At 37.2% G+C, this 121,896-nt stretch overlaps 3 protein-coding genes and 1 non-coding gene across 7 annotated transcripts; 3 read left to right on the forward strand and 1 right to left on the reverse strand.

Annotated features, from left to right (window-relative positions):
• Positions 1-59,426: 59,426 nt before the first annotated feature.
• Cep89 (Centrosomal protein 89kDa) lies at positions 59,427-69,273 on the forward strand. 2 transcript variants are annotated; one of them, XM_064041625.1, is made up of 13 exons: positions 59,427-59,895; positions 60,151-60,391; positions 60,931-61,106; positions 61,562-61,799; positions 62,267-62,408; positions 63,101-63,246; positions 63,416-63,520; positions 63,857-64,150; positions 64,726-64,885; positions 65,188-65,355; positions 65,826-65,982; positions 66,775-66,962; positions 67,559-69,273. In XM_064041625.1, the coding sequence occupies exons 1-13, from the start codon at positions 59,875-59,877 to the stop codon at positions 67,722-67,724; spliced, it is 2,202 nt and encodes a 733-aa protein (XP_063897695.1). In that variant the 5' UTR covers positions 59,427-59,874; the 3' UTR covers positions 67,725-69,273. The 2 variants fall into 2 exon arrangements, with proteins under 2 accessions (XP_063897695.1, XP_063897696.1); XM_064041626.1 differs by having other exon boundaries at positions 62,270-62,408.
• A 3,666-nt stretch (positions 69,274-72,939) lies between these two features.
• Positions 72,940-88,042, forward strand: LOC110381726 (venom serine protease 34). 3 transcript variants are annotated; one of them, XM_064041523.1, is made up of 11 exons: positions 72,940-73,076; positions 76,695-76,777; positions 77,204-77,344; positions 79,546-79,672; positions 82,684-82,787; positions 83,306-83,449; positions 84,207-84,405; positions 84,685-84,748; positions 86,192-86,322; positions 86,732-86,880; positions 87,444-88,042. In XM_064041523.1, the coding sequence occupies exons 1-11, from the start codon at positions 73,055-73,057 to the stop codon at positions 87,618-87,620; spliced, it is 1,341 nt and encodes a 446-aa protein (XP_063897593.1). In that variant the 5' UTR covers positions 72,940-73,054; the 3' UTR covers positions 87,621-88,042. The 3 variants fall into 3 exon arrangements, with proteins under 3 accessions (XP_063897593.1, XP_063897595.1, XP_063897594.1); XM_064041524.1 differs by lacking the exon at positions 72,940-73,076 and adding an exon at positions 76,246-76,388; XM_064041525.1 differs by lacking the exon at positions 83,306-83,449 and having other exon boundaries at positions 72,944-73,076.
• Positions 88,043-88,407: 365 nt separating this feature from the next.
• LOC110381725 (centrosomal protein of 104 kDa) lies at positions 88,408-121,527 on the forward strand. The gene is made up of 20 exons (XM_064041423.1): positions 88,408-88,741; positions 95,813-95,971; positions 96,384-96,519; positions 96,702-96,789; positions 97,164-97,350; positions 100,464-100,675; positions 101,107-101,295; positions 101,677-101,851; positions 102,054-102,141; positions 110,651-110,807; positions 111,245-111,471; positions 111,948-112,085; positions 112,477-112,608; positions 115,105-115,318; positions 115,565-115,981; positions 116,125-116,560; positions 119,944-120,043; positions 120,386-120,525; positions 120,935-121,030; positions 121,344-121,527. Exons 1-20 carry the CDS (start codon positions 88,702-88,704, stop codon positions 121,463-121,465), a joined length of 3,453 nt encoding a protein of 1,150 aa, XP_063897493.1. The 5' UTR covers positions 88,408-88,701; the 3' UTR covers positions 121,466-121,527.
• Positions 114,451-114,522, reverse strand: Trnac-gca (transfer RNA cysteine (anticodon GCA)). Its single transcript has one exon. It is a non-coding gene; the product is annotated as a tRNA-Cys (tRNA).
• Positions 121,528-121,896: the final 369 nt, after the last annotated feature.

A 121,896-nucleotide genomic window follows, 5' to 3' on the forward strand; every position in this document is an offset into this window, starting at 1 on the left:
CGATCCTACGCCCATGCTATACATAGTTATAGAGCAAGTGAGGTTGAACTCGGGACGCCGTAATTCTTTTGAAGTGTAGGCCAATTTTAACACTCTGTTATGATAAGTTTAATGAGTGCACTTTAAGATATGATATTTGATGTCATGTTCAATCATCACATATTCGTAGCCATCATGATAATTTGGTGGGTTCCGTCCATTTGAACATCTTTGACAGAAGTCAGAAGCCAGCCAGAAAGTCTCACAAGCAATCTTACCAGGGGATATGGAATTGCCCGGGTAACTGAGCTGAGGAGGTCAGACAGGCAGTCGCTCCATGCTCTTCGCTAGCACACTCAGCTGCATCTATTCAGACTGGAAGCTGACCACAACATAGTTGGGGAAATGGCTCGGCATTATTTTCGACCCATTTGTACGACGGATTTAAACAAATTGCGAATTGTGAATTCGGACTGAACGTGCCTGATATCGATAATCCTTTATCACCGATTTCACGATTCATGTAAACATAGCCTTCAATTAGACACAGCTTATAAGATTACAAACGGGATCCAATTATTATTCGAAAAGGCAAAGTTTGTTTTGGTGACAGTCAACCACTTAGGAATAAACAAGAGTTATTTTGGGTCAGGAAAATAGGGGAAATTACAATAAGTTTCTGCCAGCAGTTTCAACCGCTTCCCATGGGAACGCGCTCTCGGTTGAAAAGCAGCCCATTGCCTTCTCCTATAAATGAGCTATCAAACACTGAAAGAATTTTTCAAATCGGGGCTAGTTTCCCCGTTCAGGCAAACAAACTTTGGATTTTCAAGACGATGTTAGATCTTGTTCAGTTCATATAAAATGATGATAAACTGTACTCAAGCCATATAACGATGCGTTTAATTCAAGTTCATAAAACTGCATCACTGCAGTATCATAACAACAATATAGTGTGGCTCATAACACTATGTAATCTCTGTGTAAATCTTATTCAATGGCAGTTTTTTCTGATTTTATAGCCCACAGATTTGTTGTATATGTGCAATGTTGACGTATATGACGGTTGATAAAAAATAATGGGCTTTTGAATAAAATAAAAGCATATTAAAATGAGGAAAGATGTGAAAGATCACTCTGCTGAGTTGACTGCAGAAAGTGAGGTCCCAAATTCGTGGTTCGTTAGACAAGTTCTTCCCCATTAGCGAATTAATAAATTACGTGACCCTAACTTGATTTTGCCATCTCACTTCAAACAGGATCTCATGAATATTTAGGATTTTCTCAGCCACGCTTAACACTCTAAATATCTTATGAAAATGTAAAAAAAAAAATATTCGGTTAGAAATTGATAGAGACAGATTTTTTGGGAAGTCGTATAAAACAATTTCCTTGATTTTCAGGCAACAGTCCGAAAGAAGCCTATATCCAAACTACGCAAAAATTGCCACACACAATCAGACAGGTCCCAGTACATGATACCAATATAAGAACTGATTGCAATGACATCACCGCTTGCGACGAGGTTAGGGGTCAAACCAATGCGTCTATTGTCAGTCTTTGATTATTATTATTCTCAGCATGTAGCTGTTGTAAAATTGACCCCGTGAAGAAGATAATTTGTATATTAAATGGTAATTTAATCTGCAATGCAAATAAGACTTTTGTGAATTCAGCTTTTGCTTGATGTTTTTTAACTTAAGCGACACAGGCACCCCAAAATTATATGAGCCCAAAGACGAATAAAGCATTCTCACGATACTACCCTCGTTAGCTGTAACTACTATAAAGAAGAGAAAGCATATGATTTTAATAGATATGTAAATAGTACAGGAGCTGATCCCACGGTACTCCTTGATGCTCTTGCAAGATATTTGTAAGCCGGTGGAGAGGTCTGAAAGTCATTATTACCGGAAACGAAATATCAATATACATTAGGATTAAAAATTAATATTGTCATGACCTTCCTGACATATCATTTGCGTTTATAATACACCTCTTCCTTCACAATATCAATTTTAATCTATTATTTCTAAGAACTTAGCAATGTTTAATCATAGCACTAATAATATATCTTATTCGTAGAACTAATGGTTCATAGATTATTCTATGTTTTATTATCTTTTGATTACCTTTACCGCGCCTAGAAATAAATAGGCGAATATCTATTTCTGTTACCCAGGGACAGAATAGCTAGGTATTGTGTTTGATTAGAAAAAACATGAATCACGAATTCGTGACATTATTTCTAAAATAGAATAATACATAAGCTGTTCACTGAAATAAGTTTACAATAACAAAGTATTTTGTATAGTGAAGGTGATATGTAGGAATGTCCTAATGGGTACGATAATAAAAATAATTAGAAATTGGCCCTAACTGGTGTCAATTTCTACGAAATTATATTGAAATTAGTCCTTATTTGTACTGAGTGGCCGATCAAAGATCACGGGCGTGATTTTAAAATTCATAGCACATGTGATTCAGAAGAAAGTATTGAAGAAACTTAGCAATGGACACAAGTAGATACTGCACGATATTATTCTATTAATTGTTATTACTCTATTATAACTATTAACCGTTAAACTATTAACCGTTAAAAGTTATGGATACTGCTATTGTTTAAAATCTTTTTACCAAAATTCTAAAAACGAGCCTCTATTTTATAAGATCAGCCAGTTGCTGAACGTAGTAGGCTTCCCCCAAGAAACTCCAACCATCCCCGGTCACGGGCAGCCCGTAAGAAAATAAATAAAATTGGATTAAACCAATAAATCCGTACTTCCCCAACACATAGTCAAAATATTTATCAATAACTTTCGTCACACGTCACTCAATAATCAAGTCATCCATGTAAAATTGACATAATATCAAAAATATTTTATTTCACACCAACAAATCGCTTGAACTTAGGATTCTTGCGTAGATAACACGGATTTACAATGAAAATACCACTTAAATGATACCGATAGCGATCGATGCGTTTTGTCGCAAGAATTTAGTATGTTTTAGATAAGATTGCAGATATGACAAACGTTTTATTGCTTGATTTAAGGCTAAATAACCTTAACAGCTGTCTAAGGTTGTAAAAAATCTGAATAATGGGTTCCCGATTATACACTCAGCGGCACGGAATCTGGCCCAAGCACATATGGGCCTTATAACCATTATTTAAATGAAAAATCTGAACTTTTATTTTAAAATTGTTTAATTTACTCATTTTCCAAAAGAAAATGACTAACAAACAACAGAATTGTGAGGATTTTCATTAAGTTTCATTGAGTTAGAAAACAGAGTCCTTTACCGCAATAATCACTATAAACTTTTTAATTCAACATTTTTATCAAAACAGAAAGTTACCGAATTTTAATAATGGGTGCTTCTTCCTCTTGATCTGATGACTGCCTGCATACGATCTGGCATGCTCTGGATGATGTTTTTTATCTCCACCTGAGAGATCTCCTCTCAGGCAGCTACCAGCGCAGTTTTCAGTTCACTAAGAGTCCGTGGTGGGTTACGACTTGCTTGGACCTGTCTTTTAAGCATGTTCCAGACATGTTCTACAGGATTCATAGCTGGGTTTCTTGCAGGCCAGTCCAATTTTTGAATACCGACCTCGAACAAGTAATCGGTTACGCAAAGAGCTGCGTGAGGTCGAGCATTGTCCTGCATTATACGAAATTCTTCACTTCCTATGAATCCCTGACAGGCTAAAACATGATTTTGAAGGATCTCTTCAATATACCGCACTGTTGTCAGACGACTTTCGACAACCAATAATTCAGTACGGGCTTCTGAACTTATGCCTCGCCAAACCAAGATGGACCCACAATGAAAACCGACTGTTTGCTCGGTAGTGGTGGGAAGAAACCATTCTCCGCGGTTTCTCCATTCGCATTCACGGCCGTCTGGAGCTCTTAAGACGACTCCGCATTCATCGGTCCATAAAATTTTACTCCATTGGTCATACGTCTAATTTGCATGTTCTCTTGCAAACCTAAGTCTGGCTATGCGATAGTGCGGGAGAAGTTCCGGGCCTCGAGTTGGTCTTCGAACACGCAGATCCCGTTCCTCCATCCTTCTTCTTATTGTGCACTTTCGGACGTTGACTTCTCTTGCCGTTTGCAAAGGCTGGCGTATCTCTAACGCAGTGAGAAACCGATTTTTCATTATTGCACATACGAAAAATCGGTCGTCGTGCGCCGACGAACACCTTATACCCCCACTTTCTGGTCTTTTTGTGTAACGGCCAGTCTGGTCATACATTTTCTATGCATATCTTTAACTTGTACGCGGTGCACTTAAAGTTTCAGCCATCTTCCGTTGCTTCCGCCCTTGACGTCTTAGCAACACTACTTGAGCAACTTGAGCTGCAGTGAGGGTAATTTTCGGATCAAATTGTGAAAAAAAGAGAAACAAAAAACGATCATAATCATAATTTTTTTTTTGGAACGTGCTTAGTACTTCGGTAATTTCCATCTGAATTTCAACTTAACTTTCTGTTTTGTGTTCCAACAACGGAATCTGTTTCTAGTGTTACAAAAGTTAAACAGACACACATTTTTCTGTATTTTAATTAACAATTACGAAAGGACTGACAATATGTCATATGAAATTAGAATTTACAACAGCTATCTGGGCTGATATCTACTTGTGTTTGTTTGGGCCAAATTCCGTGCCGCTGAGTGTACATCTGCTCGAAAACAATGTGTGTTTTTAGACCATTTGTGACCTAAATATATTGTTTATATCCAAAGATATTTATTTTAACGCCCCAGGGCAAATTAGAAAACCTATCATTTTTTATCTTCAACCTAACTTATTAGCCTAAAGAAAAGCAATATTTTCATGACAATGAAAAAGCTGGGAAACCAATACTAAAACTGAAAGTTTCATGTAATATTTTATATAAAATAGACAGTACTAAATATTTTTCAGACCAAACAGGTAAACGAAACATTTTCAGTTCAATGACTTTTCAAATAAACTTTGTAACATTGTATTTGTATGTTTTAGTTAATTATTTGCTTATACTATAGAGAATTAAGTGCTCCACCTACAGTTCTGTGGCTGACGTCATTAGAAAAGACGTGGGTGAAAACGGAAAGTCAGGGGGTGGAAAATTATTCCATGTTTATTTAGGTATTGATGTTATTGGCATAATATATGAAAATACATTGAAAGGTCAGCCGTCAGTCACAATTTGAAAACCAGAACAAGAGATGACTGGTAGATATTCAAAAACGTAGTGAGGCAACATTTGGAGCCCTTCGTGATATATTTGGTGCTATGCTAATTCATCCTCACCCAAGCCTTTTACTGCTTTCTTTAACTACGTTTTATTTTTATTTTTCCGAAATCCCAAAGTCAAACATATCGGGAAATATTCCATTGAGTAAAGGCTACTTTAAGGGCTTTAAGTATAAGTGCTGCACATAGTACATATAGGTCAAGGGCGAAAGCAACAGAGCGTGAAATCATACGTCAAAGAAAAGTAGTTTCCATATTGAATATTCACGAATACATAACCCTCAGTTCTTCAAATTCGCCACTACCAACCCTCTAATGATTTATAGTCGGGATGTTACATTTTCAGGATCTGATTTTGATAACATTAGGCACGACACCTGTTGCTCAAACAGGGGGGAATCCCTTTGGAATTCCCTTGGGGTCTTTCCCCTCTCCCTAATTTTGCAATGTCACAGGATTCCACGCTTTCAATTAGCCAGTTCACACATTATACTAATTGAATTAATTTCGTTTGATGGTAAAGAATAATAGCAGTCTCTAAAATAATCATCCCTAAAAAAGCCTGCAAAGAACTCAAAACAGAAATAAATTACCCACATCATCTAATTAGTGAACCAATTACATTCAATTACTATAGGACAATAACAATTGCATTTGTTTAAGGCTAGATTACAACAATTATGTATGTGTATGTTACTGTAATGTTATTATTGCTTCGGGTTTTCCGAGGCTGACGTCAGCATTGCATGCGATGCACTATTGATCGACAAAACGGCTAGTAAAAGTGGTATGTGTTTGTTAGTTTTAGTGACTTTTTTGTTACTTCTTTCATTAAGTGTAGGCTCGGCTTGATGATATAAAACCAAGTCGTATATCATGAGCGTTTTAAATTGCGTGCTTTTGTTGTCGATAAATCCTTTAAATACTTCGGAGAGCAATAACGATTGTCATACACATTGAAGATTGACGTGTGAACAATTGGTGTTTATATCTGGAGCGACTGTACTGCCATAGTAGCAAAGGACAATGCTATTCTTTGTATGGAAGTTGGGCTCAAGAGTTGCCCACAGTAACTGCATAGTGTATTATATTCCATAGGCTTATAGTAGGTCCCAGACCGAAATATTTCGAAATCTATCCCAGGAGTCCTGAGAAAAACTGGTTTGACTCTTATTCAATATTACGAAAAATATGCTTGCGAACTCTTAACTATTCCACTTTTATTACCTTAATTGAAATGCATTATAATATTCGACAAATACGAGGTATAGAACGAGAATTTTTTTTTACCAACTTCAAAAAATGGAGGAGTTTTTCAGTTCGTTTGTATTCTTTTTACGTAAGTACGTGCATAACTCCGTCGTCTACCAACCGATTTAAACAATCATTTTATTGTTTAAAAGGATTTACTTTCCAAATAGTTCCAGGGTCCAGGGTCTGGTGATAGAAACCTTAAAACAATAGGGAACTCTCGGAAATTGTAAGCACATATCGAATAAAAACTTGTCAATCGGGTATATGTCTCCGACACCACAAAGCTGTGGAGGTTCAGACCTGACCTGACGATGGAGACGACAGTGAGACGAGGGAACTCCTCAACGGTATCTATTTACTATTTTATTTTATTTTATTCGTCTTGATAAGATTTTTCCATTGCCATTACGGATATTAATTGCATGACGCTACTCGAACTTAGGACTGATTGTGGTAGATAGAGACTGAAAAGCAAGAGAAACAACAATTACCTTTAAACGTCTATTTCTGTTTTTTTTTTTTTATCCCGTTAACAGTGAAACCACTAACTATCTGAATGTTATTTCAAGAAAAGAGGTTGTTAGGTTTGTGGCTGCTTAAAATGGTAGCTAACAATGGCTGGCTAACATTAGAACCGGTTTTTCTCGGGACCTCTGGGACCGATTTCAAAAATATTTCGATTCCGTCTTAAGAGTGAAGTAAAGAACCTATTTTAACCATTCCCATTACTGGGCAAATGGCTTGGGCTTTATAAAGTGACTGTTCAAGTTGAACATTAGAACCCGTTTTTCTCGGGACCTCTGGGACCGATTTCTAAAATATTTGGATTTCGTATTAACAGTGAAGTAAAGAACCTATTCTAACCATTCCTACAACTGGGAAAATGGCTTGGGCTTTATAAAGTGACTGTTCAAGTTTGACATTAGAACCGGTTTTTCTCGGGTCCTCTGGGACCGATTTCCAAAATATTTGGATTTCGTAGTAACAGTGAAGTAAAGAACCTATTCTAACCATTCCCACTACTGGGCAAATGGCTTGGGCATTATAAAGTGACTGTTCAAGTTTCACATTTGAACCGGTTTTTCTCGGGACCTCTGGGACCGATTTCCAAAATATTTAGATTTCGTGTTAACAGTGGAGTAAAGAACGTATTTCGACCACTTTCACTGCTGGGCAAATGGCTCAGGCTTTGTTAAGTGACTATCTATGGAGAACATTTGAACCGGTTTTTCTCGGGACCTCTGGGACCGATTTCCAAAATATTTGGATTTCGTGTTAACAGTGGAGTAAAGAACCTATTTCGACCACTTTCACTACTGGGCAAATGGCTCAGGCTTTGTTAAGTGACTATCTATGGAGAACATTTGAACCGGTTTTTCTCGGGACCTCTGGGACCGATTTCAAAAATATTTGGATTTCGTGTTCAGAGTGCACTATGGAACCAGCTGGAACTACTCCCACTGCTGGGCAAACTTTGAGCCCACACCCTGGCATTGTCCTTTGATGCTTAAAAAAACTTAGTATCACAAAATCCAAGCCACATACGTAACAAGCTTAAAAATTACATCAAAAGACCCTAAAAAGGTTTTGAATGAAAACCTTTCTGAAATACCTTTAGAAAATACTACATTTCACCAACAAAGGTGCAATTTACTTCAATAGAAACTCAATAGCTGAATACAGAAGATATTTGCCGTAAAGGAATTCCTGAGCGGTCCCTCGTCCCTGAAATTCCAGCTGAGATACCTAGCAACCGAGAGCTTCACGAATCAATACATAGAGAACCTCTCGATATTATTGGAACTAGGTTAAATACTATATATGCTTACTGTTTATAGATATCTAGCTAAATACCTACCAAGTTATATTCCGCTTAAATTTTTTTATTTACAACAAAATATACTCTATAAAAAAGTGTTAAAAAATCCATCTCATTGGTGTCGACTGAGAGCGTGCCCAAAAGGCTGGCAGCAATGCCACGCTGCATGGTAATGCTTATCCCTTCAAATCATTTGTGAAAGGTTTTTGATTAAACGGAGCATCAACCAGTCTCTTTCAGGTCCTACCTATTTACTTATATTTCATCTGGTTCAGTTATGTTTTGATAAAGTGAACAAAATTCTGTAAATGTTTAATGAAAATGGTTGGAATTCTATCACACGGATGGACTGTGTGAAAGACGATATGGCTGGAAAGAATGTCACTCGTGAGATGACGTCAATCGAAGACGTAAGTAATTATGTAGAACAAACGAAATTGAAGGGTTAGAAGGCAACATTGGCTCAAACATTGGCCCCAATTCCGATATCGACAAAACCTTTTGCAAAAACACAGTTGTGACTCAATAAAGCCGGTGTATCGATACAAATGGTCACAGGGATCAATTGACACTGCCCGATTGAGAGGTTATAGCCTACAGTTATAGCTCAAGTTATAAGTGATAGCGGTAATGAAATTAACTTAAGAAAAACCAAAACAATGGGGTGAATGCTCTTAGAATTTATTGGACACAGTTTAATCGATTATAATCGAGCTACGTTTTGTAAAGCATGAGCGATAGCGAGAGTGAAAATTGAAACTTGTAAGCATGGCTCACGTTAAAGGGAGGATTTATATTTTTGATGAAAAATGCAATGATCATGTTAATCCCCTTTGCAAAAAAAAATTACCAATAGAGAAAGGAAGCCGGTACTGAAGACCAAAAGGAATTTCAGTCTGTTCAAAAAATTTGATCCTAAAAATCAACAGCATTATACTACAACTTTTTGAGGTGAGCAAATAATTAGTAAGGGAGTGACGAAGAATCGCTATTTCTTATGTCTTGTACCTCCCAGATCAGTGCCCTAATCGTGTCGTGGGCGGCGCCGGTTACAAACAATATGTAACGGGGTTTTTTTGCCGTCTACCGTGGCATTGTTGGTATTACTACTCGTACTATTAAAGGTATCAGATTTCATTGAGATTATGGCTTGATAGTGGCATCGAAAAAATCAATCAGATACTAAGCCAATAGCAATGCCGTTTATAAAATTCGATGGCTTTCAAAGATTAGTGTAAAACTAATTCTGTTAGTAAATTACTGGGATTGGTGTGGCTATTTGTTTTTCTGCAAAATGTATATGTAACTGTGCAAAATCTTCTTAACGTTTATCCCGTGTCGTGACGGGGTCAGCTTTCCGTATCTTCTACTTCCACTTCCTGGACATTTTCCTCTTCGAGTGCAAATTAATATTAAATTAACTAAAGATTTTATGGCAACTAGAACCAAAAGTATCGTGAAGTATCGTATATCGTTGATTGGTTGATCTGTCATTGATTACTACACTGTATGTACGTTTACTACTTATAAATATTATGTCAGCAGCAGCAGCATAAATAATAACATTATCATTCCATCAATCATTATAACATTTAACATCTATGACGTCAAGTGTTTGTCCACTGCCCTTTGATACTTATCTAATCTCAAGGTTTTCTATTGCTGACAAATTCTACTTAAAACCAAGGATTATTATGTCATTCGTTCAAAATGCCGTCTTGGTCACCTTGTTTGGTAGCGGAAGATTTTAGCGTCAATGCTTGAATGAGATTACATCTTTATTACTTTTTTCTATCGGGAAACAATCTGTTTCCCGTGGCTTTATCCGTGCCCCAATGGGAACTGCTTCCTGTACCCGAAATATAACCTATGTCAACTGTGGATCGTGTAGCTCCCGTACAGTGAATTAATTTTTCTAATCGCTACAATAATTTCGGATACAAACAAACCTTATTACTGGTATTGCCCTTTCCATTTGTGTCGAAATTCACTTATTTGCCCCAGAGCATTTAAGGTTTAAAAAACGAGCGATGTGATCATTCATACATAGAAGACCGCAGCAATTTGTATGTGCTATAAAGTTTCTTGTATTGAATTTTATATAATTTGTTCTCTGTCGTAGCGACAACCATCGCTACATAAATAACATACTCAAGAAAAATACGCCGCTATTCCAAAAAAGTACCAGGGTAGTATAAGTTACACGGCGGTTCTGTCGTTTATCATTGTGTAGTACTGAGGCCCTTTGTGCTAAATCTACCTCTAAGCACAGGCGGGTATTGTTTATTGTTGTAAGGTTGTTGAGCCCAATTGTAGGTAGTCGTAGGTGGCAACTCTTGACAAAAATCACAAATCCCAGCTAGTGGTATTAGACACCTTTGAATAAACACCAATGGGATTAGTTACTAGTGTCTTACTTAGGTAAAAATAAATCTAAACTGTTAAAGGAGATGTCCAAATGAATGAAAAAATTGAAAGTGAAGCGAAAATGGCAGCAAACAGCAGAAAATCTTAAACATTTCATACTGAAACGTGCAATTATGAAAACCCAACACAAATTAACGTAGTTATTAACAAAGTCTCAAGCAACATTACTCAGGATAGTAGACCACATTACGGAGATAGCAGCCACACAAAAACTTAATCACTGGCAGCCCTAAGAGAAGCATGCATTCACATTTCGCAAGAATAATTCGCAGTCCGCCATTTCCCAGAAGCGACCAGTCTGCACAGTTACTTGGCTTCTACAAAAACAATAGCTTTGAGACGAACGCTGCATTCAGATAGTATTGTAATTTCGTTAAATTATGACTTTTTGACTGACAAGCGCGCCTAATTTAATTGTGTAGGTACAGCTATGTTCGGAAAAGAAATGTAGCCGGTAAGAATTGGGCAGGTTTTTATGATAGAGACTCTTCTATACTGCCACATAAAAAAGATGTTCATGGCTTAATCATGTTTTAAATATGAAGATAAAATCTATACAAACAGATTTAAAACAATTAAACGATCATGTCCTGATGGAGATAACGCCATTGTTAAACGTTTTAATTAATGATATACCTTACAAATCGTACAAAAAGTGCTCAATCTAATTTGCTGTGCGAAATACGCCATAAAAACTACTGGTAGTATTTATCGATTCACGATCATATTGATTTTAATGGCGTTTCTCAATCCATGTGTTACGGTGTAGTAAGTAATAAGCGAAACCTGTTAAAATTATCATATCACGCATTTGAAAAACTGACCCTAGCAAATACTGCGATAGACTCTTGTCTCTTATGCACGGAACCTAATGATATGGTCGACTATGAAGAATATTTGACTTGCCAAACTTAACCAGATTGTCAAATTAGGTACCATTCAAATCGAACAAGCATTAACAAGCAGATAGGTACAAACGTGCCCAAAAGGATCAATGATTCCCTTACCCGCTATCGCTTATGACTTAGCCCACACTACAATATTACAAAAAGTCGCAAGTCCATCGTACCGTAACCACCACTTTCTCAGATACGCCTCTACGCATAAATGTATCTATTTACTATGTACGTACATATGTACTGTTATTTAGTATGTAACTATGTTATTTACTTATTGCTTAATAACTTGGGACATACAATTGTATAGAATTTGTTTGAACGTTTTGCTGTTAAAATTAAGCGTGTAAACTAGGTTATGTGTGAATGAAGTTCTTTCACTGTAATTTTCCAATTTTCGCTGCTAAGTTTTTAAAGAAACAAACTTAATCATTTAATTTGATATTGATCATTTGTTTTGGGGATTACTTATATCTCCTTATCGAGTACTAATTAACTGCGTACCGTGAGGACTACTCTGCGCATCCGGATAAATCATACAGCTTTTAGAGCTTTTTCACCTTACCGAGATTAACGCTTTTTTTGAACTTTTGTTCAAGCTAACAAAAAGACTCTTCAACCTTACAATATTAGCAAGATACTTCGAGATTATTTGTAAGACTCCAAATCTGCCTGACCTTTACAAATATAGTCAGAATATAAAGTAGTTATTTTAAAGTAAGTACTATTATACTCGTAAGGCTAGGCTAGATAACATAGTTAACCTATCGCAATAGTACCAGTTTCCGATATTGCAATCTGAGTAAATATCAGGTAATAACAAGTTTCATGTTTGTACATAAAATAACATATTCTCTTACGTTTCCTAGTTATTTTGTTGCATATCTATACATCGACATATGTTTTTACTAGAAGACCAAGCAGTATTAGAGAACATAAAAACATACACTTTATTTTAAGCATAAATGGAAGCATTTGCTGCGGTATTTCAAATAATTTTTCATTGGTTTTCATTCATCTCACTTAGATTCCTTTTACGCCCAAGACTTATCTGCTTACTTTTACAGGAGAAAATTACGTTAGTTTAGTCAACTAATACCTATTATACAATTTTTAATAAGCAGTTCAACTCCTCATCTTAGATCATTTTATTTAGATTTGTGGCCTATCAACCTAAAAATTACAATATGTACCAACCGACAACAATAAGCACCGAATAAATAAGATAACAATTTACGTCTAATTAGCATAATCTCATCAAACTACCGTTTATTGTGCTCAGTCCGACTCGTGACTAGAAATCACAAGCCATGCCATTGTCAGTATTGTTAGCCTAGCCGTTTTATCAATGGATATCATCGGTACCACAATGGGTTTAAGTGAATGTATCAATCAAATGTGTTACTGGTACGGACCTACGACAAAATGTAGGTGTGGTGATCATAGATTAGCTGTTGGGACAGAGGTGACTAGCATAGCAAGATTTCATGTAATTCAATAAACCTTATGTAACTTTAGATCTGAACCTAATTTGAGATACAGAATTAGGTACTTACTTAAAACTCAAGCCCTCAAATTATAGAAGTTAAGGGGATAGAAGACAACAATTGGAAGTGATAAAAATAAGAAACATACAACGCGAGGTGGTAAAACATGGTCATGATGGAAGAAGGGAAAGATATTTTAAACTAATTTGGAATCTAGAATATCCAAAAACAGTATCCTACAATATTCACCTGACAATTCCGAAACAGCCAAGTTATTTACAAGAATAACCTAAAACGAGGAATCTAGGTTACAACCCAAATACAGAGCAAAGGTTCCAAATAGAATCCGCTTCGGTACTATCGATTGGGCAGAGGCTGAAAATACCTACTACAGCCAGGTAGGCAGAATATCCTAATTTAACTGTCCCATCTGGTGCTGGTCTAATCTTGTTGAGGCAGGTCAGGCACTCCTTAGAACATGTGGGCGTTAGATATTAGTTTTTGCCATACTGCCTATACGGTTAACCGATTTGACATAACGATCAATTTATTTATCAGTGCGAAGGTGAATGACCTGTGTGTGTAATTTGCATTCGTCTTTCAATGGTGATTTATTGAGAGTGTAAGTTACAATAATGGTTATTATCTTACTTTGCAGACAACTAAATGAATGAAAAAACTGACGTATGTGGGTGGACATTCATCTCTTTTAATTATCTCAGGATTCATTGAGATATCATTTCCTATGATCGAGTATCCTTTACCATACAAAAACTATGGGCACCATACAAGAATACTCAGTTACAACCTATCCAATCTTCTAGGAAACCTCTCGAAACCAGTACAGCATCATACCTGCAACAAAAAGAAGTACATTAGAACCAGTTCGTCTTCACCCGGGAATGCAACCCACGTGCGGATACCGTTAACACTTAAACCATTGGATCGTGGTCAGAATAGTAATCTGATCGCTTTAGTTTAAAACCGTTGGAAGCTTGTATGTATTCATGTGTATGGTTCTCACGTTTTGGGATCATGCAGATTTTGAGATTTTGTACAGTTTTCCTGCTAGCAGAATTGCTTTAGGAACTGTAGTTTTGTATCCTTGTTCAGATTATAATTTGAGCGGTTTTCTCACAGGATTAGCCAGCAGCGCAATACAACATATTATAGTGGACAAGCATTTGCACAGCCACTTGGTGCATTCCCTATAGCTTCACTCTCATAGCGCGATGGGACGGCAATCCGACACGACCGCAGAGAGATCAGGCGCATTAAAGACATTAATGTGCTCTTCGATGCATGCAGACAGTACAAGTATGACAGTCACCATGACATAGTAAATAGGGCAGACAATGAAAGTTTTACTAATACATAAACAAACGACATCTTCTCTCACTTTCTGACACTAGCGATTTTCGTATTCGCCTTATCGAGACAAATTACTCTCTGCTACATCGTTGTCACCTACACCTGTCACAACAATACCACATAAGGTGTACCTACAGTTGTGTACACTTGTACCTCCACGGTTGATCGGCAACAAAGGTGTGACGTCATTCGTCATGAGCAGAACACCTCACCTGGGTCTACCCAGTCATGCGTGACCAATGTGTGCACGACTCTTCTTGACTGTATTCAGATGTCATTTGAAGATCATCAGTAGTTTAAATAACGGTTTGCCCTATTTCATTGACAGCGGGTTACGTAATCGGTCGGTTAGCATATCGGGAATTCTCATGAATCCTACCCATCATCCAATCCAGATTAGGCACTCGATCATTACAGGTACAAAATGCCAAATACTGATATGTAATGTAATCTATAGGAACCTTCGACTTCTAAAGGGATTAATTGATGACAAACAAATCAATCAAATCAAATCAATTTATTTATTCATATACATTTTGGGTATTAAATATGTTCACAATTTTAGTAAAATTAGGTCCACCAAAATCTGCCTCAGAAGGCGTATGAATGTATGAATTTAAAACATAAGAATACTAGGAGAACAGTGCGTATGTCAAGGTGTTTCTAAGTTATTGTCATTTAAAAAATCATTAATGGTGTAGTAACATTGTTTGACCAAGAGGGCTCTAAGTGCTCGTTTAAATGTGGTCAAGTCATATTCTTTTATTTTTTGTGGTAATTTATTATATATTTTTGGGGCCATGCAGAGCAAACTTTTGGTCATTAGGGTTGTTTTAGCACTATGTAGACACAACCTATTGTCATTGCGCCTGTTGCGCTTTATTACATCACACATGCGTTGAAATAAGTGAGGATTTTTGTGTACAAATATTGATACCTCCAGAATATATAGTGACGGAAGTGTCAGGATTTTATGCTTGAGAAAATATGGCTTACAGCTATCAGTTGACTGAAGACCAAACATCGATCGCACACATCGCTTTTGGGCTTTAAATACCATAATACTATTTGTGGAATTGCCCCAAAAGATGATCCCGTATCGTAAGATTGACGCCGTAAGACTATGATAGGAGGTGAGAACAGCGTCGACGTTTACAACAGAGGTCAGCTTATAGAGAGCATAAGCGGAACTACTTACTTTTTTGCATAAAACTTCTATGTGATCTTTCCAGTTAACACAGGGAACAGGGAAAATATGACTCTAGCTGGCCTAGACTGGTCCAATAGGTTGTCGTCTTCTCGTGCAAATTATTAGCTTAGACCTACAAATCGAATAAATAATTGATAACTCGAGAAATTAAAGACTTCGGATTTATCTAAGATCACCTACCGTTACCTGGATCTAGCCTGATACCATTTTCCGTCAATAAATATGACAGATTGACATTCCAGCTTCGTATTACACGTCAAAAATCGATCATCACTCAATGGCATGTCTGAAGAGTCGTTGATCTGCTTGTCAATGAGGTTTTTCTTCATCTTCTATTATCTGTGGTTTTTGCCGCGTGCCAGCCTCATTATTAGGCGTATTAAATTGTTAATTAGTTCTAAGACGTGAGTAGTTTATTGATTTCGTTAATTCAATAACGTGATTGCAATGGACGAGTTGGTTTGCGCGCTTTTTTGAGTGAACGTTTGGAATAGTAATGATTTTTACGCGTGAGAGATTGTTTGTGGCCTTTGTAATGTCTAAACAGAGATAGTTTCGACTTTTTCAAAGCCCAATATACTTGAATGTATTAATATTACTTTCATCAAAACTCTCCTTATATTGCAATGATTCTTTATAAAAAACTTCCCGACTGTTTAAAAGAGATCACTCTAAGGTCCAATCCTTATTCATCAATGTCTGTCTCTCCGATGTTCTATAGATAGACATAACTTAAAACCTCACCTTTCTGTCCCAATAACTTAAAGTACAAACAAGTACTTAATCAGTGGACCAAATAGCAGAAAGTTGATACATACCATTCACTAACTAGCAAGTACATAATAATATCGTATTACAGAAACGATCGTAAACTGACAGGAGTGTAGGAACTAAATTAAACGTAATGATGGTTTGATGAACTGGCCAATTTGATTTAAACAGGCCTAAGTCTGGTGTGATGTCAGCATGCTAAGTGACAGACAATTTGTTGCATTTCTATGGTCTAGCATCAGCATTATTAACAGCAAGAGTTTAATGCCCATTTTCGTCAACAATGTCCGTTTTCGGGAATTCTGAAAACTCAGGTAACTAAGCTACCCATATATTCAGTAATTGGGAAATCTGAGCTCCAAGCTTAGGCTTTTGTAACAAATTACTTGCAAGTGCCTAATATTTCATCATCATAGTTTCATCGGAAAAATAAGTTAGTTACTACTTACTGCTCATGAATTTCATATTGTTTTTCTTAACGACTGTTTGCGAGATACCCATATACTTATTGCTAAACTTTTAAAATCACAATGCATTTGGTGAACATAAATAAATGATAGCAATCAAGACATCGGAACGGCATTCATTTGTCAAGGTTTTAAGGACAACACAATAAGCAAAAAAACTTCATCAGAGATATTAAAGTGACAAAGAAATATATTGCACATGCACAAAAACATGCAGTTGACAAAGAAGGAAATTATACAAAAATATATTAGTCCGATTTTCCTGTCTTGTTAGGTAGATACCTTATTCTGTAGCTTTGATATTTCAAAAATTATCATATTTATTTTATAGCGCACTTAATGACGAATCGTCAAAATAAAGTAAATCAAATTCGAACTTCTTCCGTCTTAGTTGAAGGCAGTAATTATTTACTTAACATTACCTAACATTGCTCATCATCTTTATGTTTAAGATATTTGATCCCCCACTCAATTTCCTGGAGACACCGAACACCTGGTTTGCTCGTGTTTCCTACACAAACTACGATTTCCTAATATAGGATATCGTTATTGTAAATCTAGGTGGCATAGGTCAGTCAAGCGCTTTGTACTCAAACTTCTAAGAATCAGCAACATTGGTCTATTGTGGTCTGTATTAGGTACTTAGGGTTTTTCTGATTTTAATGTCTCATTAGGAGTTAAGATTTTTCCGTATTGGTAACTCAGAAATTCGGATCATGTTCGAGTCAACTTGATTGGCAATGCAATAAAATAAATCTAGGTATGTAAGTATAAATTCCATGTATCAATTTAATACGGATCACGAGAAAGTTATGTTACTAAGCCCATAAAGTGTTTTCCTTCGAAATTGAAAAGAAGTAAGCTTTCAGAGGATTATTTATCGCTTTTATCAAAGGATCTGAAGCTTTCGTTGTTTCTTAGATTTAATTTATTTGATGCTGAAGCCGTATGTACCTAGGTACCCATGTAAAGGAGTTGTGTTGAACAAACTTTAGTCATTATTTTATTAGGAGACATTTTTTAATTACTTTTTGGTATTTTTAAGAAAAATAAATCTAGATGATACATCTAAAAATAGGCCAACTTACGCCAAGTTAATAAAACGCATGAATCTTCACCATTTAGTACCAGGCGCTCATAAATCTTAAGAGATAAACGAGACACTATAACAAGCCCTTGCAATTACGCCCTATGCTTGTTAGCAGTTTATTGGGTAACTAGTCTTACCTGACAGTTTTGTAGTTTCGAAAATAGATCCTATGAATTAATTAACTAAAACAAATTAGTTGGGTGACTGAAAGGCGAACCTAGGTTGGAACTTAGTGGTCTTTGAACAAAAACTGCTGCAAAATCCTATATAGAACCTACATTATATGTTCAGTCTGCGTATCTCTTCAGAAAAACCAAGGAACCTTTTTGATGGATAAGTATTTGTAGCCATTTCTTTAACTAAAATGGTTAGATCCAGTTTTTATTTCAGCAAAAGTTATAACCGCGATTATATAACAAAAAATCTTTGTAAAAACTCAACGGAACCCTTACTGGGAAAGTCCGACTTGAACACTGACAAGTTTCATAATATTTTATCCTTGTATCAACGACAGTGAGAAATTAGTTAACTAGAAGGGACACTTTACTTGAATCAATCAATTTAATCGATCTTGCCACATCCATCAATCAATAATTGACATCCATGTATGGTGGCATCGCCATTTTTCTTTTTAAAAGATTAACTATTAGCCATCTCTGTAGGGAAGAATTTATTACTAAATTGGTTAGTGATAAAGAGGGATTGTAAGTAATTAGCTCATAGGAAAGGCTGTAGGAATAGGTTATTCAATCTGAATAATATGCTTGACTTAAATGGTAGTTTTGATACAATTATAAGTCTTTATTAAGATTGTAATTGCCAATCGAACTGTATGCATATTGTATACGCAGTATAGCATAGCGGTCTTTCAATACTGTCCACTTTTCAAAAGTTTACTTATCCGCTCCTGTTTTTGGTTTTCCCTTCCCCATAGTCTCTAATTATCTTGCTTCACTTTACATCAAATGACATAAGCACTCTACTAACGAACATAGGAAGCCATTAGCTCACGCAAAAAAAAACAAGTTTTACTTTAATACTACCTACCTATTTCATAAAATATTTCACACATTACCACGTTACAGTATAATAATGTAGATAAATAGTTGCCTAGCATTACTAGGTACACACGAGAGACATTAGTAGGCTCATTTGTATATTTACCATCAATTACCTGAATTAGACCATTGTGGGCGACAGACGGGCGACTTTTAGTCGTAACATCAAACGACTTTAATGGCGTAACAAGTTTATGAGTTTTTTAATTGGAGCTAATAAGAGTAGGCCTATTTTTGTGTCGCTGTGTCTTTATGACAACCAAAGATTCCTTTGAAAAAGGCCTTAATGAAGAAAGAAAAATAAATACAAATCAGAGCTTGTCTGATGTTGAAATTTTAATTTTAGGGTTACCGACTTACTTTGCAATGCTCTACTTTTTGCGTAGTACTACGTGATACCATTAAAGCGAGGCTAAAATAATATTAATTACAAGTGAGAAATAACACAATAATGTTTAACGGGCAATGTAAAATAAACACGTGCTCAAGCATTAACAAAAGACACAAATCTTTGTCACACAATACAAGAGAAGAGAGCCGCCCATCAGCGCTTGAACAGGGCTGTCAGACATCCTCATTTTAACCAACTTCCCAAAAAGAAGGAGATTTTCAATTCGTCGGGATTTTTGTCGATAATATTGAAATAGCTACAAAAAGGATTCAAATCCATTCACAGTTTTTTTTTTTTATTTTAACAAACAGATGCATTCAAAAATAGATCACATAGATAGCTTGGAAGAAAGTCTCTATATTTTTATATGTATCTGTTACATGCAAATAAGACTAACTTTAAGTAGGCTAAAAATTTTAACAAGGAGAAAAGATGTACGAGAAACAATACTTTTCCGAACCTGATGTCGTTAAATATTTGAATAAGCAGAACTATGTAAACGCATAAAAAATATCTTTACCAAACAAAGGAAAAATCTAAAGATAATTTAACAGCCAGCCCTAATTCAAAGCCGACTTTGACTAATTCGATCGGACGCACTCATCATACATTGTGCACGGTGATCAACCCATTTGGGAGTTTGTTCACAAAACGATACCAGATTGAAGATCACGATGTGCCTACACATTAATTAGTGTGGGAATCTTGTACATACTGTAACAATAACATTTTGTTTGAAAGTCAAAGATTACTGAAAATTAGACGAAAGCAATTTATACATACCGGGCGCTAGCGGCTAGAGTGGGGATGTAGATCTGGATGTTTTTTTTTAATATTTTATAAGGGTAATTTTTCATCGTAAGTAGGGTAATACAATGTCTAAGAATATAACAAAAATGTATCTTTAAGATATTGGCAAAAGTGTACCAAAAGACGCACAAAAGCCTAGTGACAATATGGGCTTAACACTTAAAATGAGATGATAGATAACATTCATAAAGTGGTCCCGGAAGTCGTAGCTTCTGTCAACCTAGTTTAATTAATTTAAACCGTGTTACAAAGAGACAAAGAAACGTCTTAAAACAAGAAAGACACATGAAATTATGCAGGTACATACATGTGAACCAACGAAATTGTGCTGTGTAATATACTCAGTTATAAGTTTTTCTTCATTTAATTTGGATACGTTATGTATGCTTAGACCTTACTAAATCTAGGCCGCCATTTTCATAAAACATTTCTTCAAATTTTTTTACATTAAAAAACATTATTGCGACTATCTTGCGTCCGAAAGTCTCTCGTCTGCAACGTTCCAACCTACCTGTTTAATATATTATGACAGGTGGCGCACAAGTGGGCCGCGCCCGGTGACATCATTATAGTGTCACTGGAGCTTTATAGACCCATCGGCCATTGTGCTGGAACTTCTCCAATTGATGGCTGAAGGACGATTGACGTATTCACGGGTGAAGAGTTACGGGGATTATAGAGTTTCTAGTCAATCGGATTCCTCGTTGACGTTACTGATGCATGTAATATAAGCCTTATAGCATGCAATAACAAGGGCCAAATTCAATTGCACCTGTCCAGAATTAACCAACTAATATGCAAATAATCAATATCCTTATGCAGCTCTCATCATTCATCAATAATATCAATATCATCATTCTTCCGTTTACAATTATGTAGTACGTTTTTGGGCGTACTGTGAATAAAGATAACTTAACCATGCGTGAATAGCTAGTACCACAAAAAATATAGGTATGTTATTCAAACCTTTAAGTACATAGAGGACCTTCCAAATGACTTCACGTACCAAGTTATACCAGCCAATATAAAACACCAAGACAAAATTAAGTAACTAGTTTACTATTTATAAAATAAAACATAAAATTGCTGAATATATTTCCTAGGTCCACCTGCTCTTATCACCTTAATAAACTAGCTAAGGGACATTTAGTAAAGGTCATAAACGTTGGCCTAAGCACCTGCAATAGCAATTTTAATATGCTTAAGTAAATTTACAGATGCAAGCGCCGTATAAATGTGTCTCGTGGCAAAAACATGTGTTTGAATACTAACATATTAATTAAGAATATTAATATTATAAAGGTGAAGACTTTGCAGTTTGGTTGAAGTTGCCAATCTCATTTGAAATTCTTTCTTCTTTCTTAAGCTGGGTGCGCAAAATAGTTAGTTCTGGCGCGACACGGAGGCAACTAGAAGCAGACAGAAGGTATTCATTCTATAGTCAATTCACTTTTTTTCTAAAGGTAAGTCTAAGTTATTTGAATCCAAGCTTATTACTAAGGACTGGCAGATCAACCGCAGAATTGATTGATCGAAAAACCCAACTGTGATCAACAATATTTGAATAAGGATAAAGAAAGGATCCAGATAAATAGATTATTTCAGGATGAAAGTAAAACCGATGTAAAAAACCTTGCTTTAATAATACCAATATCTCTATTTTAAAGGCCATCAGACTCCATTCTTAGAAATTAAGCTTATAACGATATCGAATCGACGGATAAGCCATTTTCTTAGTACCGAATAAACTTCTTTCACGGTCAGACCTCGTTAGACTAATACGATTATTGAACATACCGTATACTGCAAACTAAACAGTCGGCCGACAGTTGACAGACCCTATTGTGGATAAAAAAAAACTAGATTCCAATCAACGTTTTCCGTCGAAGTCGTCACGGTAGCACCGGCTGGCTATCGCTGAAAACCAGCGCTAGGACTCTGTCTTGTTCCGGGTCGCAGCATTACGACGCATATGTTCCCCTTCTATTGTTATTTCTGTATATGTCCAATTTTAAGTGTGTGTATGCGTCTTTTATTTCGCAATAAAATTTATTTTCTTTTTTTTTTCTAAGTGATACCGGCTAAATACCTGATCTATGTTATGAGCGTCCTACCATTCATCTTCATACTGATTGTTAAGCCCAAACGAATTATCAGACGACCAAAAGTTTGCAGTGTGGAGCTCTTAGGATTACGTACCTATAAGCTTATTTTTATTACATCAGTATTTACTTAGAATAAGAAACACAGCTTAACTAACTAGCCCGACTGCATTTTTAAGCTAATGTCAGGGCCAAAATAAAATTGTGAATTGAATTTGATGTTATAACATTTAGAGCAATATTTTAACTTTATAGTGGTTTTATGGTAATGTTATGGGCCAAGTCTGTTCTGTGTGGCAAGAAAGGTCAGAAAATCAATGGCTTGGAGGTATAAAAGCTTTTTGTTTACAGATCAATTTCCTTTAGCGTTTTGGGGCCGCGGTGAGTAAACTATTTTACGAACATCTATGTACATAAGCCAGGAAAAGTGCCTTAGGTACAAACATAGAATATTGCTTCTTACGGTTTCACCCGCGTCCCGCGGACACTACTTCTAGCATCAGGATAAAAAATAGCCTTTGTCACACGGGGATAATGTAGCTTCTCAACTATGAAAGAATTTTTCGAATCAGTTCAGTAGTTTCGGAGGCTTCATGGTACAAAAATCAGGTGACATGTTATTATGTCAACAACAACTAGCTGGAATCAAAATTACTTGAATGTGGACCTTCTGATTCCATACAACTATTTTATCGCGTAAACGACAGAGTTAAGATTATGACGCGAACACCATGATGGATGACGTAAATAAATCGTTCGTAGTAACTACAATGATAAAGATAAAGGTTTATCAAGATTATCGCGTTTCCTCTTCTTAAAATTACACGTTTTACTAACTTGAACGTTTTCAAGGTGGAATTGTACTTACGTGGAATTTTTATCAATGGCTTCATTGTGTTGAATGATATTTTTTTTAGAATTATGGAGTCTAAGATTTGGTCGTATTTACATATGTATAAAACAGGTATTTTTTCCACCAGATGTGGGTGCAGCGTGAGGAAATGTCATACTCTTAGTGACTAGGTAATAATAATACCCACCATGTTCCTTCTTAAGCCTTTTATGTACCAGGGTCACGGTAACTCTTTCGAACCATCCCGCAGCCCCAGCAGGCTTTGGCCCTGATGGGCCCCTACCACTACAAACAGGTAAACAATTAGACTTATCGTCAATTGGATGATTCTGTTGTTCAGTGATGTTCTCTACTTAATTAGTAGGTAAGTAATAAACCTTGAATTCTTCCATAATTCATGTAATTAAGCAGAGCCTACACGTAATTGTGGAAAACATAACTTTGTCAGAATGACATTGAAATATTTCCCGTATTTGGGTTTATTACCTCAAATGAGGTTATTTGAATATTGTTGTTCTAATTAATTTGAAGATCTTAATAACTTGATCAACATAATATTATAGTCAGGTCACTTTGTTAATTGATTTCTACATTATGATCTACTTAATTTAAAAATATAATATCCCAATAATCGACCGCCCTTTTCAATGAGAAAAAAAAATACTAAAAGACACAGATTGAAAAATATACCAACAAAAAAACAACACGAAACGGTCACAAGGTACCAGGCGCCCATAGAATACAGGAGTCGGCCCTAATTACTGAGCAGTTCAAAGTCATAGAAACGTAGTTACGTACAGCTGCCTACAATAAACGAAATGAAAAGAAAGTCACGGTCGTAAATAATCAAAAAAAGTTTTTTTTTATTATTATATTAGTATAGATAGATAGGTAAATAGTACAAAAGACTAAATAACTTGACAAATTCAAAAATAAACAGAGATTAAACGGTCACAAGGTACCAGGCGCTCATAGAATACAGAAGTCAGCCCTAATTACTGAGCAGTTCAAAGTCACAGAAACGTATGTAGTTACGTACAGCTGCCTACAATAAACACAATGAAAAGAAAGCCACGGTCATTAACTCCAATTACTAAGAAGAACGTGTTCATACTTGAGGTTGGGGTAATTAATTAGAATTTACATGGATCTTACGATTAGATGAATGTAAGTACATATTTAAAATGAGATACGAGTATATTTTGGAACTTCGAACGGTTCCTTGCGGTCCGTTTTGGGATAAGACGAATGCACTGAATATCCTATATCACTAGGAAGCTTATTACATGACTATGTTGAGGAAAGATATCGGCTGATATTATGAGGAATCTAATCACCGTACTTTTCACATTTTTATATCTGAAATGTCTGACAGATTACCTACTCATAATTGCGTCGAAGTCCCTAAGTATAGCATACTTTGACAGACGGAGACCGAATTTAAGACTCCTACTTTTGAAGAAATAAAAAAAATATGACGAAAATATTTTCATCCACACTTGCACCGAACCAAAACCTGAATATTTTATGTGGCTGTTATTCTAACAATTTCCAACACAGATTCAGATGTCACATAACAGCGGGACCACTGGTTTGAGAACCGGCCCCAAAATCTTTATGAACACCTCACTGGATTAAGTTGTTATAAATGTCAGAAAAACAAACCGCAAAACTTCAAAGTAGTCATTCTCGGAAACTATAAGTTACTTACCAGTTTTAAAGCAAGTTTTGAGGGACTATAAAAACAATAGAAGTTCTAAGCTATTAAGATCTTGATAATGACATCCCTAAAACGTAGTGAACAAACAAATTATATAGAATTTTGAACTATGAAGAAACTTAGTTGATTGCCGTGCCTATTGATATGAGAATTCGACGAATTAACGTCAAGTACAGTTCACGTCAAATATCTTTATCGTTCTGATATTCGCTACTAATGACTGCGCAACAGTAATTAATGTTTGAATAAAATTGTCTTTAAAAAGGCAAAGAAAATTTAATATCTTTTAAAATTACTCGTCTGTATGTGATCGAACCTACTACATTTCTGGGAGCTACCTTAGATATTTTTGCCTACATCTTCGGCAATCACAAACACCCTTCTACAAACGAATTGACCCACAAAATACCTAATGACAAACAGGAAAGTCCTAACAACAGTCGTCGATGAAGCAACGGTCACTTCTCAATAGGCATGACAGCATGAGTCATGTGAACTCGCCCTAACTGCTGTGAACTGGAAGATGGTTGGTCTACTCTAGTTGTCGCTTTGAATAACAAATGAGAAAACTGACTTAAATGATTTTATTAGAGTTTGGAAGGCATTTTTGTAGACTATTTGTTCACGAAAAATAGCTGGGCCATGTAATAAAATCGCACTGAAAAGGCTGAATTTTTTATACATTTTTTTTTGCGAATAGTGACCCATTGCAGGGCAAAATAAATACGTACTATGTTCCTACGTAAAAAGCACTTTTTTAAATAATCGACAAGTAGAAAGACTTTAGCATAAGCTTTGTAACTAAAAATAAGGTTTAATTAAAGTTTTAATAAAATAAATGAAAAGAAAGCTAGTGTTTGTTTACTGTTATTTTACGTCCAAAGGCCAAGTACATAATTATAGTGCCAGAATCGAAAAAAAGTAAAACAAACGAAAAGTACAGCCAATCCCGTTGATAAAAACATTTTCTTTTTAATTCAGTTTAAAACCAGTACCCATTGATAGATCACCTGGTTTATCAAAACCTATTTATCATTTACCGCAGAAATGGGACTAACATTATATTAATGGCAATACCTTACAGCTTGATAGTCTTTAAGGTGTTGCCAGCGTATAATTCATCTGTTAAACCCGTTGGCGTCTGTTCTATTTCTGTCTCGATATTTAATCGATTAAATGGTGACATGAACTAAAAGAGAATAAATCAAAATTATTCTATATTGATGAAGTAATTCATCGTCATGAAAGTACGCTTATTTTTGTTAAAAGCGACGTTTTTGTGAACATGAGATGAAACCAGATAAGGAAATTGAGACATTGCTTTTTGAAAGTAAAGATAAAACGTAAGGATAAAAAGTATCGGTAACACTTTAAATACCTATTAATAACATTGCCATAAAAATAAAACGAACCCTAGTATCACTGACGAAAGAAATCCAGATACAGACTAAACAAATCAAATTATCAAACAATGGCGCCTTTATTTAATCCGCAATAAAAAAATAATAGACAAGTTCCGCTGATATCTCCAAATTCAAATTTTAAAATTCAAACCGCGCTTTCCCGCGCTATTTGACGCATGCGCGTAATCCACTAATCTTGCCCTGCGATCGAGGGTCGACGGCCGCTACGGAACAACTGACCGATGTCCGGTCACGGTCCCGTCTTGACATTGCATGTTCCTTTTATGAAAATGTCAGTTGGCGGTTTTTTTTTCTTTTAATCGATATTATTGGAATCGATTATAATGAATATTTAATTTATTTGGTGCATCGTAAAGAATCAATATAGGCGTAAAAGCGACAGTCATCGTCTTAAGGGCAAGTTTTTTTAACCGTCAAATCCGTAGCGGACCCCAATCGGGGTCTGAACATCAATGTCACCGTAAGCTCGGTTTAGACCCCAATTGGGGTCTGCGAATCAGTCATACACTTTCCTAATTATTTACGCTCATATTTATTTTCTTTCCAATCAAACCACATTTGTGAGTACTAAATAAAATAACTTAATAAATTTAAATTATTTTTACGCATTCAAACCTTTCATATTTAGCATCCCGTTAGAAATATATTTCTTTTAAAATCCAATCGTAATTACCGGGAATTCTGATCGAACTCGCCATGTTTGTTTACATTAGTTGTTTTTTTAAATTTGAAGACGCATAGACAAGATGGCGACGGTGATAGAAGTTTTGCATCGAATGATCCGATTCGTTAAAATAAAGAATCGATTTAATAATTTTATATTATAATATTACTAAATTGCACTTTTGTATAGGTACTTACCATAATCTGAAAATAAATTAGGAAAAGTAAAATGACTTAATTTATTTTGAAAAAAATGCTAGAAAATCAGTGGTAGAAAATACGTTGTAGCCGGAATAAAAAAAATCTTCGGTTTTTAGGGTTTCTGAAGACGGCAAATGAAGACTTATTTATTTCTTCGGGTGTTTTAGGATTCCTGTAGACCTGCCAAACTTAATGGCGATTCGTTACTTCCAACTTTTTAACTGAGCGGCAAAGCTATTTGACGAGAGCCGTAGTTAGGTGTAGTTATCGCAAAATTTTATGACGATTTCATTGTTTGAAAGGGCAAATAGTTCGCTGTTCATCGAAAGCTGGTCCAAGATGGAAAGATGGCCGCCGCCGACTTATTTTTAACCGACTTCCCAAAAAGCGGAGGTTCTCAATTCGACCGTTTTTTTTTGTATGTTTGTTACGCGATTACTCAGCCATTTATTTATCGATTTTAATGATTCTTTTTTTGTTTGATAGCGTATACTTCCAAGGTGGTCCCGTTATCATCAGGTCAGGATCTGATGATGGAACCTTGAGAAATCGAGGGCGACTTTCGAAAGTTGCAGAAATACATAGGTTGAAATCTTATCACTCAGGTGTTTGCCTGGTAGCACTATTCAACAGTGAAGGTTTTGAGCTGAACTGATGATGGAGACCAGTGAAGTTCGAGGGAACTCGACAACTGAATATTTAAACTTTCTCGTGTTTGTGCTTATATTATTCGTATTTACGAGGCCTCTGCAACAGTGAAGGAGATGGAGACGAGAGAAGTTCGGTTGTCGAGATCCCTCGACCTTCTCTGGTCTCCATCATCAGGTCAGCTCCAAACCTTTACTGTTTCATAGTGTTATCAGACATACATCTTAGTGTCAAGTTATAACCTTATCTATGCTTACAATTTTCGAGAGTTGCCCTCGATTTCTCAAGGTTTCCATCATCAGATCCTGGACCTAATAACAAATATGGGGAATATACCCTTTCGACCAAAAACAAACATCCAAATTGAGAACCACCTCCTTTTTGGGATTCGGTTAAAAATATTTGGTGACTATAAAATCAATCAATTATTATTATTGTTTCTCATCATCAAATAAGTACATTACTTTGGTTACAAATTGCATTACATTTCAGAACACCAGGCTTACCCTCATCATCATCATCATCATCATCAGCCTATCGCAGTCCACTGCTGGACATAGGCCTCTCCAAGTGCACGCCACTGAGATCGATTGAAGTAGGCTAAATACCTCTATGAGCAGGCTTACTCTCCGCCGAAACAAAAATCTTAGAATTGTTCAGAAATAATATAAGAATAAATTAAAATTCCGTAATAGGTAATAAAAATTCAATTAAAGTTAAAAATTATTACGAATGACGCAACACCAAAATAAATAATAAATATAAAAATTTAATGCTAAAAACTTTCATAAAACTTAAATATCTTTTTTCTTAACAACAAAAACAAATTGAACCTATAATTTAAAATTAATAAATAAAATTGAAATAAGTTGCTATTAAAAAAATATATATAAAATTGGTATTCGATTATTTATAATAAATATCCAATTTAGGTATCGAATGCACACCGATGATTGAAAAAAAAAATAAAACTCTATTCCAAACTCTACTTGTCTGTGACTTTGATCTTGTAAATATTGTTCATTTTTATTGTGTATTTTATGTGCTGATTTTTTAGTTATTGAACATAAATAAGTGCACGAAATGTATTGCAACGGATTGAAAATGTTATAAATATGACGTTTGTGTTGTGTTTGAGAAAGTGATGCGATGATTTATTGGTAAGTTTTCACCAAATTTGAAATGCCTAACTTTTCGATAGACTTAAAAACACCGTAATTATTATATTTTTCTGAATTAACTGACCCCATTTGACCTTTGCACGTTGTTGTCAAATAAGTGAGCTCTAAAGTTATAGGTAAAATACTTCTAATCAGGCATTACGGACTTAGAATTCATGTGTTGAAAGTTAGTACAAATTTTTGACTTCCATGTCGCGATTCAAAATATCCCGCCGAATCAACGGTATAGTCATATGTCAAAATCTTGTCGAGCAGAGGGGTTAATATGCTTTGATTAGGTCGACCTTAACTGTGTAATGGACTCTAAGGTAACTAATTAAATCATCTTCCAAGGATCGTAGCGTCATGAAAATTGGCAGCCGTATGTAGTTCTGATGGCAATACAATAATATGGTACTGTCAAACCCTCATATCAGTTTAGGAGAGAGCCCTAAGATACGAACTGGAACTTCATGATGGAAAATCTTATCATAGATGTGATTGGACTTGTTCGTTTAAACTTTGACCACGTTTTTGTACGTGCTTTTATAATAGCGTGTAATTCTAGTATTTTTTAAACTCACAGTTTCTTTTAAGAGTGATTTATTTGGTGTATCGTAAAAACTCCATATAAAAGCACAAAAACATTAATTGTCACAAAGACATATTTTTAACATGAATGACAGTTAACTAGTCAGCGCCAACAAATGATTATAAATAACAGCCACGCGATGTTCCAGTAACTTCAGATATCAATTGATTTATTATCATTATCAATGCGACTTACGCATAATAGTTAATATAATCAGTGTTTGTTCTGTTTATATGCACTTAATCATTGCATTGACCTGATTTGTGACAATTCTGTAAGAAGATTATTTACTTAAGAAAATCGGAAAGTCATTCGCAATAGTCAACAAAACTAGAATATGGTGCAACATACTTATTAGTAAGGTGAATTTATTGAATAGAATTGAAAGACCCTATTTAATCTGTGCGTCTAATCTAATCTGTAGATCCCTTTTTTCTGAAAATCTGGCTCAGATTTTAAGAAACAATAAACTTTTATTCTATTCTTAAGTAGAGCGACTTTTAAGGTATCATCATCATCATCATAATCAGCCTATCACAGTCCACTGCTGGACATAGGCCTCTCCAAGTGCACGCCACTGAGATCGATTTTCGGCTTCTCGCATCCAGCTCCTGCCAGCCGTCTTGCGCAAGTCATCACTCCACCGTGCCTGAGGACGTCCTACACTACGTTACTAATACTTTTAAGGTAACTATCTGCTAAATGACTATGTATAGGGCTCAGTTCGCAGTCAGCTTATTTGTAAAACTTCCAGCTACTATGTATAGACATATACCTACATCCACAAACGTACAAACAAGCAACTTACATGTAACCTGAACCTACATATTACTTATCACTCAACAAGTTTTGATTAATAACATTCGTCACGCATCACCGTTTACATGATGGAAACAACACCTACATATAATTTGGTGGACCAGCTAATGTGCCAGAAAAATTATAGGGTCTATCTCTAATTTAACTGTTAAGAAATGCCACCAAAATGCTCTTTTCCGTACTTTCTTATGGCCTAGTGGGTAAAGAACCAACCTCTCAAGTATGAGTGCGCGGGTTTGATTCCAGGTCAGGCAAGTACCAATGCAACTTTTCTAAGTTTGTACGTACTTTCTAAGTATATCTTAGACACCAATGGCTGATAAAAAGGTGAAGGAAAACCTGGACTGTAAAGTCTGAAATCACCAATCCGCATTGAGCAAGCGTGGTGATTAATGCTCAATCCTAGTGAGAGGAGGCCGCAGCCCAGTAGTGGGACGATAAAAGGCTGTAACTGTACTTTCTTATTATGTTAACAGAGATGATAGACCTACATCCAGTTAGTAAATTTTGCCCCTCTGTGGTCTTTTGAGGCCTCACGCATGCGCAGTAGATTTTTATTCTTACTTCGGAGCTTCTGATTTATTTGACAAGAACTGTAGTAGAGACAGAACGACCTTATAAAGGTCGGCGGAAGACGCTGGATGCAGGTCGCCTCCAACAGGTATCTGTGGAGATCTATGTTCAGCAGTGGACGTCCTATGGCTGAGATGATGATGATGCACTGTAGTAGCGAGTATACCATTTTCTACCCGAAATATACTACAAAGCATTCAAGTACCTATGTGATTTTATTAATTCCAGATTTGCAGCATATTGAAGGAATTGTGTAGTTGAGTGAGAAAAGATCCTCCTCATACTATGTTTTACATACTTCATTTTATCTTATGTTTTGTCCCCCCCACATCAGACACATAAAATGCTCAACACACATGATCTCTAGAACACGCCAGCTTCACACACTCTGATTCCAAGCAAAGCAAACTTAGAAAGTGTTACGCTCGACATCCCCTATATTCGTGATATAAAGTCATTAATACACTCATGTAAATATCGTTTATGTATTGACAGGGCGTTATTTATTAAGTACGAGTTTTCGCGCGATCGAAAGCGACAGGCCGACGACTTTGTAATTATGAATATTTATATTTTTATGAAATAAGAAGATAACGAATCTTGTTATGTAATTAAGTTTTATTGCTTTTTTTAATCAAAGTTAGTGTATGTAGTTTGAATTAACTTCATTTAGATCACGGGTTATACACAGATTACTAATCGTTGTGCAATTCAATAATGAGTGTTTATTTATCTGAAGAGTACCACTACATAAGCTAGTGTTTACTTACAGTTCCCAGCTTTAGTTACTGAAGTAATTTTATTTACTGAATATTACAAAGCTGACCAGTTTGTTTGATTGTGCTAATCTCAGGAAATACAGTACCGATTCCTAAATTGTCAGGTAGCCCATTTATCGAGAGACCCTATACGCTACTTTTTAGTTTCCCTAGGATCCTGTAGCAAAAGCAAGTAACAAGATAAACATGGATCTTTGTTTTAATTAGCACATCCGTAACAAAAGTGATTTCGCACGCCAATATAAAATATCACCTGCCAGTCGCAATTCAAATAACATCGCTCCAAGTGCTCGAAAACTTGATAGTTATCGACGGAGTAATAAAATAATAATCACAGGATACAGTAATACGGAAGCGAAGTATAAAACAATCGTACATTAAAATCCCTCGTGGAATTACAACAGGATTGTCGCTGTCGAGTAAAACGTAATTAGGAAAAGAGCCGGAGTACAACCGGCGAAGAAAGTGGTCCACTAGATTTGACAAAAGTTTCTGTAAGGTCTAATAAGTCTAGGATCGTTTCTAAAATGGCCTTGTTTCATGATGCTCATATTAGGATATGAGGAACTACTAGATCGGATTGATAATCATTATTTCAGTTGTATATTTCTTTGGCCCAATTATTAAGAAGTTAATAAGAAGACCCAATTATAGAGGCTTGATATTTTACCTGGGAGCGAGGAAAAGTTCTTATGCGGGAGTGACAATCGCTAGTATTGGGATACGAGTAGGTACAGCCTAGTGATCTACCATACCTCTTACTTGAAGATCTGTCCGACGCGACGGATCTGTACATACATCTTATTCACGTAAAAACCCATTTTTGTGTAGCGCTAATCATTAAGCTTTTATAACCTTAGCAATAACCTTTACAAAGTCTTTCGTCAATAAACCATTATCAATGGCTACTCAAATATTACATAAAGCTTCTTCTAATAAAAGATTCAATTCATGTGCTTTTCTTTGACGGCGTGAGTCATAGCTGGTATTTATTTACCACTCCATGGAAGAACACTCTATTACTCTACGTCTATACAAAGTCTTTCAGTCAGCGACCTTTATGTTAGGATATCTCACGTCATAGGGTTTGACGTCATCAAAGGAGTCTAGGGGACTAGCCGTTGTTACAGAATTGACGTGTATCATTTGCGTTATGAGATGAAATCTAGATTCATATTTATTATTTCATATTCATGATACTTGTCAGTTTTTGTGAGATAAGTAGGTAATTATGTTTATAATTTATCAGACGTCTCTCTAAAATTAGGTTTTGTTTTACAATGTTATCATTGCGGCAACGGTATCGAACGCAATTTTGGTCCAAAAACGAGCACGTTCAAAATTATCGTTAATCTTTAAAACGTAGGCTATAAAGCGTACTATTTTAATGGAGGAAAATAAATAAGAAAATAACAGGACTTCCCGATACAGATAAAAATATAAAACCAATACGTGTCGCCCTTATTCTATAAAAATAAATCAACTATCTTTCATAGTCATCAATGGTTGTATGTATGAACGCTACAGTAGTTTTTATTTTAAAGAGGGACGCGACGAACGTCAATTAGTGCATCAAATTAAAATCTACATAATTATAATATTTTTCTAGAAAGCCTACGCTGTCCCACTGCTGGGCAAAGGCCTCCCCATACTTCTCCATCCCTCCCTGTTAGAAGCATACTATGACAAATCGACGAGGAAAATTTCCAGATCTTCTTGCCAGCGCATCCTTGATCTTCCTCTAAGTCGCCTTCCATCCTCAGTGACCCCGAAGTTTCATCTAGCAGTAATTAACAAAATCAAATCATGTTTGAACATTATTGTCCATCTGATTGAACGACAATTTTTAAGACACCCAGTTTTTCTCCCAAGACGTGCGTGGCAAAACCATGTATCAGTAGCTCAATTATTCTGATATGAAACTGCAATGATATTCATAAGCAAATGTATGCAAGTTTTTCTCCCGAGGTGAACAAAAAGAAAGTGCGTCTGTGGTCACGCTTCAGTGTTTCTACGTGATATATACCTACGTAATGCGATTTTCTATGTAGCTTCTGTTATTGTGGAATGGCTGACATGATTCTGTTATTGGTACTTTCTTTGGTTGGCGGTTTTGTTGGTTCAATGAAAAGCGTGTTGGGAAAATGTTATGTTATAAGTAAGAATACAGTGTAGTTTGAAACTGATTGTGGTAAAATTTGTTTGACATTTATCTGGCTATGTAGCGTCTTGCTGAAACTTGAATAGAGAAAAAAATATTTCAATATTTAATTATTCATTTGATTAGAGCGTGCTATTATTTTGTAGTCTGAATATACTATTTAAATCACGCAAGGATCGCTATCGCTGTAACAAACCAGACTAATAAGATCAACCCTCAGATCGAGGAATGAAACGGCTGCAGCTCCTCAGACTTAAGACACCATTCGTTAAAAATACTTAAGTAGATAATTTAATTTAAAAACAAGCTCATTTAGCTCGCAATAGCATCTGAGGACCCCACAATGATGACCGGTCTTTCGGCATACCTGTCATCGTCCAATCAGACCACTTTATGCGTCCATCACCGTATCCGGTTAAACACACAAACTCGTATTAAATGCAGTAAAAGTAAGCGTGTAAAAATAATACAAAATATACACGGCGTGTTACTCGAGCGTGTCCAACCAGCGTATTACAAAAAGCGAAAAAAGCGAAATTATTTTTTATTTCATCATAATAAAGTTCCACGTCTTATTATTAGGTACGTTTATTATTTATCTCATTATGACATCCTGGCTTGTTTAATATGAACCAAGTTAATTATATAGGGTTCTACTTTCTAATTAAAGATCACGCTTCTCAAAATAGGGAGAGCGACAAAAGCGGTGTTTAAATAACAATGAGAAGAATACAATGTTTTAAAACGGAATCAGACAAGAATAGACGCGTTGAGAAAATTCTCATGATAAGCAAATGTTTTCTTATAATTAATATCACCACCTATCTTATCAACGTGCTTACGTTTATTGCAGGATCTTTGACGTCCTTGCAAACATAAGACTCGATGACTGATAAGCGAAATTGCAGGCAGTATGACATGATGATGCAGTCTTTAAGAACATCTGTAAATCTGAAAGCGAAGTCATTTTTAGAAATCTGCTATCGTATGGTGCATAAAAAGATGACCAAGATATATTCATGTAAAATCGATTTACATATCCCTAGCACAAAAGCCGTGGAGTCAAGCTGGCGTGTATGTGTTCCAATTCGTTAGGACAAATCTGATATAGCAATGTTTCCTATCATCAGTCCCGTTGGTCCCAGTGGTCGCAATCACGACTACTGCGTAGGGAGTCTTGGGTTTTATATAAACTTTCACAAAGCAGCCCGAAGTCTGGAAGGTTGCGGTATTACACTCTCGTGCCTGGGAGAACGCGAAAAGCCGTCTCAGAACGTCACCAGTAGAAAATCGTTATTACAATACCTCGTCAGAGGCCGCCAGGTGGATTTGTGAAAACTCAGAGACTATTGTTAGGCGATTAAACCCGCAGCTCACTAGATAATAAGCCTTTAAATTAGAATATTACAATCTAGATACATATACCGTATAGGTTCAAAAGCCTGATTGAATCAACCTCGCTCTATTTAACGTTCAGGCTCTCTTTGCCGGTTCACCGGCCTCGTACCATTCACGTACTTTCTCCGTTAATGATTTTAATAAGGTATTGTGTTTATACTTCTATCAAATCTCTCCATGGCTTTAAGGTTGGCTGTAAGAGAACCCAATTCTGGGTTAAGCTCGCCATTGTACATAAACTGTCTTTATTATTTTTTAATATGTATTGTTAAGTGTGCAATAAAGAATAAGAATACTTTCCGAAGAAACTGTTTGTGGTTCATTTTGTTTCGTTTTGTTGCGATTTCGCATTGCATATTGTAGATCCATCTACTTAGAGGTACATACCAACATCAGTCTCGAATATTCTAGGGTTACTTCTCAAACCAGAAGTAGGTAGTGTTTCTTATAAATTGTTGTACAACAATCATCAATCGTAAATCTGGTTGGTTTCTTAGAATGCTTCATAGTATCCCAAAGACATTTCACTCGTACTATGTCGAAAGGCCTGTCACACCTTGTCACCTTCTTGCTTATTACATCAAAGTAATAAGCTAAACAAATAGCATGACATTAGAATTCAATTTTACGATCCATTTCATAATATCCAATATTCCTTAGCTCTAAGTTGGACCAAAGCAACCAATAGGCTTTGTAATAGGTATCAAATCCTCACTGCTAAGATTGGCAAAAGTGTTGTAATCGCTATTGCCTGTTTAATATAAAAGTAATAAAACATCCAAGTGTTTCTTGTAAATAATGATGTTATTAAAGACTCCAAAACTACATTAAATCCGCATTACATAAGTCCTGAACAGTCAGCTTGGTACCAGGCCAGCATAGATAAAAGCTGGCTAGATACTAGATAAGTGCAGTCCGCCCTACATTGGCTGGAGACGACCAGTCGAGACATACGGCGCCCGTGACGTCACATAATAAATAAATACTGAAGGCTGAGGACAGCCTTGAATTGAATGGCGAATAATTGATGAAGTTCCCAAGTTTGTGGGTGTTGGAGATTATTTCTCCTATGTCACGTAAGATCACGTTATAGTCTCAGGGCCAATGTCACCTACTCAGTTACATGAGGGGTTAGGGGGAAACTCGCCTCTGGGCCGCGGCCCAGATTACACGGTATAATAACAGTCGGGAAAACTGGTCCGAATGTGCGGGCCAGATTACTATGTGAAAAAAGTGACGGAGGTAAGTCGACCCATTGGGACTTAATTTCATAAAATCCGATAGTTGTGAAATTTTTCACAGCTCAAAATCGTCAGGAGGCAAAAAGACTTAGATCTTTTTCATAATTTTCATCATAAATATAATACTTTGTCTAGATACTGGACTCCTAGTACGTAATATAAACTTCGTTAAATAATGGAGCTTCTATAGCTACTTAATTAATAATCTCAATTTATAAGTAAAACGTAAATATAGAAACATTGTTTCTTTTTATCAAAATTTTGTTCGAGTGTTACAAGAAAAAAACAAACCCCCTTTCGGCAACAAGAGTATTTTTGTAACACTCATTTATGTTGACATTGGATATATTGACATCAATATTTTCGATAAAATTATGAAAAAGATCTTTATTTTTTTAGCTCCTGACGATTTTGCGATTATTAAATATATAGGTATAGGAACTAAATATGCAACAAAAACTTTAATGGGTTTTTTTAACATGCTGTAAGTAAATAAAAATAAATATTATATCCTACTTATACACATATTCTACATATGTAAATATCCCACCTAATCTATATTAAAAAAAAGGAAAAATAAAAACTATGTATCAAATATCTATAGGAACTTCATTATTTAACGAAGTTTATATTACGTACTAGGAGTCCAGTATCTAGACAAAGTATTATATTTATGATGAAAATTATGAAAAAGATCTAAGTCTTTTTGCCTCCTGACGATTTTGAGCTGTGAAAAATTTCACAACTATCGGATTTTATGAAATTAAGTCCCAATGGGTCGACTTACCTCCGTCACTTTTTCCACATAGTAATCTGGCCCGCACATTCGGACCAGTTTTCCCGACTGTTATTATACCGTGTAATCTGGGCCGCGGCCCAGAGGCGAGTTTCCCCCTAACCCGTTACAACAACGAAACGAATTTATGATCGAAGGAAAAACAAAACATCTGAATTAAAACCTCTTCTTTTTTGGGAAGTCGGTAGATGAAGTCGTTATATTTTTATAACGACTTGTTCAAGAGATTATCTGCAAATAATTTTCGTAAGCTTCAAGGATGTTAATGTAAATAACTTGCCATAGATTGTTGCTATTTCCAAGACTTTGCATTACCCCGTCCATTCGCTCGTATTGCACGTGGCAATTGAAAAGTGTCCACTTAATGGGGTAGACACTGTCCCATCAACAAACGAGCATGCAACTGTACGTTGATAACATCACTTCTAAGAAAATCTAATTTCTCGCCGTCTCGTACAAAACTAGAAGCTCAGCTCAAGTGTAGAAAGATTGCAGATTGAGATATCTGTAGGCAAGCAGATATTTACTAAACAGGTTGTAATAAACGCCTAGACTATACACAGATCGTGTTTTATTTCAATCTGCAAAAGGATCTGAAAATCAAAAGCATCCTTTATTTGAAAGTCCCAATTAATACTGTAGACACAATCTCTAAGATTGATTGAAGATGTCATTGAACATCCTTGGCAGTCGTTACGGGTAGTCAGTAAGTCTGACACCAGTCTAACCAAGGGGTATTGGGTTGCCTGGGTAACTGGGTTGAGGAGGTCAGATAGGCAGTCGCTTCTTGTAAAGCACTGGTACTCAGCTACATCCGGTTAGACTGGAAGCCGACCCCAACATAATTGGGAAAGAGGCTCGGAGGATGAGGATGATGACACAATCTCTAAGATGACTGGAAAACATCCTTGTAACTTAAAAGGCCATTTATAAAGCAATTTATTGAAATAAAATACTTTGAGTTTTGTATGCGAAATGTTCGCAATTACTCCGACAGACAGACAGTATCGTAAACTGATCTTGCTCGTAAAACAGTAATGACGGAAACAGAATTAAGGTTTACTTTGATGTACTTATTGATTCCAAGTTCGTTGAGGATATTGACTTCAAATATGATGGTATATTTGCCTTAATGAAGTTGAACATGTAAATGTGAACAAATGATTTTGAGTGTGAGTATAACCGTGTAGGAACTCTGTGGCAATTAATGGCTGCTATGCTTCGAGAAAATACCATAAGGACACGAGACAGTGAAATAGAGAATGGAAAGAAGAATTAATCCATAAATAAAAGCCCTAATATAAACCTTAAAACGAATCTGGACTAAGATGTGATGATAATCATGAGACGCCTTCAAAATGATAGACAACGTTTTGCATTTAAATCAATATTTATTAAGCTATTATGCGGTTGGCATCATAGTCATGTCATTGAACTTATAAATGTCTACCTCTAATATCAATTTACCAAAACTGAAGAAGCCACGTCAGAGACGAGCGTGCAAGCTAAATCAATAAGTCTGAATTTGTGTCATAACTAAGCAGATTAGAATTTGGAACTAGGTAATTAATATCTTCAATATTAGAACTAGTTTTCTGTGCTAATATTATTAAGTTGAAGTTTGTTTGATTGAACATGTTAGGTAGATGATCGAGAAAAGGCATAAGCTACATTTTATCCGGGTTCGCTAAGGGGTAAGGGCACTGACGGAAGTCATATAATTTAAATTAAAGAATTGCCCTGAAACATGAAACAACCCAAAAAACTAGATTTTAACAAAAATTTTAACATTTTCCATTAGTAAAAGGTGAGTAAAACATGCAGGGTACATGTTAAACGCACATTCTGAAGCTCATTATGTAAATAGGTTAACTGGGTATTATCATTTAAACTATTTTCAGATACTTTTGTACTACAACCTTGGTGAAAAATATCTTTTGGTTATCAACAAATGTTGGTAAGTATTCGTCGGACAACCAACATTATCGATAACGACTTCCATGTTTAGATCGATAGTAGAGTTTCTTCAGGTAAGTAATTTTCAGAACCATATGCTTTGGAGTATTTTTTTATTCCACCAGAAGCATACATAAGTCCCACGCTCTGCCTATAAACATGTCAGTTAACCAATCTTGCCGCTATATAAGTTCAGATTGGAACTTGGAGAAAACTCAAAATAAGTACCTAGTTCCCCTAATCCATATTTAATGCACAAACAGTATGCTACCAGGTTTATATCAATATGTAAGTACTTGAAAAAGGCCTGTCCCCTATTGGGCACTGTTCCAATTCAGGGCTGTAAGTTAGCGTGTTTTCAACAGGAAACATACAAGTTTTCCGCATTAATACAAACAATAATGATAGTTCCATATGTTGTGCAAACAAAGATCATAAAAGATAACAAAGGAAAAGTTTATGATTCATGCGTGATGAGTAATTTTATCAGTACTTTAATATAATAGAAATAATTAAGTAAAAGGTAATTAAGTAAAACATATTGTATGACGTGTCAGAGAAGTAGTCACAATTTTTTTACTATTTCCTCTTAGCCGCAAATTGGTTTCATGAAGCAGCATTAAAAAATGCATTAATTACTCACTTTGTTCTTCATTCACACATTAGTCTAACAGAAAATTGTTTTTAGTGGCGACAGGTAACGTAAAATTGAGCTCGCTCGTTGACATATTAGCCAATCGGGAAGAGAAAGGCTCAATCGAATGTCCCCAAGATCATTTTATGGGTTTTGTGATGCCGTAAGCACTTTACAAATACCTTCCCAAAAAGTCACAAGAAACTTTTTTATTGTTGTAGGTACAACAGCAAGAATATGACCTCACTAAATCCTGATTCAAACAAAGCTAACAATACTATAAAATTCCAGACCACATTACCCGCAGAACTGGTGCACTGCAGGCGAAATCGGGAGCGAGCATTGTATCGCACGGGCCTTGAACCTGTGACCGCTAGAATGTTTACCTCACTGACTCATGACTCCTACGCATGCTAAGATTTTCAAACGTACATGATGCATAGAAAATCAGGTTGTTGATAGACGAGTTAGGTAGGAGATTTTTTGCAGTCTGCAGACGAAAGTATCGGATGAATAAAATTTGGAGGATCATCAATATCAGGTATTATAGTTGGTGCTGATATTTATCGATTTAGACTTGTTCTATGCAAACACTTTCTCTATTGATAAAGGTTCTAAGAGAATACAATCCTTATATCCACTAAGCTAAAATTTTCGGAAAGCAACTCATTAAGTAGTGAAAAGGTAACTCAATAAAATATCTCACACATAAACAAATGTTCTTTTCAAAACATCTGCCGAATTAATTCACAGATGTTTGCCCACCGGTGCAAATTAATAGGCAATAAAGAAATAAACACTTTTAGTTATTAAGTGGATTATTTCAACGTTATGTTTTCTAGGAAACCCGGAATCCAGGTTTTCTTTGAGATATTATTCCCCATTTTATTAGCTGTACGCAAGGATGCCCAAGACTGGGGCAGCAGACTTGAAGATCATGTTCAGCAGTTTTTCATGACTCCTTTTAGGCATTACCCTACATTTTCCCACTAATAGCCTTTGACAGAAACCTCGCTACAATCCTTGTAAGTATTACAAGCAAACTTACACTGAACATATTAAACCCAAGCATATCCTATTACAAAATTTTCGAAGCTTAAACTGAAACCACAAAAGCTACCGCGATCGCTAGCGCAGGCATATTGATTTTAACTACAGATAGTCTGCTTAGTGACTGGGACAACACGCCTTAGTATTTATTGATTCGAAGCCAAAAATACGGGGCTGGCTTCACTGAAACATCTGGATTAAAAGGTTATGTCTGCATAGACTAAGTTATAGGAGTATAAGTTAGGGAATCCTCGTCAACTGTGCAAAAAGTGGCATCCCTTTTGTAACTAGTCTGAAATGTAAAATGCTGACAAAGTGAGGAGCAATCTCGAATGTTCCAGACACCAAAGAGTAAAACGAAAGAATTGGTTGGTAAACCTTTGTACTCTAACTATCTATCCCTTTCGGTAATTGAAAAAAGGGGAGCCGAAGTCTGAAAGAAAGCTTAAGCGTTGCCAAAAATACGTTTGATGTATCTGAAAACTAAATCGCTTAGCAAGAAGTATTGTAAAAACATTTTCATATTTATTATGGAACACACCGTCTCGTTATGTAAACATCCAGACATGTAGATGGAACTGTATGTATTTGAATTTCAAACTTACATATATTCATGTGGCTATTGAATTGCTAAATTTATTTTATGCATACTTCGTCGCGACAGCTAATGTAGTGTCCAAAACTCTGTTTCATGGTAAACAATTTTTGTTTTCGATGCAAAAAGTTCTGGAATCTGTAATGTTAGAGACTCCGTCTTTTTGTTCCTTACTTAGAGAGGCCAAAGTTTAATGACTACCACCTATTTTTCTAAGCTTAGTTTATTTAATAAATTAGTCAGCACTCCCACATAATCCGAGGGAGACAACGCGCAATGGCTGTATATCGTACTTTGAGAGTAATAAGACGACTCCCGATGTTTCTATTATTAACCATATCAAGGAACACTACTTTTCTCTTAAAGAAAGAAAGTGTCCACGGTCACATTCGTAAATTACATTCGTTCACAAAACTCAATTCTACTGCCACTAAAATCGATTTCAGCAACCGACTACAAGTTTAATGTAACTTTAACTACCAGTTTATTTGACCTCTACTCAAAGGGTAAGTTAAGGTCTACGTCCCCCATTTCTCCTTTCAGTTCAAATAACAAGCTATTCAGCTTCAGTCTCCGTGAAATAAAAGAAAACATCTGCACTGGATGTTTTCATTTATTGAGCTCTGAATAGGGTTGTGTTTTATGGTCCATCTTTTTCACACTTTGTGACACTTTCTGACTATATTTTTGCAATTAAAAAAATACTTTCAAATACACCAATGGTTTTACGTTCATTTAAGAAACAAGAGATAGAAAACACACGACACCACTTTTTAGCCTCCTCGTGTCTGTATCCCAAAATTGCCGCCTATGGGACTCGAAACGGGAGGGTAATATTTCAATCCCTACTTAATCAAGTGCAATTTATATTTTTTTAAATAAGCCAACCCTAGTGACAGATGCAACCAAGACGGCAGTACAATGGGTTTACAGGAAATTCCCAGCACATGAGTCAGGTGCAAACACCTGAACAAAGGCAGCTGAGTTTACATATTTATTTAACACTACAGTCTTAAGATGATGAATAGCGCAAACTTGTGAGGAAAGTAATGAAAGATCATTTGAAGGCGTTTGCTTTCTTGCTAAGTAAGGAGCGGATGAAGATTGTGTGGGAACAAAAGATCTTTAATTATTTTAAATGAAGGTAAAACGGATGTAAAGCTTAAATAACTCTAAAGACGAACGATCTTACGAACACCATATACAGAAATACATGATGTTAAAAGCAGATGTTATCGAATCGGTATCTTCAAGGCGTGAAACCCTTCCAAAGATTTACTAAGTGGTAAGTATCAGATTCGTAACACAAGACCTACTTACAAAGATAAAGACGTTAGAATAAGAATAATATGAGTCAACTAAGAAATAGAAAGTTCTAGAGCATCTATTAAACAAAGGGCTTCATGACTAGCTCAGTTTTGCTAAGCTTCAGTACTTACGCACGGTATCGATTCAATTGCTTTTCAAGAGGTTTTGCGTCATTGCAATAAGAATCAATTTACTTCATCGTCTTCAAGTGGCTTACATAAAAAAATATTATTTACATACTTCATTCGTTCTACAGTAACCTTTGAGCTTTGAGGCTTTACGAGTGAAGCTTCTTAAGTCGAATCACGTGCAAAAATCTACATACGCTCAGATTTCAATGAAGATTTTCTCCTTAGTAGGTATTCATTGAAATTACTTGCATTCAGTGTAAAAATCATGTAGTGAAACACATGCAAAGAATTTCGTATGTCTGAAATAGGGCTTCTAAATTGAAGACTCCCTTAAGAAACCGTAGTCTAAGCTACCATTTAAAGATTTTCACCTAGAACTGTATTACGTTAACATAACAAAACCACTGAAAGAAGAAAACAGCATGTATTATCGTGCCTGCCCTACATAAAAACAATGCCCAAAAACAGAAGAAAAGTACAAATGTATGTACATGCAAATTGAAAGCCAAGTTAAAGTATTCCATCTGCATAGGCCGGTAGAATGTTAAGGAGTTCATTGTCCTCCAAAATTGGTACCATTAGTGGCATCCTCTTTATGCTGGTTGTAAAACCTGCGTAAATAAGAGACATATCACCGTTGTTTTACGGAGTTCGGTTAATTTATTGGTCGGCTGAAGTTGTGGGTGGTGCGAGTCGCGTCAATGCGAACGGTACTCGTCATGTTGCGCTGAATTTTTCATTTGGATGTTACGAGCTTTTTGTGGGTGAGGATGAAGGCTTTTTCTTCGGCATAGAACTACAAATTGCAATATCCTCTCAGTCCCTCTGCAAAAGCTGTTCGAACTAGCGCATTTTTAACATTTTGAGAACTTCATTTCACATTTTTGTTTTTTTTTGGGTATCCTCAAAAAGTCCGAAGTTTATTCTACCTGCCATTACCTTTCCTTAATCCTCTCATAACAATTCACCAAAACATAAAAAGACCCTTGAACACGTTTACGATCACACAAAAACATAAACAACTGATATCATAACACTCATCCATCGACAAAGAAAACAGAGATAACCCGCGCACTACATCAAAGGAGGTTGTAATCTATTATAACCAGTGGTCGGAATAGGTAGAGCTATTTTGGCTACTTGCGACATGAGGACATAACATGGATATGCCAAATATTTCCCGGAATCCCGGGAATTCTTGGAATTAAAAAAACATTGTTCAAGTAGTTTTTATAGGAATAAGTAGAAGTATTTTTGTTATTTGCTACATGCGGACATAACATAGATAAGCCAAATATTTCCAAAAATTCCGGGAATTATCGAAATTAAAAAAAAAACAACTAAGTACTTTCTTTTGTCAGTGCTTAATTAGAACATTATATTTAAATGGATAATCCACTTTTATTAGTTTACTATAGTAAATAGGAGACATGGAATATAAATAAAATGCGATGATCGAGTTAGATATATTATTTAATTTTCAAAACAGTTGACATTACTGGTTGGTCTGTCTACAACGATATATAAATATACTTAACTAAAGTAGTAAGTAGCAAATAAATTACAAAAATATGCATAAAGAACTTTGTACTATATCATTCGTAAAAATGTAATTATGACATTTAACGCCGTCGTATTGAAAACATTGATAGAGAGTAGGTATTTTCACGACTCGCAGTGACGTGAAGCCGTTTCCTTATGTTAATCTTTAACGATTAGTAACAAAACTTTACGATACACTTTCTATTCCTAGAAGCTCTTGACATGCTCGTAAATGAAAGACTTCACGCTACTGCGCGTGATGAAAATAATTAACTATTTTTTTATTAATTTAATCTTTTTATTAAATTATTCTAAACCGGTAGACGATGATGTTTCATCGTCTACCAATTCTTCGCTGAAAAACCCATCACCATCTACGGAATTGAAATAAATGACCATCAGTTTTTCTATATTATCCATTTTTAATGTATTTCTTTTTACATCCATAATCCATTTATATATGGAAAATGAACGTTCGACATCTGTTGAGGTCATTGGAGCAAATTTGCATTTCAATAAAATTTGGTCATCTGTTTCATTTCTTACAATTTTTTCACTCCATTCTCGTAATATATCTATATCCGGATTTCTTTCTATAACTTTTTCAATTTTATTTTTAATATTTTCTGATGCACACTCATTTATACAAGTTCTGACTGTATCTAATATTAAAAATGAATCACTTAGCGTCAAGTGGTGCTTTTGTAATTCTTTTAAAGCAAACGGTATAACTGAAAAATATTCATCTATATATTGTAACTCGTTTTGTATGTTTTCTTTTTGTAATATGTTTTTCGCGTTTCGGATAGCTATTGCATCAGAGCTGCATAAATGAGACAAAACATCTTTTATTGCATCAAAATGTTTTGCGTAGTATGATGCTGCCTCCAACCAAGTACCCCACCTTGTAATAATTGGTTGTGGAGGTAGTGGTAAGTCAGGGTATTTTCTTTTAAAAATGCGAACACGGCTTGGCGCTTTTAGAAATATTTTTTTTACATTTGATATCAAAATATCCACATCATTATATTCCATTCGAATTTGCTCAGAAACACGATGAAGTGCGTGAGCAAAACATGTTACATGTTTTAATTGTGGTAAATAGCATTTCAATTTTGCCCTGCAGATATCATATATGCTACACTATCAGTACATAGTATTAAAATATTATCAACTTTTTCTTCAAACGAGTTTTGCCATAGATTTTCAAGACACTGTATTACAAAGTTGGCAATGGTTTGTCCATTAACCACCTCTAACATCTTGCAGGCAATTAAATATGGCCGATTTGAGATATTCTCATGCAATGGTTTTATCAAAAAATGTACAATATTTCTACCTAAAAAATCTGTTGTCTCGTCTAATGATATCCACAATTTTTCAGTTTGATTTTTTTCATAAATTGTTTTGATTTTGTTAGTAAAAACTTTATCTAAATATACTTTTCGTAACAGCGACTCATCGGGTACTTTACGACTAGTACAAGTACAACAACAAACAGTACAGATATATTTCTGAAAAAACTCCTTGAATGCTGGATTTTTCATCTGCGACCAGGGAATATTGCACAGAACCAGAAACTTGATCAGGTCGGAATAAAATTCCTCCGGAGGCCGTTTAAACGTTCCCTTGTGCACGGCTCCTTCGACATGTCTATTGATGTTACATTTTTCGCCGTTATATGGCTCTCGCACTTCGAGCAATATATTGAACGACTAGCGTGGTCGTATAACAGCTCTGGATATTCGGATATCCACTTTTGTACTGTTTCTTCCTTGATATTTGGCATTTTTGGCTTTTCTTGTTTATCGCCCTAAAACAATAGTAAACAGTTAAAATCTTTCCAATAAATAGTCGAAATAAAACGGTGTGAAAATTCACGAAAAATTGTTCCACACACAGTTGCACAATTGCACAGTAAGTATGAGATACATAATTCAAATGCATTTTGTTAGCCGATTAAGACAATCAGATAGAACACTGTCAAGCTCATGTCCGAAAATATTTAGGTAAGAGCAGTCAATAGCCAATGAAAATGGTTATTGTGGGAAAACGCGGTACTTGAAGGGGTGTGCGAGGGGGAGGACTTAGTCCACCTTGTATTGTAATTGACTTAGCTTTTAACACAAGATTATATTAGAAAAAAGCGGTCAGGTGCGTGTCGGATCACCTACAAGGTGTAGGGTAGCGGAAGAGCACAATTTACGTAAACAAGTTCCCTGCTACTCAGGTCACTAACGAAAAATTCCACTTCAAACTTTTGTATATCAAAATTGGCTGTGACAAACAGACGGACAAGGCAAAACTATAAAGCTTCCTTTGGAACTTCGGAAGCCTGAAAAAATATGTATTTAGCAGAGGACAATTACTTTACTTTTCACTAAATGTCCTTTGTAGATATTATAAAAATAAAAAACACTTACCCAAATGTGGTAGGTAAATCAAATAAACAGTTTCAAATGTATCCAGTCCGCAAAAAACAAATCAAAATTCGTAAATCCAAGCCAAAGTATTCGTGTTAGTAAGATTCCAGAAACCAGTTAACAAGCCAACGTCAAATAAAATAAGGAACACAATAAATCACACGTGCGCACTCTACAAGCCGAAACAAAAGAGTGAGTGAAGCCCGCTGTACCTGTATTTGTATAAGTGAGACAGCTAATACTTTAGACGTTTTAAGATAGAAAGAGACAAAAAATAAGCGACGAAAACAGCGCTTACGACGGGTTGGCAACATGGAGCATAAACATATAATAATAAAAGAGAGATAAATTGGTTTGTTCTTGATGTATCGATAACTTAGTGTAGCAGGAGCTGGTCAGGAAAACTCGTAGACTGATTTGACAATTGTGTATTACATTAATTACAATAAATACGAAATAACAAAATGCGGCGTCACCGCCGTGGTAAAATGAAGCGCCGTCTCGCTCGCAGCGGCGCAGGCGAGCGCTCGTGCCCGCCGATCCCGCGCCCCTCCCGCTGCCCGCGTAAACCCGGCGCTAGCACTCCCCTCGCGCTCCCCCTCAGCCGTCGCGTACCTCCAGCCGGTGGCAGCGATATTATCTTTTTCTATTCTGTATTGTGTAGGCATTTAATATTTCCTTGTGCAGTAAAGTATATTTAGTATCGTTTCTAACAGTTTTACTTAATTAATTCATATTTCACGAAGCTACCTCTAACAACGTTCCAGGATCCCTGTGTGTGTTTATAAGTAAGTATATACTGTTTGGGTGCTCACCTACTACCTGCTCATAACTGCCCACTTACCCATATTAACTCACTTAAATCAATCGACAATTTCAAAATCCCGGGATTTCAGAGGCATGTCCATGTTAATATCAATGTTTGCGGTCATTCACCCCAAATAGCTCTACCTATTCCGACCACTGATTATAACCTACTTAATTATTTATGGTCGCCCTTAGATGTACTCTGTGGATAGCGCCGAGACGCCATGATTGATCTATCCGACCAGTAATTGATAAAATTAATTCATTACTTGGTATTTATTCTAATGCCATCTTAATCTAGAATTAACTCGAAGTTTGTATTCATATTGACCTGTCTGTCAAACAAAGATTAGTCTTTCGACTAGTCATTTTGTTCTTCATGGTTGGATATCAACCATCAGAAGCATTTGATTCCTTTACTACTTAAGTGAACAGCTTTAAAGCGCTTTTACTGTATCATAAAGTTAAATCTGGACCTACTTTAAGCAATCGATGCTCGATACCCGATTATGGCAATAAGGTTGGTACCTTCTTGGTTAATAATGACATTTGAAGTTTGGATCAATCGATTCAGCTTATAAACGATCACTTTTATCTCAATGATACCGATGTAATCGGCAGTAAGAATCGAAATGTTAAACCGATTGTACTTCGTTAAAACGTCGAAATTGATTAATTTAAGTTACCAAGTTAACCGTTAACCGGTAGTTTGTCTCCTGAATACGTTATCTTAATATCGCTGATGTTAATCAGAGATTTATTGCTCCAAAGAAACGGGCGATTGAAATCTGCATGAATGGCGGACTTTAAAAAGTATTCAGGTGGACATGATTGATTGCTACTAGATATACTTACTTAAGTGGAGTCAATTGATTGAAACACTATGTATATTGAGATCGTGTTATCCTCATTAAACTATTAAAAAAGGAGTCATATTTTATTTATTATGGTGGTACTGGTTCTGCACTCACTCATCACGCATGCCAACCGCGATATGTGTGGGCAATTTCCCCCAGCTTTGAGAAGGTCTTTACCCAGCCGTGGACTTTTTCCGGCTTCAACGACCACTGGTCTTCTCTTTCCTGCTATGTATCCCACATGGTAGTGGTTTCAGATTTCCAAATTTTTCTTCTCCACTTCGCTCTATCTGTGAAATTACTGTCAGACGACCGGACTTCTAAATTATGATTAATATGAAACCCTATTTGCAAAGGTACTAACCCACATTTACACTGGCGTGCAAACATATTTGCCGTCTCACGGTCGCTAGGGAAAACGGTGGCGCTCTAGGCTTCTCTGTGTGATTAATTTGTGCTGCATTGCATATGCCTTCAGTGTAATGTTAATTATTTGACCTGGTTAGGTTTATCCGGTCCTTTCTTTATCGTTATAATTTTTATGAGTCCATATTTTCTATTTCTTGTAAGGATTCAGAAGTATCCCTAAAATTAATGTTTAAATGTGATTAGTATGTCAACCTGTTTGTTTCTTAACAGTTCATAAGATCTGTAAGGAAAATCTAGTATTTTTATAGGGCATGATAGAGGGGTTAGTAATAATTCTCAGTTGAATGCTGTACATTCATTCCTTTACAAAGCCAAAGCAATTGTATTATTACCTCGTCCTAGGTTGTATTTCATAATGCAGTTACCTGTTAGACGGACTAAAAGTCGTAAATATAACAAAAAAGGTTAACTTTACTGGCAACCTAATCAACATTCTAAAACCTGCTAATTGCTTTGCAAAATTGAATATTCAAAAGTTGGCTGACATTCATTATAAAGTGACTGATAAATATTGACATCACGCAATCAATTATAAAATTAGCCATTACACAATCTTCGATCAGACGGTTTTTTTGTCCTCGAGTGTAATTTAAGAATAAATTAACGGTACCATCTAAGTATCCATAAAAAAGTTGATCGATCATTTTGAAGGCTTGTCGCAGTTTTACAGTAATTGGAACTTGACAATGAAATAACTGAGTACTCGAACTATTTTTCATAAAAATAATTCAGTAAATAGTAGAATAGAAATTTTCTTAAAATCAGTTAAAACACATTTTTGCATGAATATTCATACTTTGATCTCTTTTTCAAATATTAATTAATGGAACATTATTCGTTCATTGACTTAACTAATCAAATAATTTATCATCTAATTTATCTGCACAAACATCAAAATAGTTCAACGCACCTATTTGTGCAAAACAACCAGTTTTGTGTGTAAATTAATTAATTTGGTAAATTGCGACAGTTCTGTGCAACCGGTTAAAAAACCTGTATGTGCTCTACTATTTAAATTAAACGACTTTCTCACGTAAGTCTAGGAAGTTAGAATTAATTGTCGCGTAGTATTATTTAATTTTACGATGAACTTTTTGGATAAACCAACGAGTTTGCAAAGGATTTTATTACAAGCTAGATTTATGTTTAAACGCCTTATATTTTATGAGTGCTACGTAAAAAATATTATGAAATATTATTTTAATATTTGCAGTTCCTTTCTATTGATATTATCTTCTCGCGATCTTCTCGCTTCATAATAAGTTGGAATTTTATATTATTTTGTTTAACACTTCTTGTACATAATGTTAAATGGCTGACTTACCGGAGTCCACCTCTCTTTATCAATATTGTTTTAATTAAATAATATTGTTAAAAAAAAAGTAATCTTAGGTTCAATATTATTCCTTCAAACGCCTCCATATCCATCTCTAAAATCACAGTACATTCGAAATATGTTTCTAGCAAATTCCCATTACAGTACCAAACCAATCTAGCAATATTTCATTTTGCTTCCAGCCTCTGCTTTCCTAGGAAAAATATATTTCAGTGCAATCCCAGAGATAGAATTTATTTCAGCCGAGAAGAGCCACGAAGTGGGCTTATTACGTGAACTCGGATTCATTCAGGTCGCTTTTAATTGGCATCTGTGAAATTCAAGCTGAATTTTGTTACGCCCGTTGGTCAAATGTTTCATTCAAAACTATAAAAAATACTGACTTTAACTACATATAATATAGGTACAAACTAAACCTGATACCAGTTTGACAAATGCTACGTAAAAACCGCATCAAAATCGGTTCAGCCAAACGTAGATATAATCGCGCACAAACATACATACAGCTCAAACCGAGAACCTCCTTTTTCGAAGTCGGCAAAAAAGTACCTATGGTTTGTATGCTACTGGCTCCCTACTCCTTGCGACCTTATAAGGGGTAGATAAACAAACATTTAACACTAATAAGCCATTATCTTATTAGCTGTGTAATCGTTGACACTTTAATCGAGTAACTTCAATGGCAATCGATATCTCGAATGAGATAACTCTAATGGAACTAATACTCCATTATAAAGACTCAACAACAGTTATAACGCCGTGAATTTGTTAAATGTAATGTAGTATCGATTTGATAAATCGATTTAGCGAATCTAATCGAGTCACGATTAAGCTAAGCTGCTCGAAGATGGTACTTTTGTAAAAGCAATGAAATAACAGAAGTGGAATCTTAAACACCAGTAGCGTGGAAATCGAAAGTATTTCGGCATGGAGCGTATCAAAAATAACGGCTACCGTGTTGCAAACAGAAAAAACAAGATTCATGAATAATTTCCGTAATAAAAGTTACTGTAATCCGCTTAAGTAATATCCGATGAAAGTCTCATTTACTACTTCCGAAAGTAGATTTATTCAGCCAATAGCTCTTTGCGAACCAACCTCTCTCTTTCTTTCATAATTTCATAAACGTTGAGTATTATATTTTATAGGCGAATAAAACCGATTAATGATTGCATCGGTCTTCATGATTAAAAGTAAATAAAAACGCTTCGTACAAGAAAATTAAAACCAAAGCGATCGGAATAAGATCTTCAGATGGACAAACTGGCTATTACTTATTGGACCTTGATGGAACCGATTGTCAACAACTTAATGAAATATCGACTACAATGGAGAAAGCCGGATATCGGCTTTAAAAATAAAAACATAAGTTCAAATTACTGCAACACCCAAGTAAGTTCTCGAATTAAACATCGATTGTTTTTTTTTTCGAGTCGTTAATCGATTCAAATTCGATTTGGGGTCTTAGATAAACAAAAGTTAGGAAACGTTTTAGCACCTTTTTGTTTTGTGTTAGTTTTCGAAGAACTAAAACAAAAGCGAGTTTCGGGTGTTTAGTGAAGATAATTTTGTTTTAAATGTTACCGAAGGCCGTTTACGTTATCAGTAAAGGTGTTAAGTACGATTTAGTTTAATTACGGAACTCTTTTTGAAAGGAGCTAATTTTAGCGAATTTTCCTTTTGTAATGAGTGAAGACAAAGTGACTTCTTACTTTGTATCGTGATGAAGGATAGTTGAATGTGTAATATTTATTCACAAAATATTTACATTAATTGAAAATAAAATAAACTTATATATATATACAACTTAAAACTAATACAGGGCATCAAAAAATTGCTCCTCATCGCTGTCACTGGGTAATGTACCCAAAAGACTGGAAGCATTGCCACGTTGGATGGCAATGCTGGTGGATAGTTGATGGTTTTAGAAAGATCAGTGAAACTAATTTGTCCCATTTTACGAAATGACGACCAACTGTCTGGCATCAGCCAACTGACACAAAACAAACTAAAACTTCTTTGTCTAGTAACATTTGCGACTAATTTCGGAAATTTAAATTTAGAACGATGTTCACGCCGGTAAAAATCGTCAGTTGTTCGCGAGAAAGGGAACGACAGCCGTAGTTTTAACGGGCAAAATGAAACAGTATAACCAGGTAGGTATGCGGAAAAGGGAACACGGGAACTTATAGGGCTCAGTTATTATTCTTCTATCGCGAACAAACACCTGCCTGCAATGCTATTAAGTAACGGTTTAATAGTCGCTTCGTTCATATTGATAACGTGGCTATGCAATAAATTTCGTGCTGGTATTAAAGTAGCTGGCTGACAGGAACACGCCGGATGCCATCGTTAATTAAGCAGCTGATGAGATAGAGTACCTGTGCTGAAGCTAGAGTAGGGCCTTCTTAATAGTTTGATTGAATATGAAGGCGATTAGGTAGGTAATAGGTAGTTGACTGGCCGGCCCACTATGCTATGGTGAATTTGCAGGGTTTTAGTCCTAAGTTTGCACGTGAAAATACACAGATCGATGTAGGTATGTCACGCTACCAGCCTTTTGACGATTAGGTAGGTACCCATAAACTGTGCAGATAATAATATTTTTTTTTTTATGAATTACGTTCGTGAATTTCGACCTGTAGCCTTCTAACCTAGGGAGGGTGTATAATGGCTAAGGGCTTCTGAAATGAAACGCTTCTGCAACTTTACTTACTTAATTTTGGTCAGTTTCATTCTAAGCAACGGAAACAGAAGTATGGTGGCACCCTATATCGGCCGTCTCCTAGTATCGGCCTTTTCGAGCAAATAGAATATAACTATAGAAATAGTGTTGAAAGTAGGGCATGCAATACCGGTTAACCGGTTTCGTTTTTACCGGTAAATCGCCCATTTTTGCGAGTTTTAAATTACCGGTAAAAATAATACGAAACCGGTAATTTACCGGTTTTTACGTTTTTCTGATAAAATATAGCAATTGTTCATTTAACGTCAAATCTTTGTTATGTAGCCTGAATATAATGTAATGTTGCGTACATCAGGTATTGTAAGAGTGTTAAAGTTGCTGTTTTTTAGGAAAGTAAACACACAAGTTAGTTAAGGATATCTAAATACAAATCTTCTTTCTCATCTTAATTTATAAAATCTAAACAAGTAGTATTCATTCGGTTATTCTGTTTTTCCTTATAGCTGTCAGCTCATACTAGGTACAAATGTAGCTAATGCTTATTTTACCTACTCTATGACCTTACTGAGCAAGGGCTTTTACTTCACCACCATGCGGACAGCTCTGAGGACACGGTGGAGCACACAGTCCAGGTGTGCACTGCCTGGGAAGGGTACCGCCGTGTTGTCGTCGAGGCAATAGGCAGCGGCGACCTTTCGCGTCCTTCCCTGGTTCAAGCCATGGTCCGGAGCTACAGGGAATGGGAAGCCGTCGCCTCCTTCTGCGAAGCAGTCATGCTCGAGAAGGAGACGGCAGAGCGAGTGCGAGTAGCACCTCTCATCTCAGCCGCTGTAGTGGACCAGGAAGACACCATGGGCGCCGGGTGTCGCGAGATGAATCTCTGCCACCGTAGGCGTGGGTCTGTGGGCGGTGAGTTCGGGTGGCTCAACGTTCCACCGTCTGCATAGACAACAGACCCGAGTCAGCGGCGCGCGTTGTTAGACGGGCTCCTCAGGGAGATGTCAGCATACCCAGTGGGGCCCAGCAGGGCCAAGGCCTGCCGGGGCTGCAGGATTGTTCGAAAAAGTTACCGCAACCCTGGTCCATAAAACGCCTACTAAAAAACATGGGCTTTAGACAGAAAGAGTCTGTCATTTAATGATTTACCATAAAAAAGGGCTTTCACTTCAATGAAAAATATAGTTTTTACGGTAATTCTTAGCGTTTAACCCGTTTTGTGTCGGGGTCGGCTTTCCGTATCTTCCTTCTTCCACTTCGCTCTATTGAATTCTCCTGAATAGACATCTTCCTCTTCGAGTTCGCAGATTTTCATGTCATTCATTACGACACTCAACCACCACGGTTTGGCCTGCCTTTGTGCCTTTGACCGGGTATATTGAGATTGAGGATCACATTCACACTGCCGATGTCCTCAGGTGTCACTCCTTTTTACATGTCCGTACCATGGCAGCCGTTTCTCTTCCATTTTGTCGGCGACATCGCGTACGGATGGTACTGACATGTTTTTCGTTACGGCCCACGTCACAAAAAACGTTTACCACCTTATACTTTTCATATTCATTTAGTTTTTGCTTTAAGACTACCCAATCTTATTGTTATAATATCACATTTTAAAAAAATTACAAAAATTACCGTTTTACCGGTTTACCGGTAAAAATAATTTTATTACCGAATTTTTACCGGTAATTTTTGTTTTACCGAAATTGCATGCCCTAGTTGAAAGCTATGCTTGTTTTGTGCAAAAATCGACTCTATGTCAATACGCATAACCTCACATATTTTCGTGCGGGTGCCTCAACGATTGAACGTTCAGTTGGCAACAGTGCACACGCAGGTACGGACGTGTTTCGTTTGGTAGCATTGCCGAGTCAAATCCCTGAGTCGACGCATTGCGTTGATAAGTATTTAAATAGAATTAAACACATTTATGGTAGTTTGTTTTATTTGTTCTTGAAGAAAAATAGTCAAAGCGTGTTTAAATAGTATATTTTTAAATATAATTGTTAGTTTTTACTAAATAATCGCGGGGCCGAGATTAGGGATCTCTTTTATTGATAAATCTCAATATCGTCCTAATGGCCGATATTGGGGAAAAGGTTGAAAACGTTAAAATACACTTTAAGCGATTTTATACATTAGCAATAATATTAATAAGATTAAAACTGAAAGAAAAGCTCAGTTTGACTACTAGATCCTAACTTCGGCCGCCTAAAAACGATTTTTATTAGCTACGGCCGATATAAAGGGAATTGATGCGTAATAACGGCCTCCTTACTTCTTCCTTTCCTACTACCCTCAAACTATACAATAAACAGGGACGTGGTACATAATAAAAACTACTTAGATAAATTTTTGCCAACAGGTAGGAATGCCAATATCATGCCGGCCCAATCAAAACTCGCGAAAGATCAAAAAAAAGACAAACGTTTGCAATACGACCGTAGTAAATTTAAAGGAAGAACATTTATGAAATTACAAAGGGCAGTGAAAAGGAAACAATAACTATTTTGCTAGTTATATCAGCGGCAGGAGAATATTTGCCCCCCATGGTTGTTATTCCTTACATCCGTAGGCCACCAAAAGAAATTGTCAATAGCGCTCCATCCTCCTGGTTCATAGGCTTATTGGATAGTGGGTGGATGAGAAGTGGAATATTTTGTTGTTGTTTGTTGTAATAATTTGTTCTTGAAGTTTCTTTATTTGTCTTAAGGTCTCTGCACAAGAAGATTAAGAATTTTGAATCATTGTGATCTTTAGTTTATTATTTATTTTAATTTCTATGACTGAGATGAAAGAAAAGACTAAGTAATTGTGATAAATAATAGTTAAGAAGTGACTAATAGTTAAGAAAAACGTTATCAGTATTTTTTACTTTCGTAGTTTCATTTTATTGACTTAACTTCACTTTATAAAAGGTATGCCGATATAAGGGTCACAGGCGGCGGATGATAGGGTGTTAGATGCCGATATTAAGGTAAATCGGCATGCTCGTAAAAAAACATCTATATTATCAAAAACAACAGAGAATTTGTAATTTTGCGAATGTAATAATAAAGTATCAGTATCCCTCTACCCAAAAAATGCATTGCAAGAAAGCAAAAGCTATTTACATTAAAATTACAAGCAGTCGAAGTTCAAAAAAAGTTGACATGGCCGATAATTGGTGCCACCACCCTAGCTAGTTGTCACAAGCTAAGTAAAAAAAAAGCCAGTCAGTGTCACAATGACTGCTCAATGGTGCGTCAGTACGAAGCGTCACTCGAAGAGTTTCTTTTGATCTAGCCCAGAAACAATGAAAAACACCACATGTTACTTTGTTAGCTTAAGTTTTAGAATAAACTCTTTGTTTTAAATTGTAATACGATTGTCTTTTGTTTACGTAGGTACCTACCTACTTTTGTATCATATTTTTTCAGATGGAGTTAGTAGGTACCTATAAGGAGGAAGATAACAGTCTAACTAGAGGAACATACGTTTAAAATCTAGGTAGGTACCTAGGTTCTAAGTAGGTACAAAAGTACCTGTATGAAAGGCATAATAAAGACGTAAGTAACACTACGTAAGTACATGCGTCCGTAGATAATTTTGAAGTACCTACCTAGGTATTAAGCTAATCAGGTACCTAAGTGGTTCTAATAATCAGGTTTTTATCAACTGTACCTACAGTACAATAAGTACTAGATAAGTACATTTTTAAGTACTTGACGTAATTGAGTATCTATTACATACCTACGTAGGTACGTATAGGATAAGAATGAATAAACCTACTAGACTACAGGACTTCCCAGGCGTGTTTTAAGTGGGGACTGCACGAACAGTCTTTCAAAGAGGTTGAATTCAATTGTGACAAAATATCATGCTGTGTGAACTAGGCATTATAAGACCGACACGATCCCGCGCTAGACTATACCTACCTATCGGTTAGTGTCCCCTTTCTATTTCCTGGTGTGACACAGATGCGTCAAACATACCTATGTAAATAAATGATAAAGTGCCAAAAGATAGCCACTATCGAAAGTACCTATTTATAATACCCACGTTGACAAAGGAAAAAAAAAAACATGGGAATCTTTGCATGTCGGTGGCAGAATAAAAATAATACCATAATGTTATGAAGTAGGTACCGCCATGGGAAAGTCGCATGAAAGGGGATTCTCCGATGTACGTAGCTATACATTTAACGCTAGGCAAAAACCGGTGCGATAACGTTGTTTGTACAATGAAAAATAAAATACTAACACTAAAAACATACTACATTCAGACGAAAGTGAAAACCTAGGTATGCGAGGCCGTTCAGAGTCGTGATCACGCGAAAAAAAAACTAAGTTAAAGCTAGGCGATCTGAAACATTGACGCGAAAGTAAACAGATAATGTAATAAGAGGTAACTCCACATTTTATCGAGTTCACACTGCAAACATTAATCTTAGCTGTCGTTATTATCGCACTCCACGATAACGTGACCCGATTATGCGTAAAATAATGATTAAAAAAGCATTAATTAGCACCAGAATGTACGTCTCGTATGTTATCCCGAGAAGGGGGAGGTGACCAACCTGCTATCCTTAGAACTGCACGGTCGGCCGGGTCCAACTGCAGAATGGACAAAGGTTTGTCCTTCGCCCATTCCTTCAAGCTGAAATCGTTCTCAAATTCCATTTTTCTGTCATCCAAAACACAAAGTCTCGCGCGAACTCTCGCACATACTTGAATCGATCACAATTCACAACACTATCGTCGAATTATGCACATAACGAACATGATATACACTTTAATACGAGCAAATAACAAGTAAACAAAACGTTACGTTCATTGTAAAATGAAAATCGATAAACGCTAGCAAGGATACGGCAGCAAGTGCGTATCCGTCGGCCGAAAGATACACTGGTATTATTCACTGTTATGCAACACTTAAACAATAATAACTAAGCAGTTACTAAAACAAATGCAAAATCGATTATAAAGGAACTCCGGTTCTGAGGACGGAGTAACAACAAACTGTTTAGAGGTTATCAAAGCCGCCAAAGCATCATACACCGAACCGGCGGGCAGACATGATGCGACTGCCTAGTTCTTTCAACCGCCGCTTCAAGGCGTTGTTATCGCTCAGCTGTTTTCACGCATGCTCACACTGTATATAACGCGACCAAATTAAACAGACCTTTTTCTCTCCGCTACTTTTACGTCATATGCGACTTTTGCATTTAATAGTATTCACATTGTTTACGATGTTATCACTGCCATCTATTCATGTCATTTGAAACTGCGGTTTGGAATAGTGTCCAATAGATGGCTGAAAACATTATCTTTTCTGCTTTTCAGTGTTTCTCCAATATACTGGTGTTGCCAACAAATTAATTTTATTAACAGTGGGTATAATTTAAACTAAAGCCGCGCAACCATAATTTATAAATAATAGAATTCGGAAAAATAGAATAAGAAACTGACATTGTAAACATAGTACTTCGTAAGTCAGTTTCAAAACACGACTGCGGCTTTCACACTTCTACTCTTGTGGGTACTCGTTTTCAAAGCAATTTGCTTGCTACTCAAGGTGGTGTTGAGAGGAATGCTGAATTAATTGGTGCTGATAATTGCTTTCTGTCTACTAGTTTTCAGAAGCACATTGTCATGCTTTATAAGAAGTGCTTACTCTAGAAAGATACTTGACTGTTATAATAATATTTATATTATCTCTTGAATACAATTAAACAAGGAACAGTTACCTACTGTAACTGAATATGATTAAAATTTTTCTTGTCTCGTCCAAATAAATAATGAACTCAAACTTAGATATTTGTAAAAAGGAATAATTGGACTTCAGATTTATGTACTGTATGTTAACTTAACTGTGTTCATTGTCTTCACCTGTAGTCTGTCACTGTACTTATAAAATAAATAAGTAAATTACGGTTAAGTGAAAAACAATCATAACAATGGGTTTGTAAATTGTAATATGGCTAAAAATAGAATAGAATAGAATAGAATAGAACCCGCATTGAGCAAGCGTGGTGATTAATGCTCAATCCTTCTCCGTGTGAGAGGAGGCCTGTGCCCAGCAGTGGGACGATAAATAGGCTGTAACTAACTAGAATAGAATATTTTTATTTTTAATATTTTGATTTAATATGAGTTTGTTGTTCATAAAGTAAACATTGCAAAGCGACGCTTTAAAAAAAGGATATACAAGGGAAGAAAATAAAACAGCTTAGAAATAACCGTGCGATAGTACACTTTTTAATTTTAGGCTGGTAGCACTGCTATCTCCATGACGACAAACTGTCAAACTGGCGCGGTGTTTACGTTTTTGAATTAAAAGTAAATCTTCTTAATTCTATTCAGATTTAAAGAATTTAAACTATAAAAAAATAATTAGCATTGACAAGTAATATATTGAATGCGCAACTAAGATTTAACAGACCCTTGTCGCAATAATGCCTCGCGAAAGATCGAAGGAAGTTTGCGAAAAAGTTGTGCAAAGTTTTATCAATAAATGGAAGAAAATTGCTCAATTTTGTCCAGAATTTTATTGAATTGCTCCAGTGACCTACTTCTGAACCATCCCTTTGTTTCATAACCATTCTGTGTAAATCTAATTATTGTACAGAGGTTTTAACCTAGGCTGAAGCATCTTTCCTTCGTCTTTTTATATTTTTGTAAAAAAGAAGTGAAAATGGCTAAGATGCAAGACTGTCTCGTGAAAAGTTGACGATGGATGAGGACATAGCAAAGGTACAGAAACTAAACTTCTTCATTAACTTTCATTTATTACCATAATCAGAAAGCCAAAAGAGCTAATTCCCTTTTAAGTTCTAAATATGACTATTTGAATGTAATTAGGTATAATAAAATAAATAAATCGTTTATAAACTTCATTCGTACATAACCTGCTTAATTCTAAAAAAGTATAATTTGTAGTAAGTAGTACTTTTAATTTCAAGCTCCAGCTTAGTCATAAATCTTTAACAAATTCAATATTTTTTACAGCCAACAAACTATGGAAGGGTATCCAAGAAGTACGCTGGTACCTTATCACCTAAAAAGCTAACATTCTCCGGAAACTTCACAGAGAAGCACCAAGTGTTTGACATATCAGCACCGTTGCGGAGAGCAAGCATGCGTCAGGATATATTGGACCTTGTTGCTAGGAAGACAGAGTCTAGAATTGAAGAAGCTAAAGGGTTGTCTGATGATAATCCAATGTATGAGGATCCTAGAGATGTCATTGGTATGGTTCTTTTTTATGTTTTGTTTTTGCTTATAATTGTATCTGTATAAATTGATTTGGCATTTTGTTGATTACCCAAGTAGGTATGACTGAATGTAATATACCCTAAGAAAAAGGATAATAACTAGGCATTTTAGAAAAATCTACACCTATTGTATACTTCTTCTAGCTAAATGTCTAAAATCATCAATAAAACATTACATTTAGGTGAACAGTGCTCATGCTTTACTTTATTGAACATCCCTGACAGTCGTTACGGGTAGTCAGAAGCCAGTAAGTCTGACACCAGTCAAACTAAGGGGTATTGGCTTGCCCGGGTAACTGGGTTGAGGAGGTCAGATAGGCAGTCGCTTCTTGTAAAGCACTGGTACTCAGCTAAATCCGGTTAGACTGGAAGCCGACCTCAACATAGTTGGGATAAGGCTTGGAGGATGGAGTGCTCGTGCTTTACTTGTTGTAGCTTTACCACACTCTTCTAATAGTATTAAGACTGCTTCTAATATTCATACTTAAAAACAACATCCTCTATAATATTCCAGGCGAAAAGCCAGCAAAGCCGCCTAGAAAGAGGACCATCCAAGGCATAGCGGTGGCCTCGCCCCGGTCCACTAAGGAAGGCAGGTCACTCCTCAAAGAGCAGAAAAGGAAGCTCACTAAGAAATATGAACAACTCATCTCTTCATTGATGGAGAGGTGTGAAGAGAATGTGGTGCAGGTAATTTTGGGAATCAATGGTTTTTGACCCAAAAACAGATAAAATGTAACTGTGCTAATTATCCTTGAAAAATAATGTGGCAGTCAACACTTAAAAGTCGTAATATTTATTTTACATTTTTCAAATGTGAAATATGATAATGATCACACAAATTATTATAGACTTTGTAACTGACAAAGCTATGTCTTCTTGATGTGGTGTTCTACACTATTTTTTTAATGTGACTTATAAAAAATTTACATGTTCATGTTCTTATTTTGTGATTTTGGAAATGTATAAATTCAGTTATAAGTGTTATAACAAATAGTTTCTATCTATGAACACACTAATGTTAGTGTTAGATAGCCCATGTAAAAACGTAGAAATGCTATGTTTAGGAACTTATAAATAGTGTTTGCAATAAAGAACAATGTCTTGTCTATCATAATACTTAAATATACAAACTTAATTTACAGCTATCAGAAAAAGACTCCCAAATTGCCAAATTAAAGGAAAAACTGAAGTCTGTGCTAGAATACAACAAACTGTTTGCCGAAGAGAATGATCAGTTACGCACTCAATATGACACTCTAGTCAAATATGCAGAAGAGTGTAAGAAGGTCATTAAAGAAGAGAGGGAGAGGAACAGAGTTTTGGATACCAGAGCGAAAGAGTTGCAGGAGAAGGTTAAGAAGTTTGAATTGCCTGATAGAGGTAAATACATTTCTTATAATAATGGAACAATATCTATTTGCATTATTTCATATTCAGCCCTTTTGTTATCCCGCTGCAGGGCACAGGCCTCTACCCTTTCAGAGAAGGAATGAGTTCATCACGTTTACTGGGGGTGGATTGGTGATTTTAGACTTTTAAGTCCAGGTTTCCTCAAGATGTTTTCCTCCAGCATTAGCCAGTCAATGGCGTGAAAGATATACTTAGAAAGTACCTAGAACTTGGAAAAGTTACATTGGTACATGTACATAGATACATGAAAAGCATTACTTGGTTTAAATAGCTTGGCTATTTGATTCTGTAAACTTATGGCACTGTTGACATAAACAACCATTTACAAGAAAAGTCCTCCTTGTACCTAAAATAATGAAAAACGATCAGATCTATAAATTGATCATTATACTTAATTAAAAATATTCACACCTATTCATGAATTTCAACAACTCTAGCAGATCACGAGCCTTCAACAGCGATACCCTTAGTAGAAGTATGTATGAGCTGCAGCAGCCGTCAGATCATATTGAACCAAGCGAGGGAACATAATACCAGGTTACAGAAAGACATGCAGGCGCTTAAAGATGTTTTGTACAGGTAATAAAAGAAATCATAATGCGATAGCACGCGACGGAATCCTCGAGGCGATCGTCATCTCTTAATCTGTCTCGGTCTAGCAAAAGGCAGTTCTAAGCGACAGAAAGAGAAAGGGCGACGGAAAAAGGCGATTCCGTGCTGCCAGATGTGTTCCAACCCTAATTTGTAATTTCATCATCTGCCATCATTTTTCTCATATGTTGTGTTTTACATGGAGTGACTGCCTATCTGACCCCCTCAATCCAATGGCCAAACCTATACTGACCGCGACAAGCGTTGTATAACCTTATGAATAGTATCAGTCTACCCGTTTGGCTGTTACTTAGTTAAGAGCCTCGGGTAATTGGAAGGTATGTTCATTTGTTGATGTCTTGCTGATGAGATAGAAAAAGTAATTCAGCTTAACGTATGAAATAAGTTGTGCCTTTGTACTATTTTTTCTATGTTTCTTCTTGGCTGTGGTCTGTGTATACATAAAGCATTAAATAAATAAAGTGGGGATAGCAGGGTGCTTGCGACCCTGTGGTTCTGAATTATGTCCTAGTACATCTTATCTGAAAAGTTACTATAATTTTAACATAAAAGAAGGATGTCATTAGATCTGGTTTCCAGATTCATAAGATTGGCATTGTCATAAAAAAAATACAATATTTTTTTGTAAGTTAAACTAATATATTACTATAAAATTTCAGATTAAACGTGCAACTGTCTCGCTATCAAGAGCGTTTACGCAGCAACATACAGAAGATGGCTGAGGAGAAGCCTGAGGCTGCATTCAAGCCGGGAGACAGATATGAAGCGTTAGACTCACTGCTTACTGCCAGTTTGGGGTATAAAGGTATGTACAATATTATATGATAGCCGCAATTTTTTTCCCGACTTAAAAAACGGAGTATAGAGCATGTATGAAGGTTGTAGATACCTGTATTAATTTACGTTAGTTTCCTCAAAAATATGTCAGTCCACACGTGATGCACTTTATATTTTCTGTTACATAACTTTTTCAGAAACACTAAATACAGATGAGGGACAGTCTAGGGTTGGTGCTGAAGAAACTCCTTACACCGGCAGAACGGTTGACTTGTCTGGTCTACTCAGCGCACAGGCTTTAGGTATTTTATCTTTAAAATAATATCTAAAAAATGCAATATTCGTATACTTTCCACTGCTAGAAGCCTCTCCAAGAGTTATTTAGCTTGATTTCATTGTATTTTCTTGTTCTGGCTTTTTGTATTATTGTTACCAAGTATATTTATTTAATTTGCAAAATTAGAGTTAAACAAAAATATAGATTATTAGATTAGAAATTAGAAATTAGAGTTAAAATTTGTAATTAGCAGTTTTAACTGAAATTACTCATAATTTTTTTTTGGTTCAATTAGCCATCCAAATTATAGTAAAAATGTTGACCTAAATTGTTAACTAAATACATTTTTTTTAATCCCCAGCACCCCTTTTTGATGCATATCAAGAAAACTTACAAGAAAAGGACACTCTCATACTAGACTACGAAAAACAGTTCGAAGCGATCAACAAAAAGTCTAAAGCCATAGTTTCTGAGAACAAAACATTGACAGACAAACTGAAGAGTTTGGAGACAGAGTTGGTGGGAATGAGACAGGGATATAAGAAGTTGGTAGTAGAGAAAGAGACGGCTGATATTGAGAAAGCTACGCTTGTTGAGAGAGCAGAGAGGGCGGAGTCTAAATTGAAGGAGGTTTATGAGTTGTATGAGGATAAAAGTAAGTGTTTTTTTTATTTGTATTACAACTGAAGTATACGAAAGGTGGCGTCGTCGGTAAAGAACCAGCCTTTCAAGTATGAGTTGTAGTTTTGATTCTAAATCAGGCGAGTAAGTTTGTAAGTATGTACTTTCTATACCTAGAAAGTAAACTTAGACACAAGTACATACAATCTTGGACGCCAATGATTGTGTATCGGAGAGCACATTGAGCTATAGGTCCTGTGTGTCATAAGAACATCTTTGGCAGTCACCACGTATCAGTTTGGCAGTGTAACTGGGTTGAGGAGGCAAGATAGGCAGTTGCTCCATGTAAAACTTTGGTTATCAGCTGCATCCAATTTGACTAGAAGCCGAACCCAACATAGTTGGGAAAAGGCTTGGGAGATGATGAGGAATTATAATTTTAGATTTATATATTTTTTCTCAAATGGTATTAGCAGCATGTCTTCCTTCTTCCGTTAAAAAAAATCACATTCATTCATTTATTCATATTCATTCTTTATTTGTGTATTTTTCCCCTATTTGTGTTTGGCTTATGTTATACCAATAATTATTATGCTTTCTTCGTCCCAGTGTCAGCAATGATGCGTGACTATGAAACAGTTCACCGTGAGTACTTCGCCGTGAAGAATTCTCTAGAGATGGCGGAGAATAAGCTCGCACAGTTAGACGTACTGCGGTCCCGTACCGTGCCCGCTGACATGCATGAACGGAGGCTGGAACATTGTAAGAGGTGAGGACATACAAATTGTCATTTGTCATTTTTTTATAGATTGACCATAGGATTTATCATTAAATTTCCTTCTAAACATTGCCAGTTCTTACATTGATTTAATTTTTTTTTCACAATAAACTATTTAGAATTTAGTTGTGTTAGAAATTAATTGTAAAGTGTTTTTATTTCTATATTCCAATACATCAATGCAAACAATTTGTTAAATAAATAAAAGCTGAGAAGTAATTACAAGATATATAATATAGAAAATAAATTAATAAATAATATAGAAAAAAAAACATATTTTTAAATAATTCCAGATTACTAGAAGAACTAAAACACCAGTACAGCATGGAGTCAGAACGCAAGACGGACCAACTGACCAAGACGCAGGAACAAATGAAGATAGTCGAAGACAAGTGCTCTAAACTGACGCAGGAGAATGAGAACTTGAAGGAGGAATTGGAAAAAGCGTTGAAGAATGTCAGGTATGTGTAGGTTGTTGGCAAAGTTTATGGCGGTTTGGAACATCGCGGGAGTGGCTTCGTAGAAACCATTTAGGGTTTTGTTTCCAGAGTGTAAAATGGGAGGCTGTCTTCATTGTCCGTTTGTCAGTCTGTCAACAGACTGTATCTTATGGAACATGATAGACAGTTGAAATTTTCATAATATATGGTGTATTTCTGTAAGTAAACCATAATAAAGTATTTTAGGGGATTCCCACACAATAAACGTTGCGGATCCCTTCGTGCTCAACTCCTGTAGCTTCCATCCGCAATTTTATCAGTGTCTTGAAGAAACTACTTTCCGCGTCGCATCAAGACAAAACATTGCTTTTAGGTAATTTTGAAGTATCTACAAGCTACATTAATGTTCATACTCAATTTCACAAATTTTCGTCTTCGTAGTATAAATCGGTATTATTTTAAACTTTTACCTCCTTAAACCTACCTTTCAGGTTATACCGCAAAGCAGCAGTAATATTCCGTCAACGCCTAAAGTCAGCATCAGCGCGCGTGACTCGCGCCCGCACTAGTGCAAGGAGAAATAAGAATAATTCTGAGCCACTGCGACAAGCCATGACTGCACTTGATAGAATTAAACATGAGATTAAGGTGAGAAGTATGAAGATTTTTAGTTAGTTAATCTCTTGAAGTCATTGAATGATACTTTAAAACTTTTAGCTTATTTGTTTAAAAAGCTTCTGTCTTTAGTTTTCTGTCAGATCCCGAGAGAATATCTGTCCGCTCTCAGATTAGAAGTTTATACGTTATTCTAAATGTATGACTTATAAATATTATGTTAACAGTATTAGACAAACTCACATTATTTACCAAATAATTCAACTGTCTCCAGAACCTTTTTCCCAACTATGTTGGGGTCGGCTTCCAGTCTAACCGGATGTAGCTGAGTACCAGAGTTTTACAAGGAGCGACTGCCTATCTGACCCCCTCAATCCAGTTGCCCGAGCAACTCAATACCCCTTGGTTAGACTGGTGTCAGATTTACTGGGTACTGATTACCTGTAACGAATGCCAAGGAAACGAAAACACCATTTATTTGATCTTAAAGTCATATACGATGTCCTCCTAACCGATTATGGGCTACAGCGGCTGTTCTCATGTAAGGAGATTAGCCAACTGCGCAGGACATATTATAGTGCAGAAGCATTTGTGTAGACACGCGTGCACTCACTATTCCTTCACTCTCATAGCACCATGGGACGACAATCCGCCACGACCGGAGAGAGATGAGGCGCAGGACCGACATTTACGATTTCGGCCCATCTCGGCAATCGAACCCGAGACTTCGTGCTCAGCAGCTGCACTTGCGACAGCTAGACCAACGAGGCCTACCTTACCATATAATACATAGCTAAAATAAATTATATATTTTCCTACATCCAGGCAGTAAAATCCCGCGCCTACACGTCTCTGGAGGAGCTAGAACGTCGCATAGTAGAACAGGAGCGTCGCGCTGCGCTCGCAGCTGCAGAGCACCGCCGGGAACTGGACCGAGCCGAGCTAGCTCTGCAGCACAAGGAGGCCATTATACGCAGTCTTATTGATAAAGTCGCTGATGTTGAAGAAGTTAGGTATGTGTAGTAATAATAATAGTGTGATTTATAACAAAAATCCCTAGTTTACACCTCTCTAGAGGAGCTAAAACACGGAATAAGATGAGCGGAGATGCCACAAGCCAGGTAGGTCAGGCGTCTTCTTCTAAGTGAAATAGGTTCGGTGGGCATGATCAAAACCACCAGTTAAGAATCACATAACGAGGCGTTAGAACACGTAGTAAGATGAACGATCACGGAATATGATGGAGATGCCATAATGCAAGGTAGGTCAGGCGCCTTCTTCTAGGCCAAATTCGTACGGTGGGCATGACCAATACGATCTGTTACCAATCAGCTAACAAGGTCCGCGTTCTTTGCGACATCTGCCAACGATTTTTGGTATTACAAACAAATGGTTGGATCCATCTCGGAATCTGCTTTATAAATGTAACAGTTTGAATTAAACCGCAAAATACCAAATAATTTTGCTTTTCATGTAAAACAGACTGGGGCAAAATTTGCTGGCATTGTTCTGTTTTGATACTTATAACTCATTTGGAAGAATATTATATAAAAACTAACCAAAAGGTCGTACATATATCATATGTTAACATAAAACTTTTTCTCGACAGACTAAGCCAAACCAACACCCATCGTCTTCAAGGCATAGTATCGGACTCCTCACCCGAGAGGTCCCCTGAACCTTCCACTAAGAAGGAGACCAAACCTTCAGTCAAGCTGGTGCCTGGTCACGGAGGATATTTCCAAGAGAAAGAAGCCAAAAGAAAGGGGAAATGAACTTCTAGAACTTTCTAGATAATACGCTAGCTTCTAACGAGTCAAATTCTTTTATTGAACTGTCAAAAGTGGTTGCTCTCTAAGCAGTATGTATGTCACATATTTTTAACATCAAACTGTCAACTTATATTGTCGAAAAAATAATAAAATCAATAATTATTCAATGAAAACGATGAATGCTAGCGACATTATTTTTAGATGCGTTATGAATACTACACCGGATGCAGGTCGCTTCCAACAGGTATCTGTGGAGATCTAAGGGGGAGGCCTATGTTCAGCAGTGGACGTCCTATGGCTGAGATGATGATGATGGCGATAATTTATTTTTGTTCTAGTCAACTATCCAATTGTAGAACTATACAGGAATGAATTTTATCCAGTGCGCAAACTTTGTCAACTTATAGTTAAATAAGTTTTATAGATACGTATATTTTTATTTTGTAGTGTTTTAGTACAAAAAAGAAAAGTTATTGATATCGAAAGATGTTTATTTTGTAAGCGATAGTACGTTCACAGACGTCATAGTAGGCACGAAACCGGTTTACTGACGGAGCTCCGCTCGGCGCGCGTAAGAATAGTCGGTATCCATATTTTGCTGATTTTACGGGGGACAAAAGAATTAAATTTTTTTTTTACTTATGATGCAGATATGTTCTGTTAACGATTCTGGACCACCAGTTTTTTTTGCGCACTGCTTAAAATTCATTCCTGTATTGAACAATTCTATATCAGTCTTGAACAAATCTTATGAACGATCTAGTCAAAATATAGGTTCCTTCAGTATTAACATATTGCAATGAATTAAAAATTAAAAAAAAATTAAATGTATATGAAAATATTTATGACAATATAATTATATGAGGCACGTTTTAGTGTAGATCAGATATTTGTACACATTTATAAATTCATATTATAACAGCATACAACTTTATATGTATGTATATTAGCTTCTGGCAGCGGCTTCACCCAGGGACTCTGGAAACTACTAAGCACATACGGATAAAAACCCTTTGATAAATGGGCCATGTAACACTGAAAGATTTTTTCAATAAGGTCCAGTAGTTTCTGAGATTAGTGCGCTCAAACAAACCAATATGCAAACTCTTCAGTTATGTAATACAAGTATAGATAAGTATTTATACGCTTTTATCATAAATCGTAAAATTGCTGTACTTATTTCATGATATTCAGTGCGCATAAATAGAATGCGGCGTAGAATTTTTAAAATATGGTAGCTCTTAAACTGCCTATAGTTTTATTATATTGTAAATAGGTTCCTATTCGTAGTTATTATATAATTTTGTGTACCCTGAAAGTATTGGATATTGTAATTTTATAACGATTAGGTATAATGTACCTACTTTCTGTGAAAATCGTTTTGCACGTTTTAATTTACTATCTACTTATGTTTACTAAGTTAGTGAGATTGCAGTTTCGTGTAACATTTACTACGAACAATATTTATGAATAAAAACATTGTCTAAAACTAACTTTGTTATTACAGTAATTCATGACACATTAATAGTTTACGATACTTTACTGTTACTCACGTGTATTACTCAGGATACAGACATTGTAGGAGACATCAATGAAAGCTAGTTTCCGTCAGCGGTTTCACCCGCGTCCCGTGGAAACTACTCCGCTCACCCTTCCTTCCTCCTTCCTGTAAATGGGCTATCTAAAGCCGGATCCAGACATGTATACTCTGCCCTATCCTATAAAGGATTCTAATTATTGAAACACTCGCTACGCTCGTGTTTCAATTTTAGAATCCTTCGCTTGCTCGGTCATCAAAATTGAGCCCGCGGTTAAAAATCAACTTTGCACTCTTGTATAACAAATAACTATTTCTTAGCAATTTACATATGTACTGACGACATTTTCTACATTAATCATTGACCATATTCCATTCTACATCTACGCATACTAGTATTATAAAGCTGAAGAGTATAAACGTGTAAAACTCAGGAACTTCAATCAAAAATGATTTCAGTGCCCGATCCGATCATCGTATCCGTATCGTCGACGCGTATCATGATCGCATATGTAGACGGGTAATGATACGCGTATCATGATACGCAATTTCGATACGCCGTTATAATACAGCCCGTCCCTTGTCGTGTTGGTTTTGTCCGATCATCAAAGTGAATGACTATTGTGAAGATACGGATATGGAGCAAATACAAGGCGTCCACAACTTGATACGGGGCTAGATACAATACGCAGATACGGTACGGTTATAGGATAGGGCAGAGTATACATGTCTGGATCCGGCTTTAGATAGCCCATTTACAGGAAGGAGGAAGGAAGGGTGAGCGGAGTAGTTTCCACGGGACGCGGGTGAAACCGCTGACGGAAACTAGCTTTCATTGATGTCTCCTACAATGTCTGTATCCTGAGTAATACACGTGAGTAACAGTAAAGTATCGTAAACTATTAATGTGTCATGAATTACTGTAATAACAAAGTTAGTTTTAGACAATGTTTTTATTCATAAATATTGTTCGTAGTAAATGTTACACGAAACTGCAATCTCACTAACTTAGTAAACATAAGTAGATAGTAAATTAAAACGTGCAAAACGATTTTCACAGAAAGTAGGTACATTATACCTAATCGTTATAAAATTACAATATCCAATACTTTCAGGGTACACAAAATTATATAATAACTACGAATAGGAACCTATTTACAATATAATAAAACTATAGGCAGTTTAAGAGCTACCATATTTTAAAAATTCTACGCCGCATTCTATTTATGCGCACTGAATATCATGAAATAAGTACAGCAATTTTACGATTTATGATAAAAGCGTATAAATACTTATCTATACTTGTATAAATAGTTATTTGTTATACAAGAGTGCAAAGTTGATTTTTAACCGCGGGCTCAATTTTGATGACCGAGCAAGCGAAGGATTCTAAAATTGAAACACGAGCGTAGCGAGTGTTTCAATAATTAGAATCCTGAGCGATAGCGAGGGAATCAAAAGAGCACAAGGTGAAAAATCTTTGCACTCGAGTGCAACACGTAACTTTTCATCCCAGTATAAATATAAATTACTAAAACAAAATGGCGCGCACATATGAGTGTCAAATTAAAAAGATGTACCTATTAAAGTTCATTTATTTTAAAACTCAGTTTAAAAATGAAACGAGGTTAAAAATCTATGTAAAAACAATAATAAAAATTACTTAATTAATTGAATAATTATTTTAGGCAGTATTTTATTTGTATATGTATTTGTATGAATAGTCTTATCAAGATTGTCACAAATGGAGTATTGCACACGATGTTCTAAATTCAAATCACTTTGCCGCTCTAGAGGATAAAAACGGCTTTTGCGCTCAGATATCAAAGGGTAAAACTACTCTTTCCGAGATGGTGGGATGAAAATAATATTTTTCTTAGCGAGTCCTGTGCAAACGAAGATATGAGATATGTACTTTATTATTAAAATTGATATTATTGTGTTAATTTACTGTAATATAGTGTTGTAAGTAGTGTAGAGAATTATGTTTATAATAATTTAATAATTATTGAGAAATAAACGTGTTCAATACTTTAGACATTTGTTTTGTTTAACTTTTAACTTAAAATCTGAAGGGCTACGGGATTGTTAGTTACCGCGGACGTGGTACATAAAGGGCTTTAGAAGGAACATGGTGGGTTTTAGTCAGTAAGAGTCTGATACTCCCTCACGCTGCACCCGCGGGAGGGGTTATTTGATGATTTCCCACAGTAATAAAATGACCTAAAAAAGTTTAGGTATGTTAATCTGTCGTGGCGAACAAAATATTTACCGATATTTTGAACATCTGTTAAAACACAGACATCACAGGTGCATTACTTTATACCTATCCAAAAAGTCAAATGATTATTATCAATGTCTATAGGTAAGTCATATTAGGATAAAGTAAATTATTGATTAGCTTGTGTTGTAGGTGTTAACACAACTGATAAACTACATATAGGGTATTTACATACAATTTTCATCATACAAATGTTGACCATACCGGGAATCGAATCGGGTGAGAAATATTATAGGCAAGTCTAACTATTTCCGTATTATATAATAAGTGTTTCGGTTTTCCTATTTCCTTTACCATAAAACTGAAAGTCACCAGGAAATGCCTTCAGTTTACCTGAAAATTAGGCAAAACTTCAACAAGGTCCCATAAGTAATTTGGTCAAGGGGAATCCAAAATCTTTGGAAAACACACGACGCGCGATGTGCGCACGCATTCATTTGTTTTTACTCTTATCATCAAGGTTTCAGATATGTGGAGTGCCTACTGCATTAATTGAGCCGAGATGAGAATCCTTGCTTATATAATAATTGCGAAAGTGTTTGTATGTTTGTCTGTCAGACTGTCACGATAAAATAGAACAATACTTAGGTAAATGAGTACAGACATAGATTCATAGAAGCCATACACAAGGTTTGTGACATAAAATGTATAGGTATGGTCTAAAATGATGTTTATCTATTTACAATAAAGTTAAAAAGCTATCCTATTAAAAAATAGCATTAAAAATTCGTGCCCATCGCTGTCGACTGGGAGCTTGTCCAAGAGGCTGGCAGCATTACCTCGTTGCATCGCCATGCTGATCCGTTGTACAAATGAAAATCGTTCCAGTGTGTACCATGGAGGATGAGCAACGGATTGTGGGATTCTTTTAGCTAGCTTAAGCTGTAATGCAGATATGGTAGCTGATGCAGTTTTTATTATAAGTAAGGATGGAAGAACCAAGGTGGGTTGTTAGACTTGATACTTAGAACTTTTCTATCTGTACGAATTCCTAATATACGTCTTCCACCTGCAAATGAAGCAGCTTGTTACCGATTTATGAGGCCTTATTTACGAGGCCTCCATACTAGAATTGCCTAATTAACCCATAACTCTAAAATTAGATAATGCATTAAAATTTTAATTAAAAACCAACATAAACCTAAATAATCTTCATAACAAACATACAAAAAAATGCCTGCATTATTTGAATAGTTGTATAAATATATCGTTATCACCTGAAACCTTCAGGCCGGATCGTGTCTCCTTATCAGCGTTCATTTTACTGCCCATTTACATATGTGCATCAGTATAGACAAATTCATTTAAAACTATATCTTACTACAGACGTAAACAAACGTCTTTGAAAATAAACTGAAAAACAAAAAAATTGTGACTGAAAAAATATTTTGGAAAAAGTAAAATTAATATGAATTGTGTTTGTTAGTGAAATGTGATATAGGAAATTAGGTTTAAATAATTTATTTATTTTTATTTAATTTATTAATAACTTTAATATACGTTAAGACTATAATCATGTATACTGAATTTACAGCAGGTATGTATTTTTATTCCATTTATTTTACGAATGCATTTTTGAAAGAAAGATAGGGGCCTCAAACAGTCAAGCAAGCCTTTTGGATTAATGATTTTATGCAAAAAAGCTCGAAGCGAAAAAGAGCAAAAGAGATTTGTCTGCTCATGATAAACTCAGAAATTGTACCGACTTTACATTTTTTCAATCGGCTGCTGTCGATATATCTGGTTCGAAGAGAAATCATTTGTCAGTATTTGTGGTCATAATAATTGCATAGTTTAACGTCGATGGCTTTTCTCTTATTACCAGTAACGACTGAATACTGTAGGAAACGATTCGAGTAATTTTAAGTAATAAGTACTACGAAGCGTAGTAGAGGTCTAGAAAGAAAATTGCTACGAAACGTAGCCGATTTGCTACGGACTACGCAAAAGTATCGTAGTGTTTTTATTTCCAGTAGAAGTTGAAAACAAATCTCTTCATTTTTATCATCAATTTTCAATTTTTATTATCAATTGATTGAGAACTATTTTTGATTTAATAAAGTACTGTTTTTGTAAGATATAAGATCCTTTTCATAATCCGTTTGTAAGATACTTTTCAAAACTGTTTTCAACCAATACTGTTTATGTTTATATCGCTATACACATCTGTAGGACATAGTAGTCATGACCATTTATTTCATCATGAGTGTGCCAACAACAAAAATAAAATATGACTTAATACTAATAAACACCTGATATGAAGTCAACTGTTTCAGTTTGCTATCGGGCATTTTCCTTAATTAACGGAATAAGACTATGAATGTTCGCCGGTTTCGCGTACATTGATTTTGAATTGATTACTATTGATATAAATAATAAGAACCCAAATTCCCCTTGTATGATAAAACCTACTAAACAAAAAAATTAAATATTTTTGTTAATTTTTTTAAACCACTTAGATAATGAACTCAAATGAGCATTCTATTGAAAGTGAGCAAATAATTCTACGACCAAGAAACATGAAAATCTTTGTATTATCCCTTTATTTAATATTAGGTATTAGGTATTCTAGAAGTTACTAAGTAATTAGGCGGCTACTACAATAGTTCAAAGCCTTTGTTCTAGCCCGCACACTAGACAATATTAATAACTAATTTCGGGACAAACAAATAGATTACAATATTAATAATTCGCTGAGATAGGGCCATCATTAAGGTCAAGATAATAGATCAACTGATTAGATAAGGTATACAGGTGGTTCATAATATGTTCAACTGCCTTTTCGGCTGAAGCCGAGTGCTTTCATTTTCCCGCTTCATATGTTACAGCCTTTTTATCGTCCCACTGCTGGGCACAGGCCTCCTCTCACATGGAGAAGGATTGAGCGTTAATCACCACGCTTGCTCAATGCGGGTTCATATATAGTATGATAATTAAATTGATAATAACAATGGTGTCCACGGCCGATTTCGGCTACGGCGGCTGTTCTTATATAAGGAGATCGGCCAGCTGCGCAGGACATATTATAGTGCACGAGCATTTGCGCAGACACAAGTGCACTCACTATTCCTTCACTCTCATAGTCCGATGGGACGGTAATCCGACACGACCGGAAAGAGATCAGGCGCAGGACCGACATTGACGTGCTCTCTGATGAAATATAAAAAAAATAGGCTAAAGGCTCCGAAACTACTAAACTTATTTGAAACATTCTTTCACTGTTGTAAAGGACACTTCTGGAAGAAAGGCACTAGCGCCGAGTAACATAGACTCTGCTTTATACGGATGCAGGAAGAGGTTCTCTAGAATGCCGGTGAAATCACGGGAACAGCTAATATAGTATGAAAAACTTTTAGAATTTACCTCTACACGTTACTCTTCGTAAGCAAAACAAATACCTACTTTCTTGTATATTGGAACTAACTGTTCTTGTATAAGTAACTGAATGGAATGCTTTTATGAAGGATTCGTTGACCTTTCAAATAAAACAGTACGTCTTTTTTCATGAAAACATTTGCTATTTCGTAGAAAATACTACCAAGTTACTGTATTTAGTTAATATTTTTGATAGCGTCATACAACGTATGTGTTTGTGGAGTGTTTCCACAGGTGTTCGTATGTTACGGAAAACACAAAAATCAATTCGATTCGAGTCGAAAATTGGTATTTTGGTAATCGATATAAATGAGGAAAATCGCTTATTTATTTCAGGAGTTATTGTATGATTGACAAAGGCTGTTTGAAGGGTTTCAATATTGATCTCACTCCATATAAATAAACATGTTGTTGTGACATGATTTAATCATTGTTTTATTTGAATTGGGTACTATATTTTTCACCAACGTATTTACATAGCTTTTGCAACATTCAAATATCTACTTCGGTAGCAGATTTTTGGCCTAATCAGCCCAAACCCAATCGATTCAGAGGTTGCATATCGTAAATGTGAAGATTCATCTCTGCAGTACGCAGATTTATGTGATTTGCTTTTCGTCTTCTTTATACCACGCTGTATAAAAAATCCTATAGAAACGAAATGCCTAATCAAAGTTATCAATAGAATAACATTATTTATCGAAAGCGATTATCTTTCTATCTGCTATAACTAGCTCTAGAAGCAAGCCGACATTATAGTTCCCGATCTTTGGTTACAGACAAACACTCGGATAAATACCTAGGTAGGTAAGAGGATTGTTTTTCAGTTTTATCTTTATATATGTATTAATCTTCGATAATAATCTGCTATTAAAAATGTATAAGGAATTTGAGTATCGGTTTTCCCAATAACTTTTCACAGAGCCTTTTGTCAAAATTTGTTTCAAGAGGAAGAAGTCTCTGTTGGTATTACAGTCTGTGCCCTATAATTCCTTCGTATATTCTATTGCCTATGCAACGCTGAGAATTGCCATGTAGTTGATGTCTTGGGCAGTAGTTGTCTTTATATATACCTATCTCTGTTTTTCGCATCCACTGTTGTACGTAGATGAAAATCTTTTCCAAATAACGCTAAATATCTCGATCTTGGGCTGTTTTGTATTCGGAAACAATATGATCTTAAAATACTTAGATACATACGCATCTGTGCGAACATTCCTGACTTCTCATGAGCGTAAGACGCACAAACCAACATGGACGCAAGCAAATAACATGTATTATTTCTATATATAGGTACGAGACAATATTATAATGACAATTTGTTCAGTTGTTATACAGCACAATTAATATGCTAATTCCGGAATAATAATGATATTAATAAGAGAAAAGCCACGGTAATGTAAGTCGTGAGTTGTGAGACATTGAATTAGTTGGACACTACCGGGGGCTAAAATAGGCAGTGCCATGATATTAGGTCTGTATATTTAGCTCTTATATTGTTTATTTCATCATTTATTCATTAATAATGCACCATCATTAAGGATTTTTTTTTCTGAAGATTTTTTGAGATCACTTGCCCCTTTTCAGTTAGTATACTTTTTACTGAGTTTAGTGGTCAACATTGTAGCAAAATTACCTGTAATTATAGACACTGGTTGCTATTGAAGAACTGTATCATGATATTATCAATTAGTAAAGTGTAGAAAATTGGAGTATTAAATATGAGGTGAAAGGGTGTCGTTAATTTTACGATTGAGTATGGGATATTTTTTTCTTTCAGTGATGAATTTCAAATTAGTTCTATTGCTATGGTTAGTGAACTACTCAACGGCTCAAGATGCGAATTGTGACTTTTATCAACAAGTAAGTGTGCTTAACTTTTAGAAGACTTTTTATAGCTATTTAAAAACAAAGCGCTTTTGGAAGTGAAAATAATTGACAACTGATACCGCGCAATAGATTACTTATCTCCGAAAGAATCGAGCGGAAAATTGGCTTGTATGAAAGCGCTGCTACAGTCATCCTACGCTTACCTTTCTCTTTGACCGTGAGTCGCACAAAGCTCCATTAGAGTTAAAGCTTCATTAAATCTATTTCTGACACTTTTTATCTTGTTGAAAAAGAAAGATTAAGCTTTAACTTTCATGGAGCTTTGTGCAAATGACGGTGAAAGAGATAAAAAAGCCTAATTTATTGATAATTAATTTAACTACATCAATATTTTGATGGTTTTTGTTCGACATAGTCTGGTTTCAAGTACACCCCAATTTAATAAGATTTTGTTTTCAGGTAAATGTGGGTACAGTCTACTATGTGAACAGTCCAAACTACCCAGGATCCTACACGCCTGGACAGCAATGTAGGTGGATAGCCACCTGTCCTCAAGGGTACAACTGTAGGCTCGAGTGTCCGGCCATCGAATTACCTCAGGTAACATAATTTATTTTAGGTAACATATTTAGGTATTTTCATTATAAGAACGCTTTGGCATTTTCGACTGAGTAGTAGTGGAAAATAGAAGAAATAGATCAATAGAAACATTCCTGCCTACGATTTTTCTATTAAGTAATTTCCTATGACCATCGTCATTCATTGATTTGAAACTTCATTTTCATATTTTACGTTTACTTTAACCCTAGGTGAATTTCCGCAAGAGTTTTCGAACAAAAATTACGGTCAGTGTGATACGTATTTTATGAATCGTGATTAAAACCCGAGTGGAAATTACCTACGTGATTTCTTACCCATAGTTGAAACTTCACCACAAAAATTCTTTGCGAAACAAAATCCTCTTCCACGCCGTTTGGTTTTCTATCAATCTACTAGCTTCTGCCAGCGGTTCCACCCCCATCCCGTGGGAACCTCTGCACGAACCCGGATAAAAAGTAGCCTTATGGTAGAATTCCGTGGGTCGCGGCTGACGCAGCCGCGCGCGGCTTACGACAGTCGTCGGCCGCGCGCGACAATAGTCAACCTATGAAAATGTATGGCACCGCTGCCGAGGCTCGCGACAGTCGCGCGCGGCCGACGAATTTCGTAAGCCGCGCGCGGCATTGTGTTGAAATTAGTAGATTTTGTTCGTCCGTTCCCTCTAGTCGAAGTGCTAATTGATATCCTTGAAGAAGAAGAGGATGACGTGTTGCTGTGGCTGTATTATGAAAATAGATTACCAATCTACCCTATCTTTAAAAAGTAGAAATGATGAAGGATACTACCAAATACTGATTCAAAAGCATTTGTATTGTAATGAAAACAAACGGAAGTTTTGCCGACTAAATAAAAAACAATTCAATTCTGGTTTTACTAAAATTCTATAGATGTTATTAACCCGGCGGGAGTGTGGTGCGCAAAGATTACATAGAGTATGTGGTGGGGTGTAACATACCCCACGGAACAAAACGTTTTTTAACTAAGTATTTCTCCAAAATTGTACAAAATTATTACTAAGTATTATGAATGGGAATCCCTATAATAAAAAAATAATCAAATTAATACATATTGTTTAAACTTTTATTACGTACTTAGCAGTTGAACAATTTGAGAAGTTTTTGGTGACAAAAATTTATGTCCTCTAATAAAATATTCATATAATCAACCATAATGATTAAAACAAAATAAAAACTTCTAAATTAACAAAAAAATAGATCTTCTTTCAATTAAAAAATAAAAAAACTAATGGACTCAAATGGAATATCTTAGTCAGAGGCCTCGCCGTCATCACAATTTTTGCAAGAAAATATTGCATGTTCTAGGCACAGTGATTTCCTGCAGCTTGCACAGACATGTTTTGTCTTCCGATCTTTTTTCCGAGGACAATCCGGACATCCTCTTCATCCCATTCCCACTCGCTGCTAATCGCTTCAAGGCCATCATACACTGCTTGCGTGTCAGATTCAAGCTCATGCTCACTGCAATGATCAAATTCTTCGGTAGAACTTGATTCATCTAAAGATTCGGCTAAAACTTCATCAATAATGCTTCTTATACATTTTTCATCTGCCTCCAGTGCCATTTTTATTCAAAAAGTATAAAAAATATAAGTATACATGTAAAAATACATACATATACAAAATATGAAAACAATACGCGAACTATGTGGCGGGGTGTGACCTACCCCACGCACGTTTCCGCACTTGCACTCCAATCACCAACCGGCGTAATACCGAGATCATGCCACTATCCTCTCCTGCAACCTCTTACCTCCAGCTACACGAAGCCCCGAAATCTAGTTGTTACCAGTTAAAAAAATATACCTTGGTAAACCAGTGGTGGGGTATGCTACACCCCACCACACTCCCGCCGGGTTAAGCGCTAGACCATGTTGAGATGCATACGGCCGCGCGCGGCTCACGAAATTCGTCGGCCGCGCGCGACTGTCGCGAGCCTCGGCAGCGGCGCCATACATTTTCATATGTTGACTATTGTCGCGCGCGGCCGACGACTGTCGTAAGCCGCGCGCGGCTGTCGTAGCCGCTATCCACGGAATTCTACCTTTAAGCCGATAAATGGACTATAAGTACAACACTGAATTTTTTTTCAAATCGGACCAGTAGTTCTTGAGCGCGTTAAAACAAACAAACTCTTCAGCTTTATAATATTAGTATAGATATAATTGGGGTGTTACTTTCCAGTCACCATCATGTTCGGTGGATCGACTGCTGGTATCACGCTCGGGAGACCCTCAGCTCAACGCAGCCGACACGTACTGCGGCAGAGGGTCACTCACCGCCATCTCTACTGGCCAAACGATCAGTATTGGTAAGTTTATAAAAAAAAAAGAAAACTTTATTCTCAGGTATCAATGGCCCATAGATGACCATGATCTTAAAAACTAACATATATCGGGTGTATATCGTTCACAATCACATTAAATGAAATGCGTTAATATACTGGTTAACATATGTCGATTAACAAAAAATAAAAAATAAAAATACGTAAAAATAAAAAAATGAATTTTTCAAACAAAGTAAATAGATTATCAGCCTTACTTATAAAATAATAAGTTATACTTAAGAGATGTTTAAGAAAAAATCTTACTTATAAACGTGGCTGAAATAAATCATTTTCTTAGCAATGTCTTAAATGAGCTGTCAAATTAAGTAGCCTCACACCCTTGTTTAACCCGCTAATTATCAAAATGGCTGGATTCTTACCAGCTGATTTTTCATTTCCGGTTTATTGACAGCTCAACTTTTTAATTTTATATTTTACGGATGCCATTGTTGCCATTACATAACGTATTGATGACAAATATTTTTTTAAGCTACCAACATTCCCGTAGTGTTGAGAAATTAGTATGTTTTTATGACATTATCTGTTCATTACTTAAGACATGCTTAAGCAACGTTTATAGGTCAAAATATTTCAATCACTACTTAAGGCTTTAAGTAGTAATTACTTAAAACAATGCTTAGAAGATGATTTGTTGATTTTTATAAGTAAGGCTGTAAAAGTGTGCGAAAATTAGAACACCATATAAAAGTCAGTCATTACAAACAACTGAAAGTCTCCTTTGAAAACTGACAGCTGTCAACTGATCAAAACATTCGATACTCCTAACTTTATCTCTGCTTTACACATGATGATAAAAACGAAAAATGACTCCTGTGGTTAAACCACTGAATGGATTAGGTGATTTTTTTTACAATTCGCCATAGAATATCATAAAGTATGCGATAGGATTTAATGTGATTATGAACGACACACCATGTATATGTATATGTTAAATACAAACAGTCTTACTTATAAACGTGAATTAAATAATAAGTTATACTTAAGGGGTGTTTAAGAAAAAATCTTACTTATAAACGTGGCTAAACTAAATCATTTTCTTAGCAATGTCTTAAATGAGCTGTCAAATTAAGTAGCCTCACACCCTTGTTTAACCCGCTAATTAGCAAAATGGCTGGATTCGTACCAGCTGATTTTTCATTTCCGGTTTATTGACAGCTCAACTTTTTAATTTTATATTTTACGGATGCCATTGTTGCCATTACACAACGTTTTGATGACAAATATTTTTTTAAGCTACCAACATTGCGGTAGTGTTGAGAAATTAGTATGATTTTATGGCATTATCTGTTCATTACTTAAGACATGCTTAAGCAACGTTTATAGGTCAAAATAATTCAATCACTACTTAAAGCTTTAAGTAGTAATTAGGTAAAACAATGCTTAGAAGATGATTTGTTGATTTTTATAAGTAAGGCTGTATATCTGTAAGTAAAGAAAAACTTTATTTATTTATTTATTTCTCAACCTTATCACTAACATTACAGATAGGTTCAATCTAATGCGTTAGCGAGGCACTTATTTAACTACTTACAAAAATAAAAAAAAAACATAACCCTTTTTGGCATTCGGGTGGTTAAAAACACAAAATATTTACACCAAAAAAAAATAAAACAATACAATAAAATAATAAAATTAAACAATAAAAAACAAAAGTATGTACTATAGTCCTAATCTAGTTTATAACATAATATGAACAAAATCATCCTTGCGAGTTCACTGAACTGACACGAGAAAATGTCTATATTGTTCTGGATTTCGTTAATAGTACGGATCGCTCGCGTGAGAGGCGTTTTAACTTAAATCTATGTTAGTAACATTTCACTAGGTATGCCCTATATTCCGGTGTCAATGCGTTAATACCATTTTATAAGGCCCAAGTAACATACCTAAGAAGTAGTAAACGACCGCTTTACTTTAAACAAGTGTTTATTTTAAAGTTGAACACGTTTAAAGTTTAATTCATAGTAAAAAGTGGTTTTAAGAACCCTTATGTTGATATTATTTGGTGAACTTGGACTCTTGATTGAATCTTCTAAACCATATTAGACGTAAGATATCTAAGTATTGCAATTGAACGAGGCACGGCAATGTTGCCAGCCTCTTGGGCACGTTCCTAATCCGGAGCGATGGGGAGGAAATTTTTGTCGATTTTTAGTATTCAAGTTTGTAACTTGGCTGTACATTTTTAACCTTGTTAGACGTGCTTAAGTCACTGTTCCAACTGTTCAGTTTGGCGACCTACTGTACAACATGTAACGTAATTAACGCACACCCTCAAACACCCTAATTAGAATATTATGTTATAATCATAATACATACACTGAATTTTTATTTTAACATGTATATGCATTGTTATTTACTAAATTAGTTATACCAATTCTTGGAGAACTTTTTGGTCATACTACGCACGCAACGCACTCGACTCGACACAACATAACGAAATTACGGAAAAAGCCGACAATACACGAAGTCTTATTACTTTGAGTTACGGTCTATTTGAATTTGTTTTGACTGTACAGGGTTAATATGACAATAATTTCCGTAGTTTTAATTATTTTTGGGATAAAAAATTACCTAGCTTCTGCCAGCGGTTTCACCCGCATCCCGTGGGAACTACTTCCCGTACCGGGATAAAAAGTAGCCTATAGCCTTCCTCGATAAATGGGCTATCTAACACTGAAAGAAATTTTCAAATCGGACCAGTAGTTCCTGAGATTAGCGCGTTCAAACAAACAAACAAACAAACAAAACTCTACAGCTTTATAATATTAGTATAGATGATATAAATCGATTCAGTAAACGATTCTGAAGAAACTAATTTCAGGATGTGCGTTAATTAAGTTACATGTTGTATATGTATACAATACATATAAATGTATTCAGATCATTGCATTTGTTCTAAGTAAGTGGTTTGAATGACACTGATCTATGCTTTACCATTCAGCACGGATTCCTATGTTTCCACAATGTTCCAGGTCTGATTACAAGCCGGTCAAGTTCAGGAGGTAGATTCAGATGCCAGTTGACTGCACAAGCATCAAGTACTCCGAATACTTGCAGCTGTGGCGTTCGGAGACAGGTGACTATCATATAGTGCACTCGGTGTTAAGGCTTTATAAGGGATATGCTCTGATATGATGGTTAAATATGTACATATTTTAATGATTGCTTTGTGAAGTTTCAGTGAACGTCAAAACGTGTGCGGTAAAATACGGTCAGTAATATGTCCACAAAATAATATAAATAAATAGTCCTCAAATGCACAACTTGAATGATTAAAGTCGTTGAATAAAGTTTATGTAACCAAATAAGCTAACAGATATTGAAAGCTCTGTCAGATTATTTTGTTCCATAAGTATATACTATTTTTGGACTTTTTACACGCTAAGCATAATCGAGTGTTGTTGAACATTGTCGCGCAGAAAAACTGTGTAAAATCCGCTACTAATTTACTTTACTTTAGTTACTTAATGAAAGATTTTCTTTTTCAATTTTGATTGTGTTCATGGACTTTTGTTATTGACCGTACCATGCATTAACCTTAGAGGAAAATAGTGATTGTGAAAGTGCCTATTTAATATGGTAATCATCCTGCAGAGGCATCGCTTTTGGCGCTTTTCACCCCTCGCACACGCTTTAGCTAGCACAGAGAACGGGACGCTTGAATTCTCGCCTTCACAAGTTGAAAAACTAGAAAAAAAATCGATGATCAACGAACTTGAGAAAGCAAGAAAACATAAAGTGAGCAAGACGCTATTTTATTTATTTGTTTGTACATTAACACTATGCATGATACATATAAATAAAGATATACTAAATAGGTACATGAAGTATACTGATGATATACTTGAGTATTTATACATGCATGCATATGATATATGCCTATTATGGACATTCACAAGCTGTATACTAGACAAAACTTAATGAATATATATTAATCATACGAAAATACATCCTTACTAATATTATAAATCCAGAACCACTAAATCGATTATAGAAAAATATGCTTTATACTTAGGTACTTATTTCTGGCTTGTGACTGGCTTCGCTTGCACTATAAGACAATTTCATTGAAGACTTCAACGTCAGCTTTTTTTTGCCCCACTGCAGGACACAGGCTTCTTCTCATACTACATAGAATGAATGAGTATTAATCACCACGACACCTCAGCACTGAGCGATTCGTAACTTTAAAGTCCACGTTTGCTCAAGATGCTTTCCTTCACCTTTTTTATTCACTAAGGCGTAGCGGCGATTCCAGACTTTGATTAATCCAGGTTTCTTCAAGATGTTTTACTTCACATTTTACCTTCTTAGTCATCGTTACGAAACATACTTTTAAATTACGTTGGGCGTTGTCTGATCGGAAATCTAACCCGCACTCGAACTTCAGAGGACTGTGCTTTAACCATCATGACTTTCATTTTATGTACTGACGACTCTTTACTTTCTTTAAACGTATTAACATTATCTTCTTTCATACCCGCTCCGTACCCAGCTCCGTATAGTAGGAGGTAATGAAACAGGCGTGAACGAGTACCCAATGATGGTTGCTATCGCTGACATGAGGATCTCGGAGATCAAGTGCGGCGGAGTCATAATATCTGACAGATATGTCCTTTCTGCTGCACATTGCATCAACGGCCAGTTGGTTTCCAACTTCGCTTTAGTCGTGGGAGAGCACGATGTCACAATAGGTAGGAAGCACGTATACTACTTTTATTGTTATTGTGTGTTTTTCTTGTGTTATATGCTTTCCCTTCTTTCTTTCTTAGCAGGTTTATTCAGAAATGTAAATTATTTGGCTTGATTTTTCCGACGGCAAAGTTAAGAAGGCCCAGGACAGTTGTGTCAATTTAATTTTTTCGGAACCATATCTCGTTCAATAATTATTTCTTCTTCCGTCATTCTTGCCGCTTAAAAAAATACTAATATCACAGTTTTCGTGAAAATCTAACCAAACCAATTTTTTACAGGCGACTCCCCAGCCACCAGAGCATATCGTATAGAGCAGTTCCTCATACATCCTCAGTTTACGGAGTAAGTCTTCATCCTCCGAGCCCATTTCCCAACTTAGTTGGGGTCGGCTTCCAATCTAACAGGATTCAGCTGAGTACCAGTGCTTTACAAAAAGCGACTATCTGACCTCCTCAACCCAGTTACCCGGGCAACCCAATACCCCTTGGTTAGACTGGTGTCAGACTTACTGGCTTCTGACTATCCGTAACGACTGTCAAGGATGTTCAATGTCAGCCGGGACCTTCGGAGTCAGTCTTAGAATGAAGCTTATCTCGTTGTCGGTATGTGACAATAACTACCTACTCTTTATAAAGGACTTTGAACACTAAAAAACCCACCGTTTCAGGTTTTCAGATAACTACAGATATCAATCTATCCAATTTGATTTAAGACCTAGTAAAATGAATTTATAGTTATTTGTTATACAAGAGTGCAAAGTTGCTTTTTAACCGCGTGCTCAATTTTGATGACCGAGCAAGCGAAGGATTCTAAAATTGAAACACGAGCGTAGCGAGTGTTTCAATAATTAGAATCCTGAGCGATAGCGAGGGAATCAAAAGAGCACAAGGTGAAAAATCTTTGCACTCGAGTGCAACACGTAACTTTTCATCCCACCTCATCGAGGAAATTACTAAATGTAAAATAACAGAATGGCGCGCACATCTGAGTATCAAATTAAAAAGAAGTGCCTATTAAAGTTCATTTATTTGATAACTCAGTTTAAAAATGAAACGAGGTTAAAAATCTATGTTAAAACAATAATAAAAATTACTTAATTAATTGAATAATTATTTTAAGTAGTATTTTATTTGTTTAATATGTATTTATTTGAAAAGTCTTATCAAGATTGTCACAAATGGAGTATTGCACACCATGTTCTAAATTCAAATCACTTTGCCGCTCTAGCTAGAGGATAAAAACGACTTTTGCGCTCAGATATCAAAGGGTAAAACTAGTCTTTCCGAGATGGTGGGATGAAAAATATATTAATTATCAGCCATCTACATATACATATATTTCATAATGTTTTTCAATTTTCTTTTGTTCTTATCTTATGTATTTTTCTATTACTTAGGTAATTCTAGATTATTAATTACAAGATAGTTGGGATTACCTAACGATCATTCCCAATAAAAATCTGTCAAGCTGTTTTTTGCTTGATAGAGATAGGATGTTGACGTAAGCCCTTTACAAGTACCTCCTGGGGCTGCGGGATTGTTCGAAAGAGTTACCGCGGCCCTGGTACATAAAAGGCCTACGACGGAACACGACGGTTTTTAGTCAGTAAGAGTCTGACACTCCCTCATCGCTGCTAACCCACAGCGGGAGGGTTCATTTGATGAATTTTGACGTCGTTAAAAAAAGCCAAGTAATATCATATTGCTATCTCTAGTAAGTAAATCGAAGAATAAATAGGATTCTGGGAACGGCAATAAATCATGATTAATATTTTACCTATTACAGGTCTAACTACGATTATGACATCGCCATATTGAGATCAGCGAGTAGGATCGAGTTCAGTGAATATGTCGGACCAGCGTGCTTACCCTTCAAGTTTAACACTGACTTCGCTGGACGAAGAGTCACTATTCTGGGTATTTATTCTTTACTACAAACTGTTATACTTGTGTCTTTTGGAAATTGTCCACTTCCACTTATCTTAGAAGAGGAATTTTATTTTCCCCCTATTTCTCTCCATATACGCTATTCTATTCCATTTAACAGATAGCAAAGCGCTACGTTTCATAGTCTAGTTTATTTCTAAGGGAGATTCCACCGGTACGGTGTACTCACACAATTATTTATCCTGGTCTACTCGCTCTAGTAAATAAAAACAAATTGCGAACTATGGATTCACGCTGATCGATGTGTACCGTCTTTTGTTTACAAAATTGTGGGCGGAGTCTTACTACCCTTGTATTACCCTCAGAAACTCCCATTACTTATTACTTCCAGCACCAGTACGTAGGTAGTCTATAGTTACAACATTTTTGCATATTCCAGGTTGGGGCACGAAATTCTTCGGCGGGCCGAAGTCCAACGTGTTGCTGAAGGCAGACGTTGACGTCATCAGCCAGAGCGCCTGCAGGAGTCAGATCCAAGTGACAGACAGACAGATGTGCACATACACGCCCGGCAAAGACGCCTGCCAGGTGAGAAACAAGCTTAGAATCGAAATGATATTCTAATTTAACTGCTTGCATGCCGCTAATTAGAGAACAATAGAAAATCAATAGTGTCTCATGTGGATCCGCGCACATACAAGGGGTTAACGTGCTTCCCGAAATACGGACCAATTCATCATGTCAAGATAGATAACCATCCAAGGACAGTCCGTGATGATCGACCCGTGTTACTTAGCCACGAGTCCCTCCGAAGACAAATGCTAAAAAAAGTATGCTTAAAAAATGGTTATGACCGTATCGGCCAACAAGACGATCGCAGAATGAGATGACAATGTAAATCGATGTTATCCCATGAAAATTCACTCTATAGTAGCACAAATTATGAATGACTTCTGCCTTCTGAAAGAATTGCTCACCGCATCCAGATAAAAATGATCCTATGTGTTATTTTGTTATGTATAGGTACCTACTATTTATTGTCAAGTTTCATCATAATCCTTTCATCACCCGTCTGCAACATACTCGAAAACTTTCGCCTTTATAATACATATAGCATGATAATTAATGTGTCAATACTTTGCATCCCTCAGGACGACTCCGGTGGTCCCGTCCTCTACACAGACCCAGCCACAGGTCTACTCTTCAACGTGGGCATCATCAGCTTCGGCAGTTCCTGTGCATCAGGTCCAGGAGTCAACACCAGGGTCACAGCACTACTCAACTGGATCTTATCCAATACACCAGAGGTCTCCTACTGTAGGAAATGATTGAAGGAACAACTGATGTCATGAGGCTCCTAAAATTTATAAAAGAACATTCCACTTTTTTATACATAATTTATATTATCATATTTTGGGAAAATTGTGCAATTGTCAAGTTTGACCAAGCTTTGCTTTAAAACTTAGCATACGTTGTATGTTGACCCAATATTGAGAATTTGCAGGACCAATGACTGTCTAGAGACAAACAAGTAGACAGTAAATACGTAACTATGTATATAAATAACTATGTAAATAAAATAGTCCCAGCCTTTGAATTGTTATAAACGAGTGCAACTGATCTTAGTCTAACTAGGACAGAACTTTCCCTTTACGTAAATTGTGCCAAAGTTAGAAGTACAAAGTACAAACAAATATTGTCAGTTATCCAAATGTTGTTATTTATTAAAGAGTGGTGTATTTTCAATGTTTTTCTGTGTATTTATTTTTACACCCGAGTTCCTTCTGGAGTCCTTTACATTTATAAACCACGGAAAACCTTTCGGAAGATTCCAGTACAGGTACTTAAATGGTTATCAGTATCAGTGTTAAAACAAAATGTGATCATAATTTCACCTTCTCTTGACTTGCTCAGAGTTTTATCTTTGCAAGAAGTCCTTCTCTAAAAAGGTTCCAATTTCAAAACCAACTCATCATTGTATAAGCCCTACAACAAATAGAAGAACTGACCATCCCAAACAAAAGTTTAACAAAAACATTATCTACCTAAAACTCGGCCAACAGATGTCAGCACCATCATTGCAGCGTGCGCGGACCTCGCAAACCGAAGTCGGCCGAGCGCCAATATTGATTAATTTACCGTCCCTGATCTCCTGACAACTTCACTCCGCACCACTATTATTCTTTACCCAATCTCCGCTGCTAACTCACATAAACCGTATTTATTTACTTAAAACATGTAAATTCTTTGCCACAAACAACAAAAACATGATAAAAACAACAGTAACGCGTAACAAAATGATTTGACAGTGTTTTTTTTTTTGTAATAATCACAAATTCGTAGCAATGGAAGTGAATATTGGTACGGAGTTTCATATAAAGAGGTAGTGGTTTTGATTGTTCATTTAAAATGCCGAAAAGGATTCCGTTTCATGTGGTTTATGCTACAAGTAAGTATTTTTATATTGTACCTATTTTAATTTACCAGTGCTAAGTAGGGTGTACGTTAATTGATCGGAATTTAACAATATACATACATTAATTATTCTGCTGTCTGTTTTAAAAATAGAGCGTTCCTTTCTTTCTGTGTTAATTAATCTTTATTTAAACAAGAAAGGTCTACGAACACAATATTTTCTTTGGTACTTTAAGGTCGTCTCTGTCTGTCCTTAAAGGCCGGCAATCTCGTACGATTCTCGCCTTCAGATTTAAATCAATCAATTAAGGTGCAGATCTACATAATGTACAACGAAACGTCATTCACTATCCATCTTTTTATTAATGCATTTCTGAATAAGCTGACATCGGCACTCTTCAAATCACTTCGGAAGATAAATTGCTAGAAGTGTCCAAATGTTTTTACAAGAAGGACAAATTGGTGATTTCATTTTGACAGAGATATTAGCTTTTTTTTTTTTTTTTAACGACGTAAAAAATCATCAAATGACCCCTCCCGCTGAGTGGGTTAGCAGCGGTGAGGGAGTGTCAGACTCTTACTGACTAAAAGCCGTCGTGTTCCGTCGTAGGCCTTCTTATGTGCTAGGGCCGCGGTACCTCTTTTGAACAACCCGCAGCCCCAGCAGGCCTTGGCCCTGCTGGGCCCGCTGGAGAGATATTAGCTGGTATAGACTTATGTCTATGATATCTAATTAAAGAGAATATCTATCGAGTGAAGGATAATTAGAATTCAAAGGTATCTGTGAGATATTACGAAAAAATCTTAAATTGTTACTTTCGTCCCTGGTCTCTCCTATTTCCCTTTGAAAAATTTAAATTTGACTATGTATGCTTTTGACCTAGATATTTCAAGGACCTAGCTCAGCATTGATTCTTTGTCCCTGGATCTAGGTATAATGTTAGATCTGAAACTCTGAATATTCTAGTTTTGCGTGGGTTTTGTGAAAGATTGAAGGTCGAAAGGGCTTCAGGATACATTGCTATTATATTAAACGCTGCGAACATTAAATAACTAGAGGCTCTATATGATTGTCAATTGTTGATTGTATTGTATACTGAAACTTCAACTCAATTTTACTGAAAAATTAAGTTTAATATACGCCAAATCACAACTAGTATACCAAGTGAATAGTGAGCAGCAGAATTTCAAAAAGTATATTTCCCGATAGTTCGATTTAACAAGGATTCTCAATTAATACGAAAGTCAAACTAAAGTCAAGTCAAAAAATTATTACTATCGAACTACAAACCAAACAAAACACCTATAAAACGAAAATCAACTTTAAACCAACGAAATAAAGTATAAAGTTCTGTATCAACATCAGATACAGCAATTAGCGAGGTCTATCATTTATTCAGGGGCTAAGTACGGCTTGTCACTGGCCAGTGGCTATTACACTAATGGAAGTAGTTTCCTATCAATTACTGAGCTCTGTTTGATGGGGAAAGTGGCAAACTATTGTTATGTCCACATGTGGTGTTTGCTAGTTTTGTGGTGTACACCTGTGGTGGTTTTGGTTGATAGACCGCGTTTTATAAAAGAGTTTACCGCAGTTTTATATCTGTAACTAAGGCCGTAGGTATACAGAAAGAAATCTGGAAACTTATAAGCGCTTATCGGCGCGTGTCCATATATTTTAATGCGCGGGTTACCAGCGCTGACAACCGCCGATAAGCGCTTATAAGTTTCCAGCGTCTTCCAGCTTTCTTTCTGCATACGCCCTAATTGTACCCGCGGTTTCGCCGCGTCCCGGGGTTTTCTTTCTTTCCGCAACTGAGCAAATATCCTTTCTCAGGCTATAGATGAAACATTAAAATCCGTTCAGTTTTTTGGCATAAAAGCTTCACAAACAGAGAGAGTTTACACTACACTACTTTCGCATCTATTACATATAATAAATCTGTAAAAAATCTGTGTCTGTACATTGAATATATTAAAAAATTAATTATTGGGTGGGGTTTAGAAACAGTAATGGAGCACAAATCCAAAAAAAAAAATTTGTCTGTTTGTCTGTATGTCTGTATGTCTGTTTGTTTGTACACGCTAATCTTCCGAACTACTGAACGGATTTCAATGATTTTTTCTTTGTTGTATCAATATTAAGACTGGTCAACATATAGGCTATAATTTATCTTCGAAACTTGAAGACCTGATGCAGAACACCAACAGACCAACAAAACTATAAGAGATACAAAAATGGTGCCATGGCAAAAATTGTTTCATGTGATGAGCATTTTCAGCTGAGATAATAAATTTTAGGATCTGGAACACCTGATGTGGAACCCCAAGAGCCCAGCTTCTCTGTACCATATACAGGTATGACGTTTTAGCAAAAGTTGTTCAATTTGATAAGCACTTTCTATTGACTTATACAAATTGAGGATCTAAAACACCTGATGTGGAACTCCAGGGGCCCAGCTAGACTATAGCATATAGAGGTGTGACGTTTTAGCAAAAGTGGTTCAATCTGATAAGCACTCTCTGTTGACTTATAAAAATTGAAGATGTAAAACACCTAATGTGGAACCCCAGGAGCCAGCTAAACTATCGCATATAAAGATATGACGTTTTAGCAAAAGTGGTTCAATCTGATAAGTACTCTCTATTGACATACATCGAAGATCTGGAACACCTGATGTGGAACTTCAAGAGCAATGCTACACTTGAAATGTATATGTCACCGTAAGATTACAAACATCGTTAGATTGCAATCTATCTCGAGAGATTGTAAACTGTCGAATTATTGTGAACCGTAACATCTGATTGCAATTTAACGCATTATTTTTCGCTATATTATAATCTATCGATGAGAAATTGTCAAATTGTCAACTGTCCGAAAGCTCTCCCTAATTGGTCAGTCTTTTTGTAAGATCGACCAATCACGACCAGCCGTTCTGTTGCCATGGAGTTCCCGTAGAGTTAGGAATGAATTTGTGTTTGAAGACAAACCGATGAGTAAACTACCTAATTGTTTTGTTTTTTTTTTTATAAAAGTTTCTTATAATTTTCCAATTTCATTTAAATAAAACTACTTTTACGGATTTTATCGCGGTCGGTTTTAAACGTCGGGATTAAATAATATAATATAACCGCGATAAAATCCGTAAAAGTAGTTTTATTTAAATGTCTAATATTCGCGTAAGTGTCAGAAATCAATATGTTTCCAATTTCAATTTGTGTTTGAAGAATAAATATTTCGTTACAATTTGTTCTCTCCATATGTCAGGAATATTAATTACATACTCGTACTAAATAATAAATACTTGAAGAATTTTTGAAGAGCATTTATTTTATTTAACTGACACCTCTATTTCATTCCTCACTCTACGGGAACTCCATGGGAACAGAACGGATTATTGGTCGATCTTACAAAAAGACTGACCAATCAGGGAGAGCTTTCGGTCAGTTGACAATTTGACAATTTCTCATCGATAGATTATAATATAGCGAAAAATAATGCGTTAAATTGCAATCAGATGTTACGGTTCACAATAATTAGACAGTTTACAATCTCTCGAGATAGATTGTAATCTAACGATGTTTGTAATCTTACGGTGACATATAGAAATGAATGTTATGAAATAGGTATGGTGAATCAAAAAAAGTAATAAGTCCGTCTTTTAGATAACCCTAAAATAATGGACACGTATTTTTCCTTTTTTCCTTCTCACAAACAAAAGATATAACACGCTTGAATTTTGTGTTAAGTCAGTACAAATTTTATATACCTACTAGACGTTTCGTCACGAGCCCCCACTCTCCGAATTTGTTGCGTTATATCTCATTATTATTTTGTATGTCTCTTCCAGACCTAGGGACTACAGAGTTCCGAATTTTTGGGAGGCAAACGTGGGGCCGAAGCCAACACGCTGAAGCCCTTTTGAGACAACTTTAATGAAATGATGACACAAAACCGACGATTTATCCCTTCATACACTATAGAAATGAATCCAAGGACAATCCCCGGTGGACGTCGTTAAAAAAAAGACAATCCCCGGTTCTGTGCTATACCATTGCTAACTGTGGATGAAAACTACTTGGGCTATTGTGATGGGATGCTAATGGACTAGGAATGGGGAAACTACGGGAACTATGGCACCTGCCGATGACAATGTATCAGATACATGTAAAATTGGCAGGTGGAGACTCGCCAGCTCACTTACTGGACCCCCGGGAATCAGTCACTGAATAGCAACAAGAGGGCAACAGGGACATGAGCGGCTGAAGTGTGAGGATACCTCGGTGGATTTTAAACGCAGATTACGCGCTCCCTGTGGGTCACTTACCACGAGGCACCTATCCTCCGAGCAGGGCTACTAACCCTGCTCTAGCGACTCCACTCTGGACGGCCAAGCCAAGCCAGAGGCGTGATACCTACCCCAGTCATGGTTCACTCCGACCGGCCGGAGATGGCGGGCGGACAGTATACTCTCCCTGGAGAACTTAGTATATATAGCTCCGCGGGGTCGCTACTCCCCGTCATCAGCTTCAGATGTCCTGCGGTGCTTATTTATTATATATTATTGTCGTTATTATCTCAAGAGCCTTTTTCCCAATTATGTTAGAGTCGACTTCCAGTCACGATGGAACTGAGTACCAGTGTTTTACAAGGAGCGACTGCCTATCTGACCTCCACAACCCGGTTACCCGCTCAATTCAACACCCCTTGGTAAAACTGGTCAGACTTACTGGCTTCTGACTACCCATAACGACTGCCAAGAATGTTCAATGACAGCCGGAACCTACAGTTTAACATCCCCTCCAAATAACGGTCATTGGTATCCAAAATATACGTAGAAAGTACATACGAACTTAGAAAAGTTGTATTGGCAGGTACTTGCCAGATCTGGAATCAAAGACGTACACTCATGACTTGAGAGATTGGTTCTCTACCCACTAAACCACCACGACTTCCACTAAGTCAGCACGACTTTGTCATCTCAGTAGCATTTAATGTTTTTAACGTAATTAATACGTGTAATATTTTTGCCACACACAACTTAAATGCGGACTAATTAGAATCACTATGTTTATGCCTATGGTCACGTCTATTGCGGTTCAGTTCTTAGCGTTTTGTTTAGTCTGCTGTGCCTTTGGCCGTTGAAGTACAAAAATTAAATATATGGAACATTTCTAATGGCTATGCGTATTCCGTTGTTTTCCAGTCAACGGGCCCTTAAAATTCAATATCAGACGATTCAGATCTTCGATTTTGCCGACCCCGTAGTCGCTGGCATAAGGGACAGGATCCGCGTACGAAGTCGCGGGCAGAAGCTAGTTTATAATATTCGTAAACATGAGACCAATTGACATTTCGAGACCCCTTCGTAGTATGAAGAGCCCTTTCCAGTGCTTAACAACTGTTGAGGTCAATTGTTGACGCTTTTTCGTCCTGAAGGAAGTACATTTGCAGATGCCACGTAGCTTCTCATCATATCTGCAACTATAATAGATATGCCAATATAATAATAGTTTATTTTAAAATATATAATGTTTACCTACAGATTTTGAGGTAAATAAAAAAGTCCCTTAAAAATGCTAACCAGTGCACATTTCCAAGGCCAGCACATGAGCAAGGTCCATATATTTATCATTCCCACTTATATATCTTAAAATAAAATGTACGTTGAAGGATATAAGTACACCTACGGTTCTTCTTAGGTGTTTGTAATTTAATAATGGGGTTGGAAGTAAATTTTTTTATCAGCGTAAAATATACTACAAACTATAGTTCAGAATAAAAAGACAAAACTGCCAGACCTTTTGTGGCATTTTAAATACATATACCTATATAAGATACTTAGTTTAAGGCGATTATCACACGCATCACCTACTTATGTACTAATCGGCTAAACTGAATTATGATGGCATTTGAAGCTAGTTGACACCTAGCCATCCGTCTCCATCTCCTGAGCCTTTTCCCAACTATGTTGGGGTCGGCTTCCAGTCTAACCTTATGCAGCTGAGTACCAGTATTTTACAAAGAGCGACTGCACTATCTGACCTCCTCAACCCAGTTACCAAGGCAACCCAGCAGCCCTTGGTTTAGACTGGTGTCAGACTTACTGGCTTCTGACTACCCGTAACGAATGCCAAGGATTTTTAATGACAAAGAGCTACTGCCAATTGATACCTGGCGTGTTTCAAAACTTCGATGAGTGAGTAACGCTATTAAATATGTAAAGCTTAAGCTAGGATCGATAATAATGTTTATATAGTTTTGTTACCATTGTTCGCGCAGTTCGATACCATAGATTATTTATTTGGAGCGTCTATAGGAATCGGATGCTTTTACTTAGGTACATGATTCAGCAGTCGAGTATGACATAGACTGAAATATATTTAGAGTCGTATCTAAGGGACATGAAGCTAACTAGGAAATGATAATAAGTAAACGCATATGCAAATAGGTGATGAAAACGGAGCCTTGTATGTAAAATATATTCAAGCTTCCGCTGGTTTCACCCGCGTCCTAAAGGAACGACTTCGCGTATTCGGATAAAGCGCAGCTTTTCCCGAACAGTGAAAGACTTCCTGAGATTAGTGGTTTCAAATACACCAACTCTTCGATTTTTAACATTAAGATTATACCATGGTAAGGTTGATTATAATTTGTGAGAATGCAATACAAGCGACAATGAAATATCGCATTGACGTTTTTCCATGTAAACGTAGCTGCACAGTTATAATTTAATTGGAACTACATTCCAGGAATGCTATGCTCGACATTCTCGTTTTAATTAAAATGTTTGAAGTACTATGAAGCTTATTGCTTTTAACATTACATAACATCGTGTTTTTCATTCGTCAAGAGACCTTATACTAAATAAGTAAATCGTTATTGTCATTTTGTAAGTAATATTTACCGATAACTTTGGCAGTTCTGTGGTTATTCAGAAGTTGTCAAGTAGTTAAGGATTGAGTGTGTGTGATAGGTAGGGAGTCGCTCCGTGCAAAACGCTGGTTAATCTCGAAGCAGACAATTTTCGTCAAGTCCGACTCGCACTAAACCGATTTTTTTTTATGACATATAAATCAGTTCTTGTATCTCTCTTGTCTCCAGGCGAGGACAGCTCGTACCCAGCATGCGAGCTGAACGCGCAGGGCCCGGCGGCGCGCGGCTGGCGCAGCGAGGGCGGGCCCCCGCACGAGCTGCTGCTGCGGCTGGCGAGGGTCACCTCCGTGCACAAGCTGCAGCTGCTGGCTCATCATCAGCTCATACGTATGTACTAGTGATACGATATGATGACGTTATGTAAGAAATCCAAGAGCTTTGCCGCGGGCGCGGTTTTAAAATGTTGTCTTCCCTAATCATCTTTGTCAGTAGCATCTCGATGAACTGAAATAAGTTCATAAAAATTAAGAGACAAGAAGTAGGTACTCAGGTACTTGTAGATTTAAATGGATTTGACAGAATAATAACTTTATCGACAGCTACCGAATACATCTCCACAATTCGGAAACACTTGTGGCAAATCTTTCGATTAAACCTACCTTTAACATAATGAGACTGGAGCATGCTCCGTGGTCTCAGTACGAATACTAAACATGACATTTTCCTATGCTACAATAAACTCTACTACATGCATGCATGCATTCTTCTATCCTACATTAAACATTTTCCCTCATAACAGCGGCATGCGTGGAAGTGCTAGTCTCAGGCGGGCTGGTCTCCGAAGGCGCGGCCACTCCATGCGGCGCCACCTACACCAGCGTCGGCAGAGTCACGCTCGCCCGACCGGCGCAGCAGGCCAGGACTAGAGAACTCAGGTGAGAAGGATATTGAGCTTTCTTTTAAAGTGACAGAGTTCATTTTCTTTCGTGGATTGTGAGATCACAACACACCATTTCTGTTTAAAATCGGGCTGATGAAAATGGTTTTAATTAATGACCTCTTAGCAGTCACGTATCTGTATAATTCTAAGCTAATATGTTGTGTCTTCGACTTGCAGATCAGCTGCACTGCCAGAGCCAACAATAGCCCGCTTCGTAAAACTCAAACTGTCTGGACCACACCCACCAGCAAAAGAAGATGATCAGGTTTGATATATGGACCACTTTTACTCCTACATTATAATACTAAGATCTCGAAAAACACATAGCAGTATCATACATTTACATTAGCATTCCATCATCAGCCTTTTTATTGTCCCACTGTAGGTCACGGGCAGGGTTGACGATTTCATGCTTGAATGTCCATGTTTCCTCAAGACGCTTTTCTTCACCCTAACTCAGTTATTGGTGTTCAAAGTAATTTACCTTTAGTCCTTTATAAAGACTTATACTACAAAGTACTATAAAACTTTGAAAAATTAAAATATATTTTGCCTCTCTAGTGTTCATGACTGAAGTTCCAAATACATTCTCAAAGCTATCAGAACTGATCCATTCTGAATCCATTTCCAATTCTCCAGGTAGCACTAATGGCAGTGAATGTCCTGGGTGAAGAAGTGGAAGAAACAGAGAGTTCTCCTGTACAGCCTGTCAGCAAGGAGCCGGCGTACTCGCCGTATGATGACCTGGCCTTCATCATGTATGTGGACAACGATATTGCTGACCTGGTGAGGAGCTTGGATGAGAAGAAGAAGGCTGCTGTTGGAGGTGAGTTATTGATGGTACAGACTATTAAAGTTGGGTGAGGAAAGATATATTGATAACTTCAAGCATTGAAATCTAGTGTGAAGAACTAAAAAAACATAAGAATTTTTTACTACTTCAGTAATTTCACCCTATCATTTCAAATACTTTGGCACCGTGATAAACATACATACTCGGAAATAAGTGGTAGTTGCATATTTTATGTCCTAACAAAATATACAGTTCTATTTACAAAAAATATGTAGGTTCTTTTAATTTTTAAGTTCTAGGAAAAAATCTCGTAAGCGCCTTTAGATTCAACTGCTAGTATTGATAGACGGTCTGCATTTTTTTTTTCAAAAGATCTAGATCTTTCAGACAAAGAAATATTTAACAAATATATAAATAATATAATTGTACAATAAACCGGCCAAGTGCGAGTCAGACTCGCGCACCAAGGGTTCCGTACAAATCCTGTATAGATAAAAAGTGAGTCTCGGGCCAACCGTTCAGTTTAGAACAATCATAGTTATGGTAATTTCGTGAGAGTCAAAGTAGTTAATATTTTTTATTTTATAATATAACTAAAATAGTAGGCCAGTACCTTGTAAAAGTTATTTTATTAAAGTTATTTATATATTATTTATATACAACATTTTATAGTCATCTTTCAGAAATTTGATTGAAAATAACTAATTATGTCTTAAAGGTCATTGGGCATATCTGACCCGCTTTGTAAAAAGTGGCGGACATGAACCAAAGTACTTTTAAATTGTGGAGAATGGTATGACGTTTCTTTGAATATAAATATTTTATTAAAATTCCATGGAGACGAATGTCCAGGATTGTTTGAAAAATATAAAAGACAAGCAGTTTCAGAGGATTGTACAGGTTGCAATGCTAGTTTTTATTGTTAAAGACTTTTCATAAAGAAGGAAGATCCAATTCGGATGACCAGGATCTGATGAGGATCTGGAAACCCTGAGAAATCGAGGGCAACTCTTGAATATTGTAGGCACGCATCGAGTCATAACCAGACATGTGAGTGTATTTTTGAGGGTACTGGTAAACAGTGAAGGTTTGGAGCTGATTTGATTATGGAGACTACAGAGAGTCGAGGGAACTCCTGAACAGTATGTTACGACTACCACGTGCTTGGGCTTATTTTATTCGTATTGGCGAAGACTTTCCACATAGATAGGTTTGACTGCCATAGTGAGGTCGATAGCAACGATCAGATATAGTTATGGGAACTCCTTTACAATTTATAACGTAACCTTGTGTTGGAGCTTATTTTATTTTAGGTGATGAGAATTCACTACTAATGGGCTCTTTTATTTTTGAGGGATTAATCACCTAACGAGCCCCAGTTTCAGGTTTTTTTCGAAACCGCCTGACGACTTGTAGCTGTCGAATTGTAACAACGACTTCTAGAGAGTAGGATTCGGGTCTGCTGGCTTTACGTTTCTAGAGCCTTGACAAAAGTGTAATTCTGTCCCTTTCTTGGTTTTATAAAATCGGCTTTATTTTATTTTGTAGCATTTTGCACACAAATCTAACTTCTAACGTATAAAAAAGCAACAAGAAAACAAAAGCAAGAAATAAATTAAAAAGATGTTAGGTGCATCGGTCTAGAAGTCGGTGTCTAGAGGATGCATCTATTTTATTTAACCACCGAGATCTAGACCGATGCATATAAACAGTTTTCTTGTTGTTTTTAGAAGTGTGAAGTGAAAAGTTCTCGTCAATACGAATAATATAAGCCCAAACACGACGTAACTAAAACATACCGTTAGGGAGTTCTCTCGATTTTCTCACATCTCCATCATCAGGTAAGCTCTAGACCTTCACTGTTTGATAGTAGATATCACCAGACATACATACATCTGAGAATCAAGTTTTAATCCTATGCATGCCTACAATTTCTGATAGTTGCCCTCGATTTCTCAGGATTTCCATCATCAGACCCTGACCTGATGACAATGGAAATAAACGGTGAGTATACTCTTTCACTACAAAGAAATGATTTCTCAAATCCGTCAAACGTGGTCGTTTAAATTCCCCATTGAAATGAGGAAAATATTTGATGTTTACACCTGATTTTCTCTAGATTTCCATGGTTCACATTGATGCGACTAATGCCATAGTAAATCAGAGCCTTTATCATTATACTGTGCTATATTTCGTTCGTATCCGCCGTGGGTATGGTTTCCATACTAAGGTGCCCAATGACCTTTGAATGATTTAAAATTTTTCACAGTTTAGAGGCAATTATATTTAAGAAGTGTTTGATATGAATTTCACTTTTTATTCAAAACTTTAATATCTCTACGCGTTCATGTGAAAAAGGGTAGGTAGTAAGTTTATAATAATTAATAAAATATTTTATGTCATGTAAGCAAAAATAATATTTTTATATTTTATGTAACTTCAAATTTATCATTTTCGCAATTTTTCCTTTATCTGTACTACATAACGTTGCTTCGTGCCGAATTTCAAGATTCTGAGTTCACGGGAAGTACCTTGTAGGTTTTGATTCCCTAGCGTGTGACGGAAATTCGTCTAAGGTTTCGGTAAAACTGCTGTATCTTTTGATCGCTTTAACTTAGAAGTTTGATTTTTTCATTGCTTAAAGGGACAATAGACCTAGGTATTTGGTATAAATTTCAATTTGGTACCTTTATTCGTTCGTGAGAAATAAGGTAGTAAGTTTTATTTTATTAAAATATTTTTATTATATTATATAACAAAAAAAATGTGATTTTCGCAATTTTTCCTATATTTGCATTATATGACAATGCTTCATGCCAAATTTCAAGATTCTGAGTTTACGGGAAGTACCCTGTAGGTTTTGATTCCTTTGCGAGTGTCGAAAATTTGTTGAAAATATCGACATAATCGGTTGTATCTTTTGATTGGCTTGGCTTAGAAGTTTGATATTTTCACAGCTTAAAGGGGCAATAGACTCGAGTATTTCATGTGAATTTCAGCTTGATACGTCCACGCGTTCTTAAGATAAAGGGTCTTGACAGACAGACAGACAGACAGACAGACGGACAACAAAGTGATCCTATAAGGGTTCCGTTTTTTTCTTTTGAGGTACGGAACCCTAAAAAAGAGCTTTTTCTTAATCTCAGAGGAGCGCTTCGAATACGCCCGTCGCTTGAAGTCAGCGGGCGCTGCGCTCGCGTCCGCCGGCATCCGTATCGGTCGCTGGCGACTGCGCAAACGCACAGCTGCTGCGAGGGATGACTTCGAGCTGGCGAGGAGGATGAGGGACAGGATCGCTGATGCACTGTGTGGAGTGAAGGAGGATCCTCAGCTGTGTCGGTTGTTTGAAGAGGATGGGGTGAGGAAAAGAGAAATTATATAGCACTTCCTATTTAGAAGAAAAATAGATCTAAAGGAGTAGAAACGCGGAGGATGTTAATGTACAACTGATTCTTGCGTGTTGATGGTCACAAATATTTGTAATGTTTCGCCATAAGTAAACTTTTTCTGTCCTACCAAAATTGAACTTACCTACATACACAATGGGAATGTGATCATATTTAAATCGCTTTATTTAGACAATATTTTTAGCCTTATCGATAAGTCTGAAAAGACAGTCGAAATCCAAAAAGCTGTGAAGATTTAAGTCAATCATCATGTTCAGTATCCATGATAAAGATGATAAAATCAAGTATACTTAATTTTATGATCTACATTTTACTTTTACTATACTAAAGTATAAACAAATAATAAATACTTTGACTTAAAAAAAAATGTATCTACTTCCAGCCGGACCGCCGCAACGACTCCTCAATGCCTCAAGAGTACGACTTCTCCCATCATCTCTCACCATCTGTAGCAGCCGGGTCCCTGAGCCTGGACATACCCTCGCCTGTGCCTCCTATAGAACCGGAGCCTGAGCTGCAGGACCCGGAGTATGTTAATGGAGAGGAGGAAGATGTTCAGGATATGCAGCCGGTGAGAATTCTGATCAGATTAAGCGTTTTAAATTTGTTAGATGATTGTATGATTACCTTAAAGTTATTGTGAATGTCGCTGAGCAATCTGCTAAAATACTGGTACCTATAACAATGACGATGATTTTCTTCTCTTTTTACAAATCCTCTCAAATTATTTCAAATTATGACTGTCTGGGTCGAAAGTCGACTTAAACGGTGTAGGGTGGTTTATAGTCTTTGTTGGTAGAATGTGAGTTTAGAGCATTTTTCACTGTTAAATGAATCTTCGATATTGTAATAGTTGAGTTTGAGTTTTTATCATTGAAATCAATTTACACAACCGAGACAACATTGAAGCAACTACTTGGGAAAGTGCTTATTGATGAAAATCACATTGCAGTCACCAGAACCAACTTTACAAGAAGAAATTCCACCGACACTCCCCGAGCCAGTGCAACCACAACCCGTCCAATTGATTCAAGAAGAGAAAGAAGTGCAGAAGAAGATAGAAGAAGATGAACTGAGGAAAGAGACTGACAGTCCTAGAAGGAGTATCACACCTAATGCTGCTAACGGTATGTTCATTACTATTACTTAGGTCAAAAAATGCTGAATTCGAAATAACTCCTGATTTTTGACTGGATATCGAGTGGAAAAATACTAAAAATATACCAAAGAAAGGCAAATAAACATCTAACGATTAATTGTGAAGAAGCAACAGTAATTAAAAAGCATTTCCAGTAAATATATAATATAACTAAATATAAACTTTAACAGGCTCACTGGTGCGACGTAGAAATAAGAGCGCTGGTCCGAGATCCACATTTGAGGCATATGAAGAACGATTATTACCAGCGTTGAGGCAGTAAGTTAAAATTTCTTACATCCCTAGTGGAAGAAATTGGTATAAGTAATTCTTAAAAAATCAAGAATCAAGACAGGCGCAGATGCTCGTCACGCTTGCTGTAGCAACTTGCACCGGCCGAAATGTAATTTCGGTGCGTGGTACTACTCTGGGGAGACCAGATCTTGGTCTTACGATAAAACACTTGTTGTTCGAGTAATTCCTGTACAGGTAACAGCAAAGATACAATGCACGCACATACCTTGCGAATCCGGGCTGCGACCTGCACTGGCCGTTGAGCTTCCAATCCGTTTGATCCCGGGATGCTTTGGTCTGCTGGTTGAGATGATTTCACACCAAAAAACTAGGAGTTGTAGTCGGTTTTGTTGGTTTAGGTTGATGAGCAGCGATATTGTCGTGTTCGCGCGCGTGATTTCGTTTTCTTCAACGACTGACAGAGCGCTTGCCGGCATTGGTCACTCGAACGAGCTTCGCGCGAGTCATGCCCGATTCTGATTGGTCAATGTGCGTACATGAACAACCAACAGATTGGCGTTTCGATACTGCTCCCGCAGGATACCAGAACAACAAGTATGAAACTAAATTGATTTTGTTAAATTACGTTTTGTTTTCTTTATGGAAACGAAACATCCCGCCCACCAAAATGCCTATGGTATTTTCTGGTTAAAATAAAAAAAAGATTAAAGAGAGATTAACGATAGGGGAAAAACACGAATATTAAAGTAACTAAAACGATTAAAGTTTTGAATGAAATTTTACTTAAAACTAAATGTTACGGTTATATGGTTAGAAAAGCTAATCAGAGTCCTCTATAGGAAGTGGACACAGTTTAACTAAAGGTCGATTTATAATCTGTTTGTTAGAATTTTGAACGGATGCACTCCGAGCTATTCCATCAGCACCAACCTGAAGGTCTACAACTCTAGCCAGTGTCCAATGCAATGGTGAACGATTATCGTCCTTAATGATTACCATAGAACCTATTTGTAACGGTTTAGAGTGTTTTGTCCATTTGGCTCGTTGCGTTAAAGAGTTTAAGTATTCTGATTTCCATCGAGACCAAAAACTCTGTTGAAAAGATTGGATCAGCTGCCACCGGTGAAGCCGATTTGGATTAACGTTAGAGAGATCTTCATCGGGAACGGCTGTCAACGGTTCTAAGGTGAGAAAATGACCCGGAGTGAGACACGTCATGTCGTTTGGATCGGAGCTAATGGGGTAGAGTGGCCTTGAGTTTAAAATGGCTTCTATTTGAACAAAGAGAGTTGTAAGCTCCTCAAAAGTCAGAACCTGATCACCCACGACCCGGAGCAAGTGAGATTTTGCGGCTTTGATCTGAATCTCCCAGACACCGCCGAAATGCGGTGCGCCGGGGGGGTTAAATTTAAATTCGATTTTTTCCGCATTCGATGCCTGTTCCATTAAAGTTGAGAGCTGGTTCTTAGCTCCAACGAAATTAGTGCCACAGTCCGCGTGAATGACGTTACACCGACCGCGCCTTCCGATAAAACGGCGTAACGCAGCAATAAACCCTTCCGTTGTTAACGTCGAGACGACTTCTAAATGCACCGCTTTGGTCACTAGGCAAACAAACAAGCACAAGTACGCCTTATCCATTTTCGCGCCTCTATGTGAACCGAGTTTAATACGGAACGGCCCTCCTAGATCGACACCGACCACAGAAAATGGTTTAACTTGATTGACGCGATAAGAGGGAAGATCGCTCATGAAAGGTTGTAACGGCTGAGGATTAGTTCGAAAACATTGAATACACTTGGACAAACGCCGACGAATAACGCGTTTTGCAGCAATGATCCAGAATTGTTGAAGTAGTAAAAAATGTGTAGTATTAATGCCTGGGTGTAAATAACTGCGATGAATGAAATCGATAACCAAGTAAGTAAAAGGATGGTCAGAAGGTAAGAAGGCGGGGTGCTTTTGCTCGTATTCGAGACCTGATCGAGAAATCCTACCGCCCACCCTGAGCACTCCCTGGTCATCAAGGAACGGATTTAACTTGCGAAAAGGTTTTGATAAAGTGCTTTTAGATTGCAAATAAGATATTTCTTCTAGAAACGCGCGATGTTGTACATGTTTAACTATTTTTATAAGAGTGTGATGACGTTCAACGTTGTTAAGAAATCCTTTTCGATTCACTTGATTGGGATGTCTAGTATTATTAATAAACCGATATACATACGTGAGAACATTAACTAACTTAGACAATGATGAGAAACGATTTAGTAACATTTCGATGATGGATTCGTCAGGTAAGGTTTTATCAAGTTGATCGGTTAGTAAGACTACAGACTTGCGTTCTTCGGATTTAACGAGTACCTCGTCGTCGCGGGATGCCGTATCAGGGCTAGAAGGCCAGGAGCAGTGATCCCTACGCAGCCAATCAGGGCCCGCCCACCATAAGGAATTGTTAACGAGTTCGCTAGGTAATTGACCACGAGAACAAACGTCCGCAGGGTTATCTCCCGAAGGTACATGGCGCCAGCACACGGTTGCGGTAAGATCTTGGATTTGACTAACTCGGTTTGCGACGAATGTTACCCAGCGGGATGAAGGGGCTCGCAGCCATGAAAGAACTACTGTTGAGTCTGACCACAGATAGACATCGTTAATTATAATGCGATCAAGGTAAGTGTTACGAACGAATTTATAAAGCTCTGATAGAAGAACTGCAGCGCAGAGCTCCAGTCGAGGCAATGAAGTTCGCTTAAGCGGCGCTACACGAGCCTTGGAGCAGACCAGATACGTGGTGACATTGTCGCTTCCGTCAGTAACCCGCAAATATATCACAGCACCATACGCGACCTCGGAACTGTCACAAAACCCGTGAAGCTCGCACGATTTTACATCACAACAAGTTAACCTGCGAGGAATTCGAACTTGAGATAACTGTGATAATTGAACCTTGTACGTATTCCACATACTGATAACCTCATCAGGTGGTGTTTGATCCCATCCGATACCAAGAATCCAAAGTTTCTGGATGTATATTTTGATTTGAATTGTAAGGGGACAAAATCCTAGAGGGTCAAACACTCTAGCTAGTTCGCTGAGAATCGATCGTTTTGTACATGGCCGGTCGAAAGGTTTGATGTCGAAAAGAAAGACGTCTGTGTGAGGATCCCATTTTAGGCCGAGAATTTTAAAAGTTGGAGATTCAGAGTTATCGAGAGAAACAGAACCAGCAAGACGATCTTCAGTAGGAAGGTTATGCAGAAGTTGCGCGTTATTAGACACCCATTTTCTAAGATGAAAGCCACCCAGTTTGAACAAGGCAATTAGTTGGTCTTTTGCCTGTTGGGCGTTTTCTAACGTGTCAGAACCACTGGCGACGTCGTCGATATATACGTCAGACAGAATAATCCCTTTCGCTACGGGATACTGATCGCCTTCGTCTTCGGTAAGCTGTCGCAGAGTGCGACACGCAAGGAAGGGTGATGATGAAACGCCATACGTTACAGTGTTCAAACGGTATTCTTGAAGACATTCTGTTGGCGTGGCTCTCCAAAAAATGCGCTGATAGTCACGATCAGCGGGTGAAATTAAGATATTACGGTACATTTGTCGAACGTCGGACATAAAAACGATATTGTGTATCCTAAAGCGTAACAAAATTTCTATAATATTCGGTTGCAACTTTGGACCGATTAGTTGAGTGTCGTTTAACGATCGAGTGGGCATCCTGGGCCGACGCATCAAAGACAACGCGGAGACGGGTAGTAGCAGAATCAGGACGCAAGACGCAATGGTGTGGAATATAATATTTCCCTTTATTGAGGTCATTCCCGGGAACCAGAGACATATGACCGGAGTCCAAATAATCTGTCATAAAATCCACGTATTGCCTTTTTAGTTCAGGGTCACGAGATAACCTACGTTCTATTGCATGAAAGCGTCGAAGTGCAACGTCACGAGAACCCTCAAAATTTGGTCCGATATCATCCTTGAATGGTAAGCGTACTATGTATCGTCCATAGGCATCGCGGCAATGATCGGATAAAAACTTTTGTTCGCAAAGCGCTTCATCTGGAGTCAAAAGGGACGCTTTGGGTACGCAGTCTAACTCCCAGAAACGTTGAACCAACGAATTCAAATCGATGTCGTTATTTCCCAATGCGTGCACTAAGGTATTTGAAGCTAGACGAGTTTTGCCCAAAAGAAGCCAACCGAAAACAGAGTTAAGAGCGATAGGTTGATTTGCATTGCCCTTGATATGTTGATTTAGAAGCGAGTCAGCGAACACCTCCGCACCGAGCAATATATCGACAGGTCCCGGAAGATCAAACCCAGGGTCTGCTAAAGGTTTCGATTCAATGTGTGTCCACCCAGATGTGTTAAGTTTTGCTATCGGCTGATCTCCACATATTGTTGAAATGACGTGCAAATTCAATTTATATAGGATTTTCTCTTTTGTACCTATCAAACAAGTGACGTCACCAAGAATCGGCGCTGCCGCATCTCCAATTCCACTGACGCTATCGTTAGCCGGAGTAAGGGGTAAGGTCAGACGTTTTACTGCCTTTTCTGTGATAAAATTGCTTTGACTTCCAGTGTCAAAAAGAGCTCGGAACGTTTGCATGGAGCCGAAGGCATCACGGACCTGGACAAGTGCCGTGGCCAGTAGGACAGTGGTGTGTGTTAATGACCTTGACACTAAAGTCGATTTAGACGGACTTGACTCCCTAGACCTATCGCGATGGAGTAAGGTGTGGTGGTTTCTCTTGCATGTGCGACACGAAAAGATAGATTTACAATCTTTTAAATGGTGAGATGGGTTTAAACAGTTGAAACACCAGTGTTTCTCAGTAGCGATCTGCAAACGTTCATCAAACGATTTTTTAAGAAACTCGGGACATGCGGCGATGGAGTGGGAATCTGAACAAAACGTGCACTTTTTTGTGTATGGGACATTAATTGTTCCCCCTTCACTAAGTTGTGGTGTAGCGGCGGGCTTAGCGGCAACGAGTGTGTGTGATAAAGAACTACGCGGTTTAGGTTGCGGGTGAGCAGGTTCAGACCTCGGTTGAAGTTTGTTCGATTCAACGAAATGTGTGTCTCGCAATAAAGCCTCACATTTGGATTGTAAGAAAATTTGCAATTGTTTATAAGTAGGTAGTTCTACATCGGAATGTTTCTCCTCAAAATCCCGACGAAGCCTCTGGTCGACCTTCGATAAGATATGATATACTAAAACAAAATCCCAATGGTTAACCGGTAAATTAATCGTTTTTAAAATACTTAAGTTCTCTTCAAATAAATCGAGCGACTTTCTAAATGCGTGTGCGTCGTGAACCTTAAATTCAATTTTTAAAATATCCCGCCAACATGTAAACGCAAGATCCCGTTTATTCTTATAGCGCGCCGTGAGTGCTTCGTATGCGTCGCGGTAATGTTCGTGTGTCAAAGGAAATGCCTTGATAACAAGCAGCGCGTCGCCGCTCAGTGACGAGACGAGGTAGTGAAACTTCTCAGTGTCGGTTAACGATGTTGAGTTATGTATTAAGGCGTTAAACGTATCATAAAACTCAGGCCATTTTTTTATATCGCCGCTAAAGTTAGGAAGCACAATTTTCGGTAACCGAATATTCGACGAAGAAGCGGAAGAAGTGCTACAAGACTGAGTTGATTCAGTTTTAGATAAAGCTCGATGGATTGATAACACTCTGTAATACATCTCGTCGAAACCTTCTTGAATGTCATTATCTTCATTTTCAGGGTCATCGAGAATCCCCTGGATCGTAAAATGCGCATCCTCAAAACTAGCAACATGTCGCTTAACGTCTTGAAAATGTGATAAGAACAAATTTAGTTGCGACGAATCGTTCTCGGCCAAAATACCTATCTCCAACGTTTTGTTTAAACGGTTATAAGAAATAGTTCGTTTTCTACGTAAAGACGGCAAATCTTGAGTCGAATATTCGAGTACACTTGATTTAGATTTTGATAATGTACCCCTGCTGGTGGATTTACCGAGAAGCGGCATTTTATTTTAAATGTTTATTGAGTAGGTGCAAACACAACGATACGATAATTTTCTGTTAGTGTGTGAAGAACTTCGATACAGAGATAAGACTTACGAATAATAATTAATTACAAGTACCTAAATGCACGTAAGTAAGTAATTCACGCAAGTATATATCCACCTACCCAAACGCACACCGAAATTCGGCGCGCTGGAACTACCCAAGTACTTTACCCGAAGCGTGTAGGTATCTTTATCGCCACGGACTAACAAATCTCACTGCATAGGTACACACCGGTATGTAGGTATTCGGTTCGATCACTGTGTAGTAGATAGAATGTACCTACTACAACAATTGGTTACCTCGTTGTTGTATTTGTAAGTATTTATTCTAATAATAGCGGTTGACGATATTTCGATTTACCTAGACAGTGAATAATAATACTGTAGGTGCGTTTATACGAATGAAAGTAGGTAAGTTTAACAAACAAATTGTTACTTAACAAAACGACTGTAATAAAAACTGTTAATCTGCTTAAATAATAATTAGGTACGTTATTTGTTATGGTGGGTCACTATTAGGGCTGCCATTCGTCCGGGTTTCCCCGGATTTGTCCTCGTTTGGAGGCCGTCCGGGGGCCGTCCGGGCGGGGTTTCAAGAAGTGTCCGGGGAAAACCCGGACATTTTTCATAGGGCTATCTTAACCTATGGTGCCTGGGTATGCGATGCGAATAACCCGGGCGCCTAATAATGCAGAAGTCGAAGTGCCCCAAATCTCAAAAATTTTCGCGCTCGCTTCGCTCGCGACTTCTTTTCTTCACACAATTTTTTTTTACGTTTAGCTACTTTAATATCCCAATATTCAAAAAATTTTGCGCTCGCTCGCTTGCGGCTTCTTCACTTTGCGGATTTTTTATTATACAAGTTTAGGTGCTTTAGTGACCCAAAACTCAAAAATTTTCGCGCTCGCTGCGCTCGCGGCGACTTCACTTTACAGTTATTTGTATTTTTCAACGTTTTTTTGTCTAACCTATCAAGAAGGTAACTCCTAGTTTCCAAATGAGCTTTCTTAATTATGACCTTCGAAATACATTAAGTCACAATCTTTCAATACTAGGTACTACATGAGCTAGAGACGGCCCTGACTTTTCATGTAAGGAAGGACCTCATTGAATTTAAGTAATATGGTAATATTAAAAATTAGGTCTTGTTAAACAAAAAAAATCGGACTCGTCCGGGGAAAAAATGCGATTTACGCCAAATGTCCGGGTTTTTTTAAATATTTGTCCGGGTTTGGCGAAATTCGAAATGGCAGCCCTAGTCACTATGGATGAGTATTCACGAGCCGATTATTCGTTTATTAGGTACTTATTGCGAGTTGTAAAAGTGTGCACCGATAAATTGTTAAAGTGATTGCACAATTCTATTTCACCACAATAATTACTTAAACTAGCAAGCAGGAATACCTATGCAGTACGTTATTTGTAGTTAGATCGGTATAGGTACCCACACGCTCCGGAATTGTTAGAAGTTTTTGTTCGATAACGAATTGGCGATAGCTCGTAAACGTGACACTCGTGAATGAAATTAATGTTATTGGAATGATACGATAGTTCTGATGGGATAACTCGGAATGCGATAATTGTTAGATTGTTAGATATGTTTTGTTAAAACAATAGATCGGTCAAGATTATTCCAAGTTGCGTTATTTCAACCAGAAAACCAATATGGCGGTAAGAATGAAATGGAAGCTCCCGGGTTTCGGCACCAAAAAGATGTAGCAACTTGCACCGGCCGAAATGTAATTTCGGTGCGTGGTACTACTCTGGGGAGACCAGATCTTGGTCTTACGATAAAACACTTGTTGTTCGAGTAATTCCTGTACAGGTAACAGCAAAGATACAATGCACGCACATACCTTGCGAATCCGGGCTGCGACCTGCACTGGCCGTTGAGCTTCCAATCCGTTTGATCCCGGGATGCTTTGGTCTGCTGGTTGAGATGATTTCACACCAAAAAACTAGGAGTTGTAGTCGGTTTTGTTGGTTTAGGTTGATGAGCAGCGATATTGTCGTGTTCGCGCGCGTGATTTCGTTTTCTTCAACGACTGACAGAGCGCTTGCCGGCATTGGTCACTCGAACGAGCTTCGCGCGAGTCATGCCCGATTCTGATTGGTCAATGTGCGTACATGAACAACCAACAGATTGGCGTTTCGATACTGCTCCCGCAGGATACCAGAACAACAAGTATGAAACTAAATTGATTTTGTTAAATTACGTTTTGTTTTCTTTATGGAAACGAAACACTTGCCTTATTGAAACCTATTTATGTACGACCTAGAAAAATTGGTCTAGCAGAGACTGGTTTCCCTATTAAAAGATGAATTGTGCGATACCTTTTAACCCGAACACATTTCAGGTTTGCATTTGAAAATAAATGACACAGCATTTTATATTTTCTGTCTAATTTTCTACGTAGATTAAGCCATGTCAAGACTGTTCACCAAAAAACCTTTCCCTCATTCCAGTTCTCACACGAACGAGTACTTACGCGAGAGTCGCGAGGAGGAGTGCAGTGGCGGCAGCGCGGCGACGTCGCACTCGCGCTCCACGCAGCCGCACAAGCTGAACGAGAGGGAGAGGAAGCATGCTGCGTTGCCTATACTGATCTTTGGTTATCCGCTGGTAAGGAGTTGGAGATCGCTCACCTATATAATAGCACTATGTCAGCAATACATTGTGTATTGCGATATTGTAGTTCGTAAAGCTCAAGAAGTAAGAGACACTTAGATGATGTCGAATTGTGCAAAAGTTTTTGGTAAGCTTTGGCCGACAGGTCTTCGCGGAGACCCTAAGCTCTTCGTTTAAAAAGTACTTTAGGCACGCCAGCAAGGCAAAATTCTATCCTGAACAGAATAGAATTTTACTACACCTATAGTCTACCTTTCATTGCTATAGTGAGTTTTTACCAAGAGAAGAAAGAGTTGAGATGGAGTCAGTCTTGGCTTCAATAGGCATTAGCATTAGCATTTAGGCCAGTTTTTAGGCAAGTTAAAATAAATTCTAAAAATTATTGCACTACATTCTCTGCGTAAAAACTTAAAGACCACGTCTTTTTGCAGGTCGAAAAATTCTACTCCAAAAACTACTTGGACAAAGAAGAAGGCCTCTCCCGTCTCCGCGCAGAACTGACGTCACCATCGAACGGTAGTACTAAGACGTCTCCCAACAAGACCGCCAGGGCCGCCGCCATCTTGTTGCAGAGAGCTCTGAGAGACAAGGTGTTCTCTGTCTACAGTCAAGCCAATGAGGTCGTGAAGGTGCTGTTCAAGGAATTCGTGCCGGACAGGTGAATTGAACTTTGGATCTTATTTTGAATGGTCTTAGGTCGAAACTTCAGTGAGAGAAGACTATCAATTCAATCTATCGAATAGCATGTGTATTTAGAGCTTTCCATGGAGGCACAATTTTGAGTTAGGACTACCGTAGAAAAAAATAGAAAAGCTTCGAATGGCTCGAAAAGTCTACGAGCTGGTACTTTTTCTTGAATTCCAATGTATTCTTGAATCGAAAAGGCAACACCCATCATGTTCCTTCTTAAGCCCTTTATGTACCAGGGCAGCGGTAACTCTTTCGAACAATCCCGCAGCCTCAGCAGGCTTTCGCCCTAGTGTTGCCCACTGGGATCTAAAATACAACTGCTTTGACTTTTCATTCATGTGATGAACTTATTTAAAGAGTGGTCGTCAAACTTACAAAAATGACATAGTTATATATTTTTTTGAAAATTCTATTCAGGGAAACCAGCAAAGCTTCAAATTCCAGGGTGTGTGCGGCCGAGGTGGGTCGGTGCCTGGAGAAGTTGCTGCCGGAGCTACTGCGTGCCTGCGGAGACCCGGCGCCCAGGGTACACTCCACGGCACAGCATACTGTCCTCACTGTTGCTGACTGTCCTCAAGTTAGGTAAAGTGGCACAACTGCATAGCTTAGTCTCAGAGTGAAAACCTCGTAAGTGTACAAACTTTTCACGAGGAAGGAGGTTTTCTTCTTAGAAGCTCAATAATCTTTGCATTTCCAAGGTCTTCACCTTTCTCTGGGAAGGAAGCTCTTCAAGTCTACAAGTATCAGATATATTATACTTTTGCAGTTCAAATCTACTATCTTAGGTAAAAGTTATTTGCTCGTTTATAAATATATCATCGCTACTGGAAATAAACCCATTAGTATCGATAAAGAAAAGCGTCTTCTAAATAGGTAGTAGCTGAAGTTTGGCACAAAAGAAACTTCGAAATAAACGTATCTAATAAAGATAGGACCTGAAGCACAAATTAGCGATATTAAATCGACATTCCAGAGCCCTCCACCTGATCCCGCAGCAGCTGGTGAGGCCGGTGGCAGCGTCCATGCATCCCCGACTGGCGCTATCCCGCCTGCAGATGCTGGAGCAGCTCATACTCAGCCACGGCATCTCCACTGATAAGAACAGGTAACTCAACATTCCAGAGCCCTCCACCTGATCCCGCAGCAGCTGGTGAGGCCGGTGGCAGCGTCCATGCATCCCCGACTGGCGCTATCCCGCCTGCAGATGCTGGAGCAGCTCATACTCAGCCACGGCATCTCCACTGATAAGAACAGGTAACTCAACATTCCAGAGCCCTCCACCTGATCCCGCAGCAGCTGGTGAGGCCGGTGGCAGCGTCCATGCATCCCCGACTGGCGCTATCCCGCCTGCAGATGCTGGAGCAGCTCATACTCAGCCACGGCATCTCCACTGATAAGAACAGGTAACTCAACATTCCAGAGCCCTCCACCTGATCCCGCAGCAGCTGGTGAGGCCGGTGGCAGCGTCCATGCATCCCCGACTGGCGCTATCCCGCCTGCAGATGCTGGAGCAGCTCATACTCAGCCACGGCATCTCCACTGATAAGAACAGGTAACTCAACATTCCAGAGCCCTCCACCTGATCCCGCAGCAGCTGGTGAGGCCGGTGGCAGCGTCCATGCATCCCCGACTGGCGCTATCCCGCCTGCAGATGCTGGAGCAGCTCATACTCAGCCACGGCATCTCCACTGATAAGAACAGGTAACTCAACATTCCAGAGCCCTCCACCTGATCCCGCAGCAGCTGGTGAGGCCGGTGGCAGCGTCCATGCATCCCCGACTGGCGCTATCCCGCCTGCAGATGCTGGAGCAGCTCATACTCAGCCACGGCATCTCCACTGATAAGAACAGGTAACTCAACATTCCAGAGCCCTCCACCTGATCCCGCAGCAGCTGGTGAGGCCGGTGGCAGCGTCCATGCATCCCAGACTGGCGCTATCCCGCCTGCAGATGCTGGAGCAGCTCATACTCAGCCACGGCATCTCCACTGATAAGAACAGGTAACTCAACATTCCAGAGCCCTCCACCTGATCCCGCAGCAGCTGGTGAGGCCGGTGGCAGCGTCCATGCATCCCCGACTGGCGCTATCCCGCCTGCAGATGCTGGAGCAGCTCATACTCAGCCACGGCATCTCCACTGATAAGAACAGGTACTTGTAAACTAGTTGCCACCAGTGATCCGTGTCTAGTGGGAACTACTAAACGAACTCGAAAAGTGTATACAGTGTCGCATATTACATAATAGAATTACAACAGTGTGTGTGATAAATGGGCTTTCTAGGCCTTGGGTATTTGTCAAATTGGTCCAGTGCACAAGCTAACAAGCAAAATATTCAGCCTCTAATCATTGTCATGCTCAGGGGTAACTTAACCTGATCTTGAACTGATTCTTTAGACGTGTAGCCACAAGAGGTTTCTAATCGACCAAAAAAAACCTAGTTACAGCCTATTTATCGTCCCACTGCTGGGCACAGGCCTCCTCTCACACGGAGAAGGATTGAGCATTAATCACCACGCTTGCTCAATGCGGGTTGGTGATTTCAGACTATATAGTCCAGGTTTCCTCAAGATGTTTTCCTTCACCTTTTTATCAGCCATTGGTGTCTAAGATATACTTAGAAAGTACATACAAACTTAGAAAAGTTGCATTGGTACTTGCCTGACCTGGATTCGAACCCGCGCCCTCATACTCGAGAGGTTGGTTCTTTGCCCACTAGGCCACCACGACTTTTTTAAAAAACCTAAATGAAAAAAAAAAAACGTTACGATTGCTATAATTTTAATCCTTGTCAGAAATATAATATTTTTAAAGAAAAATCAAAAATGGATAGTGAATGCATATTTATCGATTTTCATCGAGAAGTATTTCGAAGTGTTACGAAATTTTTGATCTAAAATTATTGTGTTCAGTCTTTATACAATTCATTTTACTAATCAAAAATATTTTTTAGGGGACACCCGGACTTGAACCGGGGACCTATCGATCTGCAGTCGATTGCTCTACCACTGAGCTATATCCCCGTTGAGAACCTAGCTCAAATTAGGCATTATATTCCGAAAGAGTCAGTCTTTTGTTTTATTTTCGCTCGAACGCTTTTGGCAGTTTAGGCGGAACGGAAAGGTCACAGCATGAAGGTTGTATATCCTTTTATGAGAAGATGTTTAGAAATGTGTTCAATAATAAATTCTTTTTGTTTTTATTCTCTGCATAGTAACGTCGCAATATTTTATGATAATGTAGCAATACATTTACAGCAACAGTGTATTTCCTATGTATTTATTTCATAATTTTGTACGGCCTATGTACAAATCGTAATTTTAATTGCAGAAACATACGAAAAAAGAACGAGTTACTAATTCAATAAGAAGTAATTTACAACCAGACATTTAATTTAGCCTATGGATTTCTATTTAGCCATCATCACCCTATTGGGATCCCAAAGCATCGAAAGTCTTCCCAACATTGCTACACTACTCTTTGTCTTCCATACTTTGATACTAACCTAACCTAACCTAACCTAACCTAACCAAACACATCAACATCTTCAAAAATACAGCTATTCTCTGCAACCACTTAAATATCCCACATCAATCTCCTTTCAGCGGTCTCACAGTTCGTCGTCTAGCAGAATGCGGGGCTGCCGGGGCTCAGCACGCAGCCGGCTCCGTCCGTGCTGCAGCAGAACGCATACTCCTGGCTGCGTACGCCAGGTCTCCAAGAGTGGTGCGCGCTCAACTGCCTCCGGATGACGCCGTGACTAGGAGGAACCTGATATATAGGCATCTGTTCCAGCAGTTCGATAGGATTGATATGCAGGTTGGTGGGACTTGGTATAGCTTTAGAATAGCCGAAAAGCCTTATTGTCTTTTAAGTGTAAAGTCCTCACGGACACGGATATGTAAACTGTGTAAATATTTTATATTTATTGAAAACTACAGAAAACCTGTTCAGTAAGAATCATAATTCAATGGATATTCAAAACTAAGATTACTATGCCATCTTTGTAAAGACAAAGAAGAAAGGTGTCTAAATGCTTATATTACTACTTATTTTTAAATACAGAAAATGCTAAACCAAGCACCAACAGAAGAACAACTCCTGAACGGCGCAGACCAGTCAATGGCAGACTCCACCATGGAAACTGCCAGCGTCACCCAATCCACCAGGAGTGGTACCACCGTCAGCGGCATGACAGCTTCCTTCGGCATGACGTCATCAATCGGAGCCACGTCATCATACAGCCTGAAGTCCATGACGTCAAGTGTGAGCGGAGCCACCCTAGCCCCTTCAAGTCTCAGTGGAAGCTATACCACGTCCAAAACAAAGAGTAGTTTGAAAAAGTCACCAACTAAGAGGTATACTCCAAGGAGTGTTACGAAGGATTTCTCAAATTATCCGGGGTATAATAAGCTGAGGTTAGATAGTGCTGTCAGTCCGAAGCATTCGCCTAGGTCAGCTGCTTCCAGTGGAAATGAGAAGGTGAGACATTTTTGCTACCTGTACCTAGGAGTAGTTTTGTTCCAACGATGCGTTAGTCTTTTGTTTTCCTAAACTTGAAGACATGTTTCTTGTAACCACTTGCAACAAAGCTTACCTAACCTTGATCTTCTTCACCTCCCCAGGTACACTTCCAAGAAGGTCACAGCCAAAGCCAATCCCAGTCCGAGCAAGTTGTCTACCGGCGCACGAACCGAAACACTGAAAACCGCCACTCCATGATCCACTACGACCACGAACCTTCGAAGCCACAACTCAAAGAAAGACCCGTTACTGTCTACGAACCCTTACATTTGGATTACCGAGACTCCCCAACTTTAGGGTCTCCTAAAACCTCTAAAAATGATCTGCGAAGTATGGACTCTTTACCCATGGACTCCCCACAGATGTCCAGGAATGAGTTAAGGTGTGATTCGGACTGCAGAAGCCTGGACTCCCCCAAAGTGAAGGCTGATTACTTCAGAGAAGGGGTTTTGGAGTCTCCGAAACTGGTGGCGGGGTTGAGGAATCTTCATCTTGATGAGCATAGCCAGATGGATGAGAGCGGGTATTATAGTCCAGGTAAGTTCGTTTTAAGGACCCTTTGGAATGAAGAAATAAATATATATGTTACCGGCAATCTGTATAATCCGGTATTGTATACAATACCTAGGCAATGTATAGAATACCTAAAACGTGTAGGTAATGTATGAAATATTATTTATTTTATACTTTTCCTAGGTATTGTATACAATACCGAAGGCGCAGCCGGTAATGTATGTAAAAGACAAGTGCAGGGAAGGATCGTGCGGGCAGGATCGTGTTGCGACTTGTTTAGAGTACCTAGCGAAATATCTTACTTGCTTGTATTTCATTCTGCTGCGTGCGACGCTGGCGGGAGGACGCGCGTAGCATGTAATGAGTTCATTGAGTAATCCTTACGATACTTTTGTTACTTTTCGTTAGTGAATTTATTTCATTAAAAATGACAGCCGATCAACGAATATCTGAGATGAGAGAAAGGTTTTGTTCACAATTGCGAATTAAAAGACACGCAGCAAGTACTAAAAATCGCACATTTATTGACGATCAACGGTATCAACAATTATTAGAAGAAATAAAAAATGCGAAAACAGCCGAAAAGAAGTCACCCCGGGATTACTGGTTATTGAAGCATTATGATTTTATAACTGTTGGTCAAAAACATAAGTTGATATTTCCTGTGAATACACCGAATACCAATATTATATACTACGTCACTGATAGTGAATTATTCCAAGTACTTCACGACGCACATCAGAGTATCGGCCATGGCGGACGAGACCGAATGCTGAAGGAGCTTTCTACACGATACAAGAATATAACTCGCCACGATGTTGAACTATATCTGCAACTTTGCGAACCGTGCCAGCAAAAACAAAGAGGAATAAAAAAAGGGATCGTCGTCAAGCCCATACTTTCATCTGAATTTAATTCTCGCTGTCAAGTAGATTTGATTGACTATCAGTCTCATCCAGACCGGGAATATAAATTTGTTATGGTATATCAGGATCACCTGACGAAGTTTGTAATTTTAAGAGCACTGAAAACAAAACGCGCGGAGGAAGTAGCGTACAATTTACTGGATATTTTTACACTGATTGGTGCACCAGCAATCCTACAATCAGACAACGGTAGAGAATTTTCAAACCAAATTGTAAGCAGTCTTAAAACATACTGGCCAACCTTAAAAATTGTGCATGGCAAGCCTAGACATTCCCAAAGTCAGGGGAGTGTCGAAAGAGCGAACCAGGACATCGAAAACATGCTAACAACTTGGATGCAAGATAATGATAGCGAACGTTGGAGTGATAGTCTGCGATTTGTCCAACTCATGAAGAATAGAGCGTTTCATTCAGGTATAAAAAGAACACCTTATGAAGCTCTTTTTGGATCTAAAATAAAAGTCGGTATATCTTTGCCTCTCGTTGATACTTACAACCTAGAAAGTGAAGAGGATTTAGAAAATGTAATTAATTCATCACCAAGTATACCCATTGCTTCAGAATCTTCAGGACCTGTAATAGTAGATCCAGCTGGGGCACAAAATCAACCTCTACAGGCTCAACACCAACAAAGCCCTGCCATCGAAAGTGCTGAGATCCATAATGAAGCTTTAAATGTTCAAAGTGCGCATGATGAACACATGACTATACCAAGTAACGAGATTTCTGATAAGCCTGCGAATGTTGAAGATGTTCCTTCTGAGGTAAATGATCAACCGTTAAATGATCTGAGTTTTAGAGAGTTAAGTACTCCACTCGTGTGCTGCGTTTGTTCCGAAGAGACAACAGGTGCTCATTCGTGTAGAATGTGCAATAGACCTATTCATGCTATTTGTGCTGCTCCGGAAAAAAATATGGCTGAAGGCTGTGGTTCTAAAGTTGTTTGCCCTTTATGTGCAAAAAACGCTTTAGCTGTAGAAAACCGCATCAGTTCCAAAGATAATTTGACAGAGCAAGCTCAGAAAATGCTTAAAACTTCTGAAAAAAAATTCCCCCCAGTAGCGTTGGGTACCACTGTAAGAATCCCTGTTCCGGAAGTCGACAGAGGTCGCGGTGATGCTCGCAATATACTAGCTGTAGTCCTACAGAAAACAGATGACGAACTTTATCAACTAGGCACAAAGCAAGGCGTTGTTAAGACATTGTATTCAAGACAGCAGTTTACAGTTTGTCATCAAGAATTACTTAAAAAAGAAGACGTACCTAATCTAGAAACGACACTCCGTATAGTTGCGACTCAGCAATCTACGGGGACAGGTCAGGGATTTGTCAAATGTAGTTGCAAAAAACACTGCGATACTAAAAAGTGTTCTTGTCTTAAAAGTAAGATTTTATGCACTTCGAAATGTCATAATAGTTCCTCATGTAAGAACAAATAGTTTTTTAACTTAATTTTTATTAGGCAGAAGACCTACTTATTATGTTTACAGAATTGTTTTGTTTCTTAGTTTTTTATGCTTATTACGTACAAAATGTCATGATAGTTCCTCATGTAAGAACAAATAGTTTTTTAACTTAATTTTTATTAGGCAGAAGACCTACTTATTATGTTTACAGAATTGTTTTGTTTCTTAGTTTTTTATGCTTATTACGTACAAAATGTCATGTAAGAACAAATAGTTTTTTAACTTAATTTTTATTAGGCAGAAGACCTACTTATTATGTTTACAGAATTGTTTTGTTTCTTAGTTTTTTATGCTTATTACGTACAAAATGTCATGATAGTTCCTCATGTAAGAACAAATAGTTTTTTAACTTAATTTTTATTAGGCAGAAGACCTACTTATTATGTTTACAGAATTGTTTTGTTTCTTAGTTTTTTATGCTTATTACGTACAAAATGTCATGATAGTTCCTCATGTAAGAATAAAGATTTTAAGAATAAAGATTTTTTTTATACTTAATTTTGATTAGACATTAGACCTATCTATCCTTGTATAGGGCCTAGTAGGTAAGTTAAGATTAAATAAATCTTTTGTAGTAATTCTTAATTCTTCTGAAGAACAATTATTTTAAGGAGCACTTTAATTGTTAATTTTAATAAAGTTGATTTTAAGTAATGGAACATGTTTTATTTGCACGTCATTTTATAGGTAGGCCTGTCAAAATTGATAAATATAGACCAAAATCGATTTATTTTACACATTGCCGATGCACCATCAGGTAATCTATACAATCCCTAGGAATTATATACATTACCTAGGTAAAGTATCTAATGAACAATAATATCCATAATATTTCATACATTGCCTGGACGCCCCAGGTATTATATACATTGCCTGGGTATTGTATAGAATACCTGAATTATACAGATTGCCGGTAACATATATACTATTTGATTTGATATTGTTATATTCTCACTCAATGGACCAGTAAGTTTTCTAACAGCAATAACTGAATAGGCTAATTTAATGTGTCCAGGCAGAAGACATCAGGTCACGAGCAGCGAACACCACTACGAACCATATGACGTCGGTAACGCAGATGTAGCTGAAAATATTCCTGATACTATCAGCTTGCAGTAAGTTCTACTACCAACCCGTTATATCTAGTTCCAAAAATAGTCATTTATTTATTTGTTACATGTCATACGTCGCTGTCTATAGTTGATCATATACCAGGATGGATGATAAAAGATTTTCAACATGTAGATCAAGCGTTAGGCTTGATTTGGATGTGATGTTTACTTTTTGGGAGCCGTGGCAAGAATATGGAGGGTCCCTTCATAAGCCAATTTGGCTGTGCAGCCACTCTCAAAGCTCTGGAAGGAGCGGAGTCTAAAATAATTGCCACTCTTGTTGTATGGTTAGTTCGGCACTTTATTATATCTCCTCTGAGTGCTACACTACTGTATCTTCCCCAGCACGACGTGCACGTGGTGCGGTCGGCGGGTCCGCGCGGACGCGCTGGAGGCGCACTACTGGCGGCGCTGCGTGCTGCTGGCGCGCTGCCCGCACTGCCGCGTCGCGCTCGAGGCTAGGATGTTGCACGCGCATTTGTTGGGTACGGTTTGAGAGTTTGTTGAAACTATTTACTTTCAGCCTTCACTTCTTCGTGGCGAGTCTATGGCAATAGAGCTTGCACAATACATTGAGTGGCACAGAAGGTTATCGTCGCTCGAAACTGCTGTCACAACTTGGATATAAAACAAGTGTGGTATATAGATCAAATGGTCACGCTTTCTGTGTACATGAGAAGATGCGTTTGCCTTTAAGTGGGACAATAAGAAGCAATGAGACTGGGTTTCTTATCCCAATAAAAATTTTTAAAAAAGTTAAGTAAATTAGAACACGTTGAACTGTGCAAACGGACGATTATTTCTTTAAATACATATGATGATTTGGTTAAGTAGGGAACTTTTTTCTGCCCTTTCCAATATTTTATCTAATTCAATACTTTTCTCAAATTGCAGAAGAATGCACGATGAGCGAGGGCAGCTGGAAGGCGTGTCACAAGTGCGGAGCAGCTCTTAGAACTGATGACTCCGATTATCACGCCAACTGCATACGTGAGTATACAAGCATATTTATTTTTTCAAGCAGATATTTTGTCTCATAATTTGCTCTTTCCTTATAGGCCAAACAGATTTTTTGACTGAAAAGATCAGAAGAATGGATCTTACGACTGACAACCATTATCGTATTAGGTTATACTAGCAGTCGACCCCAAAATAGTTGGGAAAAGGCTAGACAGATAAGGCAAATGATTATGTATATTTTTTTCTTTAGTCCGGGATCTTTTGGCGTATTTGAATGGCCTACAGCATCGTCTTTTCAATGCTTCTTTCCAATGAAATATCTACGTAAGTTCTTTACTTCCAGCTCTCGGCATGGACGAGTGGAAGTGCCCCTACTGCTTCACCAACGTGCTGGCGCGGGACCTACCCTGGCAGAGGCACCTGATGCAGTGTCCTCGGAACCCCAGGACCACGCAGTCTTCATAGTCAAACCTTCAACGTTCTATTTTGAGTTCTGATTGGCATGAGTTCGTGCCAAAGTTAATGGCGGTTCGGAACAATGGCTGGTTAGCTGTGCAGAAGTAGGGATTAGCTGGCGGTATAGATGCGTGCGCGAAGGGTATGTATGGCTGTAAGGAAATTAGTCACGAGCCGCCAATAAGTTTGGCGACAACTATAGTTAGAAGACTGGTTCTTGCTGGTAAGCTCTTAAATGAAGGTTTATTTGTTTCATAAATCATATAAATCTTATAAGAGAGTCAGTTTTGAATGTTTAATACTTTAGATTTTGGAGTTCTGCAGTAACTTTTCCACAAGATATTCTTTACCTATCGTGGATTTTTTTATGAACCAATTTGAACTGGTTTAAATATAGTTTTGTTTCTACTGAATATTGCTTGTTACTCTTAAAGAGTTCA

Source organism: Helicoverpa armigera, chromosome 25, assembly GCF_030705265.1.
Source record: "Helicoverpa armigera isolate CAAS_96S chromosome 25, ASM3070526v1, whole genome shotgun sequence".
Taxonomy (NCBI): Eukaryota; Metazoa; Arthropoda; class Insecta; order Lepidoptera; family Noctuidae; genus Helicoverpa; species Helicoverpa armigera.

What these genes read in the sequence shown, in the direction of transcription:
- LOC110381726 (XM_064041523.1), top strand. Translation starts at nt 73,055, where the DNA reads ATGTATACTGAATTTACAGCAG. An exon ending in ATACATCCTCAGTTTACGGA is followed by an intron (nt 84,749 to 86,191) that starts GTAAGTCTTCAT and finishes TACCTATTACAG; the next exon opens with GTCTAACTACGATTATGACA. An exon ending in ACGAAGAGTCACTATTCTGG is followed by an intron (nt 86,323 to 86,731) that starts GTATTTATTCTT and finishes TGCATATTCCAG; the next exon opens with GTTGGGGCACGAAATTCTTC.
- LOC110381725 (XM_064041423.1), top strand. Translation starts at nt 88,702, where the DNA reads ATGCCGAAAAGGATTCCGTTTCATGTGGTTTATGCTACAA. An exon ending in ATGTTCAGGATATGCAGCCG is followed by an intron (nt 101,296 to 101,676) that starts GTGAGAATTCTG and finishes ATCACATTGCAG; the next exon opens with TCACCAGAACCAACTTTACA. An exon ending in GTTGCACGCGCATTTGTTGG is followed by an intron (nt 120,526 to 120,934) that starts GTACGGTTTGAG and finishes CTCAAATTGCAG; the next exon opens with AAGAATGCACGATGAGCGAG.
- Cep89 (XM_064041625.1), top strand. Translation starts at nt 59,875, where the DNA reads ATGGATGAGGACATAGCAAAG. An exon ending in CTTAAAGATGTTTTGTACAG is followed by an intron (nt 62,409 to 63,100) that starts GTAATAAAAGAA and finishes ATAAAATTTCAG; the next exon opens with ATTAAACGTGCAACTGTCTC. An exon ending in TGCCAGTTTGGGGTATAAAG is followed by an intron (nt 63,247 to 63,415) that starts GTATGTACAATA and finishes TAACTTTTTCAG; the next exon opens with AAACACTAAATACAGATGAG.